Source organism: Cydia fagiglandana, chromosome 14, assembly GCF_963556715.1.
Source record: "Cydia fagiglandana chromosome 14, ilCydFagi1.1, whole genome shotgun sequence".
Lineage (NCBI taxonomy): Eukaryota > Metazoa > Arthropoda > Insecta > Lepidoptera > Tortricidae > Cydia > Cydia fagiglandana.
In genome coordinates this window covers 2613308-2757486 of record NC_085945.1, presented here as the reverse complement: position 1 = coordinate 2757486, position 144179 = coordinate 2613308, and the positions used below count along the sequence as shown (strand labels likewise).

The 144179-nt window shown below is 36.1% G+C and overlaps 2 protein-coding genes across 3 annotated transcripts; one reads left to right on the top strand and one right to left on the bottom strand.

Annotated features, from left to right (window-relative positions):
* The first annotated feature begins 37055 nt into the window (after positions 1-37055).
* LOC134670493 (uncharacterized) lies at positions 37056-41530 on the top strand. Its single transcript, XM_063528313.1, has 4 exons — positions 37056-37125; positions 38904-39061; positions 39828-39953; positions 41438-41530. The coding sequence occupies exons 2-4, from the start codon at positions 38960-38962 to the stop codon at positions 41528-41530; spliced, it is 321 nt and encodes a 106-aa protein (XP_063384383.1). The 5' UTR covers positions 37056-37125; positions 38904-38959.
* A 28104-nt stretch (positions 41531-69634) lies between these two features.
* LOC134670644 (leucine-rich repeat-containing protein 24-like) lies at positions 69635-140476 on the bottom strand. 2 transcript variants are annotated; one of them, XM_063528454.1, is made up of 2 exons: positions 140351-140476; positions 69635-71966 (listed from the first exon to the last, which is right to left on the bottom strand). In XM_063528454.1, the coding sequence occupies exon 2, from the start codon at positions 71929-71931 to the stop codon at positions 70165-70167; it is 1767 nt and encodes a 588-aa protein (XP_063384524.1). In that variant the 5' UTR covers positions 71932-71966; positions 140351-140476; the 3' UTR covers positions 69635-70164. The 2 variants fall into 2 exon arrangements, with proteins under 2 accessions (XP_063384524.1, XP_063384525.1); XM_063528455.1 differs by having other exon boundaries at positions 69635-71962.
* Between the last annotated feature and the right edge of the window lie 3703 nt (positions 140477-144179).

The window sequence follows — 144179 nt, the reverse complement described above, 5'->3', positions numbered from 1 at the left end:
TTGTGTTTGATTGCGTTAATTAAACTGAATTGTTAGAATATCTTAAGAAAACACGAGTGAATAAGTGATGAAGAAGGATTGGGTACAGTTTTCAGGTTGTCTAATGCGTTTTCACTGCTGAGGTCATAAGTTATATGTACTACACAAGATCAAAGTTAATTTACACCTCGTGTGCTTTTGAGTCCCTTACTACGCTCAAGATTCTAACGAAGAACGAAGAAAAAGATTAACGAAGATTAAGCGTAGCGAGTAAATCTATTATAGAATCTTTCGCTTGTGCGGGACTCAAAATCTGCACTCGAAGAAATATCAATATCAATGATAGTTATTTGAAATAAGTAACTATTTAAAGTATAGTACGAATCAATAATACTGATAAAAGATAAAAGATAAAAGATAAAAAATAGTTTATTCAAGTAGGCATATTACAATGCGCTTATGAACGTCAAATAAACTGCAAGTTTTATTCAGACGTAACAAGCTTAAGAAAAATAATATTACCTTCAAGCCAAACTGCGATTCACTTCTTATTAATACTCACACAATCGTAGTTTTCTCTTGAGTAAACATTACAATAACACTTAAACAAAATATTAATGATCATAATCAAGTAGTACGACCATTAGTGGAAACAAAGTGCCCTCTAGTCGCTCTCGTGTAAAATCAATACGTCTTGGCGAGTGGCCAGTTCCCGGGAAATATGTTTACGCCCGAACCTATGTCGCGATCATTGTTCCTGGTAAATTAGATGCATGCTTACATTGCTTACATTTTGTATAAAATAGGAAATAGTTATTTGTACAACAAGAGATCAAAGTTTGATATTTCTTTGAGTGCTTATTTTGAGTCCCGTGCAAGCGAAAGATTCTATAATAGATTCACGAGCGTAGCGATTGAATCTAATTTAGAATCTTGAGCGTAGTAAGGGATTCAAAAGCGCACGAGATGTAAATAACTTTGATCTCGTGTAGTACACAAAATTTTTTACCCTAAGCAGTGAGAACATACCTAGAGGGACAGAGATAATAGAACCCAAGTATATCGAACTTATGTTGAAATGACATTTAACTATAAAGGTCACTTGAATGTCATTTTGTCTCACTCAGTGAGCAAAATCGCATTTTGCTCACTGTTTTTAAAAAGCAAAGTACCCTTGTTCGAGCTGCTGAGGTGAAAAGATGTTTGTAAAACTCTTCATAATAGTTTGTACTTGTAAATTAAAATAATTTGATTGCGCCGTTGTAATTGATACCTATGTATAATCTAATACTTTAAAACGAGCAATTCTTGTTTATTTATATATTTCGGGGATCTCGGAAACGGCTCTAACGATATCGATGAAATTTGCTATACGGGGGTTTTCGGGGGCGACAAATCGATCTAACTAGGTCTTAATCTCTGGGAAAACGCGCATTATTGAATTTTTATAATTATGTTTTCCGAGCAAAGCTCGGTCTTCCAGATATTAAGAATAATGTAGGTACGTCACCCTGCTCTACTGCTGGCGGCACCCTAGGTTAGGTTTCGATTGGTTGTGTGATTAATGCGGTTTTCTGATTTATTGTAAATATTGATAATTAAATTACTATCGAATGTATAATTTTCCTTTTTATTCATTACAGTCCATTCCATACCATTTTTTTTACTAAGAATCAGAATCAATAAAGAGAATAATTAATAATAATTTCGCCGGGCATGCCGCTTCCCTGGACTCACTCAGGCATATTATTATCATCTCCGGTTGTTCTCATCTTGCTAAGTTTATTGTAAGTACGTAACAGTCAAAATCAAGAAGACAAGGGCAAAATCACATAAAATCCCGGCAGAGTAAGAGTAGGTACCTACATTATTAGTTACGAAAACTTTCACGCCACTTCTTTCTAGGTCAGCTATCAGTCAAATAAACTGCAATTTCCCTCCCCGACGGAAACTTAAAACGTGGTGTCATTACCTTACAGTTGTGTGCGAATGATGGCTGCTTTGAATTGGAGATGAGGGCCCATGAGATACGTTACGAACCAGCGTAGGATGTAGGACGGGTACGTCATCTTGCTCAGATAATATGGGTTTTACGCACGGAATAAGTTCTGGACCAGGTTTAAGATACCGAAAAGTAACTGTAGACCTACCTGTACGTATATTTTTAGTTTGAGTGATTGTGAGATTTGTCTAAGAGTAGGTACCTATATTGATAAGCGCAATAGTTTGTTTGTTTGTTGAGATAGTTCTCAGATAAAGTATTCACACTATGAGAGCGGAGTTCGTTAAAAACACTCAATAAATACATATTAAAAAAAACATGTCGAACATAAATTACGATTTGGCCTAAAAAACCATATACCTAATTACATAAAATCGTGAGTTTAATAGCCCAATGGCATTACTAAATACATACCTCATAATACTCGCAACTTATGTGCAAAATATTGTCGTAATGACTTTACTGTAACACATGAAAAAACTCATCCGAACAGATCTTTCACCCTCAGTACCTCTAAATAAGACTTCATTGAACTCTGCGTCCAATAAAGAAACCAAGAAATAGCTTAACGGAAAGAGTTAAAGAATAAAATTACAATCAAGACAACATCTAAAACCTGTTCCAGAACTGCTTTGTTCATTGCCTAATGAATTGCAATTTAATCTAGATAGCAAATAAAAAAAAAACAATTAGTGCCTGAGCTGATTAATGCCAATACGAGTCCCGTACGAATATCCGGCATTCGGACTTTAGAAATCTCTTATTGATATGATTTTACCCTCTGTGCCTCTCCCTCGCATGAATAAACAAGTGTCTGGACTGCACTGAGATAAATATCATTTTTAATGCGAATAATTAGAGGAACGAGAAGAAAGATAGAAAGATTTGGATCTGAAGACGGCTGTGGAATACCCATCATTGAAGATCAGATTTCTCTTCTTTTTTAGTTGTACAACTGTTTTTAAATACGTTTAAAATTGTATTATTTTATGTAATAAATGTTTTTTCCCTTTTTTTAATGCGTGGGTTTTTGATGTAACCGTAAACTTAAACGACACGTTTTGCTATAAAATGATTATGAAAAAGGTTTCGATATACTCCTAACCAACAAAGCATAAATTGATTGAAAGATGTTTCAGCGACTATATATTTCGTACATCTTGATAACTTCATAACAGTAACCCGCATCAGTAAATGGAACGTCTGGAATTATAACGAAGTAGTGATACATTCTATAAATTGTAAATACAGATGTCAATCACAATGGCAAAATCAACGATGATCAGTGGCCAACGTGGGACTCACTCAGTGATACATTGCTAGCTATCCTAAACTAACTATTCTATGATTATGCGGATTGTATAAAAAATATACCTACGTTATATAATATCAAATTAGTACGAGATTTTTGTAGTCTGAATTTCGCTCTTGGTGCTTATTGAGACTAATGGTGAGCTCGCGCGAGCTTTAAGGGTGGTTCACAATGAGTGCACTAAATGAAGACTAAACACAAATGAGAAAAACGAGTTTAAGAGGTACACGACTGATTTACCCTGGAACAATTAACTTAAACATCTACATTTAAAATGGATGCCGTTCTTATTTAATAAGGTTTTTGGCAGATTGTAGAGTGAAAAAGTAAATATTTATTTGTTATTTCACAATACTAATAAACTAAAACCAAAAACGATGTCATTGAAAATAAACAATTCAAAAATCTTACTATCTACTAACACAACAACAAATGTTTTAACCCAAACTAACAATACAAAAACTATTCACCAAATTATTATCCCCTCAAAACTCAAACTACATTCAAAAAGTCCTAACTCAATGGCAATAAAAATATTCAATAAAATTAGTAACGAAATAAATAACACCAAGTCCGACAATGAATTCTTTAAAAAACTAAAAGATCACTTAATAGAAAAAGCTTACTATACTTTAAATGAATTTTTGCACGACCAATAACTGCAATTAATAAAGCACCTATATAATAAATAATATACCTAATAAACATATATAATCACTAATATAGGGTAAACCCTCCAGTGAATGAACACCCCCCAGTGAATGAACAAAATCTCATTTTTCGTCTAAAATATGAAATATAGCAATTTCTTCCACTTTTCTTATTTTTTTTCTTATTAGCAACTCTATTTCCTATGCAATGACAACACGTAATACATTTATTTTCGACAAGTTAGGATGTGACTGACATTTGAAGTTTACGTGTTTCTGGATTTGAAGTTTTGTATGAAAATATTAGATCCCAGATAAGAACAGTGTACGTTTGGAGCAACATATGAAGTGCTTATTTAATTTTAACAGTACAAAGTTTAGTTATTTGGTTAGATTAAGAGTTGAACCTCCTATTTATGTACACTTTGTCGGCGTATTATGCGATTAAGTCTTTATTTTTTATAGTTCCATTACTAGCTCATCAAATGTTCTGAAACCAGTAAATGAACAGTGTGTTCATTTACTGGTGTCGCGTAGATTTCATTTTTTTCCCAAATGTATATGTAAACGCAATCGTATGAAGCTTGTTTTTTGTGATTCTGCATAGAAAACGATTCTGATTCATTTAGCCAGTATTGGAACAAACCAAATTTCTATAGTCCATTTACTAGATTTGTCATGCCTATGTATGAACAATACAAAATTTGACTTGTTCATTTATTGGATTTCTACTAATTCTATGTATGAACAGTGTAACCACGAACAATGCAGTGACAAATTTATTATTTTAAGCATTATTTGGGGAGCATGACCCCTTTTCATCAAAATATGCACGTTGGTTCTTGTTTTAATGGTTGATTTTATTTTTTCCTTTTAATATGTACGGGTTTCTATGTTATTGGTGAATAACCATCATTTTATTACATTCTAATCGATTCGAAGTCAATATGGAGGGATAAAAAGATATAAACGCTATCGCTATACCTATTAAAATAGAGCCGGAACGGTGTTTGTGATAAAAATGATTTTATTATGCTAATTAAAAAGAGTTCAATAATGTTCATTCACTGGGTTTTTCGGTGTTCATTCACTAGTTTTTATGTTCATTCATTAGGTTTTCGGGTAGTTTTTGGTAAATTCTGGTATAACTCAAAAACTATAAAAGTAATTAAAAATCGCAGAAATTACTTTCTTTTTTATTAAATGAGGATTGCTTAAATTGCAGTTAATTATTCCAATTATTAATGAATGCTGAGCAATGATTTTTCAAACTGGGATAATTGCTTAAGTGTTCATTCACTGGTGGTCTTACCCTACTTAATCTAATTGTACAAAAAACTCGATCACCTCTTGAATAAACTGTTTGCTGTGCCCTACAGGGTGTCATGTTGTACACAATTCTATGTAATAGGTTAAGATACAATGTGATATGCAATAAAGATTATGAGTATGAGTAAAGATTATGAGTATGAGTAAATTCGCCCCGTGCCCCTCCAGATGCAAAAGAAGAAGGATTGTAGAGTGAACTATTAAAATTAATGCTACTATTTAACAACGACCAAAGATTTGGCGTATTGTAGAGTGAACTACCTAATGATGGGTCTTTTTAAATACAAACACTTGTATTACTTACACATTCGAGTTAACCCAATTGTTTGCAAACAACATGTGAATCGCTTAGAACAAGTGTTCAGAGATGCCCTTCAAATTTCTAATCAACACATTTATGGACCTCAACATTCGTTCATATTCAAACTCCAAATCACAGTAATGTAAACTAAGCCTATGCAGATTAGTATAACGGCGTGTGAGACACCTGCTGTAGGCAAGTATTAATTGGTGAACAGATTCCATTTCTCTACCTGAAATTTGAGCAAAACGCGAACAATGTTCTGTAGAAATTTACATTGGCCTGAAAATTTTCATTTCGTTGTTTTATTCTCCTTTAAATCCACTGTTCTAGATATTTATTTATTTATTTAAGCTTTGTTGCACATAAAATTATAAGTACAAATGGCGGACTTAATGCCATAAAGAATTCACTACCAGTCAACCACTGGGCCAAAAAGAGACGGTTGTTAGGTGCAGGTTTATAATAGAAAAGGTTTAGGTTTATAGTAGATATGTGAAATACTAGACAATAACATTTCGTCATTGAGAGTTCAAATTACATGATGCGTGTATATTTCAAAGAAATTAAGAAAGCAAACAGAAATTTCTAAGAAATTGGTAGAAAAGGTTTTCATTCATGAAACAAAATTTTACTTCACGAGTAACTGTCGCTAATAAAAGATAATATGTTAGGTTTTTATTCTTAGAATAAATAATTTTATTGTTAATGTTAATGTTAATGAGGATGCTTCCATCACTTCGCTGAAACAAAATTCACAAAAAATTAAAAACCACTCTTAAAATTATTAAACTTTAAAGGTCTCTGCCCACTACACCGTATCATACCATGACCGTGCTATGAACGTATCAGGCACGGAATGTAACGCGATACGGCCTACTATGCCCACTACACCGTGTCCACATTGTACATAACGGGTTTAGTGCCCGTAGTAACCGCGCATCATCCCCATAGCATCCGCCTATAATCCCCGTAGCATTCGCGTTTCATCCCCTTAGCACCCGCGTTTTATTCGCGAGAGCAATACTCGTCAGAAAGAGCCAGCGAATAGTTATCAGACTGGTAAGAGCGAGCAAGAAATATAGCAACGCGTTTATAACGGGCTTAGAACGGTCACCATATGCGGTTAAAACCCCTATGCCCACCGTTTGCCCACGTTGCGTGCCATGCACGGAGCGTTTCGGCACCGGCAAAATATCCTCGCCGACTATTTTTGCCGGTCCGTGCATGGCACGCGACGGCTATGGTCGGTGACGGAACGGGCTAGTGGGCATAGTCTCATACAAAGAATAATTTTTTGCCTGATACGTTCATAGCACGGTCATGGTATGATACGGTGTAGTGGGCAGAGACCTTAAAGGTTTATATGCCGTGGAGAGACATGAAACCACTAATATAATAAGCGTAACAGTGACTGAATACATATGTGACATATATACAATGTTTAATGTTTAACATTTATACAGGTATCGTCAGAAGACCTAAACGAGATGCAGGAGCAGACAATTATGTGAAAGGACCACAAAAAAATCCTAATTCTGAAGATTATTCAATCATTGATGGCTAAAGCTTAAGTCCATTCAGTCTATGTCTTTCCATAAACCAACCGACAGGGAGAAGTGGAGAGCTGTCATATGAAGAATTAGCAAGCGGAGTCACGATCCTCAGCAGTTAATTCGAAGAAATTTGAATGACTAACGAACTATTAAGAATTTGCGGCGCTTGCAATAGAAACTCTGGACCCATGGTCGACCGACCATGACCAAAACAATTCGTAAAGGAAGTGTCGGTCAGACTAATAGGTGTCTCAGGCGACCACAGGGCAGGCTCCTTCTTCTCACAAAGCAAAGGTTAATTAAGTCTGGCGGACTTTTTGTATCTACGAATTTTAAAAGGAACCTTTATAAATTAGTTTTAATTTATTTCGTTTTTGTACTTAATTTTAATAATAGTTTATAAGTTTTGTTCTACAATGTTCTCATATTTATGTTTAATATTTACTTATACTAGAATTATAATTTCAAACGGGACAAGTCTGGGGGTGGAAAGTTACAACGCCGCCAGCGTCTTAGGCACCATTCCAGAAGCGGGTAGCTTTAGGGAGGTATCGTATTTAGTTTTTATATACCTGTGTCGTTTAAAATATTTACTTTTCACACCGCTATAAAATAATGTAAAAAAATAAAAATAAATGACTAATACGTTCTGATTATTTAAATTGCTTTACTTAGATTTTCAGTCACGTCGAATGGAACAAGTCGCCGAAACCCTGTAAACATCACCTTTAAAAGCATCCCACATACCCCAAATCTTAAGTATCATTCAAGCTCTTGTGTTTCTTTCAGAACTTCCAAACCCGCACATTTTGCCCTTAAATTATGCAACAGCCTTTACGTATTGTCTCGTAGGGTCAGGTTGCCATTATCTTATAGACTGTCTTACGTAGACTCCACAATTTTTAATTGCAAAACGGAAATGTAACCTTTTTAATGCTATCTATCATTAGTTGTTAGTTCTTCAAATCTTGTTAGTTGAAAAAGGCGGCAAATTTAAAAATCGCGGGTTAGCAACACTGTTTTCGAATAAATCCAAAGTGTCATCTGTGTTTTATCTGTGGAATGTGGATCGTGAAAGACAGCCACACACAGGCGAAAAATCAATAAAAGTCGGACAAAACCTAAACATTCAGGATTATTATAGAAATCGTATTAATGCAGGTTTGCGAACTAATAAAAACAAAATTACAATTATATTCAGACATTTTATTAAATTTTGATCATAATATCTTCTTCTAAAAGATTTAAAACATTTTGGCATATGGGAAGCGACTTTTTACCACCCAATTTTCTTAGTCCTGTTATATAAGGATCGGAAGACACTAAAAGTCTTTTGAAAGTGTCTTCCATAGCCATTTGCCTAAAAAAAAATGTCGCTTAGTCACATTTTTGATTAAACTAGTCATCGATTAAAATGAAAATTTTGTTAAAATGTCGCGTAAGGTCGCATAAAATAATGGTTGTATGTTAAAACCCAAGTTCTGTAGTTTCTAAAATTGATAATATCAAAACCGGATCTATCAGGAAGTTGTACTTTTCTCCTTGGTGAAGTTGAACAATGTGCAAAAAATACAAGACATTACACTTTTTTTTTTTATAATAAACAAGCAAGCATAGCTATCAAAAGTAACTATTAGTAATTAGGTTATTACCTCCTGGAAGGGTATCCATCATTAAATCACAACTTTCTGAAAGCAAACGATAAATAAGTAAGCACATAAGTAACACTCGCAGAGCACTAAAATATTCGCCTTTGAACAAGTCGAACTTTGGAATGAGAACGTGTCGCGTAGATGACTCTAACATGAAAATGATTATGCGAGTAGCGTGCACTGTTTATTGGACTACCCGCTAAGATTGGTTTTTGCCTGTTGGGGCTACTTAGAAGTTTTTTGGTTTTGTCCGACTTTTATTGATTTTTCGCCTGTGTGAGCCATCTTGTTTGTTTACATTCTGAATCGTTGCTATTTCAAGAGAATTTTCTGCTGTCATCATTAAATATATTAAATAAGATTGTGCATGAACTTAAGCAAAGTCAAGTTGCCTACAATGTCCAATCATGATAAAGATAAAGATAAAAATAAATCGTTGATCTTAAATATTTGTAAAATTTGAGGTTATGCTTACTACATGTTACCCTACTTCACTTTGCTGTACATTCCTACTGACATACTTTGCTTGACGGACTATCAAACTGCGCAGGTACTTCAAAAAAAGAAATTAAAATGGATAGAATAGTAAACTTTTATATATGTATGTTTATCCTATAAATTTTGTATGTATTTATATCCTTTATCTTTCTGGTACCTTGTTGTACATTTTGCTGCATTTGTCACCCTCTTTTCACTCTCTCCTCTCATCTACTCAAAGGTTAACTGGAAGAGATCCCTCAAAGGGATAAGTTCGCCTTTGTACTTCTTGCTAATTGTATGTTATTTTTAATATGTCTTTTTGTACAATAAAGAGTTTACTACTACTACTACTACCTTTTGTGTTGTTTCAAAGAACTAAATTAAAAGCAAATAACCTTTTTTTCTAATAAACATTGTATTATATATGCTGAAAAAAAGCTCTTTTATGTTTAAACCTTTTTGTCAAATCTTTTTACATAACCTTTTTCCGTTGCCCTCTGGTCACTATAGATTTTTTTCAACTTGTCATTTCGGTCATTTATTTATTGAAAATTTTGTTTAATTCTACTTCTGATTTTTCAAAGAGAAGAAAGAGCAACCATCAAAACGAATAAAACAGAACGTATTAAAACTTGTGATTTGATTCAAATATGTTTATGAATGATTTGCTGATTTGGTTAAGAAAATTGTCGTTTTTTTGTGCGTTTCTCCCGCAAAAAATTGCTGCTATACTGATAAAAATACGATAAGTCTTCATGCGATTGTGGACTTTGCTTGATCTAGCACTTCAGTGATCTGCGACCCTATCTCACGGAATGTCCACAGTACACCGTAAAAAAATATAACAGTATGCTCTTACGCGTAATAGGGGCATATAAAATTTGTTGGGCTCCCACTAAACTCGGGTTTTACGGACCTCACACAAAAACATGACGGTGATCGTAAATGCAAAGTGTTTTCGATTTGGACTCGGTGTTATTGAAAGGTGTCCGTAAATACGATTAATATTGTATGCGCAATTTCCCACATGGTTGAAAGGGATACAATTTAAGATGTATGAATTGGTGATACATTTTAACCATAGTAAAGTAAGAATCCCAGTTTCGCCGCTCGTGAGTATGATTTAGATATTTATTCTATTAAATTACATTATAAATTATGCTAGACTAATCTACATGAATTTATAATGATCGTCATATTTACATAATATTATTTAATAGATACAAATTAAAAAAATGTCTTACAATAATTAATCTTATGTCAACAATTTATCCATTCATGTCAAAACAAAATACGGGAATAAACAAAATTAATTACCTCGATACTGAGTAATCGTCACTAATTAAAAATCGCTTTAAGAAATCAATAAGTACCTACTTGAGGAGTTTTCTCTTTAAAAATAGTTTTTCATGTAGATAAGCCCGGGGTATGAAATTGTATGGGGAGTAAAATCAAACGTTACCTACGTTACATTACGTTATGTTTCGTGCGCAACTCATCTTGCGTGTCCCCTAGCAACGGCTGCTTGGAGACACTAAGGATGACCCACGTTAGAACGGCTCGCTCCGGCCCGCCCTGGGCCCCGAGACCGGTTTTCCGGAGCGCCACCCTCGCCGGGCCGTTCCGGTTCCGTAGCGTCCGGGCCACCCAAAACTAGTTTGTTAAGTTAACATTATCGTTGTATCTCCGAGCCCGAGACCAGCCGGACAGGGTCGGGCCGGACTGTCCGAGCCGACCGGACTATTCATGAAAGATATCAATTATTATTAAATAATTTTAGCTGATCAATCGGAATATGGAAAGAAATCTTCTTCTTCCTGGCGTTATCCCGGCATTTTGCCACGGCTCATGGGAGCCTGGGGTCCGCTTGGCAACTAATCCCATGACTTGACGTAGGCACTAGTTTTTAAGAATACGAAAATACGGAATATGGAAAAAAAAAATGAAGTGAATAATTGGCCCTGGCTGAATGGTGGATGAGGAGATTGCTACGTGCTTCTCTAGACAATGAGGCGTACATCCACTTTGACGGACTCGTACAGAAAAAGGAGAATTAAATACACGACATTATGTAAAGAGCTTTGGACTAACAACGACAATTTTTTGATTATCTTCATATGGCCCAAGACTCTTTCGAAGCTGTTCACGACAGAATTAAACACCATAGTTGGTGAAACCAAAAGCAATATTTCATAAACCAATATCAAGCAAACACCGTCTGACTCCCTGCTTAAGGTAAGATATGGAAATACAATGCCTGTATTGTCTATAATAAATAAGGATAATGATGAACCGAAGCAAATGAATAAGCTATTAATTAAGAGGACAGGAAATGAATGGTTTCATATTTAACAAACAAATTTATGACGTTTTGCAACATTCATATTTTGGCAAATTTAATATATTCCGGTACCAAGCATGCATATTTCGAAGAGAAGAATTGAGTCTCCGGGTTGTTTGGAGGCTAACGGTCCGGGTACTCATTCAGTGCATGACTGCACAGCTATTTTTTATAATTTTACCTTTTTACGAATTTGTGTTTATGGATTTTTGATGTTGTTTTGTCTATTTATACTACTTCTTTGTCAGATGACATTTTGTTTCTCAAAAGACCAGTGCCTTATAATTAGAATCGTCTATAAAACACCCACTCGAGTCAGGAATTTGCTCATACGAGTAGCTTGACTTGAACGGCCGTCAAACAAAAAAACATGACCAGACCGCCTCTGAAAGACGTAATGCTTTTCATAGAAAACGAAGCGCCGGAATGCACGGACTGGCCCGGTCTAACGTGAGCCATCCTTTATTAATTCAATGTCATCAAATAACAACATTATTTTTAAAATTAAATTAATAAAAATTTAATTAATTAAATAAATTAAAAAAAAACCTGTCAATTTGCGGAGTTTTCATCTTAAACTTTATAATGTATTTTATAATCGTTCGTAAGGAGTAAACTCCAGTCGTGCGTTGGAGCTGAGCTGACACACACACACACACTTTTTTTAAAATATGACCACTTTGATAACTTTTATATTATGTTAATAAAACTTTATATTTTATTATAACTCCCTCGGGGAGCCCTCATGTACGTATTAAACAATATTTAATTTTTCATACAAAAATTATTGATAAAATGTGTAGGAATACAGTAGGTACCATTACCGTTTAATTTTAAGAGAATATTTGTAGGCACTCGTGACTGTAACTTGTCTCTCAGGCACAGGAAGCAATATTTTTAATAAAAACAAACGAAACTTGTTGGAAATCCTCTTTAATCTTCAATCAACCGACGGATTACATCAGTGACACTGCGCCGCACTAATAGGATTACCCACGGAATATATTTACGTCAGAAATATTTATTTTACACCAACCAATTCAGGCATTACAGGCTAGTAAAAATATTTTTACTGTCTGTTTTTTGGATAACCATTATAACCCATACAAATTTTTACGTAATATCGCCCAGATTTCGCATTACTCATTTACATGACATCTGCTGCAGACTTTGCAAATCTGCAGCACCAGGCTTATTTAAGTCCATAATAATTTTAAAATTAAAATTTTATTTATTTATTTATTTAAACTGCATTGCACAATAAATGAACAGTACAAATGGCGGACTTAAGAGCCCTTCAACGTGCACACTAGCGCCACAGCTAAATAACCGTGATTATTTAAATTTAACGAGAGATATTGAAAAAAGGGGGCCCGCTACGTACTGTAATGTGTATTTAAGTACCTTTTGAATACATCAGACTAGTTTTTATGTTGCTGGATTCGTCAATCTATGCGACCAAAGTTAAAACGGCCGTTTTTCTTTTGAGTTCCTAGATCGACGAAACCAGCAACACAAAAACTAGTTTGATGTATTCAAAAGGTACGTAAATACACAATACAGTCCGTAGCGGCCCCCATTTTTAAATACCTGTCGTTAAATTTAAATAATCACGGTTATTTAGCAGTGGCGCTAGTGTACACGTTGAAGGGCTCTTAATGCCAGAAGGCATTCTCTACCAGTCAACCATGGGCTAAACCGAAAGATCTAGTATAAAATATGGACTAGTAGTAGTAGTAGTATTAGTAGTAGTAGTATAGTAGAAAATATGGACTTTAAAAGAAAATGTCATTCTGATACTTAAGGTTACAAGTTTTGTAATTTTCTCTATTTATAATAAGTTCAAAGGTAACATTTCCCTTTTATTCATTTCAACATTACAGTCCACCGTTTTATCTTTTTTAACATTGTCGTGGCTTCCAACCTCTGTGGCTACATAGACCGGCTGACTGACTGGCTGACTGACATACATATTTGGAACTTTGGAACTACGGACTTTTAAATTCAAAATTATAGACATGACAACAAGAAGACAAAACTAGACCAGTTCACGACAGACAGCCGACCAAGACGGACGACCAGACAGACACAACAAACATCAATAGACAAGAATGAAGTACAAGTGGTAAATCACACACATGCGACTACTGAAAATGGACCAAGATGATGATTGGGCACAATTGGGAGCTTCAAAAACCCATATCAAAACACAAACTCAGCATGATTTAATCAACTATTGTTTTTATTTTGTTTATATTACATGTATTTCTTGTTTGAATAAACTTAACTATTGATTGTAAATAAATTTTGAACTTTCAGCTATCAATTCGTTTCAATATATATTCCCAGAAATTGTATTTAATGATTGTTATTACCATTTCAACTGTGCTTTATAGAGAAAAGCAAAGAGATTACATATTAAACTTGGAAACGGAAAAACTGCACATTGCACGATGTGTTGGGCTAACTCGCCTACCTACGTAAGTTTTAATAACTAAAAGAAACCTACTGAATATATAGAAAAGCCCTGAAAGTGCTTTAATGCAAAAAATCAATAAATATTTCAAAAGACAATGGATGAAGAAGAACAAACTGTTAATATCTTTATTTTGTGCCTAGGCAGCCTAGGAAAAGATCCGAACTGTTAGATCGACATATATTGGAAAATAAAATTGAAAACAGGTTAATTATAACGTCACCAATAACGACAATATGAGCCAAAATTTGAGGCGAAAAAAAATTTTTGCGTAGACAAGAGTACCCGCTTAGTTGAAATTTTCGGGTGCTTAGATTAAAAAAGTTGCTACTTTGTATTACGTAAGAGAATGACTCACAAAATTTCCATTCGAAATTTATCACAGATGATATATTGGCAACACTGGCTTTTGAACTTACAACTGAGTTAATAATATAGCAGCATTGCTGCCAGCACCGGAGCAGGAAATTGATTTTCTCGCCACGACTCGACATTAAATATGACGTCAAATGGTGCGTCAGTAATATGAAAATTTTCATTTTGAATATCACCATGGTTCATCACTGAGCAACGCGTTTGATTTCCTTCGGATCGAACGAACTATTAAATAAAATATGAGTTGTTGCCAGTTTCCATTATGTTTTAAATTGTGAACGAGTTTACCTGCCGAGTACTAATTGAGCATATTTGGATGTTAAAATGTAATATTACTAAAAGTATGTAGTTTAATTTAAGAAACACACTATAAAGATATTGAAGAATTATATTTTTCTTTGTTTGCTAGCTGTAATTTATTAATAATTTAATTTTTAATTAGGAAGTATAGGTAGTAATTAGTTAGTAGTATTTAACGTAAAAAAACAAATAGTTTTTAAACCGGTTTTGTAAATAAAAATTGTTTTAAAATATCACTTTTCCACCGTATGAAAATAAAATTTTGTATTATTATAGATTTACTCGTACAGTAATCAATCAAATAAATTAAAAACTTTCATAATTTTAACAAGGATTTGTTTATATCAAAGGAATTATTGAAGTACAGATTCGAATGGAATAAGTCAAAATTCTCGAAATTCCTTTTAGAGTACCTATACCTCGAGAATACATTTTTCAAAATTGAGCAAAATAAATGATAAATGAATATAAGGTAAATAAAGACTTTTCACCTAGCGGCATAAGCCTAATTTTCAACATACGCCAAACTATTTATTTTGCAGAACCAAAACCGCAACTTTCGTAATCGCTATTTAACTCTCGCTTCTAACTCACCAAGGCTAGGTATCAATTTCCTGTGCTCATAAATTCTCCAACACTTTCGGGGAAAAAGAGCGTAAGTGCTATTATATATTTGATGAGTTAGTTCGTTTTGATAAGGAAATACCGCACCACACGTTGACTAATGGCCTTCGCCTCGATCGCAGGTGATACAAAATTGATGTACCAGTAACTGTACACGTTAGTAATACTGAAAAATGGTCGTCTTCCATCATTTGTTACGTTACTTACGTTGGTTAGCCTGATTTAGTTTTGTTCTCGGTTTATGTTGAGAGATAAATTACGTGTTTTAGTTGAAGGAAATATCAGATGATTAAACTAGTCGATGGAAGTTAGACATTCCTTCCTCATTATTAAGGATCAGTTCGCCTTTGTACTACACATTTTTGTTTTATCTGATATACCTATTATTCCTTTATTTTCGTAAAATAAAGTGTTTACTTGCTGACTTAGACATACCTACCTAAGAAACTGTGCAAACATACTAGCTCCAACAAGATTAGACATGTACTTTTTAGGCAGAAAAGCATATAATCACAATAAAATTATAATCAACCGATCATTTAGGTTAAAGAAGCGCACATATTGAAAGTTTGAAGTAATTAGTAGAAAAAGGGAAGAAATGGAACTTATTAAATTTACAAAAAACCACTGGGAAACATGCATGAAAAATGACAATCATAATCGGACTAATTACTTAGCTTTTGATCCGACCCATAGGGAATTCACTCGCGTTTCACATATAAAAAAATACATTGTTAAAAATTTGATAATGTACGGAACCCTTGGAATGCGAGTCCGACTCGCACTTGGCCGGTTTTTTTTTTCACTCAATACCCTTCATGTTTGCCACACTTGTTTGCCCCACCTACTATAAAGGTTTGCAAACTTTACAGCCTTTTTTAATTTGTGACTGGCTAATCACGCTATATAAATTTGGAATATGAATTCGCGGTCAAATGGAACGCGGTGCAGATCGGCATTCGGACAGAGGCAGCCATCAAGTTTTGACTTACATAAATTGTAATCTTACTGAAAGAATATAGTTACTGAAGTACTGATTTCCCGAGTATTCATGCCTATAAGCATCCCCCCTTATAGGCCGTCCCCTTTACATCTACAGCTGACCAGGCCTGCCTCCAAATCGAAGGCAAGGACATTATTGACGCCATAATTCCTTTCATAACCAGTTCGGCGGCCGGTCTGGATGGAATCTCACCCCAACATTTGAAGGATCTAATTTCTCATACCGTGGGCGTCGCAAGTGAGCAGCTTATCTGTTCTCTTACTAAATTAATACATTGTATATTTTCAAGCAAAATTAATACGGAAATTGTCCCTATTCCATACGGTGCAAACCTGATCGCCCTAACAAATAAGGACGGAGGGGTGAGACCCATTGCGGCAGGGTTTACTTTACAAAGACACCTTAGACCTAAACGGCAGTCTCTTTTTGAACCAGTACAGCTAGGTTTCACGAACGAAGGGTGCGAGGCAGCCCTAACGTCCATGCCCTAAAGACCTATCTTTCACACGATGATTGCGAAATTGTAGTCATAATTGACATCATTAAAAATGCTTTTAATTCAGTTAATAGAGACTGTAGCGAAACGCTACTGGCTGTTTGTGAAAAAATAAAACGCATATTTGCGATTATTTTGAATTCAAATTTTGATGGAATGTTCGAAAAAGAAAACTTTGAATGTTTTTTTTGGCAGATGATTTGCGGATTCGGTGTCAAAAAGTCGTTGGCGATCCGGTTTTTTTTCCTTTAAACTAGATTTTTACAACGTTTAACCAGTTTTATAATTAATTAGAGGTGTTGAATGTGTGCGTCAATCGACGAGAGGATTAAAATTTAGGTATCATTCGTCAACTTATCATCATCCATTCATCCACATCATCGTCCATTATATTCGCCTCATAAAACATTTTTTTTCCTTTCAGCTAAATTTTCTACCGTCTTCTTTTTTTTAACCTATCTTATTTTCCACCTATGCGGAACGCAGTCAATAGTTTAAATCGATCGAAATAGCGTTTAGTTGAATTTGTGGAAATAAAATTTTATATACAGTGTGTAACTTTTGTTTGATAAGTGTGTTAAATTATACGTAATCGGCAAGATAAAATTGTTCTACTGCAAGACACGTTGCTGACAGAAGTTAAGGACAAAATTCCGGAACACCGTTGGGATGCAACGAGGAAATGCCGCCAGCATCCTTGGTACAATGCCTCAAGGGCCTATTTAAGATTTAAGCTAGTTATTCTTTCAATTTAGTAGTACCACGTTAATTATGTAAAATGTTTTAAATCCAAGACTTGAAATGAATAAGGAAAATAATAGGCGCATGGTAGCTCGTAAAGGCAACCAAAAATAAAATGAACAAATACATTCATTAATATCATGCATAGAAAAATTTCCAATCCATGAAAAAAATTCTTGATTACACATTGCGTGGGACCCGAAGGCGAGACCAGGAAATTGCTAAACGTGATCCGTCACTTCAGTCCAGAGGGCCTACTGCGAACACCCAAGTTCGCAAATTGCGGGCATCTTTCTCTATCACTCTAATTCCGCCCTAATAGAAGTAAAAGAGCAGGATGTCCGCAATTTGCAAACTTCGGTGTTCGCAGTAGGCCCTCAGGAGAACAAGTTATAAAAGTTCCGAGCAAACTGGTTAGTGCGAAACTTTGACAGATTGAGCGCGATTTGTTTGCTTGAGAGAAATAGATAGTATTACATGGTTTTATTTCAACTAAGCAATAGTGAATGGGATAGGGGGAAATGAATGAAGACGCAATTACTTTGTATTTTGAGCCCTTAAAGAATATCTGCCCGGAATATTCAATAGGTACGAGCGAAAAGTGATTTCGTATATGTACAATAAGATATAAATTTAGCTCTTAGTAAATAAATGACAATATTATTCAAAATTTTGTATTAAAATGTGTATAAAATAAGTGGTCATGTATGGGTTTAATATAAAGATGGTTAATAAAAATAATTCTAAACAAACTTCCACGTGCACATAACAAGCAAACATTCAAATGAGTTCTTATTTTAAAAATAGGTACCTGAAAGTATTGGTCGAGGTCAAATTCGACATCCCTAAATATATGCAGAAGCAAAAAAACATATGATAATTCGCTGGTGACACCTTAATTGACGATCTTCTCTCAGACAAGACCATAATACCCAGCCTGACACAGTGGTCGTACGAGTACGATACTCAAGGACCGTCCGTGGCATCGTGGATATGTTGTACTGCAATGTCTATGTAGAGACGAGGTCAACGTGGAGGCCACTGTGGAGACGGTATCCTGGAGTCAAGTACCCCAGGAGTGGCGGGAGGCAGTAGGGGTCCCGAAGGAAAGAGAAATGAAGAAAGATAAAGTCAGATTCTTCGGAAAAATTACCCTAGAGATGCCTGTAGTGTGGCCACTGAAAACAATATCAAGACCATATTCAAATACATCCCTCATCAAACGATGACGAAGACAGTAGACGCTTTATACAAATAATACGAATGTCAGAATCATCCAGCACCCAGGAAGGGAGCCACGGGTTCGTGGCCCTCAATTTCTCCTCCTGGTGCACCAGCTTTAGATACGAGAGTGTGACCCCTCTATTTGAGGAACTGGACTGGCTATGGGTACCCCCATATGGGTATCCAGGAGTCAAGTACCCCAGGAGTGGCGGGAGGCAGTAGGGGTCCCGAAGGAAAGAGAAATGAAGAAAGATAAAGTCAGATTCTTCGGAAAAATTACCCTAGAGATGCCTGTATTGTGGCCACTGAAAACAATATCAAGACCATATTCAAATACATCCCTCACCAAACGATGACGAAGACAGAGGACGCTTTATACAAATAATGTCAGAATCATCCAGCACCCAGGAAGGGAGCCACGGGTTCGTGGCCCTCAATTTCTCCTCCTGGTGCACCAGCTTTAGATACGAGAGTGTGGCCCCTCTATTTGAGGAACTGGACTGGCTATGGGGGTATCCTACGTATTCTCATATACAAGCCTTAAACTTTTATAACCCTAAAAAAAGAGAAATGAAGAAAGAAAAGGAAAAAACCCTAGAACGACGACTGTATCAGGTGGTCACTGAAAACAATATCAAGACCATATTCTAGTACATCCCGCACCAAACAATGACCATAACAGAGGACGCCCTGTACAAACACCTACCTAATACGAATGTCAAAATCATCCAGCACCCAGGAACGAAGCCACGGGTTCATGGCCCTCAATTTCTCCTCCTGGTGCACCAGCTTTAGATACGATTGTGTGACCCCTCTATTTGAGGAACTGGACTGGCTATGGGGGTATCCTACGTATTCTCATATACAAGCCTCAAACTTTTATAACCCTAAAAAAAGAGAAATGAAGAAAGAAAAAGCCATATTCTATGGGAAAAAGACCCTAGAAAGACGCTTGTATCAGGTGGTCAGTGGCCAACATAACACCATATTCAAGTACATCCCGCACCAGACCATGACCAAGACAGGACGCTTTATACAATCACATACGAATGTCAGAATTATCCAGCACCCAGGAAGGGAGCCACGGGTTCATGGCCCTCAATTCCTCCTCCTGGTGCACCAGCTTTAGATACGAGAGTATGACCCCTCTATTTGAGGAACTGGACTGGCTATGAGGGTATCCTACGTATTCTCATATACAAGCCTCAAACTTTTATAACCCTAAAAAAAGAGAAATGAAGAAAGAAAAAGCCATATTCTATGGGAAAAAGACCCTAGAAAGACGCTTTTATCAGGTGGTCAGTGGCCAACATAACACCATATTCAAGTACATCCCGCACCAGACCATGACCAAGACAGGACGCTTTATACAATCACATACGAATGTCAGAATCATCCAGCACCCAGGAAGGGAGCCACGGGTTCATGGCCCTCAATTTCTCCTCCTGGTGCACCAGCTTTAGATACGAGAGTATGACCCCTCTATTTGAGGAACTGGACTGGCTATGAGGGTATCCTACGTATTCTCATATACAAGCCTCAAACTTTTATAACCCTAAAAAAAGAGAAATGAAGAAAGAAAAAGCCATATTCTATGGGAAAAAGACCCTAGAAAGACGCTTTTATCAGGTGGTCAGTGGCCAACATAACACCATATTCAAGTACATCCCGCACCAGACCATGACCAAGACAGGACGCTTTATACAATCACATACGAATGTCAGAATCATCCAGCACCCAGGAAGGGAGCCACGGGTTCATGGCCCTCAATTTCTCCTCCTGGTGCACAAGCTTTAGATACGAGAGTATGACCCCTCTATTTGAGGAACTGGACTGGCTATGGGGGGAATCCTACATCTTCTCATATACAGATCCCCGGGTGCTGCATATGGACCATTCCTCTTGAAGTATTCTCCCTACATGAATGTACCTGGTAGGTAGTAGGAAAACTGACTTCATTTGAATAAAATTAATCACCAAGAAAACATACGAAAACGATATTCGCTCTTATCAACTCTTATCATGTTAATTGCCGCAAAAAAAGTTTCTACCTAAGTGTTAAGCCAAATCATATCGAAGAAATAATTGAATTTGTAAAAATCGAGGACTACGGACTAACGGGGTAAGTCACCTGCGAGTACAAAATTTATCTAGATTAAATTAGAAAATTCGTAGTATCGGCTCCAGCTTCCGTTATTATTGTTCATTTCCTCAAAATTCTAAAAATCTTCACGATATTCTATATTAACCACACGTTCGAATATATGTCTTTCTTTAAAAACAACTTAATGACAATAATACAGTGGAACAGTGGCGGATTTGCAGTCTTTGCCGCCCTAGACCCTGTAGCCGTACTTTTCTCAGCACCCATCATATTTTTTGTCAGCGAATTTTTTGTCACAATTTGCCGCCCCTAAATATCTTGCCGCCCTAGGCCCGGGCCTAACTACTTGGCCTTAGGGCAAATCCGCCACTGCAGGGGAAAAATAATATAAATTCCTGCTAATTTCATATTTATTTTATCAGCATTGCCATTCAGCAGCGGGGCAATGCGGCCAGTCTTCTGGGCACCCTACCGAGCCACTACGAATTAAGTATTTTTTTTATATACATATTTTTTTTTATAGAGTTTTTATTGTACAAAAATGTTAATAAATGAAGTACTTCAACAAAATTTTACTTATAGTTCGGTTTCATGACAGGTGACAATTACACAAAAGTCAAGATAAGTTTACCATGACATGCATGGGTTCAACTTTTCCGTACCTAGACGCCTCCATCACTAACAATAACGTTTTAATTGTCCACAAAACCTTAAACAAACTGAAATTTACAAGTGATCGGATCTGAATCATAAGAACACTTTTTAATCTGCGATCCGATATCCCGTTATCAGTAATATGAATACAAATAAGACGCTCACAAAAAGTAACAAAGTTCGACATTTATCGTACTTAGTCGGACTAATCGAGGAAGTTGTAGCCAATTCTGAGAATACGAAGAAGATAATGACGTGAGCCTGTGTGGAATGAGTCTTTAAAATTTTCAATTTAAATAAATACACAGGCGAAATTAATAAACGTCACAAGTATGTCACCCTCTGTAGTATCGGTACATATTTACGTCGTTTGGGATTGAAAGTAGTTGAAATCCTGGAATCTGGAGGCCTAGAGAACGTCGCCTTTATAAGGAGTTATCAAAGCGCCTTAGATGTTTCTGGACCTTTTGGTGACCAGAAGGCTGGCCAATATTTCACTCAGCGGATCAGAATTGCTATCCAGCGGGGCAATGCGGTTAGTCTTCTGGCCATCCCACCGATCAACCACCTAATTAAAATTTAAGTGTTGTAGCAATAAATCACTAATCACTTTTCCTTATAAAATGAAATTAGTAACTGTACAGTTTACGTCGCAGAGTTGTGTGGGCATTCGCAACCGTCCTTATTGCACAAAAAAATAAATGTATTTAATATTTCGCTTCAATACATTTACGCACTCTGTGCGTTCAATTAAAACATGTTTTCCGCGCACAAACCGTGCGATCAGTGTTGTTAAGGGTATATTTGTAAATAGTTTTGATACATTTTACATTATTATCTATGCCTAGTGTTAAGTTCTTTTGCTACGATTCCATGTTTTAAATTCTGAAGTATATTTGACTATTTTATGTTTTGTATGTCAGTTTGTAAATAAATCCCACAGTAACAAGTCAGCTGCTTGGTTATTGATTTTCCACTCTTCAGCTACCTACCGAATTCCCCTCCTTTTCAAGTGTTTTCCTCTCAAAATATTGACCAAACCTCACAAACTGCAAAACTTAATACTACTACGCTCTGACTCGCTTTTAATTAAGTTACACAATAGTTTAATCGATCAAGCGTAAAGTTCCAAGTTACAAAGTGGGCTCTATTCACCCAAAGAGGTGTGATACCCCGTGATATACGGCCCCCTCGCTTCGCACTTGGACTGGTGCCCATAGTCTTATAGATTGCCACTTCGGAATTTTCAATTCTAAAATACGGTTCGAAAATAGAATGTTAAAGGAGGGTCATAACTTGTCATTGGAGACTGGTATTTGCTTTCGGAAAATATTGATGACCGAGGAAACGAAGTATTAATTAATATTTGAAATTAATACAAAATAATGGAGGAGCATTTTTTACCTATAAGTTAATTTAAGATCTGTTAAATTTGAGTTTTAATTTTACTATCATTTTGTTCATATCATTTTGTAAATAAATGTTCATTGTATGGTTAATACAAAATAACTTTAGCTTGCAAAGCTGACAAATATAATTTTTCAAAATTCGTATATTATGCATCAATGCAGAGTAGGTACCTACCTATACTATTTAGTATTCATAAAAAGCAAATTGGTAAAAAAAACGGTCGGATTAATCGAGAAAGTTGTAGCCGAGGCGTACAAACGTGTTAAAAATCGTAATAATTTACTACAACTGAAATCTAATATCAAGTCAAGTGATACGTTTAGACATTCAGATCACATCGCAACCCGCGCCATTCGTCTATTCTCAATCCAAATTTTTAGGATTTACTGATATTAGCTTTAAAACTGACTTATTATGGAAAAGAGAAATAATATCAAGGTAAGATAAGATAATATTTATGGACTGTGTGAGAGATGATATGAAACGAACGCAAGTGAATGATGAAATGACGGGCGACAGGGAGGTGTGGAAGAGAAAAACATGCTGCGCCGACCCCAAGTGAATGGGACAAAGGCAAGAGAATGATGATGCTAAGATAATATTTATTCATTTAAAACTTACGCTAATTTGATTGATACAAGTAATATTATTTGGAAGAGATCACTTTTTAGCGATTAGACCGTCTGTTGTTTACTTCTACTTGAGTTGCTGTATTTCAATGGTTTTCTGTGTTGAGGTGTGCAATAAAGAGTAATATTGTATTGTATTGATCTACAAAGTCCTTAACAATCTAACTGCTACCCAACTATCCGCCGTCTCAGATTCAAAATGCACGTGTAAGTCCTAACAAGGAGAGATATCACAATACTACTTTCAAACACAAAGCCAAGCCAGCATTGTCTGTGAGAACACGTTGCAAAACAAAAGAACAATGAAGCCTGCTACGGTAAATAACTTAGCTTATTTTACTGCGTTTCTTTTCATACGTTGCAAGGTGAAATTTGGGTATGCGAGCTTGTTAACAATGCTGGAAAACCATGCTAACCAAAAAAATAGGTACGTAGCTTGGGAAATGCTACAAACGGGAAAAGCTTCAGCGCAGCGTTAGATAATTTGATGGGTTCTGTGAAATTCGGCGTAAATAAAATACAAACCATACTTTTTAATACCCATACTTTAAATCTCTAAGGCATACCATTGATTAAATATAGGTGTTAGAATAAAACACATAAAACAACCCCGTTGAAAAAAATTAATTGACCTTTTTAGAAAAAATAATTAGGTATGTTATGATCCTCAACCTCAGTTCTATTTCACAAATTCAGGGATCATGTCCGATAGGAAATACCTACAAGGGATACTGTAAAAAATACCAATCCAAATCTACTATAGGTTCACTTAAAATATTTCAAGAACAGATAGAGGAATAGACGATAGTTTGTGACAATGAGACCAACTGAAATAATGGGACGACCTCTAAATCGATCCAAACATCTTTGGGACATAAATAGAATATCTCCGACGAAATGAAATCGTTCTTCAGAATATTGGAGTCGATTTGAAATAATTAATTTGTGTGATACCAGCGACACGATTTCCTTAAATCTAGTGAACCATTTCAAATTTCCACCTATCTGCGTAATTAGCCACAATTGTAATTTGAATATAGTATTGTGTTCGAGCCGATATGTAGTATGTTTCGTTGTCAAAATTACGTCGATGATCGCTGTTCCCGACGCATACTAGATAACGATAGTCTTTTATAGAACCTACATAAGTGTCGTGGCTTCCGACTTCCGTGGCGACCTGACATAGACCGACTGACTGACTAGCTAACTGACATACATATTTTGGAACCACAGACATTTAAATTCAAAATTAGACATGACAACCAGAGGACAAAATCATATTAGTTCACGACAGACAGCCGACCAAGGCACAAGACGACCAGACAATAACAATAAGAAACTGTCACATATTTGTCGGAATAAATGTTTGGTAAACTAGCAACTTGTTTAAACATATTGTGGTTACCATAAATTATAATGCGTGACATGCTGCTAACCGAACAGCTTCATTTTATCGGCAGCCACGATTCATTAGGCATTACACGGTAATGCACTAATTAATATTACGTAGTCAGTACACGTGTTGACAGATGTTTCGATTCACAGTAGACGAGGGGACATGGAAAGTGAATTGTCGCACGAAGTGGACAAAATTTTATAACCGCAATTATGTAATTACAACGTATGTACGTTGTATGTCTTGTAGGTATATGTAGGCATATAATTTCAATAGATAAATGAAAGATTCAGATACCTTACCGTATCTTGTTGTTCTAATCTATATTTTGAGACAGACTTGAGTTTATACTGATTTTTTTCATCAACCCCAAAAAGTGGACTATTTGTTTCTGTCGAGGACTAATATACGAGTAAGAAGGTTTTATATGTTATTTATACTTTTTATACATTTTGTTGTCTATGTCTTTATGGTATTTCGTTTTTACCTTTTGTTTTAATACAGTTGTTGTCATTTTCGTTGCTCCCGATAATTTTCTTATTACCTATCGAAGTGTATTAATTTTCCTGGATTCCGGGACAGTTTCGTACCGACAATTGCGGTATTCGACAAGGCAACAAGCGTTCGAAATGTTCGAATGCGAAGACGGGACAGGAATCCGGTACCTACTGGAAATTGGCCATTGGGGTCATTGTGGGATGGCCACAACTGGGATGCTACCTACTTCTTTAGATACTCTAATGCCATCAAGCCCTAAAATATTTTGAACCAGGGCATAAGTTTATGTCTGTCGATTAGTTTTATCATCAAGACTTTGTAACTGTAGTTGAAAAAGCAAACAGTGGCAAAGTAAAAGTGCACGATATTAAATTTAATGTTCTTTTACATTAGGTATATGTTCCTATTAGTGCTATATTGAACTATTTTGTAGATCTAAGATAACTTAATACAAAAATCTACGCATTCAGAACTTCAACGGCAAAACAACGAAAAGGAACGCAACAAAGAAAACTTTATTACCCGTTTGGCAAACAGACGGGAAAGTAAATAAACACCGAAACGATACGACGCCGTTTTGTTTAGAAATGCAATCCACTCATTCAATAAACTGCTGGTTCTTTTCCAAGTTAATTTCGTAATATCACGGTCCCCGTACCTACGTATACGATTTTTGCTCAAGGTCAGTAAAAATGTATGGAAATAAAATCTATACCGTAAACCGGGGTTACTTTGATTTGCGGGTCGACTTTGATAGCAACTTCTCTCCGCTACTAAAGTCCTTGTTTTAACGAGTTGAACAAAAACTTCGCAGTAATTTTTTCTTTATTGGCAACACTGATAGTTGTTTCACCGCGCAGTAAGAGGATGCGAGTGTAATATTATTATTTCGTCTAGAAAAAAAATATTAATGGCGGGTACGCTTTTCTTCCTGATTTTATTGGTTGAAAAACTTTGACTGTATTTGTGGCAATAATTAATACATGTAATTTTATAGTGTCTTACGTTAATCAGTGTTGATTCGAGAGTTTATAAAAAAATACCTGAATTCGACAACCTCCTCATGCGCACTTAGCCGGGGAATCCATGGGTCGGGATGTCTTTGATCACTTATACGTGGTGAAATTGATCAAAAGATTAAAGAATTATTTTGACAGTTTACGATTATTTTTATGTATTATTTTCAATAGTAATGTAATAAATAGGCATTGTTTGAGTCTGTGGAAGAGTTAGAGGTTGTAGAATTATAAATTTGTATCTAGGAGTTGATCTCTGAAACTGCTTATCTGATTATAAATATTCTTTTACCCGTTTCTTCCATACCGTTGTCGTATGGAATTAAGTTTCTGGGTGGAATTTGGCTATATTTTATCCTGCGGCTTTGCTTTAAGTGTTTTATTATACGTGCGTAAGGCCACCAGCCCACCAGGACATTAATTCTACAATAAATAAATATGCATTGTTTTTTTATAGAAATAATGCCATAGATTACAAAAAAAAATATCGGGTAACGAGACTACAAAAAATACCAAGTAGAACAACTTAATGATGCATTCGCAAACATTGGCACAAAATCTATTCGTGCCGCATTGAAAGCACACAATATTTTTTATAGAACTTTATACAATAAGTATAAAGGTACAACATATCAAAACCCCGGGTGCACAGACCAAATTTACTGAAACGGAAAAGCTTGCAATTCAAATATCTGTTGCTAAGTGCGATGATAACTTAAATTCCTACGTTACCTATTTATAGTAAACAAGCGCTTAATTTTGCTAATTTGTATCATTTTGTATGATATCAAAGTAACCCCACACCTTAAAAATATAAATAACTAAAAAAGTACTTAACCGATTTTTATTTTTTTATTTTTACGGGCTTTTTAGCGGGTCTACTTTAGAATGTCAGCAAAAAAATAAGTGGTTTCAAAGTAACCCCATTCTCAATATAACTTTGATCGCTTTGTTTTTATTTTTTTCTGAAAAAAGTATAAGTCGTAATTTTTTTTTATTTGGCAGGCGGAAAGAAGAGAAAAAACCGATTATTATGTTTTTAATTCATATTTTTACGTATATTAGGATCGTCAAAAAATGGTGCCAAACTCTAAAATTGATCAAAGTAACCCCGGTTTACGGTATTCGGTATCTCTCTAAGATTCCCGCGACACAGGCTGAGCCTTGTGTGGGGATTACTGTAGGTACTGCTTTTATTAAAATGTTTGTATTTCTTGACATTAATATATTTTGATTTTGTTGTTGAATTTGAATATATTGGTGTTTTGTAAAATATTATGGGTACCAATCGATAGTTTCACCGAGTGTGTACTAACGATAAAGGATAACACCGTAAAGACAATAATGCATAAACAAAATTACGAATGCAATTGTATAGAAACGAGATATATTTATGCAAATCATTTCTTCAGCTTAACTAGACAATATTTCTCCTTCCAAATTATTATATAAAACCAACGTTCTGGCTTCTTCTGTAGGATGTCAACAAGGCGACCCGCAGCAATCTTCAGCCTCGCGATACATCCCATCATTAAAGAACTAAATTCAAAATTAAACGTTTGGTATTTAGATGATGGGCCCCTCGGCGGAGAAGCGATTTCCGTCTTCAAAGATCTAGAAAAAATTAACACAGACATGGAAATATTGGCCTATCGCTAAATTTTTCCAAGTGCGAACTTTTTATCACCGATACCTGTCCCGACAAGGTTAATATAATCCACCATGGTATCAAAATTATAAACGAAGATTCGCTTCACCTCCTTGGTTGTCCTGTCTTAGATCAATCCTTTGAAAACTTCGTCGACTCAAAATCATATAGAATTGTCTTAATAAAAGAAAAAGACAAATACGGCTGCAACTTTTTACTAACCATATCTCCAGAACAAAAAGAATTTGCCGCTATTTATACGAATGCCAACATAAGAGTGAGTTGTTTTTGCCAAGACTATCGCTGACCGAAAACATGGTATCCGGACAGAACACCCGGACGTAACAAATGAATTGCATCTTCATGTCAAAAATATGTATACATTGTTCGCCTTATCGTATTGGAATAGGGTTCAAATGTGTACAAATATTTTTGACGTTAAAAGTACTTACATCATTTTGGAATGCCGAGGCAATATCCGGATGGTATTATATCACTGTGTCATTTCCGAGCGCTCAATGTCCGCTGATTGGAACGGTGCGGCGTTTTTAAAATGCGGTGTATTGAAAAGGACCGATAAATAGTTATTAAAACAGTATGAATAAGTTATATATAAGGGTAAAGCTAAGCATAGCTTATACAAAGGAGCAACGTAACCACTAACCAGTAGTTATCTTGGGGACTATACCTCGGGTTACGTGTTTTCGTGTTTTGTCGATGTTAAATTTTATCGATGTTATATCCCCTCGTGTACTGTGAAGGAAAACATCGTGAGGAAACCTGCATACATCTGCGAAGGAAATTCAAAGGTGTATGTGAAGTTCCCAATCCGCATTGGGCTAGCGTGGGGACTATAGCCTAAGCCCTCTCGCGCATGGGAGGAGGCCTGTGCTCAGCAGTGGGACGTATATAGGCTGAAATGATGATGATGATGATGATGATGATAATCAAAGTCAGGGAAAAACTAGTTAGGTATTCTTTAAACAGATATATATATATATATGACCGTTTTTATGTAGATAATTTGGATCGAATTTGGAGTTTTCTAGTTAAATTGATATCACTTTTATTTTAATAAATAGTTAACTAACACCGGAGTCAGCATTGTGCGTCTAATACAGTTCTTTCAAAACAATTATGGCGTAAAAAGATTAAACTTATAAAAAAGCAACCACAAATTTAAGCTTTTAATACTTGGTGAAGTCACAATTTAACGACAAAGAAAATTTTCCTGAATTGAAAATGCGACGGTAGTCGACAATACACCATACAATTCTTTACAAAAAAGAAAAAAAGGCCGCGAAGTAAAAGCCAATGAAAACAATAAATATTCGTTTATGAGAAAATGTTTTTGCGCCATCGCCAGCAAAGCGGATAAAACCAGAGTTTGGTTAATAACAAGGAAAAGGAAAGAAATGTGAGAAAGGGTTTTTTAATATTAAAATCTTTTGTCACGCGTCGTTGTTAAATATTAGCGCTATTTAGTTGTTTATTAAATGTAAATTTTCTATAATTTAAAAGGTTCGTATACATTCTAGAATAATACATTCTTTGAACATATACATACCTGCAATAAGAAACATATTATATGTTTTTATGGGACGATGACATTTTTATTATTAAGCATACCTAAGACATTGCTACCTCAAGGTCATCATTCCTGTCAAAATCACTCTTGACAGTTGGTAGTATTTGATTAATGGTGCGGTATTTGATTAAAATTAGGAGAATCTAAACTATACGGGAACATTTTAACTTCTCTACTGACTTTTAGAAAGACGACTGCCCAAGACAGGCGTGTATTTAATTAATATTTTTTCATTCGTAAAAATAACAAATTTTTGTAACCTTATCTTTACACGAACACGCCCTTCAAAAACCAACTCCTGGAATTTCGGGTGTTGCAGCTTGTCCCTTAGGGACTGTATGCTTGTTGGCCACGACTGGTAAGTTTAAGGATTGATGGACTAAAAAAATACGTCAAAACTCATTCAAATATTTACTTACACTGTAGAATTTGTTTGTCAAGGTCACAGACGTGACCTTGCCTGATCAATAATTCCGCATGAACCTCAACTTTTTAATGAAAATAGTCCTGTACTGTAGGGTGCATTAAAAAACTTTAGTAATCCCAGGAACATTAAACTTTTGCGAGAAAAAGTTTTAATGGGCGAGTCCGTTGGGCCCCGTACAATTCATTGGGCGATGTTAATAAGACAACACATTAGTTATTAGATAGGGAAATAAACCTCTTTTTGCGTAGTCGAGTAAAAAAATGTGCATATCTGGCAACCTATACAGTATATACAGCTGGGGCATATTATACGGAATGAGCGTCTAAGATATTATTTTATATGGGCAAGCTATCTTTTCTATACCTACCGACTGGCATACGCTGAGATGCCATCTCATATTAAATCAGCGCTGCAGGAATGACAGTCAAGCGTAAACTAACATGACTGTCATTCCTTTTATTGTCTACTATTCATGGAATATTATATTTGAATTTACTCTAGAAAATACAATCAACAATGTCATGTCGCTAACCCTTTTTTTATTAATCACTATCATTCAAGATTACAAAACAGTATTTTCTTGTTGTGTATACGTGTTTAGTAAGTGATTGTAGTCATTTTCTGGACTCCATATCCGACGCTGCGAGCTACTATGCATCAACTTTTTCTCTTTTATGCTTTCAATCAAACAGCTTATTTAAACATACACCAATTAGGTAATACCGAATTAACGAGCACGTCAGCACTATAACGTCAGAAATGAATACAAAGAAGCAGCCATTGCACTCTATCTGGCGTAAAACCAAATTAAAGAGCTTCTTGTATCAGCTCAGGCCTCTTAAATATGGCAGCAAACGATTACAAAAGTGAAGAAAGAGCCGGCTTTGAAACAGATTTAAAAGGTAATTTGGTTGAAAGAGAAATATTTTAACTACGTCATAATGTCCACCAAGCGTTATGTAGCTTTGATTATACTTGCAACAGCAGCGAGTGAAGATGACAAAAGGGAGCAAGGCAAATTTCAAGCTAATATAAGAGAAAGACTCAAAAATCAACTCAAATACATAAGCGAAAACCATTTTATAAAAATATATAGGCTAAACAAAGAAACCTTTGAGGTTTTGCATGATATAAAAGAGCGTTGTTAGAACCAAAGGCATTGCAATAATAACATTACACGAACATAAATTCACGAAAGAAGTTTTGGACGTTTTGGTGCGACTAAATATATCTCGAGCGACCTAAAGTTAGGTTTCTTCTTTGCTCAACTATTAAGTAGGGTACTATTCTACAAGCGGGTGGTGGAGGAAAGGGTAGGATATATTTAGAGTTTTCTCGGAATTTTCCATTTACTTGTGCTAGAAGATATTGTAATGACAAGACGGCCATTCACTGTTCCAAAGGGGTGGCGAGGTTCTCATAGCGCATCGGTGTCCAACACAAAAATGCTGACAGCACAACATACAACAACAACAACAATGATACAACATTTTTTGATTCATTTACTTGTTCATTCTACATTGCAGACAAAATAGGTACATTGTTATTTTAATTCCCTTATTATTTGTTACAAACTTATTTCACATACGTCTGAAATGCAAGTTTCAAATTCACATTTATATACAATCAAAAACCCTCATTTACTTCCAATCCAAACTGATTTGAGCCTTCTGCTTTTACATTTAAGTTTGCTAACGCTTAAACTCGTATTTGTATGGTTCGGTCTAGACGTGATGAATTCCAGTATTCAGCAGAATGAACGGTCGCAATTTGTACCCGATTCGATCAATATTACATTGTTTGGCTGCGAATGGCTTATTTGACTCTGTTTAGAGTTCTTTGCACTTGTATGTTGTATATTTCAACGAAATTTAGAATACTTGGTTGATCGTTTTGAGGGTTTCGTTCCAAGGTCTGTCACGTCGCTAAATATCTCGTGAACGTACGATATCGATTTGAAAGAATACGTAGGGTCGAATCCTCGTGTTTTTGCAATCTAACAGCATAACCATACTTTTTTTATTATTATCACGTTCGCGGACGCGGATTGCATAGCATCCGTTTTTGCACTACTCCTGGTGACGCGCATGCTATAGCATCCGTTATTCGTTTTAAATTTCTGCTTTGAAATGCTTATCAATCCGCTTTACCACAGTATAATATTATTCACCAACTTTTCCTCTACCAGTCACCAGAATCAAAGTTTGCATACTGCCATATTACATAGTTTTATCGAAGTTAAAAATTATCCTGTGACGTCTCCAATTGGGCCCCCCTTTCTGTGACGCACCTGCTATAGCATTCGTCTAGTAGTAGCCCGGCAGGTACGTCTGGGAGTCATCATCATCATCCTGCCCTATTCCCAACTTCATTTGGGGTCAGGCCTTCTTGTGCGTCTGCGCCAGGACAATCTGTCCCGTGTTGTCAGTGGTGGGATATTTTGCGTCTTCAGGTCTCTTTTGACAGTGGACCACCAAGAGGCCGGAGGTCTGCCCCTTGTACTTTGCTTGGTGGCAATATTGAGCACGGTTTTCACGGAGTAGTTGTCGTCCCGTCTCATTACGTGGCCATACCATCGGAGTCTCCCTTCTCTGAGTTTTTCAGTTACAGGTGCCACCTTGAAGGATCCTCGTACATATTCGTTCCGCACTCTGTCTAAGCGTGTTACGCCACCTGCCCAGCGAAGCATTTTCATCTCCGCTGTATGAAGTTGTTGCTCATGTTTCTTCAAGGCGGCCCAGCATTCAGAGCCATACAGCATAGCTGGTCTGACGACAGTCTTAAATACTTTGCCTTTGGTTTTAATAGGCATTTTAGCGTCACAAAGTACCCCAGTCAGCGATCTCCATTTTAACCATCCCGTGTTAACTTTGTGACTCACGTCTTCATCTATGCGTGCATCGGCCGTTAACACAGAGCCAAGGTACTTAAAACGGGACACTTTATGTAAGTTGTTGTCGTCGATAGTTATGTCGCAGCCGATTGGTTCGGAACCTCCGAAGTCGCATTCCATAAATTCTGTTTTCGTGCGACTGATTCGTAGACCGTGTCTTTCAATCTCCGACATCCACTGATCGAAACTTTTTTGAAGTTCTGAGGCACTTTTCTCTATTAGCACGATGTCATCAGCATACAACATGTTCCATGGTATCTCCTTTTGGACTTCCCGGGTTATATAGTCCATTGTTAGATTAAACAACATAGGGCTTAGAGCCGATCCCTGGTGTACTCCAACTTTGACCAGGAATGGATCGCTTACACCCGCGGGGCTACGGATTTGTGTGCTGATGTCACGGTACATATCTTGTATCAGACTGACATAGACCTCAGGTACCTTTTGCGCTCGCAGTGATTGCCACACTAGGTTTCTTGGGACCCTATCGAACGCCTTTTCCAGGTCAATGAAGACCATAAACAGATTCTCCTTATTCATTCTATATTTTTCCATAAGAATCCTAATAGTCTGTATGGCCTCCATTGTAGACCTCCCTGCTTTAAAGCCGAACTGGTTCTCAGTTGTTTCCGTTATGGCTGCTAACCTTGCACCAATGACTCTCTCCCACAACTTGAGGGTGTGCGACATTAGTTTTATCCCTCTGTAGTTATTACAGTCTGCGATGTCACCTTTATTTTTGAATATAGGGCATAGGTAGCTTCTTCTCCAGGAGGGTGGTATCTGTCGCTGTATTAGTATTTTGTTCATTAGGTCTGTGAGCCAAGGTAGTGCCTCTACGCCTAATAGTTTCCATATATCAGCAGGTACATTATCCGGGCCGAGAGATTTATGGTACTTCATTTGACGTAGGGCAGATCCTATTTCTGATGGCGTAATACAATCAATTGGACCTTCACAGTGAGGCATCGTAGGTAGTGGTTCACTTGGATTTTCCTCGTTCAGGAGTACTTCATAGTATTGTTTCCATCTGTTGTTTATGTTTTTGTTGTCTGTCATCAGCCTACCTTGGTCATCCTTAATGTATTTGTTATACTTGGTATCTAATGTGGATCTATGTCACTCTTTAGCTATTTTGTATATGGCGTTTTCATCAGGGGCATTTTCCAGTCTTTCATAGATATCTTTTCTTGATACCGCTCTTGACTGTGCTACTGCTGATTTAGTGATACTTTTTAGTGACTTATAGTTCTCCCGGTCCTCTTCGAGACCAGTTCTTTGCCATAGCTTGAATGCCTCTCGTTTGGTTCTTAGAATTTCTTTTATATCACTATTCCACCATGTCGTATCTTTAGTGATGCCCCTGTATCCTTTAGATATCCCTAAAGTCTCCTTAGCGCTATCTTGACAGAATAATTCAAAGTCTGCCCACATTTGATCAGCTGGCTTATCTCTGGTGATGTCCTGTTCTAGGTATGTTCTGACTTTCTCGATGAATTGACTACCTTTGCGACTGTGCATCTCTCTCCATTTTATGCGCTCGGTTTTATCGATAGGAGTCCATATGGGTCTCGGCAGGTCCAGGACCGCCACCAACAGCCTATGTTGTGCGGTTAGTGCCTCCCCGGGTATAACCTTACAGTCCCTATACCTTTTACTCAATGATTGGGATGCAACTATGAAATCTATTTGAGTTGATGAGTTTCCAGATTTGTACGTTATTAGGTGTTCCTCTTTTTTCTTAAACAAGGTATTAATTATTTTAAAATTGTATTTACTAGCAAAATTCAGAATGTCTATCCCTGCCTGGTTCCGTGTACCATAACCAAACCCTCCGTGTATATCCCTATGAACCTCACTTGTGGGAGTGGACACATGAAATTTGGGTGATTTTCGTGCGCGATAGCGATTTTGACGGATTTTTATAAAATCATTATTAATGTTTTTCTTACAATTTCTTTAAGTTTTTCAATGTAGTTTAATAAACGAACATGTTTACTAGTGGTTTATTGTGCTACAATCAAATTTTGATAACGGTGAATGTGAAAAAGTGAGGCATGAATGTGTATACCTATCATTCAAGTAATTACGTTACTAGTCATAGTTTTGATGGTATAATTGTGAATTATAAGCCTGCTGGCGCTCGATCATCACCTCTTACAAGGTAAGAACCTTTATGACAAGTATTGTGGCATAATTCTTGTATATTTCACGCCTTATGTTTGGTGCAGATGCATTCGAAAAATAATATAAAGTTGGGTGAATCATCGCCTGACAGGAAAAGTAGTGGACGCTTTACGTCCAGAACTTAACGCGGCGGTGCCTTACAGGGAACTCTAAAAGTGTAATGCGGACAAGATTGACGCTTTTGAGATGTGGTGTTGGCGTAAAATGCTGCGTATACCTTGAACAGCTAGAAAAACAAACCACTCTATTTTAGAGAGCTCAACATTGCCCTTTCGGCTCTCTGCAATATGCCATGAGTGGGCCTTTAGATTCTTCAGACATATGATGCGGTCTCCAACGCAGGATGTGTAGTATCACATAATTTTAGGTCGAATGAATGGCGAACGTGCTTGGGATGGGGCATGTATGAGATGGACACAATATGACAATGATAAGCAATGAGGGAACAAAACAGAAGTAGAAACATGTTTGAAGACGCCAGCAATGAGTCTTTAGAGCAAAGATCTTGACTCTAGGCAGTCAGAATTCTCAGCCATCAAGTCCATCGAGCACGATGAATGAATGCTATAACATGCGATGTCATATAAGATCACATCTTGACTACGTCATGTGACAGACATGCTTATGCATCCGAATTGTAGAGCATTTGTTGTCATATAGCGTATAAAAAATATACTTCATATTGACGCGGATTGCATAGCATTCGCCTTGCATAGCATTACGCGTCATATACAAACCTAAAATATATATTTGCAGTGTCAGGAATGCTATAACAGCCCCAAAATCTCCATACAAAATTTAGGTGTCCAAACGGTGTGACTGAGCGTCCGCGAACGTGTTATTATGAATGGGCTTATATACTCATGGCCACAGACTAGCCGAGGCGTAGACGTGGCCTACGCCCCATGGTGGTACTTTCCGTCCCATTTTCCCATTCGATAAATCGGTAATTGGTTAATATCGACTCAATTAAGTAAGTGTTACCAATATCTATTGCTGAGCAGCAATGCCTATATCATAATAACAAATGCTACTCATTCTTAGGTATCGTCTTGGGTCGTCCCATTCGTTTTTCGTCAAGTTCATGAATTAGTCCTATTCTGCTTTCATTCTTGCATTCATTCTACATTCGTCACAATCGTCGGTGGCTTTCAATGTATAATGAGTGACGACAGCAGAATAGGACTAATTTAAGAACTTGACGAAAAACGAATGGGACGACCCAAGACGATACCCATTCTTAAAGTATTTTTAAAAAAGAGTTTTAGTTATTGCAACTGTAAATATCTGGCATCGACTAATGTTATTTTGACAGTTATTAAAATTACTTCAAATAGTAATTCAGTTCAATTTATTGTAAAAGCGATTATAATAATTATTTATAAATACATAACGCTACTTTAAGTAGGTAAGTTTCACTTCTACTCGCACTTTATAAACGTCAAACCAATTTACATCCATTAAACCGGGATATGACTTTTACCTACATATTCAGCTACAACAAACAATTAAATAGTTTTTACAAACCTAAGAGAAACTTCCAGTATCCATTATTTGATAGCGCTACCTAATGACTACAATCAATTGTACAAAAATTACAAAATCAACAATCATTATGTCCCAAAAACGGATACGAAGTGATCACACGTCCCGATAGCCGAATAAATTGGTAGAAAGATTTTTATCAGACAAAAACAATCAAGTACAGCGAAATTGTTGTATCATTTTGTTCGGAATATTTTACTAGAAACAACGTGGAAAATGAACGGTTTGTGGGGATTTAAACTTTTGTGTTTCATCGAGCTGGCTTGGCTTGTAAATGGGGAGGAAAGAGGTTTGTTAATTAATATGTTTTCTATAAATATGTAGTTGGGATTATACTAACATTTCTTAAAATCCCTGTTACAATTCGTATGCGTTATTGAAACAGAGAATTATGTTAATATAATGATAGTTTATACACCGATTTATCTTCGATGTAGTGTAGGAAAAGTATTCACTAAGCACCATACTGGGCTGGCTGAAATGCAGGAACTGTATCGCCGTTATACGCGCCACCATCATGTACATCCGAGGCACAAGCCACCGCTTTAAGTCCACCGCCAGATGGCTTGGGTTCGACGACGGTGCCGCCCTTCCACATCGATCGAATCCCATTTTCTACCCTAAATTTTTCAATGTATATTTGCCTATGTAATATTATACTACATGAGGTTAGTGCAAAGTATACGTGTAAAATCTTCGCTGGTCTCAGGTGTTGAAATAATAAGTGGAGTGAAGTATTAACGCTGGTTTACACTTTATAAATTACAAACATACAAAAATTGATTCCCGATCATCTCGATTCCCAACGACAATTCACTTTGCCACTTTTTATAAATTTAAATTTCCCTTAATAGTACACAAAAATCTTTTGAATTATTTTAGAAACTAACAAAGATATATTTTTTTTAATATGGTTGTTGTGATTAATATAATGTAGTAATATTTTTTTACCGGGTGTAGTATTCGTGTCGACATAATACAAAAATATTGGATTTGTCTTAAAACTAAACGAAAATTTGTCAATAATTGAATTGGAGAACTCCTTTGCTGATCGATCTGATCATACATTGCCGATTGCCCTTATCATGAAGACAACAGTTTCACAACATTCCATTTACTGACAGGTATCTACCTAAATTCATGATAGACACTGCATCACAAATGACGTGGACAATTTCTTATTGGTGGCGTATTTTAAATCAAAAACTCTACGGTGACTGCTAGCCACTTAGACATGACGCTGACATACTGACTTACTGACAACAGACTTCACGCTTGTAAAATAATTGCCGCATCAAGCATCGTGTACGGATTTCCTTGGGATAATTCAAGAATCCTGCAGTTGAATATTTAAATATACGTCTCCGCCCGCTAATACACATATAATTACTAAACCGCTTTTGGATATCGTGGACAAGGACGACGTACGAACTGGTAAGTCATCTGCGAGTATAAATTTTGTTTAGATCCGCACCGCAGTATCGGCTCCAGTTCCCGGATTCTCCGTATCTCCTCCAAATTCTAAAAGTCTACGACAATCTATCACTTATATTTAAAATAAGACACGATGACGAGCAACTTTGAGCTATAAAGTGTTATTTTTCTACCCTAACACCGAATTGGTGTTAACGCGCCATATTGTCTCCCCCAGATCATCAGTGTAAATATTTTAAAGTAACATACCCCTGAATTACTGTATTTTTATTACCATCCTCCTTCCACCTCTACTAAACTCTGATCAATATTTTATATACTTATACTACATGAGAACATATACTACATGCAAAATATAAAACAAAGTAATAATAGTTGTAGGCCGCCCGTGCTGGAAGCTCCCTATAACTTTAAAAATAGACAAAAAAAAAAACTCTGATCAGTACCCTATTATTCTAAACCACTGCTAGAAGAAGAATAAGTTTCTGACAATTTAAGTGTCAAACTAAATTTCTAAATAGTGTGTTTTTGATTTGAAATAAACTTTTAAACAAGACCCGAGTATAACAACTTTTAATTGTAATAATTTTTAGTGTTAAAACATACTTAATTCGTTATTATATTTGTTAACAGAAAACCCATTCACTACGGTGGTGCGCAAGACCCTGATCAGCACTGCGCGGTCTTGCATGACCAAAGTCAACGCGACGGAGAAAGACCTCGAGTATCTCCGGAAAGACCCGCCCTATCCTGAGAAGGCGGCTTGCATCATCAAGTGCTTGTTGGAGAAGGTAGGTACTCAAAAAGTGGCAAAACTCAGTCACTGTAGTACGTATCTTACCTCATTGAAAACCAAAAACTACTAACTTATTTTTGCAATGGCGCGGCCGCCGACATTTAAAAAGATCAACAAAGTGCCAAACTGTTTGGTCCCTGTGGGCAACCCTGGTACCTACCCACCGCATATTCGTTTAAAGTAACAGCATATACAAAAGTTCAATATTATTCTCATGAATAAACACTAATTATAAGTAAGTTCATAAGAGCTCGTTGCTAGGCCTACATGAATAAAGTATATGTATGTATGTATGTATGTCACTTTATTGCACATAAACAGGTTTACATAAAATGGACAAAAACAAAACAAAAATAAAAATGTTATGTACAAAGGCGAACTTATCCCTAAAAGGGATCTCTTCCAGCTAACCTTTGAGAAAATGCGAAAGGATCAGATACTAACAGGTGAAAGACAATTTAGTATATTTTGAATTTGAATTTAAGTAAGTAAGTAGTAGTAGTAAGTATACTATTTCCTTTTTGGAAGTTAAAAAAAAACTTTGAAGGTCCTGTATTTTTGTATTATTTCCATATACATATAACTTTAATATTGTTCATTGATGAGAGCTCATCAATAATGAGCTCATTTGTTATCTATTTTACTAGATTTTGTTATAAAATTCAACATGTGTCATCATCCGTATTACAACTAGGGAAACAAAACAAACGTAGGTCCCTTTATGATAAGTTTGTAATGAAAATATGGTTTCAAATTTATAGATAGGCGTGGTGAAGAGCAACAAATATTCCAAGAATGGTTTCATGGCGGCAGTTACACCCCTCGTGTTTAGAAACAAAAAGAAGATGGAACACATGAAAACTGTGTCGGAAAACTGCGACAAGGAGGTAAGATACATTCTGGAGACAATTTTAAAACATATTCTTATATCATACACATACAACATGACAACCATATAGACAATTTTACTACTAAAACGAACATTGAACATTGTATTGAAAAAAATGGTAGTCATTTCGAAAACTTACTAATCTTACTATAATAAATTAAAGGAAATGAAAACAATGCATTCTATTCATTTCAGACATCATGTTTCATAGTAACATTTACTGCTTAAGACCTACACACTCGATATCTAAATAGAAATAGTGTTCGTTTTATTTTTCAAAACGTTCAAATCGATGACATTGTTTCTAAGAAGAGATCATCGTATGTCTTATAATTTCAGATTTTCCCATACTGACCGATCTAAATGGGCCATCACTACAGCTTGTTATGATTTGTTAAATTTTAGTTTTAATTTTAACGTTTAGTTTTTTTTATCATTTTGTTTGTTACTACACCTTATAAAACAAAGTCCCCCGCCGCGTCTGTGTGTTTCTATGTTAGCGATAAACTCAAAAACTACTGAACGGATTTTCATGCGATTTTCACCTATCAATAGAGTGATTCTTGAGGAAGGTTTGTGTATAATTTATTAACCCGTGCGAAGCCGGGGCGGGTCGCTAGTTTAATATATATCCGGGAGAGCCAGGTATATTAAACTCTATAGATGGAAATCATACAAACGTGTATGAAATAAAAATAAACACAAATGACGTGTGTGTGACCTTGTTTTCATGTCATTTTAGAAGGTTTAATTAGTTTTCCGTTGATGTGCATAGATAATTTTTGCAAAATTTGGGTCATTAAAAACAGATTGTGGTTTGTTTTCGCATTTGGAGAATAAAATACCTTCATTATAATTTTCCATGTATTGCTTATTATGTAGGTTTTTTCAATATACTATTTACTTGAAAGAGGAAACGCAGCCTTAAGGCCTGTGCACACCGGCTGCATGTGCGTGACGTGCACGTGCGCGTGCAGCGTTGTAGTATTCAGATCCTTATGAGAGAGGGCACACCGCTTGCGTAACGTATGCGTGTGCGGCTCCAACATTTTAACGCACGCGCACGTGCACGTCACGCACACACAAGCCGGTGTGCACAGGCCTTTAGAGGCCTTTGCGGGTACGGTTTTCTGCAGGATTATAGTAGTATACGTGCTAGTAACGTTCACACTAGCATTCTGTTTACGAGATACTGCACGCATACTACAGAAAACGGTATCCTGCAGAAAACCGTACCCGCAAAAAACTGGACGTCAGTGGGAAAGAGCTGTTATTGGAATGGGAAACTTCCTGTAGAAGCCGGACCTCGGTGGTCACCAACTGACATCAGAATGATGTCATTATGGTATCAGTGTACGTTCGGATTGGCCTGCTAGCCTAAATAAAATATTAGGTTGATTTTAGCTACTTTTAGGTAAAATTTTATTTATTATGTACATACCTACTATTCTCGGGGTAATTTAATTTGAAACATGATTGCAGGTAAACCACGTGGAATCGACGCCGTGCGAGCTTGGCAACGAAATAACTACATGCATTTTCAAATATGCACCAGAGTTGCATTTAAAAGCTTAATTATTATTATTTTTCAAGTAACATTAAAGCGATTAGCCTGAAATTTTAGTTAATTATTTATACTTTCCATTGAATGAATAGAAATAGAAGAATCCATAGAAAGTTCTCTTATATTCCACGACTCTTCTCTTTCTCCACTGACTTACGATAAGATAAGATAACCGATCCTCACGACTATAGTTAAGTCTTTTAACATTCCCGCTGGAAGATGATAGAGAGTTAGAATTAGACCAAGAAAAGTCTGCAACGATTTTAAAAGCATACGTAGTGCAAGTGCTATTTGTATTTATACGTCATATTTTCATAGGTTTGACGTTTGAAATACCACTTGCACTGTGTGTGCTATCAAAATCGTTGCAGACATATCTTAGTCTAACTCTACCGACCTATACCTACAATAAGCCCAATGGGGCATATTACGGCAAAACAGGGAATCTTATCACATATTTCCTATCTAGATACGCTGTTTTGCCGTAACAAGGCTGAATGGGAAATTGGGAACTTTAAAAAGTAATGTAAAAAGGTAAAAAATTAAGAAATATTAGTATAAGGGGCGTGGCATATTGCGTCCGATCCGCACGTCGCTCCGAAGTTTGAGCAAGACAATGCTATGCACGTATATAGCGACGTCCCGCTCGCACGTCGGAGCGACGTGTGAATCGAACGCAGTGTGCCATGCCCCTATAAGTTTTACTAACGTTAACCTAGTTATTTTAAGCTTGTTTTAAGAAGCTTAAAGTAACTGTTTTTTATCTAATTCTACACTACTATACGAAAAAACATCGCTATAAACGCGCATAGTGCTGTCACGCTCATATTACTTGCGCTTGCACATTAGGGTGGGCCGTTTGAGTAAATATTGGAAATAAGCAATGTAATACCACCTAAAAGATGCGTAATTTTATGTAGATAACGAGAAAAATAATTTAAAAAATCTAGCTATTTACTTTGAGCCCTCTACCAACGATTAAGTGTAAAAATTAAATATATTTTTTAAATAAAATTTCATTATATTTTTTTTTTCATTTTTATTTTTTGTTTGAAGAAAGCAATGCTTTAAGCATCCGACATGATTTTAACGTTCGTCAATTACACTCCTAAACATTTTTTTCTGAAGTCGAAAAAGTACTCGTAAATTGCGTTTTTCGGAAAAAAACTTTTTAATATATGGCAGACGCCCAAATTTGTATTTGAATCCTATTCTAGGCCCATTAGTGAACAATAAAATAAAATAAATCATAAAAATATATACTGTTTATAGCAAACCAATGAGAAAAAGCACATCGTAATATGCCTGAATTGGCATAAAACGCAACTTTTGCCTAAGTTTACAAAAATAGGAATAATTGTAAAAATGCATAATAAAAATGCCAAAAACTATTTTATCATATTTAAGCAGTTCTACTTTCATATTCAATATAAACTAAAAATTTATTGTATATATTAACGACCCTTCTCGTATTTCATGCGATAAAGTGATAATTGTATTTTATATGAACTGTTGGGGTGTTATATTATATGATTTTAGTGAAAATTAAGAGCTAAATACTACTGAATTAGGTTAGTTAATGGTCTATTTATGTTACATTATAATAATTTTAATAAATAAGAGCCATCCAATATTTTTAATTTTTTTTTCAATTTTGCCCTATTTTTTTTTCTTCGTCGGCTGGTAGAGGGCTAAAAATAATACCTATTTTGATTATTTTTGCTAGAACTGTAATCTACGCATTATTACGCAACTTTTGATACCTATTACGATATGAGTTTTGCATATTTATTTTCTTCCATACAAAATCGGCCCACCCTATTGCACATTAACCCCCTTATTCATAAACGTTTACTTAAGTTGACAAGCCGATAATAATCGTTCATCCCTTTCCGACGTATTGGTATGATGGAAAGGGACAAACGATTATTATCGGCTTGTTAACGTTAGTAAACGTTTATGAATAAGGGGATAAGAACATTAGTATGATTAGATAATAAAACTGTGGAGTTCTTCAAAAGGGCTTACTTTTCTATGGACACAATACGAGCACAAAAATAAGCCCTTTTCACACTCCTCAATTATAGCCTGTCAAACAACTTTGTCAGTAGAAAAAGGTACGAAATTCAAATTTTCTATAGGACGATAACCATTCGCGCCCACATTTTTTAAAGGACCGTAGGCCTAAAACTTTGAAAGGGACTTGGAAACAGTATTACCTATCATAGAGTACAAGTATATTGAATAGATACCTAGTACCCATAGAGACTTTTGTTCGGGGCACTGAAATCTAGTCTATAACGTATCAAAATCCCAAGCCATTTCACTGAAACCACATTTTCCATACTTTAGGTCCTTTGCCGCTTTTTTCTACTGACGGAAATGTCTTGACAGACTATAGTCCGTCCAAGCTAACTTTGCACCAACTTCAATTGTACATAGAGTCGGACCATGAAAAGTCTGCAGCGGATTTGATAGCCCACGCAGTGCAAATGTCATTAATTACGTCATAATTTCATAGAAGTTTGTCGTTTAAAATGACACTTGCACTGCGTGGGCTATCAAATCCGCTGCAGACTTTTCTTGGTCTGACTCTAGAACAAAGTGAAGGCAGTCATTGTAAGAGCCATATTTTCAAAAAAACTTGACATTAATGATGACATTTCCACACTGTCATTACAATGAAGAATTATTTTGGTCCGACTTTATTAAGTGCTAGTTCATGCATTTGCTACTAAACTCAAGTAGCGAATGTGTGAACTCGGACTTATTACTAATCAATGAGGGCCTACCGCGAACCACGTTCGACGTTGTCTCTCTGTCGCACTTGTAAATTCGTACGTAAGTGTGATAGGGAGGCACCACGTCGAACTTGGTTCACGGTAGACCCTCGGGGCCTACTAGCTTTCACATCAAGAACATACAGTAGGATTGAATAATACAACTACACAACGCAGGACACAGTCAATAAATTCGCAAAACCAAAGTGATCCCATTAATAAAAGCCACACAAACCTGACTCCAAAAAGCCGCTACCATACAATCGCAGCTAACACCTCATTTCAAGAAGACATTTTAATTATTGTCTGATACATAGCAAAGAAAGTTGTTAAAATACTAAGAAGAGAGAGCTTCCAAGGAAAATAGAGAGAGTAGGCAGAAGTTTTGTATGTAAAACTTCTACCTACTCGCTCTAATTTCTTTGTCACATTCTAACAACGAAAACCATTGAACAGAGTTTTGTAAGAGCCACTAAAAATTATACCAATACCATGGCTAGATTTTTTTTTGTTAGCCTGGTTATGTGTCCCACTGCTGGGACGCAAAGGCCTCCCCTCGCTTCCTCCACTCAAACCTGTCTTTTTAAGTTTCCTGCCAATCCGGACAAAATACGTCCAAGTCGAGTCAAGATTTTACAATTGGTTATTTCGTGTTGTGGCAATGATTCCAATAAAATGATCACAATCTATGATCTGGCCACGACACCTACACAATCTATATTTTATGTACTCCTTCTATAAGTACAACACAAAACGACGAAGAGAAATTATTTATCAACCGCACGCTTTTGATATTTGATATTTATTTTGCAAATATTATTCATAAATATCTTTGGCTTTACCTGGATTGTTCCAAACAAGCAATAAACCATTTACAACACACAAATTCAAACTGAACAGAGAGAAAATTATTGTTCTCAACAAAATAACCTTTCGAGCAAGACTGACAACAAATATTTCGAATGACACGTTTTATGAATATTACACGTAGACTCTCGCTTATTATGTTTTAAAACTACGAGTATTATTTTATATTTTGTAGTAAAACATTGGAAAATATTGAATTACAATAGAAATGGTGAAATATTTGACTCAACGCATGAACGTTTCGTCAATCATTTGTTTTTTTTCACCGCGCCATGTTCGAATGTTTTTTCTTCTAGCCGGCCAGTACACGCGTATTTATTTCGAGTGCAAGGTTTTATTATTTACGTATGAATTTAAAAATCTAAGGGAATATACCTATGAATAAACGTTAAAATTTTAATATTATTTAATTTGAATAATTTATAATACCTATATACTTAGTCAAGCAGATCTTGTCAGTAGAAAAAGGCGGTAAATTTGAAAAATGTAGGTGCGAAGGGATCAGGGATATCGTCCCATAGAAAATTCGAATTTCGCGCCTTTTTTTACTGACAAGTTTTGCTTGACCAGCTATACAGGGTGGCTCATTCAAATCGGTCAGTATGGGAATGTCTGAAACTATAAGACATACGAAGATTTGTTCTTAGGAACCATGTCACCGATTTTGATAAAAAGAAAAACTGCATTCATACATTTGAAAAAAAACTGTACCCAGCTCGGGAATCGAACCCGGTTGTTTTGAAAAAATAAACTTACACTTTTTCTATTTAAATATCGATTGTGTAGGTCTAAAGCTGTAAATGTCTCTAAGAAACATGATGTCTAAAATGAATAAAATGCATTGTTTTGACATACTTTAATTTATCAGTAATTTTAATTTGACATACTTTAAGGTACAGTTTTTTTTCAAATGTATGAATGCAGTTTTTCTTTTTATCAAAATCGGTGACATGGTTCCTAAGAACAAATCTTCGTATGTCTTATAGTTTCAGACATTCCCATACTGACCGATTTGAATGAGCCATCCTGTATATGAAAATGTATGTTTATGTTTAAAAATGTCTTCTTAAACCGCAGGATGCCAAATCTATGCGGAGTGAAATGGCGGAAAAGCAATAACAGCAGTAACTGCCACCTGGGCGGCGCCACTGTCAACGTATTGTAGGAGTTTTACTAATAATCGTTCGTCTTTATCTGTCATTTTGACTTATGTATTTGTAAGAAAGGGATAAAACATAATTGAACTAGTAGATTAAATAAATAAGGGCCACTTGCACCATTCCACTAACCCGGGGTTAAGCAGTTAAACCGTTAACCTAGTGCCAAATTGTACTGGTAACCATGGTAACTCCAGGCTTAACCGGTTAACCCCGAGTTAGTGGAATGGTGCAAGTGGGACCGGGTAGTGTAGTGGGGTAAGAGATCTTGGCAAAAGTGAATGAGCAGAATTTAAATAAAACTGTTAGAGTCGAACCAAGCTAACTCTGCACTGTATTTGGAATAACAAAGTGTGGCAGTGTCATCATTAATGGCAAATTTCTATGAAAATAAGACGTTTTTAATAACACTCTAACTTTGTTCTATTAGGGCGGTGAAAAGTTAGCTAAGACAGACTCTAATTATTATTTTTAGGGTTCCATACAAACCGTAACCGTAAAAACGGGACCCTATTACTAAGACTCCGCTGTCCGTCTGTCCGTGATAGCTAAGCTACGCAGGCGCGGATCCAGCCCTCAAAAAAGGTTGTGGTTACAGCAACTCCAAAATCGGCCAAGGGCGAGTCGAGGGTACCTGATGATAGTATATCTGCGTATCAATCAACTGACTACTCTGCGTATACCTAATGAAATTCTGCTAAATGTTCCTTTGCCAAGGCGTCTGCAAAACAAAAATCGGCGTAATTCTACTCGGGGAATCAATAGGGCACCCTATCAGGGTTGTGGGCATGCCCACCGTGCCCACAACGGTGGATCCGCGCCTGAAGCTACGTGACAGTTGAAATTTTCACACATGATGTATTTCTGTTGCCGCTATAACAATAAATACAGAATATAATGAATATTTAGGAGGTCCCATACCACAAACGTGATTTTTTGGCGTTTTTTGCGTAATGGTACGGAACCCTTCGTGCGCGACTCTGACTCGCACTTGGCCGGTTTTTTTGTCTGTTATCTATAATGAAAAACTATTCCACCAATGTCATATCATCATACCTTATCTTCATTAAAATGATGTATATGTAGATGCTACACAACTATAAACATAAAGAAGTGTTTTATAATGCTATTTTTCATTTATTATTACGATGAAAACACGCATTGCAGGATTTTGTGGGTGGCCCGGGCCCCAGTTGGTGCCTCCTGGCATAGCTTAGAACAGCTAATGCTAAGAAAAAAGCACGCTTATTTTTCTTTTTATACACCACTATTAAAATCTGACAAAACTAACTGCGAGTTTCAAGCGACAAAGTGTGAAGGTGCCACAATGATCGTCATAGAGTAGCCTGAGCTAACTTACCTTCAATTTGAATTCAACAATATAGGTAGTGATGGGCCGAATATTGAGTTTATCCAATACGACTATACGGCGGAACTAAGCAACTATGCGTTTCTCATGTAGATTTTAGGAATTTTGATAACTAAGATTTAACTGAGAATACTAGGCTGCGAGGCGGCAATGCACGCACTTGTCATTTTGCCTTCGAACACCATATATCAAATGACTTAATAATCAAAATAGATATCAAAAATGCCATTCATAGCGTAGAACCACCAACCTTAATGAAATAAATCGGTTCTTACCTTTCGGCTACTGATGCTATGCCTCTCCAAGTAATCTCTACTCCAACAGAGTCTAGCTAACGTTATAACGCCGTAGAGCATTACATTACAACACAGACCACCTCAACTACTAGACAGATCACATAAGTCAATCGAGGTCACCACACACATGCTCTCCCGTACAAATTTAGTATGACAGACAGAGCGACTTATTTCAGTTGCGCTCACAATTAGGACCACTACTCGGGTATTTTAAAACTTTTTTTTTTATATATTTTTCGTTTTATATTTATAGGTAATTATTAAGCTCTAGGGGTGTTCTTGGATAAAATAGTAGCGTAGAATACAACTCTATTGTGCTGCTGGAATCGTAGCATTTTACAAGTAATGGCTCCTCTACACGATGAGCCAACGCCGGCCACTCCAAGGGACGCAGCCATGCGGTAGAATGAGATAGCAATATCACTCAATCCCTCTAACGCATAAATGCGTCCCTTGGAGTGGCCGGCGTTGGCCCATCGTGTAGAGGAGCCATAAAATTTTACATATGTGTGGTGACCTCGTGCTCTTTGTAAACGCTTCATAATGCAGTGTATATGTAGTCTGTGCATTACAAGCAGTAAATCGTTACAGTGTTGGCGCTGAAGTAAGCTGTGCTTCATATAAACACAGGGAATGTAATACGGAATACGCACGCAAGTTAGCCGCTTTCTGAATATTTAATTATGCCTTTGTTTGTGAACCTCTACGAGATTGCATTAAGTGCGAAAACTGTACAGTGAATATGACTGTTAAACTACTGTTTTTCTTATTCGGTCCCTCATTGCTGAGGATTGCGACCACGTGTGCTTCGTCTCCACAGTGTGCGATCATATAGCCATATGGTTCACGCACTGCATGGTGCCGCCAACCACCCTCTTCCCAACATCAGACCATCTCGTGGGTGCTATTCCTCAAGCACGCTTGCCATCTGTTTGACCCAAGATAATCTGCCTTTCTAGGTCATGGTATTTAGACCGCGTGATATGAAACTACTGAAGTTAGTTGACTTTAAAGTTTTTAAAGTTAGAACGTACGTAAATAGTTAATGAAACTGAAATAATACCTGTTTTTTTTCTAAAGGTGCATGCCCTCCTGACCACTTGAGAAACTAACTATAAACCTCCGTGACGCTCTGACATATTAAAATTACAGATGAAGAACATTTTAATTCAAATTCATACATTAACTTAAACTTATACTCAAGTAATTTCCGTCAGTTAAAAAGAGCGGTAAATCTAAAAAATGTGGGCGCGAAGGGTTATCGGCCCTTTAAAAATTTATATTTCGCGCCTTTTTCTGCTGATAAACTTGTTTGAACGGTTATACATATTTTATTGTTGTAGGTTTACATTTTAAAAGAGCGCTGGCGTTTATTCTTCATATTAAGGGACAAGTTAGAAAATCGACGCTTAAGAATCAATACTGTCTAACTTACATTTTTGACGTTTTTTACCTTTTAATTAGGTGCAGAAAAAAATTACGAATAGTATGCCATAATTGTCTAAATTTTAAATTATTTGTAACTTAGACAGTATTGATTCTTAAGCGTCGAAATGTTCCTACTCCAATGATTTTTAACATCCATCAGAACTTCACGAGCCTCACAATAAAACTGTCGTATGTGACTTAATTTGTGAATGTTTACCTAAAATAGCTTTTATACTGAAATAATTAGCTAAGTAAGTATTTACTTAGATTTCAAAAAGAAGTCTCAGGCACAGAAGTACAAGGAAAATATAATAAAACTATTTTAGACAAGAATATCAAAGAATAATGTCGAGATTAAAATACAGATACAAGTATTTTGTAATATAAACATCATATATATTTCAGAAGTAAAGGACCTCGCAGCAAATATAGGGAAAAAGTGGTTTCAGTTAAATCTCACGAAATTTTAGTATGATGTTAATTTGGCTCTCCTGATTATTTTTTTGTATGGGCACAACTCTCTCAGAAGTATACTTTCAGAAATAATCAATGTAATTTTTGTATACAAAATACGTGTTTGTTAGCCATTTTTACGTAATTCCTCCTCCTGAAAGTTGGTGGCTGCACCTTATAACGTCAGTAACTGTCAGTGCGTGTCATAACAATATATCGATTTTAGAAAACATGTCGCGTAAATAGAAAATTACATACTTGATTATTTCTGAAAGTATACTTCCGAGAGAGTTGGGCCCATACAAAAAAATAATCAGGAGAGCCAAATTAACATCATACTAAAATTTCGTGAGATTTAACTGAAACCACTTTTTCCCTATGTTTGCTGCGGGGTCCTTTGGCTGATTTGGCTCTGAGGAGCTACTTTCTTCTTAATCGTAACAAAACAACTGTAGGTACATACTGTATGGAGAATATTACGGTAGTTTGCACACATTATTGGACGCTTAAATGTTTGCTATGTATGACATATGTAGTACATATACGATAACTTATAAGATAACATTTTTACGTCTACTCCGTAAGTTCCTGGGAAAAAGGTCAACATAATTATATGTCACAGTCACGTAGTTACAGAAGAAAATATACTTAGTTGTAACGTAGTAATAGTAACGCAATCGCTATTTCTAATCATTCTAACGTATCTCCAAAACGTTTTGAATGGTTTTAATACGGCTTTTTGAAAAATTCGTTCGAAATATTACCTGCCTTGCGAGAGAAAGCTGCCAATTGAGGAGTCTTTACAAAAGGGCTTAATTTTGTATGAAAATCATACAAAATAAGCTAGTAATATGTTTGTGACCTGAATTTCCTTACGAAATTTTCGTTACTTTGTTTATACCTTCAAATCAAGAGTGAACAGGCACCTTCTGGGCGAGCGAGCTCCATCGTAGGCCACGTCTACGCCTCGGCTAGTCTGTGGCCATGAGTAAGCCCATTCATAATAATAAAAAAAAAAACTGATTCAAAATAGGAAACTATTGCATAAATTGAGCTTAGATACCCACCACAACATAATACGATTCTTATTTCTTCCTAATTCCCGCAATGAGTTTTGAGTCATTGAGTTCATCGAACTTTACAGCAAACTGGCGAGAACCCTCGCACGTCTTATCTCACTCACACAAGCATGGTACGCGTTCACCTACACGATCTTAGACTGTGTGCTTAGGAACGGGTTTGTTTCATACATTTGATCGCCAGTGTCCGGGGTGTGGCCCTACAAAGACACGTGTGATGTTGACTCAAATTGGGTTATAGTGACTCAGTATCAGACGTGTGTTACTACAAATCAATATGGGTCAAATTGCTTTGCATCAATTTGTTGTATGGTGGTTCGACGGGTTAATAATGTTAAAAAGTCGTGAAAGTTTAAATCAGTGAATTTCAATGTTAATTTGGATTGCCAAGTCGAAATGCCCACAATTTTTAGGGTTCCGTACCTCAAAAGGAAAAAAACGGAACCCTTAGGCCCACTTGCATTATTCCACTAACCCGGGGTTAAGCGGTTAAACTGTTAACCTAGTGTCAAATTGTATGGCTAACCATGGAAACTCCTGGTCTAACCGGTTAACCGCGGGTTAGTGGAATGGTGCAAGTGGGCCTTATAGGATCACTCGTGCGTCTGTCTGTCTGTCCGTCTGTCACAGCCTATTTTCTCCGAAACTACTGGACCAATTAAGTTGAAATTTGGTACACATATGTAAGTTTGTGACCCAAAGACGGACATGTAACGTAAACAAATGAATTTTAAACATAGGGGCCACTTTTGGGGGGTAAATGAGAAAATCTAAAAATAAAGTTTTTAAAAACTATATCGTGTTACATATCAAATGAAAGAGCTCAATGTGAGAATTTCAAACATATTTTTTTTATTATTTAGGATAAACAGTTTAGAAGTAATTTAAGAAAATGGGCAAAAAATTACCATTCCCCCCCCCCCCCCTTTATCTCCGAAACTACTGGGTCTAAAATTTTTTACCTATAGATGACAGGAAAACCTATTAGAGCTATTAGAGCGTGAGTCGGACCAATTACTTAGTTTTTGATCCGACCCCTACGGGTTTTTTAAAGGCAATTCACTCGCGTTTCACATATATAAAAAAATATTTTGTTAAAAATTTTGTAATGTACGGAACCCTTGGAACGCGAGTCCGACTCGCACTTGGCCGGTTTTCCCTTTCAGGTTCTACAGCATCTACTCGTATACACAAATTAGCCCTCTCTTACGTAATAACTACTTACTCCCCTTTGTGCCCGAAGAAGCAATTACCATGTTAATAGTAATTAACTTGGTCTGGTTATTCAGTACTTAATTAAAGACTTAGGTTACAACCTATCTAGATTATAACGGTTCCGCCTTTACTAGCAAATTGGTGTTTTGGTAGTTTAGTTTAGACTGATGTCTATGAAAGTGAACGTCCAAAGACCTCTACGAAAGAATTGGAGGCATAAAGAAAATTGTGTTCCTCTTAAATATCACATCTAGGCATCATCACTCACTAGCAACATACAGATAACTTGTATTTTTCCTGAAAAGACCAGCTATATACTACAAATACCTAAATAATAACCAGACAGTAGAAAAATATGTCCAATTATTTCACTTAGTGTAACTACTTGTTCACAAAATAGGTACCCTTTGCTTGTTATCGACCTTGTAATTGGATATAAGCTTCTATATTTATTAAGGTCCGATTATTGTAGTATTTCTCTGAAATATTATCTTTCGACTTGTTGGAAAAAGTCGGTAAATAAAGTAGGTACCTATTTGTAGGAGTTCGCTTGTTTTGCTAAAAAAATTGTGAGATCAAGCTTATTTCTAAAAACAAGAAGGAAATTATATGAAAAAAATAACAAAAAAAAGTGGGATTCGGAACACACTTACCCAAGTATAAAAAAGCAATTATGTAGTCTGTATTCTAACATCAAAAGCTTGTCTGTTGCTGATACTACAATTCAATGTACCGACGTCGAACAAAGTTTATAACTATAATGTTGTCTAATGTACCAATCATGTCAGAAAATGAATGACTTTTAAAAACATGGGTCTTATCCCGATGTCTTTTTTCCACTTCTGTTTATTTGTACATCCATGGTTTTATTTTATTTGCAGTTTGGGGGTATTTTTTTCCTTATTTTACTTAAATTGAAGCTAACTCGCAATAGTATTGTCTTTAAAAACAAAATAAAATATATCTTTTTTCGTGCTTTTCTAAGTTTTTATTTACATATTTATGGAAACATTATTCAATGTTAGCTACACAAAGTTCAGGTAGGTACCTAATCTTACTGCACTGTGCCACCACGGGGACTGCGGCTTAAATGTGTACCTACCGCACTAAGTTTTTTTTACTAAACCAATATTAGTCCCAAATTCTTCTACTGACGTTAAACCATTACGTAACTTAAGCAAACTGTCTGAATTATGGGGAAACAGCGTCTTGATGCCAAAGTCAAGACGCTGTTTTCCCAGATAATCGAACGGAAAGATTTTTAAAATGTCAAAGTGTATCCGCCGTATCTACAAAACGCCATTTTGCAACAAACACCTGTGTTTATTGCATTGCACTTCACTCAACTCAATCCTGAGGAAACTCCGTACTTCGCTCCAAACGGTCGTAACTCCATTGATCTTTATAAACATGTATACAAATCCCGTCCTTATTCTAAAGATATAAGGTGAAAGATTGTATACATGGTTATAGTCTATTCATCATGTAAGTCTTTTGTTTTTAGAAGGAAGCCCGCGACACAATCCGATTGTGCAGACTTAGGACTGAATATATTGAGGGAAGCTTGTTCTTGGAAAATATTTCGTTGTTTATACCAGCTTTGTTTTCTTGACAAAACATGATGCCGGCATTTGTGGGTTTTGTTCTTGTTAACTTAGTAAATTGTATCAGGGAACTGGGCTATAACCGCGAAAATCGAAGTTCGCAAATTGCGGGGATCTTTCTCTTTTACTCAAATGACGGCGTAATTAGAGTGACAGAGAAAAATCCCCGCAATTTGCGAATTTCGGTTTTAGCGGTAGCCCCTCTTTAAAGAAGTTTGCATGTCTCAGTTATATTCGAATCATAGTTATGTATCTTCTGTACTTTGATAAGGAATAATTTTGCGGGGAATTTTTTTCGTAGTTAATATTGCAGAATTTGATATTATACATTAAAAAAAGAAAAAAAATTGCGCTTACCTAGTCCAAAAGAGTTATTCATATGGTTAAAACAATATCTTAATTCAGTCACGAAAAAAAAAAATTCGGCACGCCAATAATCATTATACACGGTGTAACATGAGGAAACCGTATAATTTTAACCACGCATTCCTGAGGTCAAAAGAAGGAAAAAATATAATATAAGTTTAGGCCAATTTCGCCAAAAAAAAATTTTTTTTTGTTTTGTTTTTTCAATTTTTTGAATGTATTTGTACATAAATAATAAATGTTATTGGTAAACTTGTTACTTAAAACTGATTTTTAAAATTTTTTTTCGTAAACCCTTCTTTTTGCAAAGTGTTACTTGTCACTTTTTGACACCTATCAATAAGGATATTTAGACTACGTCCCATACCAGCAACATTATCATCAAAAAGGCCTTTTACATGATGTAACAACAAAAACTTGTTTATTTTTAAATTAATATTATCTCTGAAACTAGGCGTTTTAAAAAAAAAGTTTATAGGCCATTTTTGTCTCTAAATATGATCAGGAATACGCTGTTAAAATTATTCGGTTTACTCATGTTACACCGTGTATATCCCAATATGTAAAAGTATTACAGCTAGCGTGGGGACTATAGCCCAAGCCCTCTCGCGCTAGAGAGGAGGCCTGTGCTCAGCAGTGGGAAATATATAGGCTGAGATGATGATGATGATGATGATTACAGTATAGTCAGCAGCAAAAGTTGCTAAGCGGGCCAGGTGTTCAAAATGATTTTGAGTTCTTGACATGACTTTATTGTTACGAGAATAAGAGCGTGTCAAGGTCATTTTGAACACATGGCCCGCTTAGCAACTTCTGCTGCTGACTGTACCTATACAAAATTTAGTTATACCTATGTCAATTAATGGACACAAGTAGCAAAAAGTTAATACAAAATACATTTTTTTTACCATCAAATAAAATTACGACATCTCGACTCAAAGGTCCAACATAAATCCAACAATTGAATCACAGCCTTCGGAAGCCGGTGTTGCTCGAAGATCACAGCACACGTTGACAACTTAGACTCATATTATTGTCAAAATATGATCCGCTAGATAAGATTACACTAAAACAAAAAGAATGCAGACTCTGACCTTGATGGAAGCGATTTGAGAAGCGCTGTATAAGGAAATCCGAACCCGTAGATCTGGGGGAATACATTTGCGACGGGAGTTGTTGACAAAGAATATTTATTGTGTATAAGCCAGTTCGTTTATATCAGCTCGGTGATTTCTTGGTATGAGCAGAGTCAACAAGTACAAAAGTAAAGTAAGTTATTGTTCTTTTTTCGTAACTATGTTTTATGTTATTAGAAATAAACGGGGTTGGAAAAAATATACAGCTACGAGTGCTATTTTATTTATATTTTGAATTAAGAGAATAAATAACATAACAATAAGTAACTTTACTAATAACAATAAGTGTAAAAACCGGGCAAGTGCGAGTCGGACTCGCGCACGAAGGGTTCCGTACCATAATGCAAAAAAAAACAAAAAAAAGCAAAAAGAAAACGGTCACCCATCCAAGTACTGACCCCTCCCGACGTTGCTTAACTTTGGTCAAAAATCACGTTTGTTGTATGGGAGCCCCATTTAAATCTTTATTTTATTCTGTTTTTAGTATTTGTTGTTATAGCGGCAACAGAAATACATCATCTGTGAAAATTTCAACTGTCTAGCTATCACGGTTCGTGAGATACAGCCTGGTGACAGACCGACGGACGGACGGACGGACAGCGAAGTCTTAGTAATAAAACGGGACCCGTTTTACCCTTTGGGTACGGAACCCTAAAAAACCTTTAGTTTTGGTGGCCATTTAATTCGCAGTACATGGAAAATATGATTTATTTTAGTAACTTAATTATAATAACTAAAACTATGCAAGTGGCGTCTACAATTTTTCGTAAAAATGGTCTAATGCGCGAAGGACACAGGACACAGGAAATGCAACAAATGTATTGTGTTCATCGGTAGACGGAGAAATTATTAAATACTTGATAACTTACTTTTACCTATCGTTTTACTATGTGTAATACAAATAGGTATATTCCCGCAACAGCATAGTGTAATATAATATCACTAATATGCTGCGATGTTTCACTGACATTAGAAAAAAAAGTTTTTATTTTTCGCTGCCATGTGGGCCAAAGATTTTAACTAACAATAAATATATCAGATTGACTTTAGGCATTTATATATGTACCTATATAGTTTCGATAAAATATATCTTCTATTTAGCGCGTGTTATTGAAATACCAAATCAATAACAACAGTTTCCACAAACGCGACATATGTATTTTTGGCGGGTCCATATTGGGTCGCATAATAATTTATTATCCTAATGTAATGTTACGCATAAAACTCATTTCGCATAATTGTTATTGTACTGAAAATATTAATATTTCTGAAAAATTATAACACAAACCTAACCTAACCTACCCTATTCTACACAACCTATGCAAAATATTTTCGAAAATACTTTCTGTTTCAGCTGGAGAAAAAATATGCGAAGAAAGTTTTATGCGTAACATTACATTATGACAATCAATTATTATGCGACGAGATAGGATCCCATTTTTGGCCTTTTTACTCAAGTAAAAACTGAAAGCTAAAATACTTGAGCCGAATGTGTTTTGGAGCGGCCCTTAACTTGCTTCCTTCAATTTCCCCTGTCAAAGCTCGGTTCTCGCTACTGTATGACGTCATAACTTGTATGCGTCTCGGGAGAAGCTGGTGCAAGTTACAACCTTACTTCCTACAAATTATTTAAAATATTTAGGTACTATCATAATAAAAAAAAAATCTATAGGCTATACATAGTTTGCGAAAGTGAGATGTTTGTACCTATTTAATTTTTTCAAAAAACCTACTACTTTTTAAATGTCGAATAAAAATTTTAATATCGGAAAACATTTATTCAGTACTAGAGGAAATAAGTAATAGTTACAGATTTTTTTTAAAGTTTTTCAATTAAAAGACACATTAAGATCGCGTTGTTATTTTTCTAAAGCTAAAAAACGAATTATAAAATAGGTACTTATTTTATACTACAGATTGAGCTATCACTTCGTCGGCAGTTTCAATGGCTTTCAATTGGCTTCCATAAATTCCTAAAACATTCTAATCTCAAAGTCAAATTACGCAATTAGCCCTTCGTTTTGTCTTTTCATCTCATTCTAAGAAAAGCGAAGTTTAAATTAAATATTTATGGTCCAATTGTTTTATGAACGGATTTGCTTTAAACGATGCAAGAAGTTATAGAATAGCTAGTAGCTACTTTTTTTACATTTTATTTTTATTCTTATGTATATTAGATGTTACTTATATTAGATGTAACCCTCCAGAGGTGGGTGTGGTGCTCCAGATGCAACCCTGATACTGACCACGATCCTCAGACATGGGGGACCGACCAAAGAGAGAGAGATATTAGATGTAAATAACATCATGACCGCTAAGCTTTAAGTGGGACTGGGCTGGACATGTCTGCCGCATGCACCCTGAAAGATGGGTCAAAATGGTTACGGAGTGGGACCAACGTCACACCATAGATGGTGCTAGCCGGAGTGCTGGCAGGCCGAAAAGGAGATGGCGGGACGACTTGGACGTATTTTGTCCGGATTATCGGGAAACTACAAAAGACAGAGTTGAAAGGAGGAAGCGAGGGGAGGCCTTTGCCCAGCAGTGGGACACTTAACCAGGCTAACAAAATATATTTTTTTATTCTAAATACATTTAGTGTAGGAAGGCATAATAGTGCTTGAATCAAATAAAATGTTATATCAAAACAATTGTAATATAAATCTGTTCCAAAAACTTTTCTTTCCTTTTGGATTGGATTTATTTATATATTTTTATATTTATTTCATAACTTGATGTTACAGCAGGGCAGTACAGTGATCCCCACACTAGGCTTATAGCCTAATCTAAGCGAAATATTTGATATCGATCACCTCTTAATCACTAAACATTTTATTTTAAAAACTAGTATTTTTTAATTCAAATGTTAGTGCTTTAACTTGTACCACAGTGTAGAATGTTATGAAAATATCGCACGTAACGAAAATGCCTCCTCGCGCAACTAGGCCAGTTTAAATGAACTCCCGCCATTTTGCCGTAAAATGTGCTAAATGAGGTTTTTGTAGATACAGAAGTTTCTTTAGCAAGCGCATTTTATAACATTATTATAAGCTTTATTGCGTAGTACGATGAAAACATTAAGGATATGCCAATTGCCAATCGTCGTTCATTGAAAACTTATGTGAAATACCGCAAGGGAGAGTTTTACGACCTACTTACTTTCGAGTGTGGCTCTGCCGGTCTTCATCTTCTTCGGAGTTCTTCGTCTTGAATTCATAGCACTCAGTTTGTTGCTGATTATTTATTACAAAATATACGGCTTTGTTATACTAATAATGTTCTTTGATTCCATCAAAACGTGAACTTGTAAAAATATGCATGTCTCGCAACCCAAAAAGCGAATTTGCCAAAAATGTTTTCCACACATCCCTCATGGTATAAATATATTAAAACGACAAATATCTGTAGTGTCTGCACGTTACAACGGGCGATAACGGAAACAACCATAAGGGAACAGATGGCACAATGCCAAGGAGATTCGGTACCCGTGTGAAAGTCAAGAATGACTCTCCTATTATAGTCTACACTCAGACCCTTGATGAAACAGCTATTTTTTTTTATTTGAGTAAGTGTTTAAAAACCTGACTCGGAGCTCAAATGTTCATATTTAAAACCAGGTATTACAATACAATACAATACTGCACACCTCACATACACGTAGTTATTAAGTAGGTATTGTTATTTTTAACCCTTTGATGTAGATGTAGTGTGTAAAATTACTATTACTAAAAAGGAATCAAATTATTCAGCATGAATTATAAAGCCACAGAGTTATGACCCATGAGTCCAACTGTTTTCAGACAGAATTTCCACTCTCTTTGAGACACTTGGTTGTGAGGCAAGTGTGCCATAAGTAGCAAAGTCGCCAACAAACTGTCTCAGTTTGGAGAAAATATTAAAAAAAAACATTAACCAAGAATCTCAACCAGATGCACAATGTACTCTCGTTGGACAGTATCGGACATACAACAGATGCGCCACCCTGTCTGGAACTAAATTTTTGCGCTCAAAGTTCCTTAAAAAGTATTGTTGTGGCAAAATTATTTTTCCTTCCTTCTCCTTACTTCTACATCTTTAAGAATATAAAGTATTCTCAACTGTGATTCGTAATTGTGCCTCATATCCTTGAACATTTAAAATGGTAAATACATACCGAGTTTCTTCGGAACCTTTAACTTTCTTTATCACAAATCAGTGCCAATCTTTAGATTTATACTTTTAATTTTCAACGCTTCTGTTTCCTCTTTTGGTTTAGAATCAATAGGTTATAGCAGCCGTCGTTCAGAATGGGACACAGATAAATCTGTCCCTAAATCCAATACCTCTACACAAACTTATGTCCTATAATATTTATTTATTTAACTTCTCCCGTAAAAGTAAAATTTCTTACTCCTCTCCCTCTAGATCCGGTTCCTTATCCTTCCCTTCATAAGTGCACTCAAACTCCACCTGCTAAAATCATTCCCATTGTCATAGTGGCAACAACACGCAAACTATCACCACATTCCCCTTCAGATCTGCCTTCCCTAAATAGTAGCCTTATCAAGCTCAATCGCTCAATTGGGCGAATGCCCACTAAACGAAGTAAAGGTGGGAACAATTAGGGCCCAATATAATGGAAATGGGTCGGCACTGGCACCATGCCCTATAACAGCAGCCAAGAAGGTAACCGCAGCGGGTCGACTACTGATAGGATGGTCCTCGGCCCTGGTAGTGGGCCTGGACCCGACACCGATGAGATACTACAGCCGTCAACGCAAGCTCCTGATGACACTCTTCGGTCCGCAGTGAAACATGTCGAGCGTTTTTTCAACTTAAAATACGTGAGTGACTCGTTCTTAATGTATTTAATAAATTCCTATGTATTTGAGACTGCCATATCGGCTATAACATAATCTGTGTCACAACCGACCCGGACGTACGCAATGCGGCATGGGTAATGCGTTTCTTATTTCGTGGACATATCACGATTACGTTCGAGCATGTACCTACATAATAGGGCTCAAGTACAGTCAGCGGCTGATTTTGCTAAGATAGGTATTCACAATGAACTGAATACAATTGCTTGTTAAGAGAATATCAGCGGGAGCAGGTAATTTTGAACGCGTCACTTGTTGAATAACAATAATAACTTATTCTGCTGTGCGCTTTGTTGAGAATTCCTTTTGATATCACTTAGTCACTTTAATTGTTGTATCACAACTTTTCTATATACAAGAAAATACTTCATGTAGACTTTAATAAAATTAAAATTAAATTTCTTACCAATAATGAGGCTAAAAAAATTTCTGTACATATTAATCCTGTTTACAATAATTTTCATATCCTTTATGCTCTCATAATTAAGAAAACGGAAGGAAATTTAACCCCCATATCAAGCGAGGGGTTGAAATAATTTTAAATAATAAACAAGCCGAAATCGGTCAGCCCAGAAAATGGGTCGAACGGGATAACGATTTATTAGGGATTGTTTTAACTTTTGCTAGGGTTACCAACCAAGTCAAAATTTGATTGAACTTTTCAGTATAGGATTTTTTTGTAACACCACTACCACCACACGCTAACAGATGGCGCTACATGTACGGTAATGCAGACAACTCGCGGTGCAGCGCAGTCGCTGCACGGTGCTACTCCACTATGGATATTAATTACGCCGCTTACCGATGGATGGCGCAGTGATCGAGTTAGTTCGCGCTATCGTTTGTTCAACGTAGAATCATCATAAGTCATAATCCTCGGACTACGGCCGACAAGTAGGGACTTCGTTACCGCACGCTATATGATAAATTCCTTATTTACCATATAGCGTGCGGTACTTCTTATAAACCAAGCACATCTACATTTTCAGACTAATAATATCTTATAAGTATTTATTTTAAGACTTCTACTTGCACTAGGAAATTCCTGTATCTTTGTAAATAAACTTAATTGCAAAATAAAACTTATGAGAATTAGTGTACATTTAGACGTATTGTGTGCATTTAGGTAGGTAATGTCTTATTTTTGAATTATCTTAGGTATGTACAAAACACCCGGTCACTCTGTAGTTAGTCAACTAGACAGCTATATATTAGGATAAGACAGCTTTTTAGCAATAATATCGTCATCATCCCAATACATATTTTGCATGTTTTGCGTTTTAAGGTTAAAAATTGCATGGAGATGACAGCTGTTACTTTAACCAAGCTTTGTAAAAATACCTTGATGCAAATATAAAAATCTGTCAAAACATTTTTGATTATTTCTAGATTGATGGCAACCCTAGCTCTGAATAGCAATAATCCTTGCTCCTGAAATGTACGATTTGCTCCTCGAACACTTTAAATGAAAATCATTTATTTACATATTGAATATAAAATAACGTATTAAAATAAACTAAAACTACAAACAAAATAAAATTAATACTAAAACTTACCTAGAAAATAAAAAAACCTAATTATAAAAGGAATACCCCCTCTAGTTAAGTAGGTCCGCCTGTGGCATGGTACCCATGACGCTGGCGGCGTTTCCTCGCTGAACCGCCAGGGCGATTCGTTGCGAGAAATACGCGCCAGCTCTGGGGTCCCCTGTGGCGTCAATCAGCCGCCCCGACAGGGCCCTCACAAAGGCCTGCATGTCGGCTGACCAAGGGCCCAGTGTCTCTACCGCCAGCGCCGTAAACTCGTAGTCCTTAAGTAAGGACGAATATTTGCGGCGCTTGAGAACCTGGGCCTGGTCAGCCGCGCCGCCGGCCTGGGTGCGGGTCGCCTGGATATGGGACTGTGCGAAGGTATCTACGCACGTTGCGTCCCACACCAGGGCCCTACCCAGTTTCACGGCACCAATGTGACCCCGTCGGGGCGCTTGCCATCGTCCCTCGCCATGCCCGCGGGTTCGAGAATCGCAGGCACAGAGGCGGTGGCAAGCGACCGACGAACCAAATCATTGCTGGTACCGTGGCGAAATAGGCGTCCGGCGCTTTTGGGGCATGAAAGGCCATGTCGGCCCAGCTGATCGACGTTTTTGCCACAGGCGCAAGTGTGAGGGACACATATTTTGGACCCAAGCCTTAAGCATATAGCTATTCTCAAGCTACTTGAGTCCAAAACGGTGCCTATTTGACGGGAAGGGAGTGCTCGCAGCCAATGGCCCGACTCGGGGGCTGATACGGCTAGAATTCGGGCACGTTCGAAGTCGTCCGGACTATCCTGAAGAAGTGTGGTATGAGCTGCTTTTAAGGGAGGGGAGTCCCAAGCCCGCTGAATGTGACGGGCGACTGGGATGTCCTCACCCGGACACGACTCACACCAGGCCTCCCTGGCCTCACTCAGATTCGCTATCTCATCGTCAGGTATCTGAGGAAGGTTTAAAATAATACCGACGAGAGACAGCGAGCCGTATACTGAGGACAGGAACGCGGGTAGAGCCAAACTGGCCGAGGTGCGAACGCCCAGTCCACCCAGCCTTATGGGTAGAACCGCTTGGGTCCATGAACTATTGTCGAGATGAATGTTCAGTGTTTTGGAAAGGGTTGCCTGAAGGGAGGAGTCTATGGAAGACAGGATGGACGGAAATTTCCAAATTGGGCAACTGCGGAGTAAATACATAAATTTGGGTGTAAATAAGCAAAAACGGATGATGAAAAGAGCCATATGGGGATTTATTTTAAATAGAAGGTCAGATGTATTGTTGAATAAATTTAATTTACAGTTAATGACGGGTGCGATTGATTCGTCAAAAATTGGTGAGCCTAAAAGGGTGAGGGATGTTTTGGAAAGAACGGAAATATTAGGTAAAATTGCGTTAATGAATGAATGAAATCCAATTTGGGTCAGATTTAATTTATTTTGAGATTCTTTCAAAAGTTGTGACTCGTGAAATGAGCTAGTATGCTTAAATAATATTTGGAGCTGTCTAGCAGATGTTATATTATAAGCTGATAGTTTCCAGCGAAATCTTCAGATTACTTAAAAAAAAATTATTGCCACAACTACCAAAAAAATTGCACGATATAAAACTCTAAAATACACTTCATGGCACAAAACAATATAAAAAAACATGCACAAAAATCTAACAGTAAACTACAACTAGTTATTAGGTACATAGGTACTCGTATGTGTAGGTAGGTAGGTGTGTGAGGTAGGTAGGTATGTGTGGTTTGTGATTGTGTGGTAGGTAGGTGTGGTTGTACATACCAGCATGCACAAAACTCAGTACAGTTAGACCAAGAAAAGTCTGCAGCGATTTTGATAGCCCGCGCAGTGCAAGTGTTATTTATAAGTGCGTCATAATTTCATAGAAGTTAAAAATTGCATGACTTTAAAAATTGAATTTAAAATGACACTTGCTCTGCGTAGGTTATCGAAATCGCTGCATACTTTTCTTGGTCTAACTCTACCTACACTTTGGCCCATAGAGCCCACTTATTAACCTTTTGGACGCCAATAACCGATATATACGCACCGCAGAGGTCCATCGTCAAAGACGTATTAATCGGTCATAGACCACAGAGCATCATAGACCTAGGTGCATATGCATAAAGTTCAATTTCAGTTTTGACACTGCGGTGACGTGGCGTCTGAGAGACAGCTTTTGTGTTTGACACGGCGGCGAAAAGGTTAAGAATGCGTAATTGCGTAGACCGTAACAGAGCCACACCCCACACAGTCGTAAGTGTAACGTTTTGACCGATTTAGGCCCTTGTTTTGGCCGATTTTGGCCCTTGTTTTGACCGATCATGGCCCTTGTTTTCGCAAGGAAAGCATACCGCTTCCAAATGTTCCGGGATTTCGTTGAATTCGCTGAACTCACTCTCTGAACCCTAATTTAATATTATTATGAAATAATATTACTATTATTAATTCCCCAGAATTGCCGATGAAGATCATAAATTAATTAACGCTACTCCAGAATTAATTACTGGCATGTCTGTGTTTAATTTAAGCTGATTGTTATTTTCTTGCTCATTGTAATTGACATTTTAAACTGTTTAATAAAGCCAGATGGTTATACATATATTATATAATATAATATAAAGTGTCATTTTATGGAACTTGCTATGTAAGTAAACAAAAGTCACTAGTAAATTCATCATTCATTGGCAGTCTCAATATATATGGCGGTTTGTTTACATAGTTAGCAAGTTCCATAGAATGACACTTTAGGAGATAATGTCCGTAGTTGCCTTTAACTATAAAAGAGCAAGCAATACAACGAAATGTTTTTTTTTTCTCTTTATACAATACATTACATTACACTTAAGCGTACATTGCGTACATTTAAGCGTTACATTACACTTTATCCAAATACTCCCTGAAGCTAGGCGATGAAAACATAATAGCCCATTTCATAAGTCCTAGTTGCTAGTAGACTTCCGAAAGTCGATACATAAAATCTGTTTACCGCAGTGCGTTGTCCTCTCGCCGCGTAAACATGTGACATATAACGGTGTTTGCACCTTATTTCATTGATATAAGGATTATTTTAGGGCATGCGTGTCCGGTGTAGCTCGTTTTATTTATTTAACATCGTCTGGTGACAAGCAAAAGTCACTAAGTACTATCAAAAATTTAAAGTAAAAATGCACTTTATTACAATTGTAACACGGTTTATTGTCCAATAATTTCAATGGTGTTAGTTAGTGACTTTTGCTTGTCACCGGACGACATTTTAAATCAGGCAACAAGGCCCATATTAGGTACAAATACCTTACATGCATTTTATATAAACTTAAAAAACTAAATACTATTTAGGCGACAAAACGGCGTGGCTCAGTTGAATCGTCTGGTCTTGTGTCGGATTCGGCAGTTTGCCCCGGAGCCTCCAAAACACGACACCCTTCGGCCTTTCGGTAAGCCATAGCTTGAAAAGTGAATAGCCTCAATTGAACTAGGAGTTTAAGAGTGTGAGCCTTAATTATGAATCCTTTTTTTATACCATGTCGTTTAACTTAGTACCTATTTATGGAAGCGATCATGAGAAACATGTAAAAAGGTGCAAGTCTCGCAACGCTTTTACTACAAAAAAGATTTGAGATGTAATGTGAAACCAAGTCGGTTATTTTAATCATTAATTAATAACCGACTTGGTTTCACATTACATCTCAAAACTTTTTTGTAGTAAAAGCATTGCGAGATTTGCAACATTTTACATGTAATGTTTTTGATGGGATCTCATCTCTTTTTGTTGTAGGCAGTCCTTTTCCGTTACTTATACCAGTTATACCCATACTATGTATAAGTACACATATCATAACTAAACACATCTTCATTCATACTCACATCGTACATCGTAGTGTACTTTAATTTTAACTACTGTTTGTAGGAACTGCAACAGTAACTTTGGCATATATTTATATGGCATTACAAACTTACTTATGCAGTTCTTAGATCTTTAAAACGTGACTGATATTGCAATATTTTTAGGTTTTCTATGGCTTGATAAGCTGAAAACTACTTATGTTTAAAATTTGAAGCTTGTGGGTATGCTAGAAGTACCTTAGAATTATGATGATCGTGAGTGAGTGAGTGAGTGTGTCAGTGTCGAAACTAAGGAACTTTGATAACTACAAGTTCAAATTGAATGTGTTTGAGAATATATCTAAAGCATGTTAAGCCCTATATGTCACTGAAAATTCAGGGTTCTAGCTTCAGCCAGCACAAAATTACAGGACGTCGAAAATGGCCTGAATCGCTTCGAGAAAAGGATGGTACGGCCGTGCCTCTTTGTTTTGCTCGACATGGCGGGGGCACTGCCGTGCCCCCAGATAAACTAAATGTATTAGCTAGAGAAATCTGTAATACGGAAACGGGCGGACTAGATATACGAGTACTTGTAGTTTATTTTGTGATACTGTTTTGCGTAGGAAGTTAGTTCTAGTTTTGTTGTTCTATTTCCTTCTTTGGTTCCTTTTATTCTGTATTGGAATGTAAATGCATTATTAGCTTGCGCTGTTTCTGTCTTAAACAAACTGGGCTATTTCTTATTTTTATAGAAATTCTCACTTCACACCGTTATCAAAAATATAGTTTTCAGATTATCTTAGAGTTGAGGAAAAATATATTGAGTTCGTGTTGATGCAATAGATAGATAATTGAATTGAATTAGAATTACTGTATTGGTAGTTATTCCCATTGATAATGAGGAAGTTGAAGGCATGCGGCTACTAAAGTCAAGGTCCTGAGTTCGAATCCCGGCTATAATTCCCGGATATTAATTCGTTCTTAATTTTTGAAAAAAGATCGAGTATTATATCCGACTAATCACAACATCGCCTATAGACTGACCGCTTAAATGAGTCCTCGGCTGCGCCGTGATCACTTGATACTTTCTCACTTGATGCCTCGGCCCGGACTATACTTCGTTTTTTTTTTAGCATTAGAAATTAGGTAAACAATCTTGATGTGTCTTTTAATTGAAAAACACATTTTAAAAATAAGTTACGGCAAATATGTAACAATTATGAATCTAATACGATCATTTATATTCTTCTGCTTTCATAAGTAATAGTTTTTGATTTTTAAAAAGCGTTTTTTAATTAAAAGACATGTCAAGATCGCTTACCTTCTTGCAAGTTCTTTCTAATGCTAAAAAAACGAACTATAGGGCCGTGAGTAGGGTTTGCAATCCGGATCCGAAATGTATGAAATTATCCGGATCTGGATCCGGATCCGCGGATCTTCCCATACATTTCGGATCCGTCGTGCAAACCCTAGCCGTGAGTCATCCTTTAATCAGCTTTGTTCCTAAGAAAATTTATGGGTCCTGCTTAACCTGGTCACTGTACCATAACTTTGCTCCCTTAGGTGATATTACGTAGGTAGGTGTGCTTGCATAAGCTAGGCGCAGTCACTGAGCTAGCAAATGTTAGTTTATTATTAACCAGGTCACGAGTCGCCTAGTTCAGAATTCAGTTAAGCAGCGTTGCAATAATCCTGTTTACAGAAAAAGTAGTAACTGCCTTATGATTGTATGAGACTTAAGCTCTTTTTGACCTTACCTGAAAGTCACAGGGGCCTGTTTAGTCAATTTGAATTTGATTTAGAGTTTATAGAAACACAAAATTGAAATTCCAGTGACTAACGAACATACCATTATGACTTTCGAGTAGTCTATAAATATTAATACCTACTCCAAAATTGCATCAAGTTTCTGTCAACATTTTGGAAAATTAACTTTCTGCCGAGGTTTCCTCAAGGAGTAACGTATCGGATTTTCAATATAGGAGCTTATTATTTTGCGCGCATGTGGCATCTTTGGAATTGCAAGCGTCCCTAGGCTACGGTTGCTTCGATCTGTATGCTTGTCTGCTATCAACATGTTAAAAAAACCTACATGTTGTAAAATTTTCGCTTTACAAAATTATTATAACGTACAAATTAAAAGTCGATGAAATTGTATTATTGTAGTAGTTAACGAAAATACCGAAAGTATTTGTGTAGCTCATTATTAAAACTTAATTAAATACCGTGAAGTCCGCACGATTTTAAACTATATAAAACCAACAAATATCATATGAAAGGATTGCCTGCCTCGCATTCCTATCACATTTTTCATTTTTAAAATATCATAAAATAACAAATAAAAAACTTGAGCCCACACCGTTTCACACCGTTTTCAGTATCGAATGTCTGCTTTCAGTCGGATTCCTGTTCTAAGTGCTGTCTTTTAGTGTGAACAAAAGATGTCCTTGTAAGATCTTCTCGCCACGGGTTATTATTTTTCTAAGAAATGTTATCAATGTTCTTTGCAAAATACCTCAAAGCTTTTCCCGTTGTATTATGATGATGACTTCCGTATTTTCGGTCATACTCACATCGGGTTACATCGTTCTTTTGATAGACATACAGGATGAGAATTAGAACACGAAAACTTAAAACGATAAATTACTTAACCCATCTGAAAGTTTTTTGAAAGTGGTTGAAGAAAATATAACTAACAGATCTTTTTCAACAAAAATCTTAACTGTTCGTGTAATCTAATTAAGTAAATAATTTGATCTACCTCATTATTTAATCACTAACGAGCAACTAATTTTGTTAGATCAAGTTCCATTACTTGTACATCGCAGCTTTAAATGACAATTAAGGAGCCAAAATGTAGAATTCCAAAACATTGAGAGTAACTGCAGATAGTCTAAAGAAGACACAATTCATTAAAATATTGGATTCTATTATAGGTCCCAACCGATATATTATGCATATAGAAATAACTAGGGAAGATTTTGAATTTTTTTACCCAGACTTTGTATACTTACTTCTTCAGTTTTTTCGAGTCTATATTTACTTACTAAGATTCTCTTCGTATTTGTATCGCCATCCGCATCACTCCAAGTCTTGAATATTTTATGAAAAGAAAGGCGGTTTAGGATATTTAGGATTATAGCGGATAGGGTTTACATCAAAACAGTCGTAAATATTTTTTAATTCTTAATTTAAAAACAGCTGTTTTTGATGTAAAAAATCAGAGCATAAGTTATTATTTTTATTTGCGGCTTAGCGAAGCGTGAGCAAAACGCTTATTTTTCAGCTTGGACAAAAATAATTACTGTCTGTCCAGAATTTTTGCCTATAAGACGATCATCTCTGTATCAAAATTTTGCAGAATCAAGAATTACATATCTGGAATTTTCTGTTGAAATTTTTGGAAGATTTTCTACATGGGGGTTCGCGAAGTCTACAGCTCAAAGACCCACTAGTAAGATAGAAGTTAGTTCATCCTTTCTATTACCTGCCTCAAAGCCCATAGACACTGTATGCATGACTAACCATTGTTTAACCAACGACGCCGATATGGTTAATTGATTCACGGCGCCGAGCCCGACTTAATAGAAATTCCATTGTTCCACAGCAAACGGTGTCTATGAGAGTGTCAACAGAATTCGATCGAGTTACCAAATTGAGGCAGTATATTGATGAAAATTCTGGACTAGGACGTTAATGCCATACAGGATCTGCCAACAAACTGCCCTGCAGTTTGGCAGAAGAAAAACATCTGTAAAATAGGGTTTATTTCACCTGAATAAATGATTTATTTATTTATTTATTTATTTAATAATATATTAAAAGTATGTCGAAATAGAGTAAATTGAGAGCAGTTAAAGAAATGTTTTGTTTTGCTTTATTTAAAATTTAGTCAAATTTTTATTGAGAAAACGGCGAGTTTCGAAAATTTAATTTACTGTTCATAAAATCAGATATATATTTGTACCTACCTCTTGACCATTTAGTGATAATATCATCAAATATAATCTGTTTCTTCTATCTAAATAACTCCGAATAACACAGTCTAGTGTTAGTTAACTTTGACTACAGAACTTTTGATCAGAAGGCTATTGCCTTTTACATTATCGTAGCGTTGCAGAAATGGTCAAAATGAAACGACTGTATACTATGCTTGTGATCTGTTTATTTTTACATTATTTGCTCTCAAAGAAATTGTTTAGAAGCTATCCTGTATGACTAAGTGGAGTGTATAGCTTTATACATCATTAAAGATATAAAGATAGACGAAAACAAGACAAAAGGGTCAGTCTTATGTTTGGGAAGTTTATAAGTAATAAATAATTATATTTACAAAAGTTGGGAAGACACACATATGCAAAAAGTATTTAAAAATAATGTCCTAGGAAATCAACGCAAAGACTAGACTCTTACATCAATAAAATCCCAACATACCAGCAACAAGATTTACTCTAACTAATAATGATAAATAACATTCATCATCATCATCAATAGTGATAACAACCTTACGTATTTAAATCTCACAGGATGTCACACATCTCCCTCTTAGCAATTAAGTATTTACAAAACTTAAGTAATCTTATAATGAAGAAATTGGGGAAAAGTCTAATTGACCGAAAGTCCGTGTGGTACCAGGTCACCTCAGGGCAGAGGCGTCCAGTACCAGGGGCCGAGGCTAAAGGGACACAAACTCAGGTGGCGGAGGCGGTAAGGTCAGGACGGGGGTTTCGGTGTTGTCCACTCCACCGTTCTCCGCGCTAGGTCCAGGTAAAGACCACGTTGAAGAACTCCCCGTCGCGGTCACTCTAGGTCCCATATTGTCATACGCTGGAGCAGTGCAACACGTCCTACTTCTACGTGGCAACGTAGCTCCTCCACTCAGTAGATCAGGGTACTTCCCCGGTTCACCAACTCTCCCAGCTACTTGCACTGATATAAAGATGTTTCCGTACGGAACTGGGACAGCAAACTCTGCAGGCGGAGGAGGAAAAGCCCCTGGAGTACCTTCTATAGTTATATGTACAGGGTCGAAGCCGCAGCCTCTAGGCTGATCGTCACCAGATCTCTCTGTCAGTTCAAAATCGCAGGGAGACGCCATGTCACCTATAGAACGATCGCAACTGACGACTACTGATGCATCTAATAATCTCTTTTCTTGGTCAGTGAAGCTTCTGCTTGGTGGGACTGAGCGTCGTCTTAATCTCCAGCAGGCTACAGCCGCTAAAAAGCCCAGGGACGCCAAGATACCTAATGCACCAAAAACGACGCCAAGAAGTTGAGGAATGCCGGGAGCTGTTCTCGCTGTAGCCGTCTGGGATCGTGGTAACACGAGACTAATAATTGCTCTCGCTTCTCCAGCGCTACTTTTAGCTACACAGGACCATTCACCGGCCGCACTGGAAGTTACATTCAATAGCGTGATGTTCACCCATCTTACGCTACCTGGTACTCTTTCATCCGAATCATCGTCTTCTATATCCCTCTGCGTTTCTTCCAAATCGCAATCTAAACTACTGTTATGTACATCTACACCGTCAAATAACCATGTTACTTGAGGTTTTGGAATCCCGTGAACCCAGCAGCCGAAGGAAGTGGCCACTCCGACTTCAGCTCTCACAACCAACGTGCTGGAGCGTACCTCGGGTGCGCACACCATACTCTCGTTAGAGACACTCCTCCACTTGTTCCCTGCCTTCGTGGAAGGCTCCACACAAACTAATTCCTCTGTATCTAACTTCCTTAGTAAAAACCAATCTTTAAATTCACGTAGTCGGCAGTCGCATCGCCACGGATTGCCTGACAAAGAAATCGTTTTCAAAGTCGGCAAAGAGAACGTACTGTAACGAAGGAATGTAAGCTGATTTCTACGCAAATCTATTTTCTCTAAAGATTTTAAATTCCGTAAAGCGTTTCTGTGTATCGTTCGCAGCCGGCAACCGTCTAATAGAAGCATGCGCAGATGCGGCAAAGGCGGGAACTGGTCTGCAATTAGCGTTGTCAAAGGGTTGTTGGTCAGAACTACCAAACGCAGTCTTTCGTTGCCTCTGAATATATCCCTCGGCAGATTAGAAAGGTCGTTTTCAGCTAAATCGACTTCAATCAGAATTCTTAATTCGAGAAATGCGTCCGCATGCAGCGATCGAAGTTTAGTGGCTCGTAAGTTGATTTTCTGCAGGTTTAATAAGCCAATATTAGCAAAGGCTTCGGCAGGGAGGTTTCTGATTGGGTTGTCGTGTATGTCTAATACTTGGATGTCGGATGAGAGTGGCGGGGGTCGGCGGAGGTCACTCGAGGCGCAGGTGGCGGTTTTTTTGCCGGACGACCACTTGCAGACGCAGGCGGCGAACCGGGCGCAGTCGAGCCAGTCGCTGGCGGTCCTCGCGGTGCACGTCGTGAAGATCACAATCCAGTACCACCTGGCCCAAGCCACGCGCATGCTCATCTCATTTCGGGCGTGTGTTTACATCGGCAGGCTGCCTGAAACAACAAACGCGTGTTAATCGACTAAACAACGGGGTTTCGGGAACAATGGCTGGCTATCGTTACTCTGTTTACGTGGCCTTAGCACGTTTTTGTAATGATTGATTTGGTAAACCGCCGGAACCGTAACGTGTCAGTTACAAGCGGATCAAAGACGCACGTGCTTTGGTTATTTATAACTACTATGAATACACGCACGTGCGATCTAACGTCTAGGCTTAAAATAAACTGACACGTATAAACAGTGGCACACAATAAGTCAATCAAACCTTTGTGAAACTTATGGTGTAAACTGAAAACCAAACGAAAATAAGTAAAATAACTGTATTTGTTTTTTCTTATTTTTTTGTAAAGTACAAATAAACAATAATCGTTATCGCTACCGATATCCATTGACTGAAATGTCATAGAATATTGTAATCAGACATATAACTCTATAATTTGTTAAGTAAGTAATAAAAGCTTTTAGTCTCTAATAATTTACTCGCTAATCGCAATGAGAAGTCGACTAACATTTAAATCATAAAACCGTTATCTTTGAGTAAACGCCAATTAATTTTGTTGAATCTCTGAAGCCAGGAGATTATGAGATTTAATTTTGATCATTAAGATAAACTCTAATTAATGTATCTAAAATACCTTTATATACAGGTATAACTCTCCGATAATCGTAAAGCTTTAAATCGGTTCGTAGCACTAATTAATAATTATGATTTGTACCAATTAATACAAAATTTATTTTTTATCAACTTATTCCTCTTATCCGTGAACTCGTCATATTTTATTACGTCAGCCTTCATTTTATCAGCTCCTACACTCTCAATAACTATATCAGTCAGCAGCAGAAGTTTCCAAGCGGGCGAGGTGTTCAAAATTACCTTGACACACTCTTATTCTCTTAACAATAGAGTCGCGTCAAGATAATTTTGAACACCTGGCCCGCTTAGCAACTTCTGCTGATGACTGTACCTCAAACAGAAGTTCATCTCAGAATTAAATTAGTTTTCAACGCTAGCCACTTTGTTACCACACCGTTCGGAAGAGTGGCCACGGGAAGATTAATAGGGCTTCACTGGGAAAGTTAATTGTGTAACCGTATTTACCCTGTTCGGCTTAGTGGTTACTCTTATAGGGTGTTAAGAGGTGTTTGAATAAGGGTCAAAGCCTTCTTGTTAATTAGGCAAACAGATATAAAGTATTTGGGTCAAATTTCAGTAGGGCATTTGGCACTTCCTCTAACTTCACGAAACGATTACGAAAGCGACACCTAATGTGCAAGAATCGAAACAAACGAGTACAGTGACCATATTTTTTAGTATTTGCTGGATAAAAACGTTAAAAAAGGTTCCACTTTTTTTTCAAAAAAGTGTTGTACTGTCTATCTACAATGTTATGACATATTCAAATAAAAAAAAAATTACCGTGTATATCACGGCGCGCTCATTCTTTCTTCCGTGGTGTAAATATAATTTTAGCCCTATGATACCATTGTACAAAATTGGAAACGTCGATTGCCAGAAAAATAAAAAAAAACTAAAAACAATGAAAACATAAAATGTTCCATTAACGCTCCCGCAACAGGTAAAAAATAAATAAACCAGCAAACAAGCGGTGTTTAAACTGCATCCAATTAGGACACACTAGCGAATTAATTCCGGGCCGAATAAAGGGGCTCTTGCCACGAGCACGGCAAACTAATTCCACGTGGGGTAATGTGGCCTTTCTGTGCCAATTTGTTAATTGGACGTCAATTTTACTCGTAGGTACCTATCAATTAATTCAAAAGGATTTTTTCAAGTTGTTTTGTATACATTTTTAAATTATATTATTTATGGAATCGGGCAATTTGTTCCAAAAGACGGTAAGTTCATCATCATGCCTGAAGCAGTGAGTCTGCCTGTCCGACCATTTCTCCCCTCCCTTCTGAAAGGGTCTAAAATTAAAAAAAAAAAACACAAAATAGAAAATCAATGTACGGAACCATTGGAACGCGACTCCGACTCGCACTTGACCGGTTTTTTTTTTTAATTGTTGTATTGTTTGCAGACGTACCAACTGATAGAAATTAGTTTTGCTATGTATATTTTTAAACACATTATTATGTATTGTGAATAAACCCGTCCATAATTCGCCTGCAGATATTTTTTGGGAACTTCAGGATTAAGACTCGTAATAGTTGTTTACTCATTTAAAAGAAACACAATTATTGATATAAATTAATTACAAATATAGAATATCCGGTCGTCAAGGACTGATGTATCTCGAGCCGGCTGGCCGCGCAATTGATCTGTTTACAAATAGCCATCGTGTTCTGTATAATTTGAGTCATTTGGGTGACTGATCGGTCTGCAATGGCTAACTTGACTTAGCTTCGTAACTATACAAATGCAAGTCATTTATTTACATTAATATTTACAATCGAATTTAGGTATTATTATTAATTATAGTACGTTTAGCATTAGAAATAAGGTAAACAATCTTGATGTCTCTTTTAATTTGAAAAACATATTTTAAAAATAAGTTACGGCAAATATGTAACAATTATGAATCTAATACGATCATTTATACACTTCTGCTTTCATAAGTAATAGTTTTTAATTATTAAAAAGTGTTTTTCAATTAAAAGACATGTCAAGATCGCTTACCTTCTTGCAAGTTCTTTCTAATGCTAAAAAAAAACGAACTATATGTTCAGGAAAATGGTGCAATATGATGAATATAAGATAAGAACTTAGTTTTTTTATTGGGTTATCAAGAATTGAGAGCACTAGCCTTATTTCAAGGACATGGATATAATGAATTTTGCTTATTAAAAAAAAAGTTTCCGTCAAGTAACATGAGCTAACTTAAGGTTGTAAGGCACTTTCCTTCCAGAGCCTATTATTTTTCCACACTGGTATTTTCCTACATGCTGAGATACATTGAGCAGCATAATTATCTTACGTACCTAATTAAATATGTCAGTTGTGAATTATTTATGGTATGCTTCCCTATATCCCCAGTACTTTCATATTGACTAATTAATATACTCGTACATTAACCAAAACTATAATTACATTTCAGAACAAATTATCACCTGAAACAGTGCATAAAACCGCAAAATATGAACATATTTGATCAATTTGCACCAACAAGCAAAACAGAGCTACATAATTATCAACAGATACAATCTGTGGAATGATTTTGTAGTCCCTCGTCTGTGATTTCGACTTTATCTGTACAATGCAAACGGTGGTATTAAATAGGAAAATCGCGTACAAAGGGGAAATCGTTGAAGCTTCAACTGGTATTGTTTGGAAAATAGCTCCGCAAATTACTAACTATGAAACTATCATAAACAAAACGAATATGCGGATAGCTAAAATGAAAGATTCAACGAAGGATTGTTTCTGCTTCATAATTTTTTTTATCAGCCGCTAGACCAAAAATCATTAAACTTTTAAGAAGAAAAGCCTATGGCAGTAGAAATAAGATTCGGGTTTGAAAGAGACATCAATATTAAGTAAATTAGGTACATATTTTAGGCACACTATATGTAACCAGTCGTATATATGGTTCACAAAACGTGGTTTGTTGATAATTAAGCTAGGCTGTAAACAGTTAAACACCCTTGTATTTGATAGGTTGTGTTTTAAAAACTCTTTTACAGTACTTGTGGTCCTATTTTCCCGCACTAGTGCGTAAAATAGCACTTTTCGTGCATATGGCAAAGTTTAAAGGGCCATGTGTACTGTAAAACGTTATACGATACACGTGCGAATAGGTAATTCGCAACTCGTGTCGATTTAAAACAGTCCCGTCATGTTTTAATTTATCGCCACTCGTTTCGAATTTCCTCTTTTCCGCACTTGTATCGTAAATAACTATTCTCGCGCCACAGTGTTAAAAAAAATTATATAGTTTTTAGATATAAAGTTCATATACTTAGCCGCCGCGTCGTATCGTCCACACATAACAGCCATCATAACCGTTGCAAAACCAGTTTGTATTTGGAATTTATTGCGCGTTAATACAGTTCACAATTGAATGTGGTTTCTAACAGTTGTTACGGATTTGATGCGTGGTGAGGCAGCGTAATTGAACGTACGAAATGCCAAAAAAGAAAAAAACATTACTCTCTTCTTCAGTAGTCGCTAAAAGTAGTCTAAGCTAGCCGGCTTCACTTAAGAAGGTCCATTTTATTGCCGAAAAGAAAGGGTGATAAAGAGCAACTTATGTACAACGAACTGTATTCACACAAAAGAAAATGAACCCTAATAATCTCGGTCACTGCCATTGAAACTGATGATCAAAACCATACTTCACGAGATGTAATAAGACTCAAACTTCTACACACGTTAAGTATTGCTTATTCGCTGCTATGAAATACGATTCCGAACTCAAACAAACAAAGCGCTTCCAATGTCTTTGAAAATTTAAAAATATTTTCACCAAAAACTCTACGGTAAGTGATTTATATTGTTTACTATTTTCCAGTGTTTGGCTCTCGTAAATATCTCCCGTTTTATTTGTGGACGTTTTGGACAACTGATAACTTTCAAATAGTTTTCACGGGAGTTTATTTGGGATAAATAGACAAAACAAAGAGTTAGAAAGAATAAGAAGTTCTTTGTGTCTAGTGACCTATTTTTCCTGATATGTCAATGGCATTCTTATTGCAAGATACAAAATAAGAAGTATGATCCAGCTTAATATGTATCTATTGATAGAATAAATAAGTAGGTAGTACTTAATATTAAGGAAAATATGAAAAATAATGAGAGTTAGCTATTATTCATTAGTACAAAAACAACGAACGTGACAAGTGGTATTTATTGCATTACTCTTTCATGATATTTATGATTATTCTCATTGTATTAGTTTTAAAAACGTGTGTGTGATTATACATTTACATTTCAAAACTAATATTAATTACACAAACGGGTCTACCGCCACATACTTTCATTGGTTTTAGGGTAAAACGGGACCCTATTACTAAGACTTCGCTGTCCGTCCGTCCGCCCGTCCGTCCGTCTGTCACCAGGCTGTATCTCACGAACCGTGATAGCTAGACAGTTGAAATTTGTATCTTTACTACCGATGTTTCAGCTGAGTTGCACCAGCTGTGGTCACGGAAAATCTGACGTCCCAGGTCCCAGTAAATGTCAACGGAGAAATAAATAAAACAACACTGAGCTACCCGAGATTAGTTAATTAGTGTTAATAAATATGTGTATAAATCGCGTGAGTTTAAACTGTTATGTGTATTTCAAAACTAATATATTTTATTTATAGCAACAAACTTTAATTAAAAGATCTTTACTGAAAACGTTCTCAAAACCCACAACCCCTTTGTTCTAACAATTAATACGAAATCGATACTAAATGGCAAATAGTTACTTTGTTACAATTTAAATAAGTTAGAAACGCAATGTAGCGTAAAGCCACAGGCAAGGCCTTCGAGTTAGCGAGCCCAAGGAAGCCTTATTCTCTCAAGTATCTCACGTATCAAAATTATATTGAAATCAGATCGGATTCTTGCACAACTTGCTCATTCCAAGGCCCTCATTCCCTATCTGTGACCTGGGTCATTTCCCTATCTGTGAGTAAGGGCAGGAGAGTTGAGGTGAATGGTTACAAACAAAGCTGCATAGATTACTAATCAGGTCTAATCACAAAAACAGTATTGAATTAATGATACTTGAACGCACAATATTAAGTCAAAAAAACCTTGAAGAAACTTTTTGGGCTATGCAGTTGGCGATTCAACTTCCTATCAGTACGAAAAAAGACCACTAACTTCAAAGTCTCACTGTCCTTACATGATTTTGTTATTGTATGCGTGACTTCAACTCTAGTGCTGATAAGTAGGGGTACATACATTCATAATATGAAAGTAAAGCACAGATGTTCACATTTACTTGGTGCGGTATCGAAGAGCGTTAGTGTTAGATTTACATTTCTGAATAAGGTCCAAGGAAACCAGTTTGAAACAAATGTAATTGAGGAGAGGGTTGGATAGCATTTCGTTTGTAACTTGTTCCTTTAGTTCCGACCAAATTACTGTGCTCACACGGCTAGAAGAATTTAATATTTCCCAATCTGAACTATCCTGGATTGGGGTGGGAGAATTGGGTTGGCCTTATTTCCCTTTATTTAGTAGCTTTAGTTAGTAGTAGTTTTTATGTTACTGGATATGTTGATGTATGAACTCAAGACAAAAACGGCCGTTTTAACTTTGGACGCATAAGTATATTGACGAATTCAGCAACATAGAAACTAGTTTGATGTATTCAAAAGGTACTTAAATACAAAATATAGTACATAGCGGCCCTCTTTTTTCAATATCTTTTGTTAAATATAAATAATCACGATTATTTAACAGTGGCCGCTAGTGTGCACGTTGACGGGCTCTTAACAAATGGAAGGTAGGTTTTTGAGCGTACTCACTTCTTTAAAGAAGCAAAGTAGCCTCTTGAGGTGTGTTATAATAAAGTTTGCACTCTGCATCTATATATAGAGCTTTATGAGTATAAATATGACGATAATTTCCAAAAATTGAAATCGAAGTAGGAATATTAAATATGTTAATTTTTATACTACGACAAAATTGCTCATTTTGAAAAAATAAAATTTGTATCAAACATCATATTATTATAATCTTATATTTTCCTCCAATATTATTCGTGAAATAGAAAAAAGGACGAAGTATATCCCGAAGGTGATGTCAATTTATTAACATGGCGCCATTTTTGTAGGCTGTCAGTTCAAAGAGAAACAGAATGCGAGCTGACTTTTGATACACGTAAAAAGATAGAATCTAGGGTATTTTTGTTGTTTGCTGATTCATGTTGGCATTTCAACGGGAAATGTACCTGAATTTTGCACCTCGAGCGCGTTATGCTTAATAATGTAGAATGTTTATTTTATGTCATGAAATAGGACATACAAGCTGCGTGATGAAAAGCAATGTGCATGAACAAGATCTGAAATTAATGTACGGCAAAATGATAGCGTTTTGATTCCAAAATATAAGTTTATAAATTGGCCTTCAGGGAGAAACATATCAAAAAGTTAAAAAATATAACGGGATAACGAAAAGTGATGTGAGAAATATGCATCATACAAAATAAATGATGCTGATAAGCAATAATGCGTCAACCGACATTAATTTTGCAATAAGATGTCAACTCAAAAAGTTGACGCTTAAAGTTGACATTTTATTGCAAAAATAATGTGAGTTGACACATTTTTGCTTAACAGGACCAGTCATTATTGAAATGTCCTGTGTGGTTTTCTACAAACGATACCCTTTTGTTGTAATGTTTTGCACAAACGATTGGGGATGGGATCCTCCAGATATTACCACGGGAACGGGGTCCCTTGATTAAAAACATACCACATCAACCATATGAGTGATGTCGAAATTATTATACAAAAGCCTCGTGTAAAACCCCGATGATAAATGACGACAAGTAATAAGTCAAACTTCACTTATCAGCCGGCAGTCTTAGCTAATTGTTGTTTAATGTCTGTTTAATGTACGGGAAAGGGACGTGAATTATGTGTTTGCTAATCTCGTATTTATTATGTTTACCTATTGTGAATGGAATTTGATTTTAGAATTTGGTGAAATGTTTAATAATGTGGTAAATGTTAGGAATCGCAGATATTTTAAGTAGAAAAAGTATCCCATCCAAACGTTATACGGAAAAAATGCAAGAAAGATGTACTTAGGCCTGGGAAAATTTAGCCGCGTTTTCGATTAAAGCTCTTAGCCAGCGTGATTTTTTCCGACATCTTAACAAATATCGTCATATTACATCCAATTCACACAAAACCTTAACAAGTTATACACCTAAACCTTCCTCAAGAATCACTATATTGATAGGTAAAAATCATATGAAAATCCGTTCAGTAGTTTTTGAGTTGTTTTATAAGATGAATGAAATGAATTAAATGAAATGAAAAGAATTTATTTGACACAAAAATCTTAAGATTAACAGACATGTGTCGGAGCACATAGTGCAACGACGCTGATTTTCAGTGGTTCCTTAAACCTAAAACTAATAATCCTTAAATTTAGAAATAAAAACATTAAGAACAATAAATAACACAGTGCGGAGCAAGTAGTAAAAATAATATCCAGCATAAAACAAAATTTGAATTATACATACTAAAAAAAAAAAATTTGGACAAGCAATGAATGGAAAGTTGAATTACCTACGCAACATAAACTAACTTTTTTAAATAATAGGCACAGGTGAATAGCAGTGGGAATTTTGGTTAGTGAGAAGATGAAGTTTTAATTTGCTTTTAAATGAAAAAAAGATGTCGCAGTTGCTAGGTTGCATGACAGTCATACATGTAGCGAATTGTACATAATAGTAAGTTTCAAGTACATAGGTAAGTATTTCAAGCCATATCTTGTGCTGACAAATTGACAAAATCAAACTTCTGCATGCTTTGATATCAATTACCTTTGTCTTTAATGACGAAAACTCGTGACGGACTAGAACTTTTAAATTCAAACCGGTTTAGTACGAGCAGTAAAAGGCAAGGTACGCTAATTGCGAACGTTTTCGACGCTAACTGACACTTAGTCCGGAATTACGGCCGTTCCTAACACTCAAACTTAACGTTCCCGGGATTGACCTCGTTATAACCGTCTTGCATACGCTTTTATGCTCATTAATTAGAAAGATAACGCTGAGATATGTTTGCGTGGTAAACTTTTATTTGAACATTCGTGTTGATTTTGTAACAATCTGTCAACAATGCTTTTGGAGCATTCCATGAAATTGTCTGCCGGTTGTCCCGTACAAACGCAAATTTTCTGAAGATTTGCAGGTATAGGAGTTTGCTTTTCTATGAAAAATCGTCAAAAATATGCACAGGAAAATAATCGCCAGCTTTACTTAAATTCTGAAAAAAAGTAGCAACACAAGAAATAAAATGAGTTTGTACGGGACAGCCAGTGGAATGCTCCTTTTGTTGACACGGCTCATTTGGTGACACGATGATTACATTTTTCTTTGAAACTAAAGATAAGAAGCTGCATATGCTAATTTGTCTGCTCTTTGGCCTTCTATATCATAAAGAATATTAGAATTCGATAAAAGAATTACATATTTCGAATCTAATTAGCTAGTTCAAATTTAACTTCTAAAGACTCGAGCCTAAAATAGACCGTCGAGTTCTTTTAATTTCACCTTCCGTTTTTATTTTTTTATCATGTTCAATGTTGACGTGTCTTTGAAGTGAAAATCATTTATTTACAAACAATATATACGTGTCTTTTAATTGAAAAACACTCAAGCAAATATGTAATAATTATGAATCTAATACGATCATTATTTGAAAATTAGGGAATTTCGATAGCTAGCTAGTGGAAAATAATCAATGACCAGGCAGTCGACTAGATGCGATGGATTTATTTAGCGAACTGACATACAAAAATATAAACAGTCATTTTCAAAAATTTTTTGGTCGTTCCATAGATTTTGGTCGAGTGCATGTCGACGTTTTCTATAGGAATGCCAAATTTTTTTTGGGATTTCGGGGTTGCTACCATAGCAAAAGTTGTTCAATATGACCTACCTAATCACCTCGCACAATATGGCTATAATGGTCCAAAAATGACCCTGTATAGTTAGATTACGCGATGTTTTACACACGGACATCGATATTGCGTGGAGGTAACAAATGGAGTCATAATCCGGTGCCACAGTCCCTTGTTACTCATAACTAACTCCCGATACAATGGAGAAAACACAGTAGGAATGACCAACATTTTTTTTAAAAGCATTTTAACCTATTAGCGCCCATTGTACAGTAGACGGTCAAAGATATGTTTACACTTTTGCACCTTATTCCTTTGTAATAAGGCGAAAAGTGTAGACATATCTTTAACGTCGACTGTACCCACATGGGACACCCGGGTTACGGCGTTTGATTCGATTTTCTAGTGTAACTCTACCTGTATTATAAAATGGTGGCTACCCAAAAGTGGGTGTGCGTTAATGGGTTTTAATAAATCACTTCTTTTATTAAATTAACGCTATCTTTTGAACAACAACGATATTTAAACGAATAAAACATACCTAGAAAAAAGCACTTTATACTTTTCTTTTTTTGTAGTCGGATCCGACATCCGATATCGGTTTCGACAATGTGAAAACAAAACAAAACAAACTGAACAAAACAAGCTTGAACTAATATTTGCCTATTCCCCAGAGTCAAACAAAAGTCCGTGAAACTCCGTTTAACACTCACAGCTGTAAGTGGGACACAGTTTAGTTAAAACTTTAATACCGACGATGAGGCAAGCTGTCATCGGATGATATTTTTAGTGGTTATTGTCTGCCTTGACGATTTATTTGTTACGTTAAAATATGTAAAATATTCTCAACGTTTGAAATTAGCCTAATTAATTTATTAAGTTCGCGGGATATGTGGATTACCATTAATATGTCGTAATCGTTTTATCTTCGTCTGAAGGAGTATATCCACTTAATCTAATGAAATTTCAAAAAACATATTTTTTCTTTGCCACTAAAATAATCTAATTTATCTCAGTCATTGAAATAGTGAAAACTATCGGCTCTTATGTAACTTACTTAATTTTTAAATAAATCTACCTCTTACGTCTCTAATTTAATTTTGAAATAAATATAGGTTGCTGAAGTCACTCAAAAGTTTCAAATTCAGCAAACTGTTAACCGAAGAGAGTCAACTGGAAAGGCAATTATTTTACAAACTTTCAGATATTATCGTAGCCCTTTTTATTCAGACCGGGTGTAAGTTTCAATAACTCAAAATTGGATTAAACTAAATATTTTAATAATGCCTTTGTAGTAAGAAAAAAGGAAGAGAGATTTGATTAAACTAATTCCATACCTAGTTTGATTGACTATATTATATTCTATAAAACATTGTATTGAATGCATAGAGGTAAGTACAATAATATAGAGATGACACGGGGAGGGGCCAAACGACCGAACGAAATGCACTTATGAAAATTTCAGTAGGAGTAGCAGAGAAAGCTGTATTATTGCTGGTCCTTGTCACAGTCTCACTTTTTGTTTGTTCCTCACCAAAAATTTAGTACCTATGGTTTATGTTGGGCAACAAATAACCCGATCGAATTACGTAGATTGTTTTTAGTATGTTGTCAGGAATGTTAAAACGTGTTTTTAATATTGTCGCCTTGCGTATGTTTTGCCCCTCACGGAGGCACGCGTATAGCTCATCATGTAATACTAGGTCTATGATTGAATGAGTTTCAATACAATAATAAAACATAAGTCGAGACAAAGGGAGACGAAACTATTTTGTCGCAGATTATATTATCGAAAACACGGTGTTTGAACTTGTGTACGCACTATTCTCCTAAGGCCCAAGGTCCTACCTATAGTACTTATTCAGTTCGATGAAATTTAAATGATATTCAATTGGAATAGAGTCGCATTTGTTTTATTTCGTTTAAAATTCAAACAAAACCAAAATCAACTCTATTCCCTCCATATAGGTTCAAATTTCAGTGACAAATTCTGGATTTTTCATTCGTATGGCTGGCCCTTAGAAAGCTATAGCAGAAGTGAAATATGACAATGGTCGAAATCTCCAGAACAATCCTGAAATTTGGTATATACTTGAAAAGTCTGGTTTTCATGTCCAGAACATCTGACTTTAGCGGACCTCAAAGACCTGCTGCCATGTACACACGATAGTTTGTAGTATCACAATCAATATCGGCACAAGTTAAAAAAAAACGGGTGAGTCAACTTTTAGAACACTGATTTCGTGTCCATAGACTGCCTAGCAAAGAAGAATCGATTTTTATTAAACCATATTGGATTTTTTTACTTTTTGTTTACGGGGGAGTTATTAGATACATAATTATTGAATTAACACATTAAAAGTAACAACTCGATCAGATAAAAGTTACATTTTGTACGGTAACGCAGCAGAAAAAAGTTTTCCTCCATAGAAAAATCAGGGACATACATTTTTGTATGGGAGAATTTTTTTTCCGCTGCGTTACCGTACACAATGTAATTCTTATCTGATCACATTGTAAATTTTTATGTGTTAGTTCAATACTTATGGATCTAATAATGCCCCTGTAAACAAAAAAGTAAAAAAATCAACATGGTTTTTGAAAAATCGATTTTTCTTTGCTATTTGGCAGTCTAGGGACATGAAATCAGTGTTCTAAAAGTTGATTCACCCAAATACGTCTTTAGTTTCCAAACACCCACTGTTGCGTTTTATCCTTTGTCCTCAGCCGTACTAGATTTTATAACTCACGCGTGCTGGTGTCCGTACTAAATTTATACGAACCAAGGTACTGGCACATTTATTTTATTTCTTTTGTTAGGCGAGGGTCAAAGTAACTCGAACATGCTTAATATTCTGGTGAGATTATGGAATAACTTTGATAGATTTTTTGGGGTTTTTTCTAAGTTTTCGAACTAGAGCGTAAGTGGGTAGTTTGGAGTTGATCACACCGTAAAGTTTTGTAATCAAAGTTTAGTTGAATTAATTAGATGTAGCACTCATTTCTTATATAATTTATTCACTTAGTGAACGCCGCTGAACGGCCTTATTTAGTAGGTAGGTACTAAATAGCAAAAGTTGAACGACTGGGGTAAAGAGACATATCTCGCATGCGAGTTTCATTACATTGCGGGTTTTGATCGGTCGGTTGAATTGGACGTCACCAACAGTCCGCAATGTAACTAAAATCGCATGCGAGTTCGCGCGCCGTCTAAATCAGCCCTTAATGACGCACTGACGGATGGACGGACAGTAGCCGAGAAGTTGTAACATGTGTTGCAGTTTTTGTGTAATTATCAATTTCAGGTGTTTCGTTATGAAATCTATTCTTTTATTACTTTACTTTATATACCTACCCTTAAATGTACCGGGAAACCCCTAAGTTTATACAAAAAAATCTTACCATATTCAAATTATTTGCATACTTATAAATATTTATGTGAAACCTACGCTTACCTTGACCAAAATATTCAGGTAAAGGCGGCACAGATCAACAGCCCTCTAGACGTAGCATACAGATATAACCGCTTTGTGCCAATGAAGCCTACCTATCGACGCTTGCAATATTTTTGCGCCTAAAAAAACAATGTGGTTGCCCCAAAGAAAAAACATCGTTATATTAAAATTAGTATAAATAGCCCGCAGCGTAGCCCACAACTTAGAGCGATATTTTATCTTATAAATATAAAAACCTCTGTATTCAGTACCAGTTCACCACATCCGGCGACAGTCGCTCCTTCGGATCATGGAAGGCTTTGAGCATGTCACGCCAATCAAATTTCATAACGCGAGGTTTTGGATGCTGAAATATTTTACGCTAGCCAAAAATAGTTAAAAAAAGGATACTTAGAATACAAAATATGTATATTATACCTACCTAACAGTAAACGAATTTATAAATTACACGAATTCCTGCGTCCTAAACCAAGGGGTATGTTCATAATGCGCGATCTATATGAGGTAGTCAATGTTTTCAGGGCACATAACTCATGTTTATTTAGGTGCTGAGCAAAAGCCTTTTCAGTAAACTTCTCAGAAACTTTCTCAAATATACGGGCCATATTAAAATTGGGTAATGTTAATCATACTTTAAAATTACTGCTTTGGGTTCATTTAATTTTACAAAGTCAGCGGTCATACAAATTAAAACTTTTTGGTTAATTAGTTCCATTTAACCAGGATGATTCAAATAACACAGCAGTTCGTAAAGTTAAACATTTACTTTAATGTAGGATTTTCTGAGTATACATTATCCAAGTAAAAGAAAAAAGTAATTATATAAAGTAAATATTACACATAAATATATTAAAAATCATCGCTTCGAACAAGACTGGAACATGCGACCTATAGGGACCGTGCGCGTTGGAGGGTCTGCCATCTTGTGGCCTGAATCGGAAACATATGTGCACATGTACATTGCCAAAGCAAGTGCTACCATCTACCGTTCTCGTCGGTACGTTTCCTTGTGCATAGTAGGTTGTGCCATCTTGTGAACTACATCGGAAGCATAAACGACACATTTACGACTCGCGCCAAAAATCTGACGGCCCCTATGCTGCCCCCTATAGTTCATGCACGGGGCCTATTGGAATACCGATCCAATCACTAACCGGTGTTCCAACACCTCTCAAGTTCAAAACTTGTCCAAAGCGTTGAATTTTTCTATCCCTCCTTAAATTTAGTGTCACTTGCAGACGCCCCTGTTTTTATTTATTAATGGCATATTTTCTTAAAATGATTTGTATTTTGTCCTAATAAGTAATATTGATTTGTGATGAACAAATGGCTACCTACACCAACTATATAACTAAAAAAACAATGAACTTAAAGCCGCCTTGTCATTAAAAGCTCACTACCAAACCTTACATCCACGCCAACTATTTCTAAAAGCCCTCATCTCAGAACAATCACCAAAAAGCCAAAATCCAGGCCAGTGGTCAACTGCCATTGTCTGCTTGGTGCTTGCAATAAAAACCTATTGTTTGAGGTGTTTCAGAACGTATCTTCATAGTAAACTTTACAGCTATTCAGACCACTTATAATTCAAAAGAAACCAGTATGAACGTAGCACTGAGTTCTACACCAACAATACGCAGCCTCAGCTCAAGTTTATACTAGTTCTAAAGCAAGCGCGTAGTTTTTAAGAATAGCCCTGGCGCTTACGCTATTATAACACTGCAAAGTATAACTATGCATATATTAAGGGCTTAAGTTTATAGGTAACTAGTGGTGGTTAAGACCTTATAGGACTTGTGTTTAAAAGAGGTCATCGCCCGGAATAGCGAGATGGCATCGAGCCAGCGTGTTCGAACTAATGCTTTTGCGCAACTGTGTCTGCATGCGGAACCCAATGGTTAAAGATTTTGGGATTTAAGATTGAAAGGTTAATGTCATTAATTTTAATATTTGGGTGACCGAGCTTTGCTCGGAAAAAAATAAAAAACCTCAAATACGTGCGTTTTCCTAGAGATAAGAATTAGCTATAGATCGATTTTTCGCCCCCGAAAACCCCCATATAGCAAATTCATCGTAATCGTTAGAGTCGCTTCCGAGATCCCCGAAACATATAGGTATATACATATAGGTGTATAAATAAATATACAAGAATTGCTCGTTTAAAGGTATAAGTTAATATGTCAAACTTTCGCGTTTTGAACACTTATTAACTCACATTTATATGTAGATATCGCGAAACGTCGGTAAATAAAAATAATAAAATAAATTCGCGATAGACCCGTCTATAAATGTGAGGTAATGTGACAATATACTTTTTTAAAGAAATGATTGTCTATTAGGAAAAAATGCATTAATAATATAAATATAAAAACAGTAAATTAGATTCAAAAGAAAATGTAAAGAAAACAATCTTTAACAGTTATTGAAATTAAAATATGCCTCACAAACATAAGTTTTAATTAGAATATACCTACAACATTATCACAAGGTATTATGATGAAAAAAATTACGTAAGTACTTTCAGGGTCAGGATGTAAACTAAAACAAAACTCAAAACAAAAATAATCTAAAAATATATCGCTTACCTATAAATAGATACCTATGGACGCCGTTACATATTCTAAAAATAAAGATATCAGTCACGGAAGGTAAACAAAGATAAACTGAAGCGTCATTAATCATCGCAAAATTTTGTTACCACAAGCTTCCTATGGATTACCCGTGTGGGACACTTTTCATTATTAATTTGTGAATCAATTTTGAACACACACAATAACTTTGTCAATTTTTAAAGGACCGTGTAAACAAAGTCGGAGCGGCGTTGGTCAACAGTCGGAAAATACTGCAATAAAAGATCGTAACGATTAGGTACGTCACGTCGTATTAACCGACTACATGACAATAACGAATTAATAATAAAAAGAAGATCATAAAATTTGCTCTAATTAATTATTTAGCACATTATTATCATTATTCATTATCATTTAATTATTGATTGACATAATACAATGTAATTTTATAACAAACACTTAATCGTATTTACCAACTTACGTTTTTCTACGTGGGTCTGCCTGTGACCACGAACGTAATGTCACGTTCGAAACGTCAAGCCATAAATAAACGAAGTTTTACGCGATTAAGTCCCGTATTAGTTATAAAAGTATGAGTGAAAATCATGTTAGTTTAAATCAATATACAGAACAATTTTAATTTCTTGTTAAAAAACAACAATTATATTTTTTTTATCAGATCTCGGACTATTTTCACTATAAAAATATAGTATTATTGTCTTAAGGTTTAGACGGTCCGCATCACGATTGCTTACGCCAAAAAAAACTGTAACCAAGCAAAATGTTATTATAACCTCGTTTGGTGTAAAAACGAGACTTTTCAAGGGTTATCTTACCCCATTGTTTGCGTTTCAAAGTAATGTTATGTTTCCCCGCTTAGCAATTAATGTTGTATACAATTACATGCGTATGTCTCGCTTCGTTTACTGTCGAAGCAACAATGTACTGTGGATTACAGGCTTATAGAATTACCTTGATAAAAAAAAAACAATAATCCTGAACAAAGCACTTAGCCTAATAGTAAGTAGGCTAAAGTTTATGTTAATTACGTATGCACGCCTTTATACGTTTAATTTATAATTACACAGCTCATTTTATAGTTAATATAATTATGTTTGAAACTACTCTACTACTTACTTAGGTATAGTTTTGTATTTATCATAATTTAAACTAAGTTCAAATTAAGATTATTATCCTGTAAAGTATGAAATAATAAATTATTGAAAATAATAATATAGGTAATGCGGATTCCCATAACCTTTTATGTTAAATGTGTGGTTTTAACCACTTCAAAGCTCCACGCACAGGATAATTAAGTAAAGCAAAGTTCAAAATTAAATTCATTTTAAGCTAACTTCAAACTAATTATTGTTGTCGCATAATATAAATATAGTACAGAATATACGTAAGTACAAAGAGAAGATAAAATTATATAGGTACAATAAAAAAAGTGGTTAGTGTCGCATATTTCGCACTAGTATGGTTTGTGACGCCAATTTTAGACATTTGCATATTCCGCTCTAATATGGCTTGTGACGCCAATATTTGACATTTGCATATATCGCACTGGTATGGCTTGTGACGCCAATATTTGACATTTGAATATATCGTACTAGTATGGCTTGTGACGCCAATATTTGACATTTGCATGTATCGCACTAGTATGGCTTGTGACGCCAATATTTGATATTTGTATATATCGCACTACTATGGCTTGTGACGCAAATATTTGACATTTGCATATATCGCACTAGTATGGCTTGTGACGCCAATATTTGACATTTGCATATATCGCACTAGCACACATTACATGGCTTATACGATGGCCCTATTTCATGTAAAATGATTATTTAAAACATACAATTTTATTCATTAACTATGGAAAGGTTTCCAAAAGAATTAAGAGCTCATTACAAAAACATGGAACCTTTTCGTAGTCAAACAAAAAGGGAATTGCCTAGACGCGTCATGTCGCGGAAAGAATTGGAGCGCCCTTTGATGAAAAGGCCGTCTTTTGGGTCAGATCAACATGTTTAGAATTTTCGAAATTAAGTTTGTGGACGCTTTTATATAGAAACAAAAAAATATCATAAAACTCAACAGTTTAAATCTTAAAATTACATGTTATATTTTTGTCACAGCAACACAGTACATTTTCTCTATAATATATTTTTTTTTTTTCATAATCTTTTATACCAAATTATAGTAAAGCCTACTTATGCAGTATGCGCTCATTTTCATGCTATAAAAAATATGAATTATGTAGGTACATATTTTACGTTCTGTCAATACTACAGAGTCATTACATTTTACAAGGTATTTGATGCTAATGTGTGCCTATGATCATTTGTGGACCGATTGACATTGGTTGGTAAGGTTTTTTCCAAAAAGGAGAAGGGTCTATTTAAAAACAAAAAGGTCAATTTTTTTTCAAAACATCGTACACTGAATTGTAAGTTACTAGTAATTGATAAAAAATCTGTTAAAATTGTTTTGTCTCATCTTCACATATTAGTTATAATCGTTACAACAATCTGATTAACCCACCACGCTCGGCAATCATAGTTTTATAGTAGGTATGCACTTTTGGTAGACAAGAACTTCCAATTAAACTCTAAACGTAACACTATCAATAGGTCTCTCATTAAGTTGCGTTATCTTAACTACTACGACTGATCTTAATGACTGTTCTCAGTGTGCGTTAAGCTACCTATCAAGGTAATTGATGATCTCAATAGATTCCTGCTCCTGAATTTAGTTACAACCAATTCAATCGTATTTAGTATTAGATTTTAGTTTTATTTTATAGATAAGTTGGTTTATTTTCTTCTTATTGTATGTAGAAACATACATATTGTATGTACATCTACCTGAAACTGAATATATTGAATTACAAATACAAAATTAGATTCAATCTGAAATTATCTAGATAACTATTTTATCATCTGTATATGGGAAAAATATATTACATATTTAATGTAATTTGTTTATTTCTGAGACAAAATAATATAACTAAACTAACTAAGTAACAACCTTACATTCTTTAAACAACTTTTTGGAACAAATCAAATTATCCAGCACTGGACAAAAAGAAAGTGACGAAGCCTCCAATTTCAGTAACTTACAATACAATAATGATCTTAATTTTTTTTTATTTAATATATTTATTTCGGATAACAAGATCCATACATTTTTATAGTTACATTACATATATACCTAATACAATAAATTAAATTAAATTAAACTACTTCTTAAAGTACGTAACTAAATTTGCCCAACAGCACCTCTATGGTCCATGTGCATAGAGTTCCATTTGCACACTATTGGACACATTTCAAATAACAAATTAGGTACCTATCTACATTAAGTTAACCTAAAGTAAGAAAAACAACATGGTGGATTTAGTAACTTCCTGAATATTTTTTTATTTATTATGATAAAAATACCTAACCTAGACATCCAAGTATTGTTAACTACTAAATTTATAGATATGTATTTTTGGGTCATGTCTAACCTAGCTTCAAATTCTGAATCTTCTGAACTAATCTTGATAAATGAGCTTCGATTTGTCTTTATGGCTTGGGTAACACATGCTTCAGATTTATAAAAAGGACTAACGATGAAAGAAATCCGAAGTTGAGTTATATTTTTTTCAAACTTTGTAAGTACTTGTTCCTAACCGAATTTCAAACATGGCACGTTTTCTGCAATCATCTTTTATTTAAAATCATTGTGTTCCCGAAACTCAAAGACATATATGCACAGAAATAATAAACCGATGTGTACTTTTGTACAAAATATTGTTATAGGTACCTACTTCACTATTACAGATTACACAAATTTATATATGTGTCGGCGACCGATCGTAATGTTCCTGTGAAATGTTTTGACGATAGTCAAATTAAACCAATATACAGGGCGTCCCACAGCTATGCCACATGGAGGGAAAGTACCCTGAATATTGTAGATGGAACATTTTACTGAAAGAAGACATTATTTTAATTTTAAAAACAATTTAAACTGCATTCATGATTTTTAAATAATTAAATGGTTGAACCGGGAATCGAACCCGCTACACGAGAAAAAAAAAACACCCTGTAGCTTTTTCATCCCGATCGAAATTAAGGCTTCATCATAAGGATTATTTTTTGCTAAATAACATAGTGTCAGAAACTAAAGGAAGACCATGAATTTTAACATTTGATGTGAAATTTAGCGAAATAATCAAAAGAGAGCGGCTTTGTATTCAACAGAATGACACTCATTTTGAGCATTTGATAAATTAAATTGGTTAATTTGAATTAAAAATGTTAAAATTCATGGGTTTCTTTTTATTACCGACACTATGTTATTTAGCAAAAAATAATCCTTATGATGAAGCCTTTCGATCGGTATGAAAAAGTTACAGGATTTTTTTTTTCCGTGTAGTGGGTTCGATTCCCGGTTCAACCATGTAATTATTTATGAATGCAGTTTAAATTGTTTTTTAAATTAAAATAATGTCTTCTTTCAGCAAAATGTTCTATCTACAATATTCAGGGTACTTACCCTCCATGTGGCATAGCTGTGGGACGCCCTGTATAGGTTATAGGTAGGATAGGTTCGTTAGATTGCTTCAGATGCCCAAAGGGCAATCTGCCCAGAAATAGGAGCCCGCCGTTGACTCAGGGAACGAGTCAAAGATATGTAAATACACGTAAATATAATGGCAATTTTAATCATATCAATCATAATATTTTTCCTATACATATAAGTAACTGTACCTATGTATATAAATATTATTTATTGTACCAACAACATTTCACACGCATGTAAATTAGATAGAAACCAAAAACAAAATAATAACCATGGTAACAACAGGTAGGTAGCGGTTATTGTGTAGGTAGTAGGTATTTAGCTGACATTTTTTCAACTTCAACATAACAGCGACCAAGAGTTCTACTGCGATAGCAGCAAAATCTTTTGATCAGACCAAAGAAGAACGTAGCCATGGCAAAACCTTTGTCAACCTAATTAGGGACGGTGCGGCGCCACTCTTTTGATACTCGTAGCGAGGGCGACGGCGCGAAATGACACCCTTTGATCTGCCTTCGATATTCCCTGTTGATTGTAAGTAGCAATAGCTAATAATTGTGGCTTCACGACTGTAACGTGTACTCAATAAAGGGTAATTGTGTAATAATATTAAGGCCTACTGTCCACGGAAGCGTAGCTGCATAGACGCGTATTCGTCATTGTACGCTTGGTGTACGCTTGCTTGCAGCCTACATACAAAACCGCACAACTCTGTCCCCGGAGCGGCAACGGCGCGTCAGCAACGCTGCATGCAAGCTTCATGCCGCCGGGCGTACCGCGTGTTATACGCCGGGCTGCATCGCACGGAACAGCACGTTGCGTATTTGTGAGAAAACATAGCGGGAACGGCTGCAAAGTTTGTAAAATAGTGAAAAATGTCCTTTTACTAATTCTATAAAATGAATGAAATGCGTTGTCATCTGCTGATAGTTCTCTTGCAGCTTCGAACAGTCTACAATGTATGTTTCTTTACGATGTATGTATTTTACAAATTGTTTCCGAAACCCTACAGACGGACAGAGTCGCAACACAAGGGTTCCTTTTGCAGCTTTTTTGTACGGAATCCTAAAAAATGGATATTAAGGAAAAAGTGTTCTAACGTTATTTCAAAATATATTTATTTCAAGAAATTAATATTATACACTAAGCTCAGCCTGTAACGTGGGGATCTTAGCGAAATACAGAATATGGTTGTTCGATTGGTAGCTGGCCCCGACCGGCTAATCCTTTGTCTATTGTTAAGTAAAACCACACGTGCTACTTACCTGCAAAAAAGGGTCTTAATTATTCTAATTGGCAACTGAGCGCGGGCTAGTCCAACGGTCAAAACACCAGTGTAGGTGCGCTCTCCGATAACGCGCGTTTGTTACGCATCTGGACTGGTTTTAGACTGGTTCGACTCGCCAGCACTCTGTAACCGTACGAATTAAACGACCCTTTTTTTTACAGATAGAGGCACCTGCGGTTTTACTTAACAATAGACAAAGGATTAGCGGCTCGGGGCCAGTTAGAAGTCGACAAACTATACCAGTATGTAAGTAACCCTATCAAGCTTTAAATAACGTTTTGCATTATCCATGCTAAGATCGTCGTGTTTATTTGGCTTATATTTCAGCTATACAAAGAGAACTAGCTTCTCAAGTTTCTGAAGTACCTGTTCAAACTCAAACTACCTAACTTTCCCATATTGTTGAAGCATAGTTTACAACTCCACATATTAGTCCAGGGCAACCAAAATACGTAGGTATATTCATGTTAAGTAGTCTTTGTAAGCTTTTAGTGAAATGTTTAAATAAACTTCAAACTGGCACTGAGGAATAATATCAAAAGTGCGACCAACATCGAAATGATATCACCACTTATTAGAAGTACTGAATTAAAAATACCTTCATATTATATTACGTATTATTGTTTATATATTTTTTGCTTTTTTATTAGATTTTTTATCTCCTGAATACAGCATTTCGTATTTTCCATTCCGCTAACCTTGCGTTTTGGTACATTCAAGCGGCCGTTAGCGGCCGCTATGAAGCTAAAAATTGATCACGTTTTTTTTCACTTTTCACGATTGGCAGTCTGCCTCTTTCGCACTCATGAAATGTCCATATACGAGTACGTTGTAGCTTCCCTTTTGCACACCAATTAAACAATCGTAACATCACCTTATTGACATTATGACAGAATAAATAATAGTCCTAGGTACAGAAGGTTCTCTAACAAAACGCGTCTATTACGAGAGATACAAGCGCAAGCGCGAGCAGGCGTCCGCGCGGTGCGCGGCAACTACTACTGCTAGGTACCAAAATTGGTGTGGGCCGCATATGGCCACATGTACTTGTAGCAACGTGACGAAACCGCGAAGTGAGCCACGCCTGACATATCACACATCGAACAAATATTTTTATAGAGACGAGAAACTTTATTCGTTTTCTTATTCACGTCTGTCCATTCTGAATCCCGACCGATCTAAATGCAATTGGCCCCTCAATAAAAATCGGATCCCAATCAAATAAGATTTTGTAGCACAATGTATTTCACTTTGCTTTCTCGGGCTCAAATATTTGAACCATTCTATTTCAATCAGTTCTTCTCTCAACCAAACTTGAAGCTAAATATGATTAAAATAATATTTTTTTAATATCTAATTTTTAAGCTTGCATTTACTTTACCATTAGAGTATCGGTTAGTTGCTGTCACGATTCTAGTTGAGATCTAGGAGACGCGGGACTTTTTATTAGGCTTAAGCTAGTCTTAAGTTGTAATTGAATTTTGTATTTTTTATTTATTTTTGTATTGACGAAAACAAGGCATTTAATATCGTTATGTGCTAAAAAATCACATAGCTATTTTTTTGTTTCTGTTCTGTTATTTTTTTGGACAAATGTTGTTCTGTGTACACATAGCGGAATTTTTATATTCAGAACTATTAAAGATATAACAAAAATATTTATGTGGGTCAACGGGAAATTTAAAAAGGAATTCAAATATGCCAAAATAAAAAAATCGTAAATAACACATTTTTTTATTCGCACCGACGATTTCTTAAGTTCATTACAAATACAATACACATACAGACATACACCTTGCACCCACGAGTAAGACTGAAATCAGCATGCAGCATGTAAGCGAAGTAATCGTCACGAGTTTCATCTGGAAATGAAAAGTGACGACGTGCGAAGAAAATGTAGGTCGCTTCAATAACACCCGTTCAAAATTTGTAATTGACGAACGTTCTCAACAACTTTCCTGAAAATTTCACTTCGCAAACGTAAATCAAGTTTGCATAAAGTAGGGATTTTGGAAAGTGAAGTTATGTCATGGCGAATGGCATGTAGGTATGTATAAAGTATGACACGTGATACTGCGGAAATTTGGGTAATATTGTGCAGTGACATTACCTACATGGCAATCGAGCGGCACGCGCACTAAAGTGTCATTCTATGGAACTTGCTAACTATGTAAACAAACCGCCATCATATCGCCATACTGAAAAAAATCATTAAGTGACAGTTTCAATATGGCATATAGCGGTTTGTTTACATAGTTAGCAAGTTCTATAGAATGACGCTTTACGACGATACGACCGACCGCAGCGCCTGTTGCTATTTTTATTTACACTTATCCTACGATAATATTTACTTAATCGCATACTCTGCTAATACTTGAAACTTTAAACTACTATTGAAATATGTAATTTATATCGTTAATAATCATTTTACAACTTCACTTGATCTCAACCCTGTTGTTTTGACAAAGTCAGCTAAAAATGAAAGTAAATCGAATATATAATATTATGTTTATATTCTCGATATTTAATAAATATTATTTTAGTAAAAAAATAGAAAAAGTAGTAGTAGTAGTAGTAGTAGTAATCACTTTATTGTACACAACACAGGTTTACAAAAATAAATTACAGTAAAGTATGAAAAGTAAATTACATACACGCAGCACGAATTATAAACATCTTAGATCAACATCAAAGAAATCTTGAAAATGAAACAAATTATATTATACTTCTCACGTCCTAATAGCAAAGTTCTAAGAAGTACCTATATAATCAGATTATATATTTTATTTAAATATAAAATACAAAATAATAAACGCTGACTAAAATCTATTTTTTACAATATTCATGAAGTTAGTTTGCTTTCGATGAAACCTTATAAATATTTTAGTAAATCGAGAATACGTGTTACAAAAGCTTTTGTCAATTTACATTTTTTATTTGCTAGACTAGACTAGACTGAACGAATTTCGAAAATATTAAAATTCGAAGCTTGTCGTATATTCTTAAAGTATATACCTACATATAGACATTTGACGCAGCGTTTTTTTGGCGTGAGATCGCACAGAACCAGGCGTGGCTCACTCCGTCGACCCCAATTTTGGGGTTTGCCATAAGCCGCGCGTGGCGCTGTCGCCACCTAGCGGCCATATCTGTGCTGATCGTGACAGATGCGTTTTGTTAGAGAGTGAGTCTTCTGTACCTAGTACTATTATTTATTCTGTGACAGAACCGAGAAAATTGGCGCTGTCTGGTGTCGGAGGCCAAGTCTCATTTTGGGTCGATGAGCCAACAGAGTACCTAAGTAAGTTTTTTTAGTAACATTTTTTTGTCAATTCGGCGATAGTGATATGGTTAAAACCGACTTGTACGAATAATTTCAGAATGTAGTTTATCTCAGTTTGTTATGTTTTGTCAATATGATAAAACGGTTCAGAAATCAGGACAGCAACGAAAGCGAATTCAGATTTGATACAAATAATACAAACATGACATTCTTCGGAAAACTCGGTATTATATATAACCTATTGCCGATGGATACTCTTACCAATTCTCCAGGTGTTTAACAATTATTTCAGTTTTTTTTGTATCCGATTTGAAATGGACCAGAGAGGATAATTTTCAATTTTGTGTTAGGGCGGGCCAATCTAGTATTGATCATTGAATAATTTTATGGTTTAGACTCACTAAACTTGTTGTCGCAGCTCGTTAGTGCTTGAGAAAGGAGACCTAGGCTCTCCGAAACATGTCGCGCGAGTGACTTAAAACAAGTGAGTCTGAACCGTAAAATTATTCAATGTTAGTATGTCTCACAACAGTTTTATTCGATTAGTATTGGGCTGTAGTTTGATGGACGAGATTACTAGGTATGGGAAAAGAGAAATGTATTTAACGAAAGTGCTGACTTCTATAATGTACATGGACGGCAGATATTGTGTTTAATTAATTATTTTTTACAGCTTATCGTACTGCTGTCTCTAAACTACTAGCGACTCTATGTTAGCAATAATTCTAAGGCACCGTTTTTGTACTATAAATACCTTTCTTGTATCTGAACTGTTCCCCCATAGCACTAAGTTTCTCTCTTCGCGCGACTTCATACATTTAGCTCTACTTCAAGTATAAACTCGCGCGCGAGAACGGAACTCATGCTAGACCATATCATACCTAATGTTTGTTGTAGGTACATTGCCGTTTACCGGTAAGTCACAAACACGTCTTTCTCGCACTTATTCTAGTGCGAAAAAGCCGTTCTAAGATAAATATGTATCATGTTCGTATCAAATTTAAAAAATCTGAACAACGCTTCCTGATAACGACATGAGTAAATCTCCTCACGTCGCGGCGACCGTAACTCACGTTCGACGAACTCAAACTCACTCTAAATCTTGTTTTATAGTTCGCATAAATTATAGAGATTAAGGCAATACAGTTATGTCTATTTATAGCTAGTATAGTGGTATATATAGCTTTAGTGGTGTGGTTGAAAGATTTTCACTCACAGATCACAGATTTAAACTTTCACGATTTTGACACATTATTAAATTGCACAACGGGACTTAATCGCGTATTTGCTTTGTCCCCGGGGTCTCGGAGAAGACTGGCTAAAGTTGATATCAACATCTTCTAGACGCGCGAGTTCTTCGAGATCTCATTCAATTGTAGAATATGTCGTACAAGTACAAAGTAAAGTAAACAGTTCAATGATATTTCAAATTGAGTTACTGCTTTTATGCTAAGCACGGCAGAAGCTTCTTCAGACGATGCTGGTGCTCAAGCAGTTTTGATGCTATTGTCGATTACTGAGTCACAGCCAATATTGACCAATAAAACGCCGCAATCGTTGTATTGCGGTTTATCTTAAGACAGATTTCATAGAAAAATTACCTCTTTTGGAAATACATTCTTCATATGCAAGTTAATACCCTAACATTCATCGATATTATCGATATTAGCTTGCCGTAGTTAAATTCTCAGTAACGTGCTAGTAACTTTGCCGTACACTGTTCGCCGTAGTCGTAAGTTAGTCGTATTCGCAAGATCTTATTGGTAAAGTGTCGTTCTATAGAACTTGCTAACTATGTAAACAAACCGCAATATTAAAATTGTCTCTGAACGTCAATTTACTAGTGACTTTTGTTTACATAGTTAGCAAGTTCCATAGAATGACACATATTTTTGCGTCCTTCGTTGTGTAACATACTAGCAGGTGACTGTACCTATTCATAATAATATAATCCTTTTGATGCAGAAAAAACATTCATATACAATAAAGAGCATTATCAGCCCCAAATCAAGAGAATACGTCCGCGGCAGTCGACCGGTACTTAACCTTTCTTATAAAAACAATAAGATTTCTAAGACAATGGAAGGAAAACTCTGAATTGTGGATGTCAGAGAGCGGTTTAGTTGCGTGGATGTAAGTAGTTACGCCGAATAAATATGAAAAGGAAAAGTTAGCTAACATTACGGACATTGTTTGCTAACAAGACTCAATTTGGCCTGTTGAAGCAATCCACAGAGAGAATGGGACAGTTTACAGTTGTTGATACGGGCGCGGACACGATTTCGTAAACTAGGTTCTGTTTGGCATGCAGAAATGACCTAAATGGAACTGGGACGTAGGTGGTACCGTAAAATCAGGTAAGTATAGTCCTTAAGTACAACTATGGTCCAGTTTTTCACGTTGATGCTTAACGAGCCTTTACGATTTGAGCTTGTTACATTTCTTTTGGAGCTTAGATCCACTAATGCTCTATATTTCTGAGACCCAGAAGCAATTGTTTTCTTTTTGAAATTGGAACCCTTAGTTACACAATAAAAGTTCAAATTAGATTTTGGATATTTACTAAAAATTGAACGCAGGGACTTAGGAGGATACTTATATATTTTATACTCAACATGATTTGAAAAACACTTATACATATTTTACTGGTACTTGAATTTGGACAATACAATACAATACAAATACTCTTTATTGCACACCTCATTACAGAAAACAATACAAATAATACAGGAAGAAGAGGTTAAACAACAGGCGGTCTTATCGCTAAAAAGCGATCTCTTCCAGACAACCTTTAGGTAGCGGAAATTAATAAATTTATGTCATGTCAGTAGGTGTTTCAAATTCAATATAAGAATTTTAGCACAGAAAAAAACACAATACAAAACAGTATAAAAGACATACAAATAAAAATAAAATAAAATAAGATTTACATAAATACACATATCATACATACATAAAATTATATACATATACACATATATATACATATATATACGTAAAAATGCCAGCTATAGGGAAAAGGAAGCAGGTAAAAGTATTACGGAGCAGATAAAAAGTGAACTTTAACGAGTCTCTTGAAAGAATAAGGAGACTGGGCGCACCTTAAGTCTGCAGGCAGAGAATTCCATAGTCGTACAGATTGAAAAGTGAAAGAATTTGTATAGAATTTAGACGAGGATGACGGGACAGAAAGAAGCAAATTCTGGGAGGACCTAACCGAACGGAGATAGCTGAAACGGTTTTTAAGATAGCGGGGAGTTGCGGGGTTAAAAAGAATGGAATACAGAAGTGACAAAACGTGGGAGTTACGACGTAGGCGAATAGGGAGCCATTTGAGCTGCGACCGGAAGTGGGAGACATGGTCATATTTGCGGAGCCCAAATATAAACCGTATGCAGATGTTTTGGATACGCTCAAGCTTATTAAGTTGCTCCTCAGTGAGATCGAGATAAGCAACGTCAGCGTAATCCAGAATAGGGAGAAGAAGAGTTTGTGCAAGGGCAATTCTAGTAGGAATGGGAAGGAAGTTTCGTAATCTCCTGAGGGAAGCAACTGCCGCGAACATCTTCCTGCTGACTTCGCCCACCTGAGGTCCCCACGATAAGGTACTATCCATAATGATGCCAAGGTTTTTTACCTTCTGCGAGTAGGGAATCAAAACGCCATTGAAGTAAACATAACATTGGACCATAGTTGTAAGCTGTGGACTAAAGTTACCTGAATTTACGGTACATGTAATAGTGTGAGTTGAAAGGTTTACAACTTTAACCAGCTCATTTGAGTAACCGTTAAAGCTGATATTTAATTATCGACGATTAATTTTGATAATTTAACTTTTCGTTCAACGGATCTCAATTACAACTGTTAATGTTACAATTTATGGCTGCCCTAAATATAGATATGACCCAAAATAAATTGCTACATCGGATGAACAACGTCAACTAAGATTGAGAAGGGTTGAAGAGGATAGTATAAAATTGGCTTCAATTTTCCACCTGCCTAAATTATAGAATAGTTTTCTTATTTCGGCAAAAGCTATTAAACTACCCCGAACTAATTTAGTTGAACCGTAAATCTCACCTACGCCGCAGGCCGCAAAAATTCTGTGGCACAAGTAAATAGATACTTGAGGTTTTCCTTGGTGATTCACTCGTCAAGTTAATAAAGGGTATGTAAGTAAGAACTCACTGCAATTTGTATACTGAGGCTAGTCTAGTCTACAATTGTGTAACGTGAATTCCGACATTAAGGTCCCGTTTCGGATTTTGAAATAGACATCTATTAGATATCTTTTAGACATCACCAAGATACGATAACGATATGTTTAAGATCTAACCTGTCAAATTTGACATTTGCGCGATTCTGGAGATACTTTTGAACGATTTCCACAGGATATGACTTAAAGATCCAATTCACATCTAATAGATATCTTACTCTATCTAACGTAAAAGTGACATTGGTTGCCCGAATTGCGCTGCAAAACTTGCAAAAGAGAACTAGTTGATATCTAAACTATAACCTATCTAGAATGGATCTAGTACGTGTCGTCTTTTGTGAATATCTTGAAGTTCGAATACGGCACTAAGTAAGTCAATGCTTGCTAAAACTCATTTATTTACAAACAAGATATATATAGGTACAGTGGTATTACTAAAAGAAATTAATAATTAGCTAAAATCTAAAATAGGCCCTTGAGGCATTGTACCAAGGATGCTGGCGGCATTTCCTCGCTGTATCGCAATGCTGATACGTTGTGTCAATGCTTTATTTTAAAACTTCTGTCCCTTTGTGGCCTCAATAGAACCACATGATTTCAAAGATTTTTTTCCTAAAGCATAGAATAAAGAACTGGCGTTTAAAGCATCGTTAAAAAAATAATGACCCCATGGATACGCCAGAGAAGAATAGTTCATCATTGCATGCAAAAATGTTCTAAAAACAAATTTCGGTTTGCAAAAATGTTTTTCAAATACAAATTGTTAATTTCTTAGGTATGGTATTTTCTATTCTATTCAAGATGGACCCCAAGCTTCCGCGCCGTATTTGTCTTTAAGGATACCTACTAATACGTATGATGATCCATAGTCAAAATAATAAAAATCCCTAAGAAATAAGGATGTCTAGTTAACGCTATTCACCCAAAGTAAAATAAGTTTCAATTTCTGAGAAATAAACAAAAAATACTATTTTTGATGTGACAATTTGTTATACGTACCTACAAAATGTTGAACATTTTTGAAAACTTCTAAAATATTTTGAAAAACACTACCTACCTGCCGGCTTATGGATGGCACATTGAAATGCAGTTGTTTTCAGCCATTCAGCTTTTATTCTATATTCGCGATGTTTGGTACCCCTAATTCTTTCTGACCATTTAAGAATAAAAATTAATTGGAGACTGTTTCTGATTCACACAGCCGTCCCCAAAATGACGAGCGACTGACCGCCCCACAAGGTGGGGCGCGACCGGAGACAGCCTCCGCAGCCGGAAGGCGGAAGAGGCCTCTCGCACCCCTTCAAAAGGGTGCCGAATGACTACACTACTACTGTTTCTGATTTGCTTACCATCAAAATCAAATGTGTAAAATATTAAACCTAGTCTAAAAGACGTAAATATGACACAAAATATTTGTATAGAATCAAAACAAATGCTTAATAATGCTTCCATTAGACACTATCAATTAATGCAAGTACATGCACGTATATTATCCGTCTTGTGGTTCCTATGTTATCGATCGACAAGCTATTACTCACCCCGCCTGCGGTCGTGCACTCGCTTCACTCAATTAGATGTCCCTCGATATTCCGCAGAAGAGGTTAATCTCCCATTTGCTTTAGTAGAAGAGCCGGCCGCAAATTTTCTAACCGACTTGATACCACGATGAAATGCACAATGGTATCCCATAAAAATGATGCTAAGTCCGAATTCGATAGTCTGCCACGGCGGAACTTGCCGAAAGTACGAAAAAGAAGGCTACTTCCGGTGCCAAAAAAGGGGGTTGATTTAACCCATCTGATACCGAAATAATAATTATGGCAGCAGTTAGAAATTTACATGTAGACCCATAAAAGCGAAGTCTGCCAGTATTTTTTTTGCCGGAAGTGCTTGGCAGACGCTCTCAAAGGTGGCCACCGGGACCCCTAATTTAACCCATCTGATACCACCATGAAACCAATTCCAGTCGGTAGGTATGAACCCTCATGTCAGGAATATATAAGTCTGCCAAGGCTTTTCCTGCCGAAACACCTTGGCAGACGAGATTATGTGAGCAAGGTAACCATCGGTTACCGTACACTAACCCATCTGATACCACCATGAAACCAATTCCAGTCGGTAGGTATGAACCCCCATTTTAGGAATATATAAGTCTGCCAAGGTTTTTCCTGCCGAAACACCTTGGCAGACGAGATTATAAGCAAGATGACCATAGGTTACCGTACACTAACCCATCTGATACCACGATGAAACCAATTCCAGTCGGTAGGTATGGACCATCATTTCAGGAATATATAAGTCTGCCAGGGCTTTTCCTGCCGAAACACCTTGGCAGACGAGATTATGTTTGCAAGGTGTACATCAGTTACCCTACATCAACCCATCTGATACCACCATGAAACCAATTCCTGTCGGTAGGTATGAACCCCCATTTCAGGAATATATAAGTCTGCCAAGGCTTTTCCTGCCGAAACACCTTGGCAGACGAGATTATAAGCAAGATGACCATCGGTTACGGTACACTAACCCATCTGATACCATGATGAAATCAAGTCCAGTCGGTAGGTATGAACCCTCATTTCAGGAATATGTAAGTCTGCCAGGGCATTTCCTGCCGAAACACCTTGGCAGACGAGATTATGTTAGCAAGGTGTACATCAGTTACCCTACATTTACCTATCTGATACCTTGTTTAACAAGTCCAGTCTGCCAAGTCAAGTCTTCTAACGCCTTGGCAGACTTATATATTCTTGAAATGCGAGTTCATACCTATCGACTGGAATTGGTTTCATGTAACTGATGTACATCTTGCTAACATAATCTCGTCTGCCAAGGTGTTTCGGCAGGAAAGGCCTTGGCAGACTTATATATTCCTGAAATGAGGGTTTATACCTACCAACTGGAATTGGTTTCATGGTGGTATCAGATGGGTTAGTGTACGGTAACCGATGGCCATCTTGCTTATAATCTCGTCTGCCAAGGTGTTTCGGCAGGAAAAACCTTGGCAGACTTATACATTCCTCAAATGGGGGTTCATAACTACCGACTGGAATTGGTTTCATGGTGGTATCAGATGGGTTAGTGTACGGTAACCGACGGTCATCTTGCTTATAATCTCGTCTGCTCTGGTGTTTCGGCAAGAAAAGCCTAGGCAGACTTATATATTCCTGAAATGGGGGTTCATACCTACCGACTGGAATTGGTTTCATGGTGGTATCAGATGGGTTGATGTAGGGTAACTGATGTACACCTTGCTAACATAATCTCGTCTGCCAAGGTGTTTCGGCAGGAAAAGCCCTGGCAGACTTATAGATTCCTGAAATGATGGTCCATACCTACCGACTGGAATTGGTTTCATCGTGGTATCAGATGGGTCAGTGTACGGTAACCTATGGTCATCTTGCTTATAATCTCGTCTGCCAAGGTGTTTCGGCAGGAAAAACCTTGGCAGACTTATATATTCCTAAAATGGGGGTTCATACCTACCGACTGGAATTGGTTTCATGGTGGTATCAGATGGGTTAGTGTAGGGTAACCAATGGTTACCTTGCTCACATAATCTCGTCTGCCAAGGTGTTTCGGCAGGAAAAGCCTTGGCAGACTTATATATTCCTGACATGAGGGTTCATACCTACCGACTGGAATTGGTTTCATGGTGGTATCAGATGGGTTAAATTAGGGGTCCCGGTGGCCACCTTTGAGAGCGTCTGCCAAGCACTTCCGGCAAAAAAACTACTGGCAGACTTCGCTTTTATGTGTCTACATGTAAATTTCTAATTGCTGCCATAACTATTATTTCGGTATCAGATGGGTTAAATCAACCCCCTTTTTTGGCACCGGAAGTGGCCTTCTTTTTCGTACTTTCGGCAAGTTCCGCCGTGGCAGACTATCGAATTCGGACTTAGCATCACTTTTATGGGAAACCATTGTGCATTTCATCGTGGTATCAAGTCGGTTAGAAAATTTGCGGCCGGCTCTTCTACTACTTGGGAAATTTACGTGCGTAACTTCTAACGTAACGGAAGGAACAAAAATGTAACTTTGAGGTAGAATAGCGTTTGTTTTGGTGTTGATGTGAAATAACTTTTGCTGTGCTTTAAGATACTGGGACGATATTGCAAAATGTAATGTTAAATAAAATTTGAATTTGTACTTTTATTCTTCAAGGCGTAAAATTAAATTTAAAAGGTCCACTTCCAGCCTCATTGACATTTCATAAACCTAAAAATTCACCACAAGAAAAAAATACAAAAATGTTATGTGGGTAATAGGGTGATTATTTTGTTAACCAATATAGGCATGCTTGCTTATGTACTTACTCGGAGAAGCATTATTATTACGCTTCGTTAAAAAATATATGCTCTTCTAGTTAGAGTAACAAGTACCTACTTTATTATACCTATAATCAATAACCTCAGTACCTATAGCAAAAGAAATCTTTCAACAAGGCAGTCAACTGCATTATTGCAGTGCGATGTTGCTATTCAAATTTTTGACATTTCCAGCAGCAATGCGGCATGCAATAATGCCCCGTCGCAATAATGCTAATGTAATCTGACAGCCTAAAAAATAATGGCCATAACATTCGTTCCTGAGCGTTTTAAAAAAAAAAACATTTCATTCATGTCTTCAAAATATTGACTTCTTGGGCTCTTTTTACTCACAATCAGAATCATTTGTACCACGCCTCATACATGAAAAAATGTGTCCCAAAATTTTGTATGAAATTTTTTTTCCCAGTGCGTCACGATCATACAAATAAAAAAATATATCCAAATAGTTATGATCTGGAAAGCAAATCTTGGGACACATTTTTTCATGTATGAGGCGTGAATGTACAGTCAACGGTAAAAATATGGGTGTACAAATCATTTCAAAAATATGTCCCATAACTCTTATGTCAGTGAATTAAGAGCTATGGGACATATTTTTGAGTAAGTTGTCTACACCCATATTTTTACCGTTGACTGTACAAATGATTCTGAGTAAAATGAGCCCAAGAAGCCAATATTTTGAAGACATGAATGAAATGTACATTTTTTTTGGAAAACGCTCTCCTATGGTTCCCCCGTTTTCTGCACATTTCTTCTAACTTAACCCTCCTGCGGCCGGCACACGTGCACCTCGCTCAATTAGAGAGCATCCCTCGATATTCCACACAAGAGGTTAATCTCCTATTGACTTAATAAATCTTCGTCCGTAGTCAAGTTTATCCCTGAGGACTTTAATTCGAAGATAAACACTCGTTCGATTAATGGTTTCTTGTGCAGAGAATCGTAAGTAGGCATTGCTTTTAAAAGGGTTTTATTTTTGATTGGTTTTTGGTTGAACATTGTAAGACAATTTCCACTTGTTTGCTTTTTTATTTCCTATCTCAAAACATTAATTTATATCAAAACCACACCTATGGTGAAGTGTTTAAAATTTGTTTGATCTGTTTTAAGATGAGGCAAATTGCAGGATTAAACCATATATCATTATATTAAACCTATTCTGTTATCTTAATTAACTATTCATGATAGCGTAGGTATACTTAAAAAATAATTTGAGACCTTTCCGAGTGCACACTGGCACTAACAATATTAAAAATGGTCAAAATTCATGAAAAACCTTAATTTGGCAATAACTCGAAAACCGTACCACTTTTACCGGGGTCATGTTAAGTTGGTTATTGGTCCTCTTGGCCTGGTCTTCCTCCAGTATATTTTGATCTTATTATGCCATCAAAAGAGGGATGTTACTCATATGTTTGACACCAATGTCATCATATAACGCACACTATAACTCTCAAACGTATAGATACCGACTTCGATGCGGTTTTTTTACGAGAAAGCGAGTTTTCTTGAGGTGGTTCTTAGTCTTAGCTGTTTGATAAAAATCGATCAAGCAGTTTGCAAAGTGTAAGCCCTTATCCATAATGATGTAAGGCATTTTTGACGTAATGCGTAGGGGGTTTTTATTTTTCTATGTATTTATTAGTTATTTCACATACATATGTATAACATTATTATGTTTATGTGCGAGACCAAAAGGGTCGGTTGCACCAAGCTGTCTGTTATCGTTAAAGCATTAGCTAAATTTTATTCTATGGGAAGCTTCATAGTTCTCTAGTGTATGACCCAAACCCACCCAAACTCCTGTTTCAGGTAAACTTCTAGAAATCAAACAGTCAACTTTGGTATTACGTATCTTCATCCAAATTACTCCAGAAGTATCTATCCTGGATTGTACGTGCCTCCATTTTCCAATTAATTTGGGGTTCGTTCGGACCTGAGCCTCTTAAAGATAATTCTAAAAGGATGTAAGTACGCGCCTATTCCTGTATATAAATTACATTTGTAGAGTATGAGAAAATTAACCTCGAAGTTAAACCTTTGTAGTAAGATTTATTTTGTTTAATTCTCCACGTGTAGCCAATTCAATTCAAAACGATACAATTACGAAAAGGGCCATTTCAAAAAGCCAACAGCATCGTAATGCCCACAAAGACGAGTTACCTTCATAATCAATGCTTAGAACTTCTGACCTGTACACATGGGACACATTAAGCATTAATATAAAAAGGTAGGCCCTTGAAATATGGAGAAATTTTCTTGAACAGCGAAATGCCTAATCCCTTATGTTGTCAAAGAGATTTGCTCGAGCGAGCTGACCGGTATTTTGTATCAAGAATGCCATACGGTCCAATGATATTACGATTTTTACGAAAATGTAAGCCAGATTTTTCCTATTGATCGTTATTATATTTTTCAAGCTTGCCCTCGATTATGATCAAGAAAATGTATTTTATCTTTTTTATTAAAATAGGATATAAGCTAGGTTATACCGAAATCCTGATTCTGATTTAGCAAATTGTTACGATTTTGATCTTATTTTTACATGATCTTGAAGATCCCGCACTCGAGAAACTGAAAACGGTGAAAAATAGAGATATACTCCTAAAAATACTTGTGATACCTGATTAAATTCCTAATAATGTATACAAAAATGTATTCGAAGCGTGTATTAGCACACAAAAAATATCAAAAGTTATAAACAAAAAAGTAGATAATTTTTATTTCCAAAATATCTCAAAAACTATAAATATTTAAGAAACCAAAATTAATATTATAAAAGAGGAGGATATTTCCAATAAAACATTCCATACTTGCAGAACAGTATCTACATTATTTATACTTTTTATTCAAACTCAACACAGGTCTCCGCCCCGTTTACGGGAAACGCTCGCGGCGTGAAAAAGCGAGTACGTAACATTAAATATTTTTGTGTGCTAATACACGCTTCGAATACATTTTTCCAGACATCATTACGAATCTAATGAGGTATCACACGTATTTTTAGACGTAGTATCTTTATTTTTTTCCGTTTTCAGTTTGTCGAGTAAAAGGTCGTATCAAAACCAGTTCAAAACATTGACAAGCTCAAAGTTATTATTTCAATGCGGGGACTGACAGAATTAGGTGACATAAGGCATAATTCATTCTGTAACCATATTATTGTATAAATAATATAACTAACAAAAAAATGCAATAATATTGTGTTTATGGCAACGCGTGGACACATTATGAATGAATTCATTAAAGCGCACGGTTGTTTTATGCGATAAACGCAGTGTTGAACGTAGACTATCAACGGAATGTAGGATTTTTTGTTTGAAGAAACGTCACTTTTGACAAACATCAAACATCAACATTTACATTTATATAATGTAAAAAATAATATGGTTGTTGTCTGTAAAATCTGTTTACGGACTATAATTTTGTATGATAACGTCATAAGAAAACATTACCATTACATTACGTAACGTTACCATGGAGATCTGTCCACAATGTGACACTTTTTCGTGCACGCTACCGGTGTTCATCGATTTAATAAGACGTTATCACGTCAAAAAATTCTATATGCCATTAATTGCATGCGTTCAACGCTGCATTAATTGCATATAACAACCGCCCGCTTAAATCTCAATACCTACTTAAAAAGCTTCCTTATCACTCTCGTATTATGCTTAAATGCTATTTCCTTACAAATTCTAAGCTGCATAAAAATCAAAAGCAAACCTTTCATTATTTTAAGCGGAGGTAAACAACTCAAAGATTTTTAGCTGAAACATTTTTCTAAAATACGAGGTCTCTTAAGAACTCATCAAGAAAAGTGTTGGGATTAAAATAGCTTATTATTAGTACAGTTTTGAGGGTCGTATTTTCTCTTGCCCAGCAAAAAGAAGGTATATACCTATTTACTTATTTAGACGTCAAAAATGAATGAATTAAGCTTTCATTGATATAAAATTATTCTTAGCTTCATTATGATTTCGTGGTCTTACTAAAGTTGTATAATTGAATGCGTGGATTTAAAATTTTGTATATTAATTTATCATTGCGTCAAAAGCTAGCTTGTTTACTGAGATACAAAATGGTTAAAGTAAATATCGTATTTTGTGCTTTAAAGATAAATTTCTATTTAACTAATGACAAAGTCCATTTCATTTGCGGTTTGATTACAAACGAGTATTCATTTGTTTAGGCCCCACGGTTATTTATCGTTGTTTTTCTGACTCCAGCAATTTATACAATGTGTACATTTTGTGACGTTACTCCTTGGCGATAAGGCTCTAAATCGTTTAATTTATGTTTCTGATTGTACTTTGTCGGAACCATTTGCTGTTTATGTTTTGTATTCGCAACGGAATGGTACTTTTATTTGTTATTAAACATCGCTCGGGAATATTCTGCCGAATCGGGAACGAAATCTTTTTTATTGACAGAGTCAGGGAAATGAACATTTAGGAGTATTACGTCTTCTAACAGGCTTTATTAGACGATGTAAAGGTCGCGCAATATTGAATGAGGGTGAAACGTTGCTGGACGAAGGCTTTTAATGTTGGAGAAAGAGATTTATTTCCTTCTTTTAACATCGCTAATGACTTTAGGCTGTACTTGGAGGCCGATTCGAATTAAAGAAGTTAACTACTGAACAAATTAGTCAAATTGATGGAATTTCAATACTTAATCCAGTCTTTAAAATGCTTAAACATATCTACATCAAACACATGCCTAACATATTTTAAGTTCTAATGCCTAATAAAGTTCTAATATATACAGTAAGCATAAGCGTAATAACATCCAAGTAATAAGTTTTGAAACTCCATGACATACTCGTTTCCGTCTCTTTCAATCCGATAGCTGACTGTCCTCACTATAAAATGCGGTTAAAAAGAAATAACCTGCCTAAAAAAGCCTGGAACTCCTCGGCATGGAGCTGAGTTCAGTCCTCAGCTTCGGCAGCTTCATTGAGTCTAAAGCACAAACTGCGGCCAGAAAGCTGGGCGTCCTAAATAAGGTGAAGCGATACTTCACACCTGGACAGCTTCTAACACTTTACAAAGCTCAAGTCCGGTCGTGTATGGAGTATTGCAGCCACCTGTGGGATGGCTCAGCTAAATACCAACTCGCCGCTTTGGACTCAGTGGAGCGCAGAGCCAGGAGGATGATTGGCGACAAGAAGCTAACGGCTAAGCTTCAGTCTTTGGCCCATCGGCGGAAAGTCGCCAGCCTGTCGGTATTCTACAGGTTGCACTTCGGGGAGTGTGCCCAAGAGCTACACGAGCTTATTCCACCGTCCCCATTCTACCATCGGACTTTTAGACGCACGGCCGGTTTCCATCCTTACTTGGTAGATATTCCACCAATTCGCACGAAGCGCTTTGCTTCTACTTTCCTTATGCGCACTGCCAAGGAATGGAATTCCTTGCCGGCGTCTATATTTCCGTGTTCTTATAACCCGGCAACCTTCAAATCAAGAGTGAACAGGCACCTTCTGGGCGAGCTCGCTCCATCGTAGGCCACGTCTACGCCTCGGCTAGTCTGTGGCCATGAGTAAGCCCATTCATAATAAAAAAAAAAAAAAAAAATAACGATCTTCTTTTTTGTAGTAAAGTAACAAGTTAATATAAAACTTACAGTGTCATCAAATAGAATTTAGGTTTTACAGTGACATGAAAAATAAATCTAAATTTTAGCTAGCTACTTAAATTTCAAAAAGACCAATTTGGCACTATTTTTACGTCCTCAGTCTAACGTAGTAACAAATTGCAAGACTTCGTTTTCTAAATAAGATAAAGGGGTACATCTCGAGATTAAATTCGGTTCAGATTTAAGTCGGCCAGTGTGTGATTTCCCTGGAGCTTACCTTAAGGCGGTGGCAGTCAGTGAATTTATGTTGAGACGTGCAATGCCAGATTACGGAGTGGAAACTCATTTGTAGTATGTGATGTTGATGTACAATGTTTAACTTTGTAACTTTGTATAACATAAATTAATTTAATGAAGTGTGGATGTGACAAATTATGACATGCACCTTAGTTTAATATTTCCTGACTAGTCGCACTTATTAGTAGTATGGATATTGTGTACACGATGTATATTTTAAAGTTTCCTGTTACCATGTGTGACGTGACGAATAAACTACCTAGGTATTATATATCTATTTATGTTTGGTCATTTATTGTATTTTATTTATGAACAAGCCGATAATGTAAATGTTGCGTTCGTAGGTTCGAATCACGGGAATCACCCGAATAATTTTATTTAACAGTTTTGATTTTGTTATAATTTTTAACCTTCTTGACTCGACTGTACTCGGCTCGACTTTTTCCGAAACATTGTCTTTAGTAGAAAATTTTTTTAAAATCAAAAAAAGATTATTGAATTTCGTGATTTTTCAAGAATTTAACAATGCCCTTTCGAGAACAGAAACTCGAATATACCTAACAAGGATTTCGTCACTAGTCTAGTAGTATTTAGAAAAACTGGCCGACCCATATTAACCACGCCACGCGGAGCCACGCAGTTTTGTCGCCTAAATAGTGTTTAGTATTTTAAGTTTATAAAAGTAGTCTGTTTTAAAAGTCCATAGTGTAAACACTAAAATCTCGGGATTAGAAAACTGATCGGACTCTCGACTCTTTTAAGCCCGCACCAAACTGAGGATGCGTATGAGGATTATGTGAATTCCCTGAGGATGCGCCTGTCAGGGTTGAGAAAGACATGCAGTGTCAGATTACATACTGCGGAAATATTTTTTATGTGTATTTTGCTGTTAGACCTTTTTTCTTTCCGTGAATACAAACTCTCGTGACTGTTAACGCATTGAATATCAAAATATCGGTGTCGTAACCCCAGAGGGCGTAACGAAAAAATATACTTTTCAACTCAATTGACTTGATGTATTCGTTTTGTTTCAAACTCTGATCATGTATGAATTAGTAGTTTATGTATTTCTTACTTTAACTTACAATGGACACACATCTGCAAAAGTACCCACTTTATGAATTAATTTCGTTCATAATCATCACGTCACTTCACGTATTATGTACATCAAAGCAAAGAACTCAATAGTAAAGCAATATTTTACCAACATTACAAAAATCTCCATCTGCGACTTTTAACCTGTCAGCAGCAGTGGAAACGTAGCTTGACGTGTGTACATCACGTGTTTTGGTTACCTACGCATTCCGTTGCATTCTTGGAGGCGCGTTCGCGAGCTGTTGGTTTGACTTTGACACACATGAACTGTCGTCATGATACGAGTTATGTTTACACCTTAGGTACCGTATTAAGGTGTTTCTCGTACAAATATTATCAAATACTTTTGTCTAAGGCTTTGAAACTTAAACATAAACATGCACGGAAGTTTTAAAAAACTACAACGACTTCTTTCCAGTACCAAAAGATCCGACTACCTCAAATTTACGCCCTAGAAATACAATTCCAGTTCCATTTTCAAATTTAAGTATCCATAGCTCTAGTCCATATATAATGTGCATAAAGATTTACAACAAGCTTCCAGTAGATATTAAAAACGAAAAAGTTGACAATATATTTAACAAAAAACTTACAAAATATTTACTAGACAACAGTTTTTATAATATGCAAGAGTTTTTTGAAAGTTAAATTTATGTTAGGTGTAGGATACATAATATAAATATAAAGATCTCATTAATGTAATATTTCCATAATTATTTATATTGCGATTAAGTCTATATTACGTACCTAATATTATTGTTAGATTGTAAGCTACATACTTAAATTGTAGTGCCCTTACAGGGTTCATAGGTTGTTCACCATTCTAATGTAAGACCTAATTGTACCTATGAAAGCAATAAATTACTGAATTACTGAATTAGCGTACCGCAAGCGGATTATTAAATTAGAATAATCAATAAACGCATGGCTCGTCTGGCAATGGTGTGAACTGCTTAAAGCCTATTTTTTATTCGGTAGACTAAAATGACATTTCATACTATGAAATGACATTTTATGTTCATACTAGAAAATGTCATTTTAGTCTACGGAATAAAAAAATAGGCTTTAATAGATATCATATGAAAGGAAAAGTGACCAAGGCCTCTGGAATCGAATCGCGTCTTGCTAACTTTTTCTTTCGTATAAGACATCTATATCTGTTTATAATTTATATAGTACATACCTAGAGTGTTTCTACTTGAAATATCTCAAATTTAAATTCTAGCATAGTAGACGTGCAGGGTCTCAGAAACTAAACTAACCTAGATCTGAATTACTTATATTAGCGACAAGTTCAGATCCCAGGATATTTGCCAAAGTTTCGACAGGGATGGTAAAGTACTCGTAATAAGGATAAGATTATCAAAGTTACTTGTTAATACCAAGTTAATTACATACATCATTAATCCAGCCTACATATACCTACATCTTACTACTCGACCACAACAGCGTCTACTAAACTCTACTGTCTACTAAATATGTAATTTGCTTATGGTGCAGCGGGGCAATTTAGACTGCGGTGTAATTTCAAACAATCGAAAAAAAAAACCGGGCAAGTGCGAGTCGGACTCGCGCACGAAGGGTTCCGTACCATAATGCAAAAAAAAGCAAAAAAGAAAACGGTCACCCATCCAAGTACTGACCACTCCCGACGTTGCTTAACTTTGGTCAATAATCACCTTTGTTGTATGGGAGCCCCATTTAAATCTTTATTTTATTCTGTTTTTAGTATTTGTTGTTATAGCGGCAACAGAAATACATCATCTGTGAAAATTTCAACTGTCTAGCTATCAAGGTTCGTGAGATACAGCCTGGTGACAGACGGACGGACGGACGGACGGACGGTCAGCGAAGTCTTAGTAATAGGGTCCCGTTTTACCCTTTGGGAACGGAACCCTAAAAAATACTACTAAAAAATACTAAAAGAAATTACTACTACTAATAGTACTAAAAGAAATTAATAATGTTTTACATTAATAACTAGAGTCACACACAACACGCAAAACTCATAATTTTCACTATCTGGACATATACGACACTCTAGTTAATAATGTAAAACATGGAAGTTATTTCGATTAGTTGAAATTACCCCGCAGTCGAAATTAATCCGCTGCACCTTATGTGTAATTGTAGGCATATTATACTATGTAATAATGTAAGCATATGTTATGCACGTCAGTTGCAATGTTGGTGTTCCAACTATGTTTGCACCAACGGGTTGCATTTCTGAGTCAATGTTAGCGTTTTGCGATGATGGAGTTGCAGTTTGTATTTCAAGCATCTCGGATTAAGCATACGTTAATTTAAGTTTGCTGTTTTCCCAAATGCGACATGCTAATGCCCAATAGATGACACCTTGCTGTCACCTCTATTGACAATGACTTAAGTTTCAAGATGGCATGAACTGGGACCGCGTCGACCACCTTATGCACATTAAGTTTTCTAAAAGAAATGTTCATTTAAATTTGATGTAAGTTTCTGCAAGCTGTTTAATGTGTGCAGTTTCCAGTTATAAACAGGGCTGCCAGTTCAGAAATTCGATTGCATTATACGAGTACAAAAAAAACTATTATTTTAAATCGATTTTTTAATAACTTGTGAATTTCGGTTTTTGCGGTAAGCCCCCAAATTGCGGGGATCTTTCTCTTTTACTCCAATGACAGCGTAATAAGAGTGACAGAGAAAGATGCCCGCAATTTGCGCACTTGGATTTTCGCGGTTATAGCCCGCGTTGACGTGTATTTAAAGTAGTTGCCGTTCCATTAAATCGTATAACAGTATTGGCACACTGTTTTTTGAAGCATTGACAGTAGTTTAACATCGGTGTTTTTTTCGTATCCAATTATACCGATTGACCAACTATCGTACATACGATACATACGACATGTATACGAAAATAATTTCATTATACGAATTTCGTAGCCTATTATACGATCTGGCAGCCCTGCTTATAAATTGCCCGCATTTGTTTATTCCACTATTTCTTATTTCTATTACAGTCATTGTTCAACAAACAAAATGAGAGTTAAATAAAAAAGTAGCAGAAATGAATTTTTAGAAAATACATTTTAAGGAACTAAATGTTTAACCTAAAAATGTTGAAAGGGTCTCGAAAAGTCCTCCATTGAAATTGAGTTATTTTTTTCTGGGTTAGTAAACTATGTTTTTTCTACGTATGTCTATTGTCTCTGTGTTTACGAATAAAACTATTCTATTCAAAATATGATGCGCATGAGAGGAGGCCTGTGCTCAGCAGTGGGACGTATATAGGCTGAAATGATGATGATGATGATGATTCAAAATATAAATAGTTCTAAGATATTTGTTGTCATATGAATTACACGTCTAAAATATTTCAGTTTCAGAAATTAATTCGTGCGTAATATAATATTAATATCATATCACAAGTGCCTGGACGTGTAAGATAATTGGATTGTTAGAACTAGTTTCAGAATAATATTGCTGCTAACATTTATGAATAATCTTACATCTGAATTTATTAGAATAACTCAAGATAAATTTTCACATGTCATATCAGTTTTCTCATTTCTTATGTACCTACTTATGAACTGATGTGTATGTATACTCGTACATACTTACATTTCTACTATCGCATAAAAAACAAATGTCGTCTTGTTAGATTTGGTAATTGTGTCTTGAATACGTTAAATACATCTTTAATATTATGTGCCGCTTGCTGCTAATTTTATTATCAGTTTCCTGATTGTATTATGGCAAAAGGTATAATAGCGTTAATAATAAGATTTACCTGCGATTTATTGCATAGTTATGTGCATATTTAGCAAACAAAAAATTTAACTTTTTAAGTACTTTAAGAACAACATCCAACTCTGGCAATTAACAATATTGCTATATTAATGTATTTCGATATTTTATGAACTAATATTCTTAATGTAATACCTTTAAACTAGTAATTCTTGTTTATGTATTTATATGTATATTTATTTTTAGTTTTTATATGTTTTCCGAACAAAACTCGGTCTCCCAGATATTAATATATCTGGGAGTAATAATAAAGGAATAATTTAGGTATATGTATTGAATCTAATGTATTTTATCAACTGGCTCAAAAATATTATTTTTACCACCAATCCTATTTATTTTACAAGCAAACAAAGTAGGTAGGTACTCAGGAAAAAAATTGTTAAGAAACCACATATACCTACGTAGACGAAGAGAAATTACATGAAGAAGCCGAAAAAGGCCTTTTTTATTATTTCTGGCGAATCGTAAAAATCTTGTTCCCTTCTTATTGACGGTTTTACTATCTGGAATAATATGTATTATAAAACTGCATATTACAGTGGGAAAGGTTGAGGTTTATGTTTACTGTCCATTTTGTAACTTTTCAGTAAACAATTCCGGTGCGCTAAAGAAAAACAAGGGTGTTTTGGTATTAAGTATTTATGGGATTAGTACATACAATATCAGAAACAGCGAAACATTTTATTACCTTTTCGGTATTATATTATACGGAAGGCAAAAATGTATAAAACTCTTAAAGTATTATCTACGATAAGAAATAGTTTACATTAATTAAGTTTCATCATTTACAGTCCCGTTTTTACCCTTTGGGTACGGAACCCTAAAATGTAGAAGAAAAAAAGTACGTAGGCTGGACTAATTCCACTAAGACAAATTAGTTTTCTACGACCTTTCACTTTTTTCCACCGGCAAGACTGAGTGGAAATTTACATTGCTTCATATGAAAAACTGGACGAGAAAATTCTAGGTAAATACTTTGAAATCTTTTTTGTAGTAACTAAAAGAAACAGTCTTAAAGCGTAGAGTCACGAAATAAGAAAAAAACAAACAATATGGCGTGTCGCGCCAAACTTGGGGCAGATGTCAATCGCGTGGGCTTTAACGAAAAAAAAAAAAATTATATATTATAATACTACTAATATTACATTACTATAATAATTCCACTCAGACAAATTACTCATATTTTTACAAAGCACTCATATTTTTACTCTTGACTGTACCTAAACATAGCAAAACTCTTAATCGGTTTTTCCCAATACAACATGTCGGAACTTGTGAACGATCATCCGTCACGCCGACATGACAGGCGATCAACAGTAAAACTACACTGCAAATGTTTGCTATGTAGTTTTCTAACTGGGTTTATCATACCGTCAACATGCTTGTTTAACCTCTATATAAATAAACCGTTGCATAGGGGAATTTAATAGACCTGTCAGGTAGGAATGCATATTTTTGAGGCAAGGGCGTATGTCATTCATCTTCATCATCTCAGCCATAAGACGTCCACTGCTGAACATAGGCCTCCCCCTTGGACCTCCATTCGTACCGGTTGGAAGCGACCCGCATCCAGCGTCTTCCGGCGGCCTTAACAAGGTCGTCTGTCCATGTTGTGGGTGGACATCCTACGCTGCGCTTGCTAGTCCGTGGTCTCCACTCAAGCACTTTTCGACCCCATCGGCCATCTTCTCTGCGCATAATGCGGCAAATATGTCAATGTAACTTTATAAGTAAATATATATAAATATATATATGGATACTATTGGGCTACCCACGGTTCTGTAGCGCGTCTGGAATGTTTGCGGGGGAGCGTACAGATGATTTTTACGCTATCATACGCAACAGGACAGCGTCGATCATGCGAAGGATAAGTAGCAGTGACAATGGTATCCTAAAGATATTTGCTGTAAAGTTGGATACTCCGTTAGCGAGACATTGGAACAGTCTACATTGTACTGGATCCTTTGACGACTGACGGGGTATCCAACTTTATATATAATTATAATAACTCATTTTGTATTTTATTTTTAAAATTACTATGTTACTAACCATAGTTTTGATAAGTCTTAATAGATAAGTGTAAATATGTAATCACTAACAATTTTATGGATATGTATGTCTGAAGTAAATAAAAAAATAAATAATAATATACCCCGGGCTCAGGCTTTATACAGCGGACCTCAGGCTCCCATGAGCCGTGGCAAAATGCCGGGATAACGCGAGGAAGAAGAGAACTTTATAAATACATGATCCTATTTTTTTATCCGTCTGATAAAGCCAAGTAAGTTTGGCTTGATAACTTGATAACATTACCTGAGGTCACGTCCAGCTTAGTTGGTTAAAAGCGACTGACCGGTGTTCCGAAAGATCATAAGTTGGTATCTTGCAAGCAGCGGTGAATTAAAAAAAATATCCTACAACATTATACAAATTTGCAGTATCCCTCGTACGAATCTGCTTGATAAAAATGAAAGAAGTCGAAAGAAGAAGTCGAAAGCTTAAATGGCAGAACTACGAGCACCACAGTCTATCTCAAAAACACGAACAACACTCCCAGTTTCGTGGAAACTTTCCTCAACATAAAATAACCGCATAACGTTATTCTAAACCTGTCAAAACCAGTAAACAGTGGCAGTAATTCAGTGGTAACGAGTTGAGAACAAACTACACGTTTCCAGTGCTAATATTTGAGCAACTGTTGGGTTTGACCTCCGCTGGCCGCGAAGCTTCGTTTTGTACAAATTTTGGTTACGGGGAGAACGTTGGTTGGAAATCCAGAAAGTTACTACGTACTGTTTTTGAAGCTAATCCGGATAGAACATGCATGCAACATGCATGTGTATGTCGTCTTTGTTTATGAGTACTTATCCGAAATTCTCATATTGCTATTTGTCTATATTAAATTGTCATTCACCTGTTAGTGTTTGATCCTTTCGCATTGTCTCAAAGGTTAGCTGGGAGAGATCCCTTTTAGGGATAAGTTCGCCTTTGTACATACAATTTTTATTTTTGTTTTGTTATGTCCGTTTTATGTTTACCTGTTTATGTGCAATAATGTGACATACATACGTGTCTGTACATGTGTGCATATTCTATACTATCTATTAACAATTTGAGGCCGTAACTATTTATTTATTTATTCCTTTTAAAGTTTTTAATTAATCCATTAATCTACGGATTTAAATTAAATTAAATCTGTGTATATTATTATTGAGAAATAAATGGACAGTTGTATCATTGAGAATATTTATGGTTGAAACACATTAAATGAAGTAAAATTTTAGCCTACGTCGAATGTTGTACGAATACAAATTCATCTGAATTATAAATACAAGTTTTGACTAAATTATTTAGCAATGTAACGCAAAGATAACTTTGGAACCGCTTCAGTAATCCTCTGGGCTTAGAGTTTTGTGGTCTCGAATACGAATGGTGCCATCAGGGCCAGAAAATACTTGTAACAATGCGTACAATATTATGGAAATTAAACAGTTTGCTGTTTCTACTTGAATATTAAAATATTATTTATGTAAGAGTAAATTTAGTTTGATTGTTTAGTTGGGGTAGGCATTCATTCATTAGTACGTCCGACGTCGGTATCTACATTTATGTACACTTTTACAGTAACTCTGCTCCACCGCGCATAGTAAATAGGGGTGAGTACGTTAATTAAGTAGTGACAAAACTTAATTACCGTAGGTATTTTCCTGTAATACATTCCAAGTTAGTTCCAGTATAAGTATAACTATAACTGCAAATGAATGAAGATTTGACAAGTTAGTTTACCTATCCTTTTATCTAAATAAATATTATAGGAAATAAATAAATATTGACATTTTTTTATACAAATTGTCTAAACCCCACGGTAAGCTCAAGAAGGCTTGTGTTGGGTACTCAGACAACGATATATATAATATATAAATACTTAAATACATAGAAAACGACCACGACTCAGGGACAATATCATCATACAAATAAATGCCCTTACCAGGATTCGAACCCGGGACCATCGGCTTCACAGGCAGACCGGTCGTCTTATCATAGTCATCTGTAATATATGACAATACTCAAAGTTGTAAATGCGTTGTTTATTATTCGGATCGCAATCACCATCAATTGCTCAAAGATTGATTGTAGGGATAAGTTCGCCTTTGTACATTGTATATATGTTGCTTTATTGTGTCTTAACCTGTCTTACGTAAGTACTATACAGTGTTTACATACATAGGTACATTATTTTATGTTTTCTACTATCGTATTTCTAGCTACTAAGCGCGATATTTACAAGTAAGCTAGCTATTTGTTTTTGTTTACTGTAAATAAGTTGTTAGATTATTTCAGACAATATTTACTTATTGTCGTATTTACCGTGCGAGACTTTACTTGTAAGAGACGTTTCTATAAAAAGTAAAATGGAATTCTCTTTCATTTCAAACATCGATCTTGTAAAATTACATCTATGTTGCTAGCTTGAAGCTCCTGATTGAAAAAGGTTGGTAATCAACCGTTTGAATTTGATTACCATTTGAAAAGCCTTAAATATTTTCTTTTTTTCTGTACCCGACCTCGCAGGAGATAGCGGCACGACCTTGGCGTCTTTTGAAAAGATTGACCTAATTTTGCTATCGACAGAGAAGCGTGGAAGAGTTTTGCCCACAACAGGCTAGCAATTTAAAAAACCGGGCAAGTGCGAGTCGGACTCGCGCACGAAGGGTTCCGTACCATAATGCAAAAAAAAAAAACAAAAAAAAGCAAAAAAAAAAGAACGGTCACCCATCCAAGTACTGACCACTACCGAAGTTGCTTAACTTTGGTCAAAAATCACGTTTGTTGTATGGGAGCCCCATTTAAATCTTTATTTTATTCTGTTTTTAGTATTTGTTGTTATAGCGGCAACAGAAATACATCATCTGTGAAAATTTCAACTGTCTAGCTATCACGGTTCGTGAGATACAGCCTGGTGACAGACAGATGGACAGACGGACGGACGGACGGACGGACAGCGAAATCTTAGTAATAGGGTCCCGTTTTACCCTTTGGGTACGGAACCCTAAAAATATCTACGCTAACCTTACTCGCGAAAAACGTAATATGTTACACATTCCCGTCAGGAAATAAGTCTTGTTATTTCCACTCCAAATCTCTACCCAGTGGTCCACTTTGTTGGCACAGTCCACAAAATATTTCCTAGTAAAATTTGCGCTCTGCTAGTTTTATTAAATCATTGCGCAGTCTAGACGTGACACAGCTTTCAGGGCAAAGACTAACTTTGTAGTTTGCTAAATTTATGCTGGAAAAAGGCCCTTGTTTACGGTCACTGAATGAGAAATAAGTTAACAATGAGACCGTGAACAATGGTGTACTTTTGTAAGTTATAAATGCCCGTCCATTTAAACAACATTAGCAATCTACATTGCCTTGCTTTATTTATTTTTAAAGAAGCCTAAGATTACAAAATGTCAAAGTAAAGAACGAATACACCTGATGGTATTTAATACTTTAAAAGTTCAAAGAAATAAAATTCAAACACGCGTCAAAAACATAAATATAAAGAAGTATTACTATAATTTGATATTAATTTATTACTAGTGCTGTATATATTTTTATTTATTGTTTTATAAATTCAAATTATAACTTACGTATTATACGTTTATATTCCCGCCAAACTGCTACGTAAATATACCTTTTACATTGACGCGGGGTATTTCTTAAGCATGTTACTTATACTTGAGAAAGTAGGCCATTCAAAGGCATGTATTTTGCATACCTAAGGTACCAATTCCATGGATTTTAATTGTTTATCTATATGATTCATGCTTGTGTAATGTGACTGTGCGTGATATTTTTAAGTTCTACAAACGCTCATGTAGTGTTTATAGGAAAACTGATGATCTCCCGCGCGTAACGGTTATCGCAAAACCTGTTTGAATTTGGAATTTGTTTTCGCTAAAATACGGTTGAAAGTTGAATGAGCATTCAATGGTTATTACGGCTTTTTGTGTATTAGGAAACTGTCTACAAATATGTAGCTGCTGCTGAAGTGAGTACGGTAAACAGGTCCAGGTTTCCACCGAAACCGCGCACCAATGAAAGGGTCGGCCTAATAAAATATTCCCGGTTTTGATTAATTACGCAAGTTTACTCGTCGACAGGCCTTTTGTAATTATTTAGACTAGAGATGCCCCGAATAGTGGTTTTGGCCGAATACCGGATACCGAATATTCGGCCCCTCTCTCAGCCGAAGCGCTGAATATTCGGCGACGAAATTGTCGGTATGACACATGCGAACATTTTGAGCCACAATTATTATAAAAAACTTCGCCAACAAAGCGCAACGTTTGCTAAGATATATTTGTTGTTGAACTGGATTAAATAAATGTACCTAGTTGGAGTCAATCAAATTACACACACCAAATTTTTGGTTATTTTTAATGTGTAATTTTTTTAGGTAGCCGCAACAGATATTCGGTAGTAGGCAACCTTCGGCCGAATACCGAATATTCGGCAAAGCGGCCGAATACCGAATAGTTGCCGAATATTCGTGGCATCTCTAATTTAGACATACTCTCGGTGTAGGCTGTAGAGCTGCGTCACCGAGCCTGCAATTTGATGACGCGCGGATTACGGTCTTAGCGGTTTTGGTATGACAAGGCTGTTTAGAATATTATTTATTTAAAATTTTAATTAACTATAATAAAAATAATAGTTTCCAGTCCTCCATGTGCTGAGCAAGATCCCGCCAATCCCCCTGGAATGTATCCAGGTCGTCCCACCATCTCTTTCTCGGTCTGCCTCTGCCTCGACTACCCTGCCTGCCTGGAAAGGGAGAGGGGAGGCCTTTGCCCAGCAGTGGGACACACACATAGGCTATGAAAAAAAATAGTTTTTATATACACGTTGGTAGCGAACAAAGACGCTCGACTGATGAAAGCGGTCACCACAGCCTTTCATTACCTGTTAAACCGTGGTATTAACCCCCAATAGTTTTTGCAAGTTGGCATAATATGTGCAAGTTCCCAATGTGGGAAATACTCGTAGTTTGACGTTTAGCGTCGCATGTAGAGTTAGGTAGATAGGAAAGAAATGAAAGTTTAATTTAGAAAAGTTATTTAATATCAATTAAAATAGGTTATAGCTAGGGCCGTGAGTCCTGTATAACTGAGCTGACACAGAACGAAATATCAAAATAAACTTAAACTAGGTAGATATGATAATACAGAAACTAGAATAACTAATTAAAGAAATCTGTTAATAGTTTCCATCCAGAAGTTTATTTTATAAAATTTCGTTTTCTACATCACTACACTGAAAACAAAGTCCTCCCACGCGTTTGTGTGTTTGTTTGTTTGTATGTTTATTTATTTCAATAAATATCAAATATACGCAAAAACTATTGCACGGATTTCATGCGGTTTTCACCTATAAATAATAGAGTGGTTCTTGAGGAAGGTTTAGGTGTATAATTTTTTAACCCATGCGAAGCTAGTAAAAATATAAGTAGTACTTATCTGAAAATTTCTCAATTTTTGCAATTTTTGACGGTACATCAGTAAAATCCAATATACCTCTTATTATTCTGTATTTTTTATGTAGGTATACAACTTATTTAAACACATAATGAGGCATTAAAATACCTACTAATACTCTCTCGGTACAAAAGCAAAACACATAAAATACTACAAAATAACGCGTAAAAACTTCCCCATTTTTGCCATTTTAACAACTTTGAGGGTACATTTTTATTAAATAACCGTACTTTTAGGTGGAAAAAACCGAAGCCCTCCCAAGGGAGAGATTCGCAGGGAATAAAAAGGGCCGATGAACAGATAGGAGCCGCTATTATGAGGGTCAGGGTCTGGGTCTTTAACGTACTGACAGGCTTGTTTTGATGCTTCTTTGACGTTGTTTCCGACTGAGTCACAGAATAAATAATAGTACCTAATATGTACAGAAGGTTCACTCTAACAAAACGCGTCTATCATGAGAGATACAGGCGGTGCGCGACAACTACTACTGCTAGACACCAAAACTGGGGTGGCCGCATGTACTTGTAGCGGCGCGACGAAATCGCGGACTGAGCCACGCCTGACTGCCCTATCGTTTCTACATCTATTAACTGTCGTATCTTGAAGTTCGAATTGGGCCGTGAGTTGATAATGAGACAATACATCAAGTTCACATTCAAGTTGCTACAAAATTGGAAGCATTGCTTCTGAAAGAAATTGACAAAGTCTGCAGTGCAGTCATCTCTCATTAAGGGATCTTACGAGTAGGCAGTTAAATTTACAACCACAATATTTCGAAAGTATGTATGTATTATGTCACTTTATTGCACCTAAACGGGTTTACATAAAGTCTCTTAATGCGTCTTAGTAATCTTAGGGGCACTTGCACCATCCTACTAACCCGGGGTTAAGCGGTTAAACCGTTAAGTTAGTGTCAAATTGCACTGGTAACCATGGTGACTCCAAGTTTAACGGGTTAACCACGGGTTATTGGAATGGTGCAAGTGACGCTAAGTGTTTATTATTGAAGTTAATGATGATAGATAAATATATAGATTATGGCAGATCAGCCGGCCTAGCCAAGGTTACAATCGCTATCGCTTCGACAGCGAAAAGCTTTATGTCTCTCCATCACTCTTCCATATTAGTGCAAAAGTGACAGTTGCGTTTCGATCGCTAAGGAGCGTAAGCGCTTGGCATCTTGGCTACGCGGCCAGTTCACTCCTAAACATTTTTTACAATTGAACAATCTTTTCTCACACTGTAAATTAAACTTTATGCAAATGGCACAAGGATTTTAATACATTGCTTAAATTGCAGCTGCTTTAATAATGCTTCAATCGTGACGTCTGAAACTCATATTTTATTCATATTCCGTAAAGGAGCGTCAATGATTAAGCCATGTATTCACTAAGAAACAATATTTCGTAGGTAACATAGAAATCTCTGGTAACGATCACATTTAATAGATTTCCCGCGTAAAACGCCGTTTTACATACAGCCTGCACATTCTTGTCTTTTTACGAGTTCATATATTTTTTCACGGTTATACACACACGGATACACTTTCTTGCCACTTACCGCATATATACGAAGCCATAAGGTAAGTACCCCTATTAACGAGGGGGTTAAGCAACTTTTACAAAGACAGCCAAAAATGAAACATAAGCTGGCTCTATATGGACAATGACATATTTTTTTATGATAGTTTGTATATCGAAATGTATATTTCATTCGTTTTTGGACTTGTTTTGGCCAGTTATATAGAAAAAAATAATTATTAAACCTAAAACGTCGAAATCGCCTATTACCGTCGTAATTGATCATTGCTACCCAAATACCGCGGATAAGGGTTCCTTTTTACGAGGGTAAATAAACCCATCGCATTTTTAGTTCCTACTTATATTTATTTGACAATAGTAGTTAAATAAATAGTAAGTATAATTTTTAATCAGATTTCCAATCATAAGATTTAATTAATATTTTTTTGGTTTTTCTATAAGGAATAATAAGAGAATGTTTAGTAAAACATAATTATGAAAGTGAATTCCGTCTACTTACACCTACTAACTACACTTAGATAATAATATATATGTGGTCGTATCAAAAATACATGCTGTATATAAGTATCTACATATAATAATATAAAATAAATAAATATAAGGGGACATCTTATACAGATCCAAACCATAGCCCCAAACTATGCAAAGCTTCTACTATGGATACTAGGCGATGATATACATACTTATATTATATAGATAAATATACATTTATAAAATAAAAATAATAATTCAGCCTATATACGTCCCACTGCTGGGCATACTTGTATACCTACATATAAATCACCCATGAATTAGGAACAAATATCTGTGTTCATCACACAAATAAATGCCCATCAACATCCAATGATACAAGATATGTGAAATCAAATATTAAAATAAATTATTTTTTGATATACTGCATCCATTATTAATAATAATAAGACATAATCCAAACATTATTTTAAATTAATTAAAAACCTAACTTAAATATAAACTAAATATATATAAAATAAACAACCTACTGAAACCCGTCCCGGGCTGCCCCCGACGCAAAGGTGCCCATCACGCTCGCTGCGTTGCCGCGTTGAATTGCGATTGTATGTTGGTGTATTATATGTTCTACTTAAAATAATACAATAGGTTTTATAATAATTATATTATGAACCTATTCATTTCCTACCAAAGTTGTAGGTGGGTCGGTATTAGGTTCCCATACATCTTATTACCGAGTGATGTCTTTTGTAACCATCGTTAAACGATTTAATTCACATTATTGTAAAACTCATTTACGAGTAATAAAAATAAATAACGATCGCGTATATTTTGAACACAATCAAAATGGAAGATACTAAATATTACGAAACATTGTATAAAACAGATTTGACAGCCATGCTTTTGTTTTTATATCAATATTTAAACAAGATTCTCATATAATGGTTTCTATGGAAACCCCCAGTTAAGTGCTTAAAACTGTTGTCAAAATTAAGAGTTCTTGAATAGATTTCATACCACGTTAATAGCTCTTTAGCTTTATAGATGGTTAAATATTTCAATAACATTAAGAGTTAAGGAAATATGTATTTACATATGAATATATACTCCTTCGAACTTAAAATACCGTTTCCGCTATTACCGATGTATACCTCGAAATTAGGAACTACACCAAAAAATGGAACTCAACACCGAGGTTTTTAATTTTCAATTTTTTACTATTGGTAAGCAAATATTTTCAAATTGAGGATTAGGGAACCATAAATATTATAATTAAGAAATGTTATAAAGTCTTAGTCTTTCTATAATATTCACCATTACTATGAAAATCACTGAATAAAATACGCGTTTGCTTACTTGAGGTGTTGCGCGTTAGTATGGAGCATTCAAATCCTGCGCCCCCGATGAGTTAGTTTACGGTTTTCGAATTGTTTACTTTGTGTTTCTTTACTAGTGCTATACTTATTCGACAGTCAATAGAGAAGGCTTTATTTGTGTGTACTTCAATTTTAAAAAGATTCAATAGGCTTTCTTATAAAACTCTTTTTTGTACACACCGCGGTAATCAGTGCCGATTTTAATGGGCTCGTTAATAGGGGTACTTACCTTATATGGCGGATATGATATTTAACTCTATTGACAGCTATTAAAGTTCAAATTTCAACAAATATTTTTTATTACATGCAGATTAAGATGCGTTTTCTGATGGTCCCTTCAAAATATTTTATGCGAGTTTGTCCTGTATGTATATAGGTATTATGTACTGTTATATTATGTAAACGACGTCGACGTTCATATCCCAATTGAGTGTTTGTACAAGCAGGGAGTTTTTAAATTAACGCGTATTTTTTTTCGTTTCGACTTGCAAATCATTTTACCCTATAGCAACTGCCTCGCTTTATATTCCCGTAAAATTGGCACAATACACACAATTTATTCACCAAATAACCCATTTGAGCGCCAATACAAAAAACAATAAAGATAATCCCATTAATTACCATAAATTCTCAACTGTCGCGTTGCTTCAATCGAAATTCGTCCTTAAAATGTTACAGTGAAAGTCCAATTTCCCAGTTGGTGATTCTTTGGAATTATTTGTATTGCAAAACGAAAGCTAATAGTCCTGGTCCTGACTTAATTCTTAAAGCGACGAGTCGGCCTTTCGAGCAATCCAGTGGATGTATCGCAATTCGCAGCGATTAAAGTGCCCAAAAATAACTAAACACGCCCCAAACTGCCTTGACAAAAAGGTGTCCTGGTAAGGGCATTTATTTGTATGATGATACAGGTATTTGTTCCTGAGTCATGGTTGTTTTCTATGTATTTAAGTATTTATATATTACATATATCGTTGTCTGAGTACCCACAACACAAGCCTTCTTGAGCTTACCGTGGGGCTTAGCCAATTTGTGTAAAATGTCGTATAATATTTATTTATTTATTATTTATTTATTTATTTGTCAGCTTTTTGGCTACTTCGTTTTATATTCATGATATCATATTCGTATCTTCAATGACCTTGACACTCGGAGCATTTTGAGAATTTGAGTTTCTTTTATAAGTGTGCCGTAGTCAAGATCGAAACATTACTAGGGACTTACTGCTTACAAGGTCTAGTCTTCCTTCAGGGTTGGATGGTAAAGTGATAAACGCTTTCGCTAAAACGTTAAAATCTGCCCAAATACTTGGAATACTTGGATAATGTAGGTTAGCCACACCCAAACCTGCTTTTAAATGCAACCTGGAAGGCGCTAAGATGATGTCTGTACCGAATTCTAAGGGGAAAATTTATGAGCGTTAATTGCATACTTATTATTGATAAAAAAATAATTACATTGCTTTAAATTCGTAAGGCCCGGTGTTCTTGTACAAGTACAAATTATGTTCGAGTTTGGAACTACTTAAAGAAATAAAAGATACATAGTTCCAAATTTAAAAGCGCAAAGATTGGCTTAGATTCCAACGATTCGCCTCGAGTAAGCAACTGTAACATCTGAAGGGATGTCGTATAAAGGGTTTATAGGGCAGATAGGACGGCAATGTTTGACTCTATTGATTGGGCGCCAGTGCAACCGGCCGGAAAGTGGAACTTTGTTAGGCTTTGTCGGGCTATATGAAGTGGAATCTGTTTTATCGGTGCGTTTTACTTTGGCATGTATCTATTTGAATTTACTGTGTTCTATACACCGTGTTTTTTAGGGTTCCGTACCCAAAGGGTAAAAATGGGATCCTATTACTAAGACTCCACTGTCCGTCCGTCAAATTTTCGCAGATTATTCATTTCTGTTGACACAGAAAACGGTCCAACACAGATATTGATAATATTAATCTGTGTTGAAAAAATCATTGCTCGAGCATCAAAACCCACGGAGGAAACAGTCGAGTACGTTTGTATGGAGAAATGACCACTCCTGTTGGCTCTTAAGTCCGCCATTTGTATTTTCATGTATTGTGCAATAAAGATTAAAATAAATAAATAAATAAACATTGGGCCAGCAAGTTGCTAGACAAATTATTTACAGGCTATAACTACGCAGATAGGTAATCGCTTTTTTTCGTTATCTAAATAATGAGAATATTCTTACATTACAAAGAGATAAAAGATCATATTTTACAAACAAAGAGCAGTAATTTAGGTAACAAATGAAAAATAGCTCAAAGTTCATGATGCCCTCAACGCGTCCTTTGTGATCCTAGCTACTCTGAAAGCCCGCTGTCCTAATTATAGTACAAATGTTAAGTCGAATAAGTGCTGTTTTACTCGCTGCTCGGTGTAAGCCGGCTTATTTCCTTTTTTTGTTAATTTTATCCTAGTGAGTATACCTAAAATGGATTTTTTTTTACATTTTTAACTAAACATGCACGTTTTGAATCTATTTTCAGAAGCTTACAATTCAATGGTGTCCCATATAACCATTCCAGTCGCAGAATCATCAAAGTGGTAACTAAATGTCAGATGTGTCGTAACAGAGTCCACACAATGTGTCTAGAATTGTTTCGAAACAAAGTGTCGTCGCCGTGTCTACACTTTTCCGTAACAAGGTGTCGACACATTTGTGTGCACTTTGCGTGCGGTTTGCGACTAAATCTGACAGCAAATTTGTGACAGCAAATGTCAAAATAAAATACCCCTTGAAAACCAAGGTTTGTCAAACTACTATTAGTGTCTCGTGTGCTCGTAATTCTAGTAAGTCATCATGGGCGATGCGAATGATAAAAATCGACCAAAACCATATAAACACCCAACACCCGTCAACCTTTTACAGAAAAGTTTTTAAAGAAATGCAATACGCTACTAGGTCAGGCAACGAATGCTCAAAAAAGTTGTAGAGGGAAATGCTCGGAACACAATTTTTGACTCCGTAACTTGATTTGGACAAGTTAGGAGGTGAACATATCAAAAGTCCTCGGCCGTAGCCCTTGAGCGGGGGGGAGAGAGGGGGCTTTGAAGGTCCCATTTTCCGGTTTTTCGATTATATCTCGGAAACTATGCATCTTAGCGACATGGCCACTTATACAAAATGAAAGTTAATTTAATTTGTTACAAGTTTATTTAGTCAATTTTTTCCATATATTGAATAGTTTTTGAGATATCCGCTCTTGAAACTTTATTTAGGGCTCTCAATTTTATCTTGATCTCTACATCAGTGAAGGTGCTAGGCCGTGTTCCACAAAATTTAAAAACAATTTTTTTAGGCTTCCGTACCTCAAAAGGAAAAAATGGAACCCTTATAGGATCACTCGTGCGTCTGTATGTCTGTCCGTCTGTCACAGCCTATTTTCTCGGAAACTACTGGACCAATTAAGTTGAAATTTGGTACATATATGTAAATTAGGGACCCAAAGACGGACATGTAACGTAAACAAATTGATTTTATACCCAAAAAATTACCATTGCCCCCCCCCCCCCTTTATCTCCGAAAATACTAGGTCTCAAATTTTGAAAAAAATACACAAAATAGTCCTTTACCTATCACGATTATTAAGATGACAGGAAAACCTATTAGAAATGTGCAGCCAAGCGCGAGGCGGACTTAATGTACGGAACCCTTAATACGCGAGTCCGGCTCGCACTTGGCCGGTATTTTTTAAACTCCTCTTGACGCTTAACCGCTGAACCGATTTCGTTGAAATTTGGTATAGAAATAGTTTGCGTCCCGGAACAGGACATAGGATAGATCTTATAACCAAAATCATCTTTTGAAGGTGTGAAAAGTGGCGTGAAAATTTGTACGGAAAATCAATAACCGCTGAACCGATTTATATGAAATTTGGGATGGTCTACAATTCTACATCTTTGATTTAGTTGAAAATGATAAAAAACATGACTTCAAACCTAAACTTAAACAGTAAGTATTAACTTCAAGAATTCAATTCTGAATTCCCCCCTGCACCACATTTCACAACTTTAAAGGATGATTTTTGAGATAACTAAAAGAAAGTATTTTAATAAGTTTATATGTTTTTACTTCGGAATGGTGTCAATGTGATACCATAACTAAATTTGGTACTGTGAATTTATACGAAAACGATACCAAACATGGCCTCGTAGCTTTACTGATGTAGAAGTCAAGATAAAATTGAGAGCCCTAAATTCTTATTACTTGGCCTAACTTGTGTAGAAGGAAAAGGAAAAATAAAAGTCTTCGGCAGGAATATAAGACACAACTATAATTTTTAGAGTTACTATTTCAATCATCAAACATAAACATACCTTGATTATATTATTCTAGTGAGATACGCATAGATAAAAAAAACATTAAAAAAATTACAAGGTCGAAATGCCACGGAGCTTGTGTGAGTTATATGTGAAAAATAGAAACTTTTATGACAAAAAAATCTGGACACAATTTAAGAATCATCCAATTGCGTCGAGGAATCATCAGTATTTTTGCTTGTTTCATTACCTCCTTGCTTCTTTTTTTGTCCTTTGTATTCTGTAGCAATTGGTTAGTTCTGAAAATAAAGATAACTTGCGTCGTCACGGATGTCGATTTATAGGTTTTAGGGAGTGCAGAATTCGAAAATGATGACCATTTTATAAGCCAAGATGGCGGCTACGCATTTTGTCATAAAAGTCGTCATGAATATCGTTTTATAGGTTTTAGGAAGTGACAGGTCCAACAATTGTCTACATCACTGTAATTGACGTCACAGGCCTCCATGGGCTACGGTAATCGCTTACCATCAGACGGGCGGTGTGGTTGTTTGCCACCAACATGTTAATTAAAAAAAAACTCCACTATATCGTCAGTTCATAAGTACTTATTTTGCGAAGCTAATGACATTTGTCACAAGAAATACGACAATAATTGTCACGAAATTCCGACACATAACTCAAGAATTACCGAAAGATCTTTGAAATCTTGTGACAATTTTCATCATTATCATCATAAACATCGCAAGAGAAATACCTGTTTTTTGCCGATATAATAAAGTTTTTAAAAATAATACAATGATGGTGACAAACAGGAATACGGCCCGCCCGATGGTAAGCGATAACCGTAGCCCATGGATGCCTGTGACGTCAGCAACAATGAGACTTGTCGAAATGTCGCACCTGTCACGTTACGTCACATTGTCACGCCAGGGAATACATCTGAAAATTGTGTGTTCCCATTTGTCCCCATCCCGATAAGGTGGGAAAAAATGGGAAATATTTACATGCAAATCCTATTCCATCTGTTCCCTACGGAGATAAATGGGAATACATCCGAAAATTGTGTGTTCCCATTTGTCCCCACCCCGATAAGGTGGAAAAAATGGGAAATATTTACATGCAAATCCTATTCCATCTGTTCCCTGCGGGGATAAATGGGATTACATCCGAAAATTGTGTGTTCCCATTTGTCCCCACCCCGATAAGGTGGGATAAAATGGGAAATATTTACTTTCAAATCCTATTCCATCTGTTCCCTGCGGGAATAAATGGGAATACATCCAAAAATTGTGTGTTCCCATTTGTCCCCGTCCCGAAAAGGTGGGAAATATTTACATGCAAATCCTATTCCATTTACGTACAAAAATGTCCCCCTGTCAACTTTCAATCGAGATTTAATCGATAATTTATTCGATTAATATTCAGATTAATGCAATTTCAATCTATGTTAGGTCGACTAAATTAATCGCGATTAAAATATGAGGATTAACTTTTTTATTTCATTAATTAGTCGAATAAACAGTTAGTCGATTAATGCCCTCATCTCTGACCACGGCATGGCTCTTACACTTTGAGAATATCTGAAAACGAATGAACACAAGGAGCCATTTTGCAAATCCAGTAACTTTGTTATTACTTTTGACAGCGCGTGTCATGTGTCAACACAGAGTCGACACAAAGTCGAAACATTTGCGACTACTTTGTGACTGCAATATTTGTCAGCCTTAAACCATATTTATACATCATAATTAACAAGTTTCGTAGTATGTAAAGCGTTATTTCTGTTATTTAAGTATAATATACGCATCGAAGTACTAAAAATGCATCAAATAATATAGTTATGAACACAGGCACTGAGAAGTAAACAATTTCATTTCCGGCTAAACTAAAACAATGTGGTGGCGCGTTGATTATATTACACTTAGTTTATCAAATCACTCGAGCAGTTTAATTCCCCATAATAATTTAAGTCCTATTGTAATATAAATGCAAACAATATATAATTACGTCTTGTAATCCGTTTTAGAGATGGCGTATTAATGTCACTTATTTTTATTTAACTATTTTTCCATCTGACAGTTTCCATTTGACAGGAACAAAATGAACGAATGAACGAATGATTTTGGCATAAAGTAGTCGCAAACCCGAAACAATGTGTGCACACGGCGACCACACTTTATGTCACTTTGTGTCATGTGTCGACCCTTCCCCATTTCTGGTAACTGTGTCGACACGGCGACGACTCTGCGACTGGAATTGTGACCGAAACAGACGGTGTCGACACAAGATGTGTCAACACCGCGTCGTAACGGCGACTAGAAATGGTTGTATGGGGTGTTTAGAAATCGCCTGTCAAACTGTAAATTGCCGTTGAGAATCGTTTTCAGTCATCCGTTAAGTAGTTTGTTATTTGTTTGTTGTTATGCGGTTCTGGCTAGAGATGCACCGGATATTTGGTTACTATCCTGTATCCGGCCTTTCCGGCCGGATACCGGTTAGTGACCTACTATCCGGCCGGATACTGGATAGTAAAATTGCTTGATTACGGAGAATTGGATTTAGGAAACAGTCTTGATCATAATCGTACTTGTTTATTAGGTTATAACAATTTAATCATTCCACTGACTTGCACGCGCACTCATTTCGAACCTAGAAATGTGTCCGCGCGAGCGTTCACTAGGAAACAGGTCAAACCTGCGGAATCACCTGTAAAACCGAAATGTAGGTATAGTTCCGCTGGCCGAATATTCGGCGGACGGATACCGGATATTCGACCGATGGTCAGGCCGAATATCCGGTATCCGGTATCCGTTCAAACAACTATCCGTTGCATCTCTAGTTCTGGCACTATCACAAACAATTCTCTAGGGACTTTCATATTGATTGTCACTGTGACAAGCCGAATATTCGGCGGACGGATACCGGATATTCGACCGATGGTCAGGCCGAATATCCGGTATCCGGTATCCGTTCAAACAACTATCCGTTGCATCTCTAGTTCTGGCACTATCACAAACAATTCTCTAGGGACTTTCATATTGATTGTCACTGTGACAAGGTACGAAATGGGTCGGAAATTAAAGGCTCTCTATTGTTTCCCAAAAAGTTTTAAGTGATAATGTATTGTTTCTCCGAAGTTTCGTTAGTCATAATTTGTTTTTCAAAAGACAGGGTTGAGTGGAGAAAGAGGAGAAAGCAGTGAGACACTTAGCCAGGCTAACAAAAAAAAAATTGTTTTTCTGTAAGAAACGCGTTACTATACATAATTGCCATAAAACAAACCTAACCTATCTATAGGATATCTATAGGATTTATTAGTTAACGGTTTCAGTTTTAGGACTACTGATAATAATTATGACAAACAACACATTATGACTCAAGACTTTTTGGGAAACAAAGGGATATAAGATATAAGCCCACCTAATTTTCTATTTATATAATTTTATTACTACGAAAACTACATCCGATTTTGGGTTATTTTTTAGTCACAACCAGAAATTAAAAATACATTCTTAGTTTTTCTAAAGCTAGACCAAATCTGCAGCGATTTTGATAGTATACGCTGTGCAAGTGTTAATACGTCATACATTCCATAGAATTTATACGTTTAAAATAACAATTGCACTGTGTGCTATCAAACTCGCTGCAGACTTTTCTTGGTCTAACTGTATCTGTGTATGATGACCAAGTTTCTTGAATCGATTTGTTTTTAAACCTAATGAAATTTAACAACTAATGAATGCTTATATCCTACAATGTTCTCTCTTGGACACACTAAAACTCATGAAATAAAACTATTGAAACAAATTATATACCACCACCACCATGAACCCTGTAAAGGGTTCGAAACATCTGGATTGAATGATCGAATTTAAGCTGTTGTGAGACATACTAACATTGAAGCCGCAAGCAAGCCGCAGCGAGCCGCAGTACGCGATACACAGCCGTCGTGAACGCTGCTCGCACTGTTAGTACTTGAGAAAGGAGACCTAGGCTCTCCGAAACATGTCGCGCGAGTGACTAAAACAAGTGAGTCTAAACCGTAAAATTATTCAATCTGGATTGAATATACGCGATATAGGTAATCCTTTTCAATAGTTTTATTTCATGAGCAACTACGCGGTAACCGAAGACAATACACTAAAACTTCTTGAGAATTTCTTGTATAAAAACGCTATAGTGTAGTATAGTATAATAACGCTAGCGCATAGTGTATAATAACGCTAGCTACATGTATGCTAATAAGTTCTAATTTAACTATAAGTATGTTATATTATATACTTTAGGTCTTAATTAATTAGATATGTACTAAGAATTAACGCATGTCGTGTTTACCTATAATTTGATAGACACTTATTCATGTACTTATGGCTTTTAGTAGTAGCGGTTGACCAAAATCAGCTGCAAATGGTGTTAAAGGTATGAAAATCGGCACGATTAATCTTTAGGTCATTTGAATCAATTTGACCCGTAGCACCAAAAAATAAAAACAAACGGAAAGGAGTTATGACGTCATCTTTTTTTGTATGGAAAAATAAAAAAAATTGTTCAGAAACCTATCGTGTATGGAATTAAATGAAAGGGCGTTTTGAGCCGGTTCTAAAAATATATCACATTATTATATTTCCGTCACTTGCATTCAATTGAAATAAAAATAATTTTCAAAACATACCAAGTTTGGGCGCCTCCAGATACGAACCCGTTGAATTATTTTTTGCAAAATATACCTCAAGTAATACCCAATATCCTCATATTTAACCCCAAGAAATTAATTTCGAAAATATTTAGTTTTAGTATTATTTTTTAAATGTTTATTATTACAAATTGTAATCTAATCTGTGTTCATCATCATCATCACATAAATAAATGCCCTTACCAGGGCTTGTATATATTTGTATATGGGCATTTATTTATGTGATGATGATGATGAACACACAAATAAATGCCCTTACCAGGATTCGGACCTGGGACTGCCTGCTTCATAGGCAGGGTCACTATTGACTAGGCTAGGAGGCCATTTCATTGATAGATTGATAGATCACAATTTGTAATAATAAAAAAAAATTAAAATAATACTAAAACTAAATATTTTCGAAATTAATTTCTTGGGGTTAGATATGAGGATATTGGGTATTACTTGAGGTATATTTTGAAAAAAATAATTCAACGGTTTCGTATCTGGAAGAGCCCAAACTTGGTATGTTTTGAAAGTTATTTTAATTTTAATTGAATGCAAGTGACGGAAATATAATAATGTGATATATTTTTAGAACCGGCTCAAAATGCCCTTTCATTTAATACCACACACGATAGGTTTCTGAACATTTTTTTTTATTTTTCCATACAAAAAAAAGATGACGTCATAACTCCTTTTCGTTTGTTTTTTTTTTGGTGCTACGGGTCAAATTGATTCAAATGGCCTAAAGATTAATCGTGCCGATTTTCATACCTTTAACACCATTTGCAGCTGATTCCCGAATTTCAGGTTGTACCGCTATCGCTATTTTATCTGTAATTTCTGTAGTGTTGTAACTGTTGGTAAACCTTTAAAAAAAAAACTCATCGCAATTTGTCAAAAAGTACACTCAGCTACTAGCAATCGAAATAAATAATAAATGAGAAAGACTCCACAGCGGCGGCCATTCGCTAAATTGAGACGGAGGAGGAAAGCAGATGGATAAAGCCTGTACTGCTTAAATTAAATACGTGTCCCGGGGCCCGATTTGTATTGCATGTGTACGGAAAAAACCTATACCTATGTATACCTATGTATACCTATGTATACACGTATTATACGTGTCGTTTTTCCGTCACGTCCGTTCCGTCACGTGTATAGACACGGTGTGACATGACGAAACCGAATAATTTCAACAGCGTATTCTTGATCATATTTAGAGACAAAAATGTCCTGTAAACTTTTTTGAAATTCGCCTAGTTTCAGAGTACGAAAAAAATATGTTCGGTTTCCTCATGTTACACCGTGTATAATGCATGTTCAAAATGGGGCGTAAAAAGATGGTAATTTTAACTGTAGGTACATTTATACGCTAAACGTGAGTGTGACGATTTGTCACTGATTTCATTTTCTATCAAGCAAACTTTTGTACTTTCTATATGTGGAATATATGTAAGTACACGCCATCAGATATATCGGAACGGCCAGGGTGCTCACAAAAATCTGGACACGCCTCTATTGTCATGGCGTTAGAGTGAGTGTTCAGATAATCTTGAGCACCTCGGCCGCTTCGATATATCTGATGGAGACTGTACATGCGAAGTTTAATTTCAGACCTACCGTTTCGTACCTTCTCACAGTGACAATCAATATGAAAGTCGTCAAGGAACCTCTTACGGCTCGATTCCGGAAATGAATTAGAGATTAACTAGATACGATATAGTAAATATATGTGACGTTCCACGGAAAAAGGTACCTTATGGCGGCAGGCGCCGCGATTCGGGAAATAAATTAGAAATTCACTAGATATGAAATAATAAAGATAATTGTGACGTTCCACGGTATAAGGTACCTTATGGTGGCTGGCGCTTACGTCGCATAGCGCCGTATTAATATTGGAGGGGCGTTAATAATAGCGTAAGCGCCAACCGCCATAAGGTACCTTTACCCATGGAACGACACATATCTTTACTATAATAATATCGTATCTAATTAATTTCTAATTCATTTCCCGAATCGCGCCGATACTATTGTCACTGTGACAAGGTACGAAATGGTACTAAAATTAAATTCCTTGACCGTAATAATACTAAAATGAACCGTACATATGTACCCGGGTATGTCCTTAAACTACGTCCAAGACCACCGGTGGACGGGCAGCAGCGTCCCTCAAACTCGGTGTACTCGACTGCGATCGCCAACCCGCCTGCCAAGCGTGGCGATTATGGCATTCACCCCCCATCATGCAGAGCACAAAAAAACCACGGCCCCGAGGTTCCGGCGACCCCCGGTGCTCTATGGTAGCGGTCAGGGCATTAGCGGGGTAAGGGGGAGGCCTATGTTTAGCAGTGGACGTCTTATGGCTGAGATGATGATGATGAACCGTACATATGTGGGTACAGTTGGCACCTACATACGAGTAAAAACCTGTACAGGGGCGGTGGCCAAGATGACAATTTTTTTATCGAGAAAATTCACAAAATTTCTATAAAATCTAAATACTTAATAATTTTTAAAAGTTGTTGAAAAAGAGTGTCGCCGTTTGAGGAGTACAATCTATGTTTTAATTATTTGCTCGTGTTACAGGCCCCACCCGGTATAATAAGTAATGTAAGTAATATGAGTGTCTTGAAGTGACATTTAATTAAAATGTGCGGATTTTAAGCTCTATTTACAAGTGTAAGTACACAAAACGCCTCGCCTGGTTTCTGGAATCCCAGACTGACAGCCTATAAAGCAGAAAATGACACAATAATGTCTTACATTAACGGTATATAAAATAAATAAAACTGGTAAGGGCATTTATTTGTATGATGATACAGACATTTGTTCCTGAGTCATGGTTGTTTTCTATGTATTTAAGTACCTATATATTATATATATCGTTGTCTGAGTACCCACAACACAAGCCTTCTTGAGCTTACCGTGGGGCTTAGTCAATTTGTGCAAAAAATGTCCTGTAATATAAAAAATAAATAAATAAATAAATATTTGGGGACAATCTTACACAAATCGACCTAGCCCCAAACTAAGCAAAGCTTGTACTGTGGGTACTAGACGACGATATACATACGTATATAGATAAATACATACTTATATACATAGAAAACAGCAATGACTCAGGAACAAATATCTATGTTCATTACACAAATAAATGCCCTTACCGGGATTCGAACCCGGGACCATCGGCTTCATAGGCAGGGTCACTACCCACTAGGCCAGACTGGTCGTAGGTATATAGGTACGTATACCGTTAATGTAGACATTATTGTGTCATTTACATTTACTAATTTGAGAAGAAAAAAAAAACATACATCTAAATTGAGATGAAAGAGAAAAAAAAACGGCTGAATCCTGCCGGCTTAAATTAGCTAAAATTAAATACATGTTCCAAGCCCTGATTTATGAAGCTTGTTTGTGTATGAGTACGGAAAAGCAAACGAAAAGGGAATTATACTTAATCACGTCTGTTGGCTTATTAGAAAATGAAATGATGGAAGTCAAAAAGGCAACTTCTTATTTGTTTGTCAATATAAATTACTACTAAGTAAACATCAGGCGGTCTTATTGCTGAAGAGCGATCTCTTCCAGACAATCTTAAAAACTTATTGTAATCATATGGTTACGTGTTATTCTGAAAAATATAAGGCGCTAGTCAAGAAGTGTCAACCCAAGTTATCTAAACTTTCCAATAGGTTATATTATTATTCAATATCTCCAGTATGTAACACAGATAATTTTTAAGCTTGTATTTTTTTTATTTGAAAATAATTTATTTACAAACAAGATATATAGGTACAGCTTGTTTATAGATTTGCCCCCTTATTCATAAACGCGCTACAAACGTCAATTAACTAATAATCGTTTGTCCTTACCTGTCATTTTGACTTACGTATTTGTAAGAAAGGGATAAAACATAATTTAACTAAATCAGGCCCGTAAAGTTTTATGAATAAAGGGGGTTGGTTGTTAACTGTACGCATGGGGTAAGTAAGTGGACTCATTCAATCAATTTTATTCTCTCTCTGCACCAATTTTACGTTGTTTAATCCTCAAATATACTGGAGAGAACGCAGCATTTCGATTTGCAAGAAAGTTTATTTAAAAAGAAAAATATCTTTATTAGTTACTTGTTTGCTTGTGGTTTATTGATAAGTATTTTCTTAAGACTAATTTGTTTAGAATGTACTTCTACAATATCTATCTATATAGAAACATATTATTAATAATAATAACCTAACAAACACGAATGTAGAGTAAAGATTTTTTAATGAAAAATACAGGTTAACGATATTACATAAATCTGTTCAAACAGAATTCTCGTATTACAATATATTAACCGTTATTATTCTACTTATTTCAATATGTCCCTTAGAAGTTTTAAAGTAAAAACATTTTGCCGCCAACTTATCCGACAAAAATAAACAACATTTCAAACACGTCAATTCCGAGTAACATCAGCCAGCCGTAAATAAAACAAATAACTCACCATAGAACATGGAACAATTCCTAGTACACTATATACAACATATTCACAGTTTCAACATTTCCACACAGCACTGCACACGTGGGGAGAACGGGGCGGAGCGACACGATCGCGCGCCGCGGCTACCGGACAGCGTATGAAGCTGAATCGAGCCCCGCTCCCCTCGCGACATAAAAATATTTATATACGTGCGTTCGACAGCAATTTGGTAAATAGATACTTAAATATATTTTATTATTCATGGAGAAGGTACCTGAAGAATGTACTTGTTGAAAGTGCTACATAGGTAGTAGTCATGTTAGCTTAAAAATGTGCTATAAAAAGCTACAAAAGTAAAAAATTCTCTTTATAAATTATGTAGGTATCTCCTGCACCAACATTTGTCTCTGTTTGACCCAATGGTTGACTGGTAGAGAATGCCTTTAGGCATTAAGTCCGCCATTTGTACATTTTTCCTGTGCTTGTGCAATAAAGTTTAAATAAATAAATAAATAAAAAACAAACATTGACAAAATTAGTTTATGTTTTGTGTTCAACTCTAAGGTTGTACGCCCCCGAATATTACTTATTTGTTAGAATTATCTGCCAAAAAAATTACGCAACTTAGGTTTTTAGTAGCCTAAAATTGGCTATAAAATGTTCGAAAAAACACATAAAAAAGAAACAAATATAATTGAGAATAACTTCTTGCACTGCACCCTTTTTGATTAATTATTGGCCCTTGTTTGCTGCCGGGCCTTATATGCCTCACCTACCTTAATATAATAATATATAATAATTTAGCCTATATACGTCCCACTGCTGGGCACAGGCCTCCTCTCAAGCACGAGAGGGTTTCGGCTATAGTCTGCTAGCCCAATGCGGATTGGGGACTTCACATACTCCTTTGAATTTCTTCGCAGATGTATGCAGGTTTCCTCACGATGTTTTCCTTCACCGAAAAGCTAGTGGTAAATATCAAATGATATTTCGTACATAAGTTCCGAAAAACTTATTGGTACGAGTCAGGATTTGAACCGCGACCTCCGGATTGAAAGTCGGGCGTCATATCCACTCGGCCACTACCGCTTTCACCTACCTTACTTGCCTAAATATTTAATTTAGCTTAATAATTTGTGAATCATAAATAAGATAAAATATTCAAGATATTGGAGCTCTAGTTACATTCTTCCCCGGCTGTGACTTGTGACAAATCTGTCGACAACGCAATAAAATTGTCGAAATTCTCCACGTGCTTTATCGTCGTCCTGAGGGCCTACCGCGAGTCAAGTTCGACGAGTTGCCTCCCTGTCACACTTACGTACGAATTTTCAAGTGCGACAGAGATGCAACACGTCGAACGTGGTTCGCGGTAAGCCCTCTGGTCCAAAACATTGAAAATGGTCCATTATAGCATGTTCAGGCGCTATCCGACTCATCTTAGCGTTTTCTCGGCCGGATATCCCAAAGGAGCTCTATTCGGGTTTAACAACCTGATACGGTTTTGATATTATTTTGTGACGCCCGTCCGTCGTGACCGCTACTCACTCATGACTGTTAGTGGTTGAAAATGGAGACCTAGGCTCTCCGAAACATATCGCGCGAGTGACTAAATCAGAGAATTCACCTGAGTGAAACCGTAAAATTAGCTTCGTATGTCTCACGATAGATTCGATTATTTTGACACTATTTTTAGGATTGCTCACGCGTGTGAAATTCGGTCAAATCACTAAGACTATCTGTCGGAGCAGTTATTGAGGAACTCAGCCGATGGGTTGACTCTTCAAGAAAACTCCTGCTTCGCGTTATTTTAATTCGCTTTTTACAAAGGATTAGGTCTCGAGTAGGTATGTTATGTAGTTATGTATATGAGACGGTAGTCAAGAGCCGTATGTGTGGTATGCGTGGTGAGTGCTCGCCGCGCTCGTGACGTCATGCTCCGCAGCCCTCACCCCTCCGGGAATAGTTGACCGCTGGTGCGTTAACACGATCAAATAGTAGTATAGTATGAGAAAATCGTCCAGGTCGTATCAAACCCATGACAAATTGTAAATTCTGAATCAGCCAACGGGTCTTTTTACCAGTCCAATCTCCAAAATTAAGGCAGGCTTTCCTTTTTACAAAAACGACTTTTACTCGACGTTCTAACCTCTAGGGCAAAATAGGCCTCAGCAATGAAAACACCATAAAATAATTGATGATAAAATAAGAGTTATTTGTTTTATAACACAAAATTTTTCACCATACCAACGCGAGGAAAGTTTTTACCGTAAAATCGAACCAAATCAAATCCAAATTAACGTTATTAAATAAATATGTATCATTCAAATTCATCATTTAAAAGCCAATTCTACCAGCAAACATAAGGAAACAACACAACATTTACATGAATTTTGCCACACATGTGGATAAAACGCAAATTTCTCATTCGTTTTTGAACAATCAAAGAGAGCCTTTACCAGCTGGTGTGGTGAAAATATACATACAGATATATATATATACAGATATAGTGCATCATTGTTTTCCTTAGTATTTTTACGGAAACGTTCGTATTTGTCAAGATATTTCCGTCAGCCTCAGTACTTTTTGTACCGACACTGACTGAAATAGCAAGAATCGCAATTTACATTATTGTGATTACGTCTTCTAGTGGTATCTAAACAAATTTAGTCGGTCCTCTCAAGGACTTTCTTTTATTTTGGCTCAAAAATCTTGCAACCGCCAGAAAACACAGATACAAATCTAAGGCGGATTACATTAATTGAAAGGGAAGAATTTCCATAATTTGGAGAAATATGGTTTCGTAAGAATGGTGTCAAAATTTTGTTTTTGAAATGAAAAATTGTGGACAAAGAACGTACAGCATTATTAATAATGGTTTTGAGATACTATAATCATCAACAAGAAGTAACGGAAAAAAATATGTCATGAAAATATTTCAATTTGTGTTATTTCAAGTAAAAACATTAGTTGCCAAGCCAATCTAGTTGAGATTCTAAAATACTAAAAACCGACCAAATGCGAGTCGGACTCGCGCACGAAGAGTTCCGTACCATTACGCAAAAAACGGCTAAAAAAACACGATTCTTGTATTAAAGTATACGTTAAAAGTACGAAAAATATTCGTCTCCATCCAAATGCGAAATGAACGATTCATATCATATCCTTTTCATTCTATAAACTAATGAATACTGGCACCGAAGTATATATTTTTGAGGCGCATATTCCATTAAATAGGTCCGTAATGTGTCTCTGTCTTTTATGTACGGAATAAGTGGGACGCAAATACGCATGTCGGCTTGTAAGATCGTGTGTCGATCAGGAACAAAAGAATGCGTTTAATACATTATGATGAGTTTTGACGGATGAAACAGTAAAATTTTAACAGTGTAGTAGTGTATTGTTTATTTTAGATTTATGCTGTTTAGGACAATGACGGCGGTAGCATGGTCGCATTTTTATCGCGTGTCACCATGTAGGTATGTCAGTGCGAAAGTGAGTCATGAAATGACACGACAGGCGATAAAAACTCAACCATGCTATCGCCGCTTCTACTGGCAATTGCCAAGCGATACAATTGTTAACAGACATTTGTATTGTTTTAAAATTCGTAAGAGTTAAAAAAACAACTACTATTTCTAAAAAAATGTTAGTTCAGCAGAATAACTGTTTTTTTATCGAACCAACTTTAATCTTTTAGTTGGAGTCTGCCATTGTGCCATTGCAAATATATTTCATGTGATGTGATTTTTTAAGGCATTTGCTCTTGACCAAAACGTGTAAAAATGAAATTTAAAAACAACAATTTATTAAACTATTCTGTTTAATCAAGATTATCTAAAATTACAAAAAG

Bases quoted from the DNA above. Each gene is read 5' to 3' on its own strand.
- LOC134670493 (XM_063528313.1), top strand. From the start codon at position 38,960: ATGACCAAAGTCAACGCGACGGAGAAAGACCTCGAGTATCTCCGGAAA. The intron at 39,062-39,827 runs GTAGGTACTCAA...TCAAATTTATAG, and splicing joins TCAAGTGCTTGTTGGAGAAG to ATAGGCGTGGTGAAGAGCAA. The intron at 39,954-41,437 runs GTAAGATACATT...ACATGATTGCAG, and splicing joins CGGAAAACTGCGACAAGGAG to GTAAACCACGTGGAATCGAC.
- LOC134670644 (XM_063528454.1), bottom strand. From the start codon at position 71,931: ATGAGCATGCGCGTGGCTTGGGCCAGGTGGTACTGGATTGTGATCTTC.